General features: G+C 40.4%; 3 protein-coding genes across 13 annotated transcripts; 1 reads left to right on the top strand and 2 right to left on the bottom strand.

Annotated features, from left to right (window-relative positions):
• Positions 1 to 3,749: 3,749 nt before the first annotated feature.
• Positions 3,750 to 4,113, bottom strand: LOC128591991 (60S ribosomal protein L39). The gene has a single exon (XM_053599819.1). The coding sequence runs from the start codon at positions 4,095 to 4,097 to the stop codon at positions 3,942 to 3,944; it is 156 nt and encodes a 51-aa protein (XP_053455794.1). The 5' UTR covers positions 4,098 to 4,113; the 3' UTR covers positions 3,750 to 3,941.
• A 15,224-nt stretch (positions 4,114 to 19,337) lies between these two features.
• On the bottom strand, positions 19,338 to 26,082 carry ANAPC13 (anaphase promoting complex subunit 13). 5 transcript variants are annotated; one of them, XM_053599265.1, is made up of 3 exons: positions 25,944 to 26,082; positions 23,793 to 23,918; positions 19,338 to 19,567 (listed from the first exon to the last, which is right to left on the bottom strand). In XM_053599265.1, the coding sequence occupies exons 2-3, from the start codon at positions 23,889 to 23,891 to the stop codon at positions 19,442 to 19,444; spliced, it is 225 nt and encodes a 74-aa protein (XP_053455240.1). In that variant the 5' UTR covers positions 23,892 to 23,918; positions 25,944 to 26,082; the 3' UTR covers positions 19,338 to 19,441. The 5 variants fall into 5 exon arrangements, with proteins under 5 accessions (XP_053455240.1, XP_053455239.1, XP_053455242.1 ...); XM_053599264.1 differs by having other exon boundaries at positions 25,906 to 26,039; XM_053599267.1 differs by lacking the exon at positions 25,944 to 26,082 and adding an exon at positions 25,760 to 25,899.
• CEP63 (centrosomal protein 63) lies at positions 25,951 to 91,658 on the top strand. Of its 7 annotated transcripts, none has more exons than XM_053599258.1 (15): positions 25,951 to 26,090; positions 36,207 to 36,275; positions 45,559 to 45,736; positions 55,393 to 55,488; positions 56,292 to 56,414; positions 61,136 to 61,249; positions 67,515 to 67,748; positions 68,064 to 68,203; positions 69,392 to 69,532; positions 71,414 to 71,528; positions 72,979 to 73,176; positions 75,341 to 75,427; positions 87,591 to 87,796; positions 89,076 to 89,346; positions 91,271 to 91,658. In XM_053599258.1, exons 2-15 carry the CDS (start codon positions 36,232 to 36,234, stop codon positions 91,427 to 91,429), a joined length of 2,106 nt encoding a protein of 701 aa, XP_053455233.1. In that variant the 5' UTR covers positions 25,951 to 26,090; positions 36,207 to 36,231; the 3' UTR covers positions 91,430 to 91,658. The 7 variants fall into 7 exon arrangements, with proteins under 7 accessions (XP_053455233.1, XP_053455235.1, XP_053455234.1 ...); XM_053599260.1 differs by having other exon boundaries at positions 26,035 to 26,090; positions 36,207 to 36,271; XM_053599259.1 differs by having other exon boundaries at positions 26,067 to 26,174.
• Positions 91,659 to 115,196: the final 23,538 nt, after the last annotated feature.

Raw genomic sequence — 115,196 nt, forward strand, 5'->3', positions numbered from 1 at the left:
GGGTACTGGGAATGCCCAGGAGAGTTGGGGGAGACAAAAATGTGGCTATTGTTTCATTTTTGGAAAAAGAAATTAGGCTAAGCACCCATAGTTCAATAGTTAAGGCACTGGCCACATACATCAAGACAAGTGGGTTTGAACCCAGCCTGGGCCTGCTAAACAACAATGATGACAACTGCAACCAAAAATAGCCAGATGTTGTAGCAGGCATCTGTAGTCTCACCTACTTGGGATGCTGAGGCAAGAGAATTGCCTAAGCTCAAGAGTTTGAGGTTGCTGTGAGCTGTGATGCCACAAAACTCTATCAAGGGCGACATAGTGAAACTCTGTCTCAAAAAAAAAAAAGAAATTAAAGATTTATTTTTTTAAAAGAGAATGCATTTGCCCTGGTTTTTCCAGTGTAACATGTCCATTGTTTTCTTTTCATAGTTGCATGCTCTTTCCATAGCTAGTGGTCTCAGCAGCCACTGCAATATTTCCTGCCTTTGTAAGTTATAGCTCCTTCCATTCACTCCATTCACTCTGCCAATCATTCTGGAAAGGCTGGGCCAGGATATGCCCCAGCGTCCCTTCCAGGGGTTCTCAAACTGTGGCCCACGGGCTACATGAGGCGGTGTGATTGTATTTTCTCCCGTTTTGTTTTTTTACTTCAAAATAAGTTATGTGCAGCGTGCATAGGAATTTGTTCATATTTTTTTTTTTTAAACTATAGTCCGGCCCTCCAACGGTTTGAGGGACAGTGAACTGACCCCCTGTTTAAAAAGTTTGAGGACCCCTGGATCCTCTTTGATCGTTTAACTCACTACAGAATCCAAGGCTTAGGTCCCATGCATCATCTTCTAGGTTTTGTTTTGGGAGGTTCACAATCTCTCTCGATTCTGCTTCATTAGAAATCTGTCTCTTGGGCAGCACCTGTGGCTCAGTGGGTAGGGTGCTGGCCCCATATACTGAGGGTGGTGGGTTCAAACCCAGCCTCGTCCAAAGTGCCACAACAAAATAGCAGGGTGTTCTGGTGGGCGCCTGTAGTCCCAGCTACTCAGGAGGCTGAGGCAAGAGAATGGCTTAAGCCCGGGAGTTGGAGGTTGCTGTGAGCTGTGACGCCACAGCACTCTACTGAGGGCGACAAAATGAGACTCTGTCTCTAAAAAAAAAAATAGAAATCTGTCTCATAGAACTTTCACCTTCTATTTATTATTAAAAAAATAGTATATTTATTAGAGGTAATTTGGGAAAGTCATTACATTACAATGAAGAAAATAAGAACCAACTATGTCTCTAAGCTTTCTCTGTTCAGACTGTCTGACACAAAGGATGTTTTTAGCAAATTCAGCTTGAGACCTTGAGAAGTCTGATTTATCTCCCAGTATTAACAGAGGTTATAGCTGGGAACTGGAAGTGGAAATAAAAGAAAAGAAAATTCAATTTTTACTGTTTATACTTGGGTATTGTTGGATTTTTTTAATCCAAAATTTATTGCCTTTGTAGTAATAAACATAATTTTAAGTTCTTTGGATAAAAAAAAAATTAACTCATGGTAAATACTGCTAATACTTCTTGTGTTTTCTTCTAGTATTTTTTCCCTTGAAGTACATATTTCTTTTTTGCAACATTAGAACCATAATTTATACTTAATTTTTCCCCCTTTACTTTTAATTTAAATTTAACATGATATAACAGGCACTTTCTATGTTATCAGTTATTCTAGGGAAACACAGGACTTGTAAAAGCTGCGTGATATTCTCTCACAAGGATGTACCATACTTTATTGGATCATCTTCCTATTGTTGGCAATAAATTGTTTTAAAGTTTAGAAATACATGAAAAATCTTCCATTTAAGTTTCTCATTTTCCAGATGAGAAAGCTGCAGTCCAGTGAACTAGTCATTTGTCCAAGCGTGGCCAGCTGGTTGGAGGCTTGCTGCGGGCCAGGCCTGGAACGTCTGAGGCCTGGGCCCGGGCTCTTGCTGCCATTACACACCGCCTGTTGGGCTCCACAAGGCACTTTTTGGAACCTAACTGTAGGGTACTGCCTACATTCTTTCTAAATTACATTTTGTAATTTGGGGCGTATTATTCCTGCCCGTCAAGATCATTTTTTATCTTCTATCATATAACCATTAGCTAATGAGGGACAGTGTAGCCAACATCAGAAATTGTGGCTTTTTCCTCAGTCAAGATCTGCTTCCTAAATCATCTCTGTGCTAAGGAAGGGGAAATACTGTCATAACTTTGATCAGATAATTCCAATAGTCACCAGCAATTACAGGGAAGGGTGCTAATTAGCAGAACTTGCTCTGTGTTTCTCAAGGATCCCCTGGGTTCTGACATTCTGTGATCAGCATTCCAGGAGGATGCCTGGGCCAATGCTCACAGGATGGAAGAGGAATAATTATGGGGTGGGGAAAAGAGGAGGGACCTAACTGCTTTATTAGAAGCCTGCCTTATAGAAATGCCATATTTTATTTATTGCTAGAGAAATAATATTTTATTATTATAAAATATGGTCAAATAGCTGACATAATGTCAGACACAGGGTACCAGGGCATGGATGACAGCACTGCAGGAGGGGATCCTGGAGGACAGAACTGGCTGAGTTTGGGAAAGCAGGTAGATTAGAGGAATCTCTCTTTTACGTGAATAAAGGAATATTGTCTCCCCCTGAAGCTGTATTATTAAAGTCTAAGAGACATGAAAGAATTCATGATGATAGAAAAGATTAGTGCTGGAAAGCTGAAGCTTACTCTGATTTTTTTCCCTTCACATTTTATGAAAAACATTTTATTCAGACTTTACAAATGAATCTTTGACATCAGAATCTGTCATCACTAGAACCACTTTTTAGTCATCTAATTTAGTTTTTTCCTGAGTATATCATATTCACTCCCCTTTAAGTTATTTGAGAAATAGCCTCTTTACAAATACAGTGGCTTGAGACTAATCTGCAAGAACATTTTTTCATGTATTACTTTTTTAGAAAATGTTCAATTCATGGGAATGCAGGCACCAGAGAATGTGATGGTTTCTATTTGTGGTTAATGTTAATCCATTGACCATATGGTAGTGTAAATTTCTAGGGCAAATTCCTTTTGCATGATGTTATGGCTCATTCCTGGCCTGCTATAATTGTATAATTTATCAACATAAAAAATGGACTTTGAAATGTAATAGTCCAGGGCTATTAAATGTGTTAGAGAGAGGCGGTTTCTTTGGAAACTAAATCCTTTGAGAAAGACTCTTGGATCCCTGGGCTGCAATGTGAGTTGTGTGTCCAGTTGGTCTGACCTGAGTTCTAGGCTCAATTGCCAGGTATCATAGACAAGTTCCTTAGTCCCTTTGGGACTTATCATTTTTATCTCTGAATTGAAGAAGTAAGACTAGTTCCATGGTTACTACTAGACTTCGGAGTATCAGTGACCAGTAATACATTTAAATTTTAAAAAATTTTTGGAATAATTTTAGATTCACAGGAAAAGTTGCAAAGATAGGCAGCTTCTCCTAATGTTATCTTTTATCTAGATTCCCTCTATGTTAACATCTTACATGAGTACATACATTTGTCAAAACTCAGAAATTAACATAGGCATAGTACTATTAACTGCACTAGGGGCTTTATTTGGATTTTCCAAGTTTTTTCAATGAGATCATTTTTCTGCTCCACAGTGCATTTAGTTATGATGTCTCCTCAGCCTCCTCCACTCTGTGACCATTTCTCAGTCTGTCTTTGCTTATCATGACCTCAATAGTTTTTTTTTTTTTTTCAAGGTCTCACATATTTATTACTGCACCAACTTATTAGGGAATAGCACATAAATGAAGAGAAAACTCATTTTCCCAATGAAGTGTGGCAAATGTTCAACTGATGACATTTTCAGCTTGATATGGTAAGATGATGATAGTGACCGTAATACAGCATAAGTACATGCCATCTCATGTGTAATTTCTTATAGACCCAGCTTGGTTCTTCTCCAGTGTCTCCTCTTCGAGTTGTACCTGATTTTATTACCAGTTTTCATTCGAATCCACTGGGGAATGGGACGATTTTGTTTTTGTTTCTTGGCCAAAAACCGCTTGATTCTGAAAGTCTTATGAGAGGACATGGCGACAAACGAGACTACTCACCGACCTCAATAGTTTTAAAGAGTACTGGTCAGGTGTATTGTAGAATGTTCCAACCAGTAGTATTTTTAAAAAACAAAAAAAAAAATGAGAGTCTAGGGTTGGCATTTTTATTTTGACAGATAAGATGTGTGAGTAAATCCTGGGGGTTGCAAGTGACAGAAAACCCAGCCAAAGGAGGAAGTCATTGTCATTCATGTCATTAAATAGTTCAGGGGCATATGTGGGTGTGGTTTTATATTCGTTACCAAGTCCCATCCTGTCTTTTGGCTTGGTTCTTCTCTCTTCTAAACAGTTGGGTCATTCTCAGATATGCATACATCACATGGTTACAAAAATGGCCTTGGCAGCACACATGGCTGTTTCCATTCAGGGGTGTGTGTGTGTACATAAGTGTTTGTGCGTGTGCATGTTGGAAGTGTGGGACGTTTGCCTCTGTTTCACTCTCCCAACTAAGCTCTCATTGGCTTTGATTCAGACATCTGCTCATCCTTGAGCTAGAGCAAAAAGCTAATCCCTTTTCTGCTTTGATAGGAGGATGTATCACCCAGAGATGTGGCTGCCATCTCGTAACCATGAAGAGAGAAAGCTGAGAGCTGAGGAGTATACCAGAACCTTAAAGATAACGAGAACCTGGGTTCTGGGTGATGTCACTCAGCTGCTGAATCCGCTAACCCTACAGCTAGGTTGATTATATGAAATAATAGATCTCCTTTTTGTTTGAGCTCCTTTTAGTTGGGTTCCATATTTCTTGCAACCAAAAGCACCTTAATGGTACCATATGACATGGTGCCCATTTTCTTGATATAGGTTTCTTTGTTGGGCATCTGTAATTGATGGGACAATGCAAAACAGAGATTTTGTTTCATAGTTTTCATTAGAATTATTGTTGAAAACTGTACCTTCACCTAGGCATTCTGGCAAAACCAGAAGTGACACTCTTCAACTTCACACAATATAGGGCATTAGAGCAATCGCGCCAATGTTTCTGGTGGCTTTTGCTCAGGAAAGCCGGAAGGAAGCCATGAGGACAGACCAATGAGGGGACAGGAAGGGGGCAAGAAGGGGCCTGCAGGGGGATCCTCACTTGGATTATGTCTGTACTCAGGCTTCTAATCATCCAATGGGGACAATCCAGAATTGGTCAGAAAGGGACACTTCTATCTGGAGAACACTTCTCATGACAAATATCTGGGCACTTTGGGCTGAGAGGATCTTTTCTAGGGCACCTTTCAACTTAGTCAAGCTAGTATCACAGGATGTGGTGGCATGGAAACCAACAGCAGGACTTTACTGTTAGCGTAAGCCCATGTTCCTGATCAAGACCAATCTTTTCAAAGACTAGAGAAGTGACAGTTTGAAAATGCTTTGGCTTCCTCCCTTGTCAGCTTACAGACTCATTCCTTTAGTGATGTATATGAACAGTTTTTGCTTGCTCCCTGGCTTTTAAAAATCAAACCATTTCTACTCCTTCCTCCCCTCCCACGCACACTTTCTCACGGACAGATGCAAACTTCCATGAGCACTCTCAGACTTCTTGTGGAGCCACATATTTTGAGCATGTACATAAAGCCATTTATGGGGTTTTAATCCATGAATCACAGACAGAAGATTCTCATTAGGAATGGACCTCTTTATGCCTGCATAGTACTTATAGTATTTGAAGGTGGAAAACAACAGTTTGTGGGAGGCTTATAAACTCACAACACACGCTGCATTTTAATATAAAAAAACTCAGATATGATATCAAGTCCAAGGGCAATGATCTGAAATGATAGCAGCACTTTGCTCAGGGTCTGGCACATCATAAATTATCAAAAACATCTGCTGAGAAAATGAATGATACTCCCCCGCCCCATCTTTGGGTTTTCAGGGTAAAAAGTTACAAAACAGAGCTTTTGGAGGAAATGAAATATTTCAGAATTCATGGATTGCTAAATGCCTAAAGAATTTTTGGATTTCTCTGCAGTTAAACTTCAACAGGGCTGTGATTAATCTCATGCAGATTTGCTATTTTTTAGCAAATAAAATTTTATCATTATTTATTTATTTACTGGAAATTTTATCTTTAGTGTAAAATTCACTCCATTGCATCAGTCCATTTTAGGGGATCCTGCATTTTGTCTTTAGCAGCTCACACAAAGCCCTCAGGACCTGGGCACTCACTTCATTCCAGAGCATCCTACACTTTCCCACTTGGTCTCAAATTAGTTTTACTGAAACCCTATCTTTATGTGGGTCAGGGCTTCCTTTTTCTCTAAAAACTTTTTTTTAACTTAAAAAAATACTCTCCCATTTCCAGAAATTCCTGCACTTCTTATTTCCTGTTGGCTTATTTAGGGGCATTTTTTGCTAATGATGTTTCAAGATGATTTCTTGAAACTGTTATAAAGTTATATAACTTTGCTGATTTAAAACTATCTTCTTTGCTAAATTCTTAACTGTTGAGTCTCTCTCTCTTTTTAGAACAGACGCTCCTTCTTAACTTCTGATGGTCAAACAGAGAAACTAGATCTCAGTTTTGAAGAATGTCAATACATTATGCATTTTTCTTCCTTTTCTGATCCCAGATTCAACAATTCTCTGTTTTATACTAGTTTGTACTACCTTCTCAGACTCCAAGGCATAGACTTGCGTACTTATTTCTGAGCTCCTGGGTGACATGCTGTCAAGGAAAGCATCTTACATCAGTAGCTAGGACTCCAGGTTCCAGTCTCAATTCTGCCTTGGTTTCCACATCTGCAAAGAAAGGTCTCTGTAGTAGATGTCTTTATGGTTCTTTCAGCCCCAGGCCCTGATCTGGGATGGTATCTAAACATTCTATTTCTGCAGGGATCGATGGCTCACGCCTATAATCCCAGAATTTGGGAGGCTGGGGCAGGTGGATTGCCTGAGCTCAGGAGTTTGAGACCAGTCTGAGTCAGAGCAAGACCCCGTCTCTAAAAAAAAAAAAAATAGCCGGCATGGGGCAGTGCCTGTCGCTCAAAGGAGTAGGGTGCCAGCCCCATATGCCCCAGGTGGCAGGTTCAAACCCAGCCCCGCCAAAAACTGCAAAAAGAAAAAATAAAAAAATTACTGGGCGTTGTGGCGGGTGTCTGTAGTCCCAGCTACTTGGGAGACTGAGGCATGAAAATCGCTTAAGCCCAAGTGTTTGAGGTTGCTGTGAGCTGTAATACCATGGCATTCTACCGAGGGCAACAAAGTGACAGACACTCTGTCTTAAAAAACAAAAAAAAAAACCCAAAACATTCTATTTCTAAAGGCCTTGGAAAAGAAAATTCTGGGATTTGTGGCTTCTTATATTTTGTTTTTTTGGTTTTTTTGGCTTCTTATATTTTGATTTTTCTGCCTACTTGCTCTGTAAAAATTTCTTCCTTCTATCACATAAATCCTTCCCCATTCAATCAATGAGGCCCAATGAATTAGTTGGTGTTTGTACACCGATTGATCTAGCATGTTTTTGCTCTTTCTCTTCATAAATGTTGGCTATTCTAATTATTTATATTTTTTCCAGAATAAAGATTATAGTTACAATGGTGTAACGCAAGAAGGCTAGGCTTGGGATGGATGATCTTGGCTCTCTGAATTTCCCTTTCCTGTGAATAAGGTGGGGACTTGGCCACTTGGACTTGGGACTTGGCCATGTGGCTGTTGTGAAGATGAACTGAGGTGATGCCCTAAAGTCTGGTGGAGAGTGGGTGTCTTCATGATGTGTGATTATTTTGCAGCCAGTCCTCTGCTGGGTCAAGGAGGGGATCCAGCTTTGCACAGACACCCTTCACCGGTGGCATTTAGATTCATATGGAATCCTTGGTGGAATGTGATGGGCTGTAAATAAATTAAAAAACACATTGGGTGAAAATCTGGCTTCCTGTGACTGTTTGAATGCTGAGCAGGGGGCATTTATTCAGAGCACTGTGGCTGTCTCCTTGTGCCTCCCCCAATCCCCTGGGCTAAAAAAAAAAAAAAAAGAAAAAGAACTTTCCCCGAACTTTCCCATTCCTCCATGGCCTGGCTGAGAAAGCTGAAATTCCATCCTGTGTTTGTTGTCACCCGTGGTCCTGTTTCCATGGTTACCCAGATTCCAGGCACTGGCTTTGGGCCACACAACGCATCCCTCAAAGTCTCTTTGGCAGAGGAAAAACATTCCTCCTTGCCATGGGGAGTCAGAGCCAAGAGAGCTGCGCGTTCCTTCTCCCGAAGCCTCGCCCCGCCCCCGTCCTTGTATTATCTGCCATGTTCTAGGTGGTTCTGAGCGGCACCGTCTTGCGTACATGTACGGAAGGTGGGGCGGTGGTGGTAAACACAACATAACAGTTTCCTCCATTTCTCTTCTCATTTGAGCAGAGGAATTACTTTCTTATACCAATCACTACACCCTTGGAAAACACTCCAGATGGCTCTCATTAAAATTCCAATTCCCCCTTTTTTGCAATTCATTCCCCCCCCCCCCAAGGCCTCTATTTTTCTCAAACTACAATCTCAAAAATAAACGCCAGGTTGAGGAGCAAGTGAGGATGTCTAGGTGTACCCACTCCAATGAATGGAATCTCTTTAGAGACTCCTGGTGTGCCCTGGAGGGGCTGCCAGCTCCTCTTCTTGCCAACGGACTCCTTGCTTTCTCTTGCTAAGGGCAGTAGCCCGTGGCATTTTCTCTGTGCACTGTCACCAGAGTCTGAACACAATTGGGGGCATCTTCAATGGCATAAGTGCCCTTGGCCATCAGCTCTGCTGCCTCTGCAGGAAGATGGGCCCAGGGCCAGCTAGGTCCCTGCTCCCCAACAGGTCCTGGCCCTGATATTGCCTGCAGAGGGCCTGTCCACCCCAATTAGAGCACACTGAGGCCTCTGTCCACTACTAAAGACACCAGCCACAGGAGTGAAGTGACACTTACTCTAAAAAGGAAGGTGGCAGGCTGGGGGGGATTGCCAATGCCTTTTGGCCATAACTGCAGCTGAGCAAGCCACAGGCTTTGCTCCCATATCTGGAAAAATCTGCTTATGCAGGAAAAGTATGTGTGTGTCCAAGGATGTGCATTTGGTGTGTTTTTATTTCCAACTTTCAATTACAAAAATTTTTAAAAATATAGAAAAGTTGTAAGAATGGTACCTTGAATAGCTATACACCCCCACCTACATTCAATAAATGGTAACATTTTGTCATGCTTTTCCCCTCCCTTTCTAGATAGATCTAGACTTTGGAAAGTTGGAATCTTGCTCCTGTAGTGTTTTAATAACCTTTTAGTTTATGTATTAATGTAATTATATAACGCCACCCTGTACCACATAATGTTTCTTTCAACAACGGACTGCATTATTTCATGATGGTCCTGTAAGTTTATAATACTGTATTTTTTACAGTACCTTTTCTGTTTAGATACACAAATGCTTACTGTTGTCTTATACTTGCCTACAGGATTCAGTACCAGTAACATGCTGTGTGGATTGTAGGGGGTAATAGGCTGCTACACCACGTAACTTAGGCGTGTAGTAGGCCATGCCATCGAAGTTTGATGTTCACACAATGACAAAATTGCCTAGTGACACATTTCTCAGAATGTATCCCCATCATTAAGTGATATATGACTATATATGAATATATTGTTATAATAAAACATTCAAATATAGAAGTTTAGAGAGATAAGCCAAAGCCCGGCCTGGGTCCCATCTCCCCATCACCCAGGATTGCTTGGTTTCTGTCTTTGCTGACCTTTGTAATTACGCAGACATAAGCATGTTTAGATAAAAATATAGATTTTGTTATACATGTTTTTTAAACATAAGACCATACAACACATTCTGTTTTACAATTTCTTCACTTGGAAATATGCCTGAGAACTTTCTATATTAGTACTTGGAGCTCTGCCTCATCTTTTAACTACTGTGAAATGTGCCAAAGAATGGTTTTATGATAATTTTCTTAACTATTCCCTCTTGATGGGCATTGTAACTATTTATAATTATTGTTCCATTACTCGTGATGATGCAAACAATATCCTTGGGAGATAATTTCTTAAGGACATGCACCAGTATTACTCCTTAATAGATACCAAGAGGTAGAAGAGCTGTTTTGGATGAGATGCATACTTTACATTTGGGTAGATAGTGCTAAATTGCCCTTTAAAAATGGTTCACTACTACGCACCACCTCTAAGAGAGACCCCATTTCCCCTCACCTTCACCAATGTTAAATTTTATCGGTCTTTCTAAGTGTTGACATTCTGATGAATGAGAAATGATAGTATTGTTTGTTTAGTTTACATTTCTTTGATTATTAGTAAGGTGTTAGAGTTCAGCTAAAGATGACAGAAGCCACTCCATTAGTTTATACGGAATGATTTAATACAGAGCAGGGCCTGAGAGGAGAATGGCTGGGAATGCAAGAGCCACCAGGATGAGACTGGAAAGAAGGCCTCATCAGGCAGAGCCAGGCTGCTGTCTGTCTGGGTGGAGCTGGGGGATGCTGCATGGGGTCCTAGTCAATGACAGGTATCAGGGCATCCCCACTGGCCAAGAGGCAGGGATGCTGCACCTCGTTCTCCCCCAGAAGCCCTGGCCAGTTAGACTGTGGGCCACTTAGAGCAAGTACCTCTGTCTGTGAGCACAGTGGCAGGGATAGGGGAGCTGCTGGAGAAGCAAGGTATCAAGTGGGGAGGACGCATGAGAAGAGATGCCAAGAAGGTAGAGGAGAGCACGGCACGGGTGGAGGAAAACGCTTTCTGCTGTTGGGTAGTGACATCTTGATAAAGGGGATCTGAGTAACCAGGGAGGCATGGAATAACTGGGATGGGTTTGTACACCAACCTCTCCCTCACTTCCTTTGGCGTCATTTGGTTGTTTTCAAATTCTCCACCCTTTGCCTGTCCCACCTCCCCTCAACATCAAATCCACTTGGTGTGTGTTATGTGTGCGTCTTTGTGTGTATACACACACACGCAATTGGTTCTTGGTAAGAATAACACGAGATGAAAGCATAGGAGTTTGCAGTTTTATGGCTATTTTTGACTTACCAGAACAGATTTTCCATATGGTTCAACCCAATCGGGTAAACTAAAATGAAACCCAGGTAGAAACCTTTTATACTAGTGCGTCATTACAGGCATCCTCAAACTTTTTAAACAGGGGGCCAATTCACTGTCCCTCAGACCGTTGGAGGGCCGGACTATAGTTAAAAAAAAAAAACAACAACTATGAACAAATTCCGATGCACACTGCACATATCTTATTTTGAAGTAAAAAAACAAAATGGGAACAAATACAATCACACCGCCTCATGTGGCCCGCGGGCCACAGTTTGAGGACCCCTGGAATGAACTCATGAGGTAACCATTGTTCCCAGCTCTGAAATTGCCTTCTCACCCCATACTGCAGTCAGAGGCTCTATTCTGAGACAAATGCATTGCTGTGGCCAGGGTGGTAGAGATTAAGGTCACATAATAAATAGTGGGCTAAGAGCCAGGTAGAATTTAGGCAATGGCATGTCCTGGAATTGGGTGATAACCTTGCTTCAAGTTCTGTCTACCTCTCACCCACAGTGTTTAAGAGACCAGAGTGACCGATGGCTCATTTGAACTGAGGGAATGATTTCAGCAACTACGCTGGGGCAGCTTTCAAGGATTTAAAGCCCCCTGTCAGGACACCCCAGCCAACTAGAGGGTCTGCCCTCTATTTTCTCCTCCCACCCCTTCTGGACCTGCTGGCTTCTGTCATCCCAAAGGCTAATGCTCACAGTACCTTGAATTCTCACTCCAAAGGTGAGGGTATTTGTTGGGTTGAGTTAGTCACTATTCAGTGTGGAACCCCAACACACAGCTATAATAGATTCAAGGGCTAGCTACATAATTTAGGGGGCCCAGTGGAAAATGAAAATGTGGGTTCCTTGTGAAAAAATTGTTAAGAGTTTCAAGACAGTGGTAGCAGAGCATTCATTATACCAAACCAAACACAGGCCCCTTTGAGGCCCAATGCTACCTCACAGGTTGTACTCCTATGAAGATGGCCCTGGTTGGCCACCCATGGTGAAGGCAGGAGGGCCATGAGATAGGAAGCTCCTTCAAGGGACCAGCCACCTGGCTTTCCAGGCCTGCCCTTGCCTACCCTTTCCGTAGGAGCTTGCTGTTGGGGGATGGCACTGCAAGGAATATGTATTTAATGGTGGTAAGTTAGAACCAGATTAAGAAAGGAAGCTGTGGGGTGGTGCCTGTGGCTCAATGGAGTGGGTGTTGGCCCCATATGCCAGAGGTGGTGGGTTCAAACCCAGCCTCGCCCAGAAACAGCAAAAAAAAAAAAAAAAAAAAAAAAAAAAGAAAGGAAGCTGTGGAGGTTTAATCGATTATTTTTGGATGATGCCTAACTTATTCAAATGATTTCACAAAAAGAGCTGGGAAAGAGCTCATTCAGAGACCCAGGCCTGATTATGAGTTGGAGTCACATAGAGCAAAAATCCTGATTCCAGCCTTCTTCTATAGCCAAAGTTCTGAACTGCCCTCAGCCTCTGTGTGCCCTCACTTGGACCCCCACAAAGTCTGAATAAGGAGCCCAGTCCAAGCCTGGCCAGCCAGAAGCCCAGGGAACCTGCACTTTCCTTGCATAAAACCCTGCTCAGCACTTTGGGCAACCCAGAGATTCAGAATCACTTCCAAGCAAAAGACCACATTTATTCAGGATCTTCGGTTTCAGTTTGCTAAAGCATCAGCCAGTGATTTAAACTTTCTAAAAGGAACGAAGCGTCCCCTGCTGGATACTGTGGAGCACTGACATTAAACAGTCCTCTGCCAATGCACCCAAATCTGCAACTGTACCTTAGGGAATTAACTTGCATAAAACCCAGTGACAACAGTAGGACCCATGGTAGCGAAGTTATGAGTTTCATAGGAGTTTGGTAAAAGGCTGAACTTTTAAATGTCTCCTGACTCCTAGGCTCCTATTAAAAATTCTTTTAGTTCTTTGTCTCCATTATAGAAAAATCTAGGAGTTCTGAGTGTTCTGACGGATATTCTTTTTTCTTTTTTAATTTTCAGGTTAATGTGAGGGTACAAACAAGCAGGTCACAATATCTGAATTTGTCAGGTAGAGTCCCTCTTGTAGTTGTGTCCTGCACCTAAAAGGTGTGCCATACACCCCTACATTGTGCCCATTAAGTGGGAGCACCCCAAATCTCTTCTCCTTCCCTCCCCCTCCCTTTAACTGGAAATGAGTTTTTCTCTTTTGTGGGCGTGAATTAGATCATCTACTGGCTTCATAATAGTATTGAGTATATTGGATATTTGCTTTTCCATTCTTGTGATACTTTACTAAAAAGAATGTGTTTCAGCTCCATCCAGGTTTATACAAAAAAAGATGTAAAGTCACCATTGTTTTTATAGCTGAATGGTAGTCCATGGTATACATATACCACAGCTTGTTAATCTATTCCTGGGTTGGTGGGCATTTAGGCTGTTTCCACATTGTGACAATTGTAAATTGAGCTGTGATAAACAGTCCAGTGCAAGTGTCCTTATGGTAAAATGATTTTTTTTCTTGTGGGTAGATGTCCAGTAATGGGATTGCAGGATTAAATGGGAGGTCATTGAGTTCTTTGAGGTTTCTCCATGCTTCTTTCCAAAGAGGCTGAATTAGTTTGCAGTCCCACCAACCGTGTATAAATGTTCCCCTCTCTCCACATCCACACCAGCATCTGTAACTTTGGGACTTAGTGATGTGGGCTAATCTTCCTGGGGTTAGGTGAGATCTCAGGGTGGTTTTGACTCACATGTCTCTGATGGTTAGGGACAATGAGCATTTTTTCATATGTTAGGCATTTAGCTGTCTTTCTCAGAGAAGGTTCTGTTTATGTCTGTTGCCCAGTGATAAATGGGATTGTTTGCTCTCTTTTTGTTGATTAATTTGAGTTCTCCATAGATCCTAGTTATCAAATCTCTGTCAGATTTGTAACTTGCAAGTATCTTTTCCCATTCTGAAAGTTGTCTATTTGCTTTGATTGTTGTGTCTTTAGCTGTGTAGAAACTTTCTTCCCAGTTCAGGATGGATGATTGCAGGAGGTTTTACAGGTGTGGGAGGGGTCCACACCTGTAAAACCTTTGGGGATACCAAAACCCATGATCCAAGGAGGACATGGGTTTTGGTATCAGACAGCATAGGTTGGGATCCATTTACTATTTAAAATTCCATTTTGTGGGCGGCGCCTGTGGCTCAGTCGGTAAGGCGCTGGCCCCATATACCGAGGGTGACGGGTTCAAACTCGGCCCCGGCCAAACTGCAACCAAAAAATAGCCGGGCGTTGTGGCGGGCGCCTGTAGTCCCAGCTGCTTAGGAGGCTGAGGCAAGAGAATCGCTTAAGCCCAGGAGTTGGAGGTTGCTGTGAGTTGTGTGAGGCCACGGCACTCTACCGAGGGCCATAAAGTGAGATCCTGTCTCTACAAAAAAACAAAAAAAAATAAAAAAATAAAACAACAAAAATAAAATTCCATTTTGCAATAGGTCCTTTAACTTTAACCTTAAGTCATTTAATTTTTTTTAAGTCATCAACTCTTGACCAATGAGGACAATGATATTCACCTAAAAAGTGAATCCCAGGTCTGGAGCTCATGTGCATGAAGTGCAGAGAAGCACTTGATTAATCATGGTGTCACTGTTACTGTGCTGTTAAGATGTGGGTCTAAGTTTGGCTTCAAAGGAAGGGCAGCTCCTGGACTCAGATTCTGTTTCTAGAGAATAGAGGCTGTGTCTTGCTCAGAGCTCCCACCCATGGGTCGTAAGGGCAGGATCATGCTGGGCACTTGAATCTCTTTAGAGCCACAGGACCACGATATACACCTGGTACTGATGAGTCTGGACAACTCCACTTTTTTTTTTTTGGTTTTTGGCCGGGGCTGGGTTTGAACCCGCCACCTCCGGCATATGGGACTGGCGCCCTACTCCTTGAGCCACAGGCGCCACCCGGCAACTCCACTTTTAAGAGGCATCCCAAATCCCTCCAACTCACCATCGTCTGTCCCTTCAGCCAAAGCTCCCAAAACCCTTTTGTCTTTCCACTTCTATCCTTCCTGGTCAAATCCATCCTCCAAAGTGACTTACATTAAAAGAAAATCAAGTCAGATCAGACCCCCCCCCCCACCAATCTACAGTTAAAACCTTTCAAGGACTTAGAAAAATATTTTTAATAAGACACCTGCCCACCCACCCACTTTGCTTACAATGCCAGTCCCACTTCTGGGCTTTGTGTGATTTGCTGTCTGTAATCAATCCCATGAGATGATCCCGATTTTTCCCCTCGCTACTCCTACTCACCCTTCCAGTGTTGGGTCACATAGTCAAGGAGGGACAAGAGATATCATTGCCAAGTCTGAGGGGCTCTTGAAGGAAGTGGTTCAAAACTTGGAGTCTTTGCTCAATCTGGGAGACTTGGAGCTGAGGTTTGGGTCTCCCGCAGAGCACTTCACAAACCACGAATCTCTGAGACCTCATCATTTCACTATGTGCCACCAGTGAGTGGGCACAGCTTTCTTTCTTTTTTTTTTTTTTTATAGAGACAGAGTCTCACTTTATAGCCCTTGGTAGAGTGCTGTGGCCTCACACAGCTCACAGCAACCTCCAACTCCTGGGCTTAAGCGATTCTCTTGCCTCAGCCTCCCGAGTAGCTGGGACTACAGGCGCCCGCCACAACGCCTGGCTATTTTTTGGTTGCAGTTAAGCTGGGGCCGGGTTTGAACCCGCCACCCTCGGTATATGGGGCGGGCGCCTTACCGACTGAGCCACAGGCGCCGCCCGGCACAGCTTTCTACTACTCCTGAGGCTCCTGGCTTCAGAGCCTGTCCTCCCCCACTCTCCTCTGCTTCCCAATCAAGGGGTAGGATAATTTTTTTTTTTTTTTTAGACAGAGTCTCACTATGTTGCCCTCGGTAGAGTGCTGTAATGTCACGGCTCACAGCAACCTCAAACTTTTGGGCTTTAGTGATTCTCTTGCCTCAGCCTCCCAAGTAGCTGGGACTACAGGCATCGGCCACAACACCCGGCTATTTTTTTGTTGTTTTTGTAGTTGTCATTGTTGTTTAGCAGGCCCGGCTAGGTTTGAACCCGCCACCCAATGTGCTACGGGCACTGAGCCAGCATGTCTGCTTTCTGCTGGGCATAGGAAGCACAAAGGGCCTGACTACTTCCTTGGAGAGTGGAAATAATTCAGAACCACAGTTAGCATTTTAAGTGATGCACTATAAAAGCTACTTATCTCAAGATCTCCCCTTGATTATCCAACGTACATCACATCCCCTTCATACTCTTCTGCACCTGCAGTTGTCCCGTTGGTGCCTACGTTCCCTTTACCTGGTCTGGGTACTCATTCGCCAGCTACTGGGTATTGGCCATCAAAGGCTCACAGCTGTACTGTCCCTAGTAATACCCAGGTTATGCCCTCTCTGGGGGATGGCAGGAGGGGTGGAGCCAATACTGAGTATGGCTCAGTGCCAGCATGGTCCTAGCCCCCTAGTGCCAACATGGTCCAGAGCACCCATGGGAATAGCCTGAGGCAAGACTTCAGCTGACACCTCTTCACTTAGCTTCTTTCCCTTTAAGGATCATGGTGAAACCTGCCCTTTTCCTTTGGTTAATTCACTGAAAGATCAACTCATAATTATGATAGATTAATAAAGAGAAAGGTTTATTTTCAAATACTATGCACATGGGGGGAACCAGAAGAATGATTTCCCAAAGTCTCAGTGATGGCCAGTGGCTTTTAAAGATGCCTTTTAGTAGGGAAGGGAGAGAGAGACTGGAAAATAGACAAGTGGTTGCAGGAGAGGGGAGTGTAGATTGGTGGAAATAGACTGATTTGTAAATTAACCTGAGAGATAGGTATTGTGTTTTAAATGACCTTGAAGCCAGGTCTGTTAGCATGTGATGAGGAGGCCAGCAGTCTTTTCTGAGTCTAAATCAGGTTACTCAGGTTTTAAGGAGAGGCCAGTGCTTTCTGATCAAAATGGCCTTTTAAAATATTCTTTATACTGACGAATCATATTTTGGGGTGAAATTTCCTTAGCTCCTTCACCCTGCTCCATCCTGAGTCCCTCACAGGGTTCTCCTGAGAACACAACCTTGATAAATAACTTTTACAAGAAAACTCTGCTCAGGCTTTGCCTCCAGGAACCTAAGTCATGTCCTTTATTTCTCTTTCCTAGCTTATGGCACAATTCGAAACCAGAGACTTACGTGGCTATGGGTTTAATGCTTATGTCTCCCCCTCCAAACACAGGATTCACGAAGGCAGAAGCCACACTTACTTTGTTCATTGCTATGTTCTCAGGATCAAGTATAGGACCTTCCACAAAGAAGAGCAAGGGACCTTCCACAAAGAAGAGCAATACACATGCTTTGAACTGCACATCTAGAAGAACAAAAGGGCCACAGAGATATAGACACTTTTCTCTTTGGGTGTTTTGATATGTAAGGTTGAAGAAAGTTATAATGGCAGTTTAGCATTCCTTGTGTCCATCATCCTCAAGCCAGTCCTAGATGGACAGACTAACTGGTCTTGGTTAAAGTTACCTATTTCCTGATACAATGAACAGTCCTGGCACAATAGCACAGGTCAAAACTTGCCCAATGAGGCCATTCCTGGGGGAGAGTGCAGTTCTCAGAGGAAGATCATAGACAGATAGCTGTCTTACAACAACCACAGTCTGATTCACTTGAAATCAAGACACCTCCCATGTTCTACTGGTCTACCAGTATTCCAGGGAAAGGCTAGGCTGGATTCACATGAACCTTCATCAAGTTCCTAGACATTAGTCTTTTGGCATTACATACCATAAGTTGTAAAATCCTCTTTTAGCAAGAATGTGAAAGAACTGTGGCATATTAAGTATTTAGTTTTTTGAAAAGCTTTATCTTGGTATAAATTCTTTTCTCTAATTTTCTATTAGATTCTCTTTCTTTGGTTATTGAAGAGACTGGTACTTTGCAGTCTTCATTCTGATGACACGTATTTCTAGGCAGGACCACTGATGCAGAGGGCAGAGATGAACCTGGCTGTGTCTGGGTTACAGGGGGCTTGCTACACATTCCTGATTGAAACTCAAGGAAACAAAGACTCAAGTGAAAATAGGATGAAAAGAGATCTAGATTCAGTGTTTTCGTTTTTTTGTGTGTGTGCGGTTTTTGGCCTGGGCTGGGTTTGAACCCGCCACCTTCGGCATATGGGGCCCTGTACCCTACCCCTTGGAGCCACAGGCACACCAAGCATTCGAATCCCCAGTTTTTTAAATGAGGGACACAGAAGTATAAACTAGACTTCTTTCTACAGTGTACATGTTGGAGAACATCAAAGGCACTGTTTAAAAGAGGCAGATAATTCCAGGATGCACGAATGTGTTTTGCAAAATATAGGTTTTTATACAAATGTATTAACTAAATACTGACTCCATGGTGGTTTGGTTATATTTGAGAGTGCTTTGAGAAAATAAGAAATGCTGTTACTGGACAAAACTAGTGGTCCGCCTCACCAAAGATCCTTTCTAGCAGCACCAAAGGAAGTTGTAGGAACAACAGAGGCAACTAGCAGATAACTACTCAATCAGCAAATTTACTCAAGTTTGAAAATACCATGGAGAATCTTAGGAATCCCAGTATTTAGTGAATGGCAAACTCTATAAATTTGTAATACCTACAGGTTAAATCCACTCAGAATGCTTCTCAAAGTGGGGGGATTTAAGAAGTTAATCATTCTCATAGGACACATGTAGTAAGTAGGTGAGAAGTGTTAAACTTTGATAGTAACATAAAATCAGAGTTAAAGGCAAATGTTTAACCACTCATGTTCAAACAAGCTACTGAATGAAGAATTTTAGGTTTAAACAGTCAAATGTTCTACATATGTGAGAAATCTGTTCGTCATTCTGATGAGTATTTTTTTTTTCTTGTTTTTCAGTCTGTCTCCCTAGTGCAGTAGTATCACCATAGCTCACTGTAACCTCAAACTCTTGGGCTCAATGGGTTTCCTCCCTCAGCCTCCTGAGTAGCTGAGACTACAGGCACACACCACTGTAGATAATTTTTCCATTTTTAGTAGAGATGGGGATCTTGTTCTTGTTCAGGGTGGTCTCAAACTCCTGGGTTCAAGTGATCCTCCCACCTCAACCTCCCAGAGTGTCAGGATTACAGGTGTGAGCCACCACGTTTGCACTCATTCTGGTGAATATTTTCACATTGCACTTTGCTACTGTGTGTATGCATTTTTGAGTGTTGATTCACTACTCAAAGATTTGAATTAGGAGACTAAAAGAACATTTTGTATCTATGTATTTTTTAAAAATCCATTCATAAGGAGCCGAGTGTCAGTTCCCAACGGGGGGGACATTCTCGTGGAGGTACTGTAAGGCTAAGTCTGTCCACTTCATTTCCTGTTCTTTGACAGATTCTGTGGTGCCACCGTTGTCTTGTTCAGGTTCAGGAAGCTCATTCTGAAAAGGTACAATGGCCATTTAGAATAATACATTCTGTATTAACTTTTTTCTTTTTTTTCTTGCAGTTTTTGGCTGGGGCCAGGTTTGAACCCACCACCTCTGGTATGTGGGGCTGGTGCCCTACTCCTTTGAGCCACAGGTGCCACCTCTGTATTAACTTCTTAAAACTCAAGAGCATTTAGAATTAAAATGTGAGTTCTTTGGATCAGGCAACATAATTGACATGTATACGCTAAAGAAAGAACAAAAATAAACAGATGCAAGGAAAATATCAAATATATCACACAAATGTAGCCTGGTCCCTCTTCAGTAGGGAGCAATGGCATCCTGACTCTGGTGTTTGTGTAGGGGATAGTGTGGGAGAGGAGCTAAGGGCAGATGCTTTTGGCAGCCAGCTAGGATCTAAATCCATACTTCCACCATCTGTGGGGTAACTTGACCAAAGCATTCGAATCCCTGAAACCTTTGTTTCCTTTTTGGAAAATGGGAGAAAAGACTAGTGATCACCTCACAGGACTACTATAAGGATTAAATGAGGTAATTAGGTGGTTAGCATTGTATGGGCATTCAGTGCTAAGAGCTAGTACTAAATCTTTTTTGGAGAGTGTGCTTTAAAAGAATACCAGATTTTCTGGCATATCCCTTAAGCACTTGAAATGTATCCCAAAAGCTATCCTATACCCATCATACCTAAGTTATTATGAAGGTGGAGATGGAAAGGAAACACTGAAAACATAATAGACAAGACCTCCCTCTGGTGGTGGAGCAGGGCAACATAAGATACAGCAAATGACCAATCACACCCTACCAGCAATTTCTGAAAATGGTTAAGTGCAGATCTGGGATCATTTCTTTATATTTTAAATTTAAATTTACTACTACTGAAAATCTGCTTCATACCAGAGTTCACTAACACCAATATATTTCTTTTCTATTATCTGAATTTACATTTTATTTTAGGGTTAGCAAACTTGTTATTCAATATGCAGACTTACGTTTTCCCACTGTATTACAATTTGCAATTGTGAATGTTTTTCTCCTTTAAAGTTATGTTAATATACATTACCTAATTATTTACTTATAATATATACAAGAGTATGTGAATCACATACATCTTGCTCTAATAATGTAAGACTGAGTGGGATTCAAATATACTTGTACAGAATGAAAAGAGCTATTATTCATTGTGCAGCAAAAACATACCCTCTTTTAAACTTCAAAAAAGCCTGATCCTAATCATTACTTACAGATGACAAAGAATAAATGGGTCCTTGGTTAATAAATTATTTTCAGAGTAAAGCAACTTTGCTTAAATTTCATCCTATCTGTGGCGTGACTTCTACAATAATACGTCTTTCGTTTGGTGACTACTGTCTCTTGCAATGAATGCCGCCATACAAAATTGCACTTATGTGTCTGGAGAACAAAAACAAAAGTATCATAAACACAACCATCCAGTATGGTTTACTACATAAATGGTTGTAGTTCTTTCCAACCACTCCTATCAAAATGTGGACTCTATTTCTGCAATCTTGGATCTGGACTGGCAATATGACTTGCTTTGGCCACCAGAATGCACTTATGGTGCCAGGGGGCCGGTTCCTGGCCAAGGTGCAGTTTCTCCTCGTGCTGCTCTTGGAACTCCGAGAATGAAAAGTCTGCACTGGCCTGCTGGGTCGTGGTCTAACTGCTCCATCATCCAGCTGACAGCTTGCTAACTGCCAGGCATGTGAGATAGCCCAAGATCATCCAGCCTCCAGAAAATCTGCTGGCTGAATGCACAACACAAGCAAGTCTAGCAGGGGATCAACTGGGCTGGTATAGACCAAAAGACCTTCCCTGCTAAGCTACAAAATCATGAAATAAACAATTTTGTTTTAAGCCATTAAGTTCTGGGGTGATCTGTTATGCAGCAAAAGCTAACTTGATATACATGTTGCCTTAGAATCACAAGAGCAGGGTAAAGTATGGATTAGCCAGAGGGCCAGGCTAACATCTGAAAGTCATCCACACAAATGGTTCTCAATCCAGACCATTACATCTCCAGCATTTGACAAGTTTCCTTTAGTTTCTTGACTTTGTTCAAACCTTCCTTCCTTACCTAGACCTCTGCAAAAGCTTGCTAACTGGTCTTCCGTCCTCCTTTCTCCATGTTGGCCCATCTCTAACAATGCTGCTAAACTGATTTTCCAGAAGCCAAAACTGACAGTCTCATTTCAAAGACCATTCATTCCTGGATCTCCTGTAGATGAGGTCTAAGTGTGGCATCAAATACTTCTCTCAAAATCTGGTCCAAACCCAACTTTTCAGCCTACTTCTATGACAAATGTATTCTCCATCCACACTGAATGTCTCATCATCTCCCAAGGGTTTTCAAAACTCTGGGCATTTACATACCTGTCCTCTCTGATGCAGTGCCCTTGTGACCTAGCTTAAACATACATTCTTTCTGAAGCCTTTCTGATGCCCACCAAGCAATCAGCTGCTTTCTGTATGACATGGCTATTCACATCACCAATCATTTATTATTATAATTATTCATTTATATGTGTTGCCTCTCTAGATTCCCCAGGAGCAGAAACCATATCTTATGTTCATATGGTACACAGTCGCTCTCAAAAAAAAAAAAAAAAATGCTTGTCGAGTGAATGAATAATCAAAAGCTCACAACACAGGATTAAGTCCAACTTTTTAGCTACCAGAATTTGGACAAATTGCCCTCTCTGATCTTAGTTTTTTCCTATAAAATGGGGATAATAGTACATTCCTTGCAGAATTGTTTTAAGGGTTAGAGACAATGTATGTTGTTAATCTCAATCCCTGGCATGATAATGGTATTTAACAAATAACAGTTATGATTCTCATTATGCTCTTTTGACTATATTCTAAAATTTGAATTAAACAGTGACTGATTCTTTGATTTGTTGTATCATTCATTGAACATAATCTTATTTTTAAATGAAAATGTAGGTGAACTATTTTCTCTGTAAATAGCAGCACCAGACAACCTACCTATAAATTATATTTTATTAACCACTCTTCTCAGGGCAGCTGGCATGCTTTAAAGAAAAAGTCCCCAGGCCCTATTCTCCTTGTGTTAGGCCTCCATGACATAAATAGGATTTTTGTTTTATTTATATTTTTTTATTTTTTTGCAGTTTTTGTCCGGGGCTGGGTTTGAACCTGCCACCTCCGGTATATGGGGCCTGCGCCCTACTCCTTTGAGCCACAGGCGCCGCCACCACAAATAGGATTTTTAATAAAAATGTATAACAAATGTAACAAAACTGTTGCATCACTTACTACATGAGGTTTAAAAGACTCCTTGCAGAAAGTTTTCCAGAGATTAGGGAAAAGTATTCTAGGAGCTGTTGGCCTGAATTCAAAAGAGAAAAGTTAGGTATCTTTTGAATATTTTCCAGGGAATTTAGGATAGGTGTGTTCTAAGAATGTAAATTTAGGCCCAGTGCCTGTGGCTCAAGTGGCTAAGGCTCCAGCCACATACACCTGAGCTGGCGGATTGGAATCCAGCCTGGGCCTGCCAAACAACAATGACAGATGCAACCAAAAAATAGCCAGGTGTTGTGGCGGGCACCTGTAGTCCCAGCTACTTGGGAGGTGGAGGCGGGAGACTCGCTTGAGCCCAGGAGTTGGGGGTTGCTGTGAGCTGTGATGCCATGGCACTCTACCCAGGGCAAGAGTTTGAGGCTCTGTCTCAAAAAAAAAGAAAAAAAAAAAAAGAATGTAAATTTCTAAAAATGTCAACAGACTGACAGGCCACAGGCAGGGAAATAAGAAACATAGCCTTGGGTGGCACCTGTGGCTCAAAGGAGTGGGGCACCAGCCCCATATGTTGGAGGTGGCAGGTTCAAACCCAGCCCCGGCCAAAAAAAAACTGCAAAAAAAAAAAAAAAAAATTAAAGAAACATAGCCTTTAAGCAGCTGCTTCTTGTCTTACACGTTGAACTCTCATTTTTTGATTTATCTCTGGTTTTAGTATGGTGGAAATGGCTCAGAAAATCTAAGCTGGTCTAATTTCTGAACCACATTTCTCTTCAAATAATAACTTAGGCTAGATGCTCTTCAGAGGCTTCTAGAGAGAGAACTCCACAGTCTTCATTTCTTTGCCCTAATTGTTTATCTTCCATTGATAACCTATCTCCACCAGTGACTGCCAGATGATACCTTCAACCCATCATCCTCAGCTCCAATCATAACTTACCAGTGGTATTGCAACATCCTCATAAGGCAGTTTGTCTTCTCGCCAAGCATCATCAATCAAATCCAAGATCCTTCCATCTCTCTGTACCTCACTGTCCATTTTCCTGCAGCTTTGATTTTGTCAGATCTGGGTGTCAAAGAAGGTATTTAAATGTGAAGACTGAGACATTGTAATCCAGTACTAGAATTTCCTAGGCTTTTTATCCTGGAGTTACTTTTTGGGACATCATCATCCCAGGAAAGGCTCATTTTCTTTTTGTAGAGACAGAGTTTCACTTTATTGCCCTCGGTAGAGGCGTCACACAGCTCACAGCAATCTCCAACTCCTGGACTTAGGCGATTCTCTTGCCTCAGCCTCCCAAGTAGCTGGGACTACAGGAGACTGCCACAATGCTTGGCTATTTTTTGTTGCAGTTTGGCGGGGGCTGGGTTTGAACCCGCCACCCTTGGTATATGGAGCCGGTACCCTGCCCACTGAACCACAGGCCGGCCCAGGGCTCATTTTCTCACATGGGGCAGGTATCAACTTTTCTTTTTTTTCATGTTGTTGACAAATTATTTATAAGACCACAGTTCCTCCCTCTCCATTGCTGATAGATGCTCTACCAGACCAATGTCAGAGTGTGACATGAGGGAACCATATTCCAAAATGAGGCCTTCAAACATGTTGCATCTAAATCCATCTTTTCTGAGTGGCGCCCGTGGCTCAGTGGGTAGGGCACTGGCCACATAGGCGGATGCAGGGGTCAAATCTGGCCCCAGCCAGCTAAAACAACAGTGGCAATAAAAAAAATAGCCAGGCACCTGTAGTCCCAGCTACTTGGGAAGCTGAGGCAGGAGAATTGCTTGAGGTTGCTGTGAGATGTGATGCCACTACACTCTACCTAGGGTGACAGCTTGAGACTCTGTCTAAAAAAAAAAAAAAAAAAAAAATCTATGTTTTCTCTCCTAGCTTGCACATTCAGCTTTCCCTGTTTGTGATGGCTTCGATGAGTCCATGATGCCTAACTGCCTGCTAAGTCTCCACTCCAGCGCCCTTGGATTTGCCTGTGCCAAGCTCCTGCTTCCTTTTGGGCTTCTTTCCCCAGCCTGTCTTTTCAAACAGACACTCACTTAACTGCCCTGAGCAGTTGGCCCCAGCCAAGCTCACAGCAACCTCAAACTCTTGGACTCAAGTGATCCTCTTGCCTCAGTCCTTGAGTAGCTGGGACTACAGGTGTGCAAGCAAGTTAGGCCAACAGTGTGACTGACTGCCTAGGAATTAATTGCCTCTATTGTTATGTCTAAATTTTGTCTGATGATTCCTTAGCAGATGTTCCCATAATTTGGCTTCAATCTTTTTCACGGGTCCCCCTGCCGAACACTTCCAACCCTGTGTCATTTTCCAGCCTTTGCACTAAAGAGCCCCTTTTCAAATTAATCATTAATGCCTTTCAAACTCAACACGGGCATCAGTTCTTCGAGGTCAAGACCCCATTACCAGGGTGAAGCGTTAAGGTGCGTTCAAGACAAGGCAGAATATGGCTTCTGTCCCAAGCACAGTATGACCACTACCAGTTTCCTAAACACACTTTTATTATACATGCCATAGTCCCAATGCCTGGAACGCTTTTTTCTGTTCCCTTTTTGCCCAGCGAGCCCACAGTCATCCTAGCGCCTTGATCGCCTTCTGTGGAGAACTCCCTCTAACCCCAGGCTGAGCGCGGTACGGGTACCCGCCCCTCCCCGGGTCCCGCAGTTCCCTGGGCGCAGTGCATGGCACCGAGGAGCGTGTCATAGTGCTGTTTCCCCGGGGCAGGGACACGTTTTGTCTTTCTCTGTACTTTGCAGATTTGTAAACAAGTATTTATGTGATAGGGGTAGAAAGAACGTTTCCCTCGGTAGAACTGACCCTCGCAGGCCACCACCGTCCGTACCAGCGTGACGCCAGCCTCCCAGCCGCGGCTTCCGGCCTGGGGCTAGACGTACCAAACGTGGACACGAAGTGGGAGGCAGGGACCCAGGGGCGCCACGCAAGTGCCTTTCCACCCGTAACAGCATGCAGTAAGGGAAATGATTATGAGCAGGCCCAAAGCAGTAGGAAGTCCGACACTGAGGACCTAACGCGTCCCTACCACTCAAAGACCGAAGCCGGAGCGCTCGCAACCCTTACTGGCGCCGGCCCACTGCTGCACACGCCTCCACCGGACGGCCGCCTCGCAACACGTGACCCTCACGCTCTTCTTGGAGATCCCCGGATGTGACTGAGCTCCTGTGCTGACCCGAGGGGAAGGCGGGAGAAGACCGTGCTTCAATAAAAGTGAGCGGGGGCGGTGGGCGGGTCGAACGTATGGACGGCGGAGGCTGGCGCTAGGTTGGCGGTGACGCGCGTGCGCGGCCCAAGGTAACGGCGGGAAGGCTCGGGGAGCGCTCGCGGCGGTCTGGTAACTGCCGTGTGCGTGTAGGACGGGCCAGGGGTGGGGGCCAGGGGTGGGCAGGTCCTGGTCCGGACGCGGTGCTGGCCGCCTTGGTGCCGCTGGCCTCGGGGCCGCATGGCCTACGGCTGGTTCCCGCGGCTGCCCTCAGGGCAGCAGGCCCGTTCCCGCCGGCCTGGGTCATCTCGGGCTCCCCGCCCCTCGACCTCGCCACCCACTTTGTGCCGACCGGCGGAGGCAGGCATGGCCCCGTCCGGTGCGCGATTCGGCTTTGTCAGGTGGTCAGCTCTGTCTCCCAGGCCGGGCAGGCGGGAGGGTGACGCGGAGGGTCGCGGGGTAGGCGAGCTGCTGCCGAGGTCTCATCTTACCCGGCCCAGCCAGCCTGCGGGCCAGTTTCCCTGCCCGGGGGAGGGACCCCAAGCGCAGCCTCCCTGCCTAGGCTGCTGTATCTAGTTAAAATTGTTGCGACTTAACTTCATGATACAGGCTCTTTTCTGGCGGGGGGGGGGGCGGATGTTAAGGTTAGCAACATTTAAAAGAGTGAGTTGGTTTTGTTAATAATAGAGAAGGAATAGAAATGTGGCAAAGATCGTGAAGGACTAAAATTGGGGAACCCTGAATTTATTCTCCATGCGCACAAGTCAGGGATGGAAATAAATGGTAGTGAGATTTTTTTTTTTTTTTTTGTGGAGACGGAGTCTCACTTAATTGCCCTCGGTAGAGTGCCGTGGCGTCACACGGCTCACAGCAACCTCCAACTCCTGGGCTTAGGCGATTCTCCTGCCTCAGCCTCCCGAGTAGCTGGGACTACAGGCGCCCGCCACAACGCCCGGCTAGTTTTTGGTTGCAGCTTGCCCGGGGCTGGGTTTGAACCTGCCACCCTCGGCATATGGGGCTGGCGCCCTGCTCACTGAGCCACAGGCGCCGCCCGGTAGTGAGATTTTAAAAGGATAGTTTCTCAAGAACACGTTAATCATAAAGTTGCCTGAAGACAGTTTAGGCACATTATGTAGTTTTTCTTAAGACTATCAGGAGAGTAAAGATGAGTTTGACGTCGGAGGTTAGTCTTCAATTAGTTTTCCCCGAGCCTCATACACGACTCCTTAAACCGATTTTTTAAAACATGATTTATTCCTTTAATAAACAAGCATTGTAGGGTAGATGCCTTTTGTTCCTCACATGCTTGCATTTTAAATTTTATGTGAAGAGGAAATCATGAGAATAGTTGGTTACACATTACCGTCAAATATTTACCTTTCTACTTAATAGTTGTAGCTTAATGGGTACTCCGTATTAGTGTATATACTTTTATTTGGAATGCAGTGCCATCTTTAGATTAATTTTTATCCTGAACTCTTTCATCTTCTGACTACATCATTATCAGTGTTCAGTATAGTACAAAAAAGTGGGTTGCAGAGTTGTTTTTTTTTTTAGATAGAGTCTCACTGTGTCGCCCTTAGTAGAGGGCTCTGGTGTCACAGCTCACAGTGACCTCAAACTCTTGAGCTTAAGCGATTCTCTTGCTTCAGCCTCCGGAATAGCTGTGACTACAGGCCCCTGCCACAACGCGGGACTATTTTTGTTGTTGCAGTTGTCATTGTTTAGCATGCCCAGGTCGGGTCCCCCAGCCCCGCTGTATGTGGCCGGCGCTCTAACCACCGAGCTACGGGCGCCAAGCCGGGTTGCAGAGTTATAAACATTTAAGTACACTGCACTTTAAAATGTATTAATATTAAAGTCTTAAAATTATTTGTAAAAATTGTGTATGTTAATTGTACTAATGTCATTTCCACCTGTTAAGAGGTAAAAAGCTTTGGGGTAATCTTCCTGTCCTCATTTACATTGTAGTGGATGGTGGCAGCATCAGTAGTCCACTCTACGTAGCTTTCTATGTTTAAAAAATGTCTACTTGAAATTCAGCTAAAGTCAACATTGGTAAAATGTTTCAGGAATTGAATTTCTGATATTTACCTTACTTTACGTTTTATTTTCCCCAAGAGCTAGGTTTTTTCTTTTCGGTTTTATAAAACTATTGTACTATCTTTATTCTTACACAAATTAATAAAAATTCCATAATGTCATTATCCAGTCTGGGTTCATATTTTTTCAACTCTCCCATAAATCTCTTCCACCACAACACCCGGCTATTTTTTTATTGCAGTTGTCATTGTTTTAGCTGGCTTGGGCCAGGTTCGAACATGCCGCCTACCCACTGAGCTATGGGTGCTGCCCATAAATGTGTTTTTACAGTTAGCTTGTTAAGACCCAAATCCCAGAGGGGTCTTTCAATGATGCACAATTTACATTTTATAATCTTTAACAGTTCCCTCACCTTTTTGTTTTTTCTAAACATTTTAAATTTAGCTGGTTGCATTGCATGGTATCCTGTAACAAGTATCTTTGTTCCTTTTCTGTTCTCTAAACCATCGGTTAGATCTAGAATTGCAATGTCTAGTATAGTATCTACCAACCAGCTGTGGCTTTTTATTTTTATTGGTTTTAACTTTTAAATTTTTTTTCTTGCAGTTTTTGGCCGGGGCTGGGTTTGAACCCATCACCTCTGGCATAGGAGTAGGTGCCCTACTCCTTTGAGCCACAGGTGCCGCCCTTTAATTTTTTTTTTTTAAGGCAGTGTCCCACTCTGTTGCCCAGGCTAGAGTGCCATGGCATCAGCCTAGCTCATGGTAACCTCAGATTCCTGGATTAAAGCCATTTTCCTGCCTCAGCCTCTTGAGTAGCTGAGACTACAGGCGCTGGCCACAACACCTAGCTAATTTTTCTATTTTTAGTAGAGGCAGGGGTTTCACTCTTGCTCTGACTAGTCTTGAACTCCTGAGGTCAAGTGATCTCCTGCCTTGTCCTCCCAGAGTGCTAGGATTACAGGCATGAGCCACCACACCTGGCTAGCTGTGGCTTCTTAATTAAAATGAAATAAAATAAAAAAATTTGGTTTTCTTATTGCATTAGCCACATTTCAAATGCTCATCGTAGCAACACATTTAAAGTGCTCAGTGTAGCCACAGATTTGCCTAGTGGCTTCTGTTTAGTGCAATTATAAATATTTTCATAACTGCAGAAAGTTGTATTGAGTAGCACTGATCTAGAAGCTTGATCAGATTCATTCTTGAGGTTTTTTATTTATTTATTTTTTGTGGGGTTTGGGGGAGAAAGTTCCATAGGTAGTGCAATATACTTACTATTTTATTAGTTATCAGGGAGGCAAGTAATGTCCGAGTTGTTTCTCCTTTTTTGATGTTCAGATTGATCAGTGTAGTAGGTTCAGGTTTTGTTGGCCCAATCCATCCATCATGAATTCCCCAAGAGCCTTTTACTTCATGCTGAAATCTTTTCATAGATTTAGATGGTATCTGTTTCTGCATTTCAATTTCTAATTCTGTCATTCCTTCAGTATTTTTTCTTTCTTTCTTTCTTTTTTTTTTGAGACATAGTGTTACTCTGTCATCCTGGGTAGAGCGTTGTGAAGTCACAGCTCACAGAAACCTCAAACTCTTGGGCTCAAGTGATTCTTTTGCCTCAGCCACAATGCCTGGCTATTTTGAGAGACGGGGGTCTCCCTCTGCTTCAGTATTTATTAGCTAGGAATCTTTTACGAAGAAGAACTTTCTCTCATCAGCTATTTGACTACCCTGAAATATAGTTTGCACAGAAAAGGAAAGAAAAGTACTTAATTCTTTCCCTCTACTTTCAGATTAGAGTAATGCATTGGTGTCCCAGCAAACTTCAAAGGTAGCCCATGAGGGTTTTGGCCTTCTTTAAATCATCATAAACTTAAGACTTTAATATTTTTAAACCATTTAAACATGTTACTATCTATTTTTTAATACTGAAATGGTTGCATCTTGGCAAATGGACCCCCTTTAAATTGGCTTCTGTTCCATTTGATATGAACAATGGTAGTGATCGTTTCTTTCTTTGTTGTTGTTGTTGTTGTGAACCTGCCAGCCTCCGTGTATGTGGCTGGCACCCTACCCACTGAGCTGTGGGTGCCCCCCTCCCTTTTTTTTAAGACAGGGTCTTGTATTGTTGCCCAGGCTAACTTGCAGTGGCACCATCATAGCTCACTGTAATCTCAAACTTCTGTGCTCAAGTGATCCTCTTGCCTCAGCCTCCTGAGTAGTTGGGACTATAGCAGAGTAGCTGGCACTACAGGTGTGTGCCACCATGCCTAATTTTTATATTTTTTTGTAAAGACAGGTTCTTGCTGTGTTGTTCAGGCTGGTCTTTAATAACCTTGGCTTCCCTAAGGGCTAGGCATGAGCCACTGTCAGACACGGTTTCTGATGAAACATTTTCTTGGCCTCCAGAGAGCCTTGATTCCTTTGGGTAGGAGATCATAGTTGGAGACCACAGTCTGGATGGGAGAGGCATTCTTTCTCTAGGATTATTATTGGTTATTGGTTCTAGGATGTACAGTGGACAGAATCAGGAAATCCTCTTTTTTTTGCAGTTTTTGGCAGGGGCCGGGTTTGAACCTGCCACCTCCCTTGTAAGGGACCGACGCCCTACTCCTTTGAGCCACAGGCTCCGCCAGAAATACATTTTTTAAAAGAGAAATATTCACAGTTAATACTGCTTCCAATTTAAGCTTCTTTTTATAGTTTTTAAAAAGCATGTTTTTTTAAATTTATCTTTTTTTACTGAAACCTTTGTACCTAATGACATTAATATAATTACTTTTTCTCTTATAATGGTTTCAAATAAACAATACCAATTTTATCATTACTAATATGATTCCTGACAAGTTCCTACAATATCTTTTCCATTCTTTTTTATGCTTAGTATAAAAAAAGCTGTATGCAGTGAAATTATTATACTTTAAAAGCATATGAAATAATTTGCTGTGTGGTTAGTCTATTTGATATCTAGTTAATAGTTGATTTATTTCATTTTCTTTCTAATTTTCAGTACTGCCTTTTTTAAGTTTTGACTTGATTTATCATGTGTAAAACATTGGTGTAGTTCCTATATAACAAGTACCTATAAAACAATGTCATGTGAGACCTTGAGAAGTTTAGCTTTCACTGTTTTCCTCCACCCTATTTATTTCCTCTCCTTATTGGTATCATTTTTTACTGTTTTGGGTTTATCCTTCTATAAAAAAAACTGTACCTAAAAGCAAGTATACAAACAAGCACACACCTTCCTCTCGGATAAAAGGTACTATTTACATATGCCATTTTGTATTTTACTTTTGTCACCTAATAACATATGACCTGTAGGTCTCCCCACAGAAGTATGTAGAGATTGTTACTCCTTTTTACAGTTGCATAGAGTTCCCTTGGTGGGCATTTGTGTTAGGCATTTGTGTTATTTTCTACTGTTACAAATAGTGTTGCAGTAAATAAATATCCTTGTGCAAATGTTATTTTGTATTTTTACCACTGTATCTTTGGAATAGAGTCTAAGAAGTAGCATTGTTGAATAAGAGGGCAAATACATGTATCAGTTAATAGGGATTACCAAAATCTCCCCTATAGTAGTTGTACCATTTTACATTTTTACCTACAACATGTTGTGAGTGCCTGTTGCCCCATAGCCTTGTCAGCAGATGTTTAATTTTTGGTTGATGTGATAAAAGAAAGAGTAACTCAGTGTAGTTTTATTTTATTTTATTTTTTTGAGACAGTCTCACTTTGTCACCCTGGGTAGAGTGCCACAGCATCACAGCTCACAGCAACCTCAAACGCTTGGGCTTAAGCAATTTTCTTGCTTCAGCCTCCAGAGTAGCTGGGACTACAGGCGCCCACCACAGTGCCTGGCTATTTTTGTTGTTGTTGTTGTTGCAGTTGTCATTGTTGTTCAGCAGGCCCAGGCAGCATTAGAACCTGCCAGCTTCGTGTATGTGACCAGTGCCTTACTCACTGAGCTATCGGCGTTGAGCCTCAGTGTAGTTTTAATCTGTATTTCTCTCATTAACAAGGTTGAACATCTTTTCATAAATTTAAGGTCACTTATATTTATTTTTCTTTGAATTGCTTATTCATATCTCTTGCCCAAGTTCCTATAGATTTTTTTTCCCCTAGTTATAAGCTCTTTGTATATTTGAGCAATTAATGCTTTGTGGTAAAGCTTTCAAATACTATTATTTGTCTTTTAACTTTGCTGATGCAGAAGTTTTTTTCATGTAAAAGTTTATTGTTATGTACTTATATTTTTCAGTCTTTCTCATTCTAACTGGATTTTGAGTCACAGTTTGCGCAATATTTTTAAAATTTAATTTTTTTTGCAGTTTTTTTGGCTGGGGCCGGGTTTGAACCCACCACCTCTGGTATATGGGGCCAGCGCCCTACTCCTTGAGCCACAGGCACCGCCCTAAAATTTAATTTTTTTAGAAAAATTTCTCTAATATCTTATCCTGACTCCCCCACCCCCCGCCAAGTTTAATTGGAAGCCTTTCTGGAGAATGTTAAATAATATTGATTGTTCATTGGAACTGCTGTAGTTTACCAGCCATAGTATATCTGACACAAACATAGATTTTCGTAATTACGTGATACCGAGGCAGGTAAAGGGACAGAGCATTGTCATCCTTCTATAAACTAGACTGGAAGTTTAGTTTAAACTCTTAGTACATACACATTTATTCATAATTGTATCTGGAGTTTTTATTTTCTTTGTCCAATTTGTAAATACTTTGATTTTGTATATACTCTGATAATTTCTCTGATCTGTAAATTAAAAGATTAGAGACCTGAAGTGCTTTCTAGCTTTTAAATTCTAATATGTTAGTGAGTTTTTAAAGATTTACTTATTTTCAGACATTCTATTTGTATTCCTTTTCTTTCAAGTGTGTTTTTCCTCCTTCCCAGAATTGATGAAAATGCCTGTAGTTCCTTTCAGCATCCAATTCCAAATTTTACTGATTTAAAACAGTCTTCATTTCAAAAGAGAGTTATAATTAGTAAGTTGTTTGTTAATGTTTTGGTTTAACTGCTAACATTAGAGAGCTGTCCGTTTTCCCTTTAGCCACAGTATCATTGCATGTTAGTGGCAAGGAGTAGCAGATTATCAAACAGTATTTACTTAAAATTGTATTTAATATAATGATGAAAGAATGTGTAGCTTCATGTAGTTACTTATTACATGGCACTTGACTAAAAAAGTAAAGTGACATAGTGCATAGAGTTGAATAGGAGTCAAGTTGATTAGGAAAAGAATCAGTGTTGTTGCTGTGTGCAATTCAGATAACAAAGACCTGTAGGAAATCTGAGTCCTGCTATTACCTGATCCCAAGGAATGAGAACTGATAATGTTTGGCACCTACTCAAGCAGATGGTAAAGGTATTATTAAAGAAACATATTACACGTGAGTAATTTTACTTTATTTTCCATAGAGGTTGTTTCTGATCCCCTCCTCCCCTTCTTTTCTTTGAAAGAGGGATCTTTGTCTTAGTTTTAGACCTTTGTTTTGGTTTTTGAAATGGTAATTTCCCTTATGTGGACTATTTCATTGTTGTGCTGCTGCCACCTGGTGGCTACAGTGGTGATGTCATACTTCAATTCAAAATTTTTTATTGCTTGTTTTATTTATTTATTTATTTTTTAAATTCTTTTTGGCCCAAGACACTATTAGGCCAAAAGAAAATATGCTTATGTGTTTAAAGATCTGAATACTGTAAAATATACATACAAAGATCACACATTAGTTAATACTTCAGAGTCACTACCTAGGCTGATCTAGGACTGTAATTTGTAGTTTTCCATAGTTAAGTTATATATCCCTCCAAGCCTCAATTTCTCTGAATGTTACTAAATTTGGATTAGATGGTGGGTATAAGGTAGCTATAACAATTTGGCATTCAATGACTTTTAACTTCTATTGTAAATATTGTTAATTATTAAGTAATAGTAATCTGGAAAATATATTAATGTAGTATATATTACTAAATATATTACTGAATTTGTTAATTTTAAGAATATCATAACCTAAAGAAGTATAATTTTACTAATGATAATTTTGAATAACAAGTAGCCCTGTATTAAGAATATTTACATATTCTTACATGTTTAATAAATATCTATATGTCATTGTCAGGAGCACATTAATTGACTGTTAGAACTCCAAGAGAGACCTGTAAGAAATCTTGGAGATTATTGTTCATGCCCTTTATATTGCAGATGCAAAAACTGAAGTCCAAGATTACCTAACTAGTTAGTTGTAGAGGAAGACTATATCCTGAGTCTCCATATAGTACAGTGTGGACTGTGTGCTGCCTCATAGTTGGTTTAGAGTGGACCAAAACATGGAATCTAGGTTGCATTGTAATGTGATTCTATCATGGTTTGAAAGAAAGTGAAATCGAACATGGGAACCTTTTCCTTTAGGTTTTTATTTTGTGTAATGTTGGTGTAATAGGTAGGGTAGGGTAATTCAAATGGGAAAAATTCCTCCCCACCATATTTGTGTGTGAGTAGTTTAATACTCCTTGTTAGAAATAGATGCAAATATAAGGTACAGTGGTTGTATTTTCCAGTCTTTTTGTTGTCCTCTGTGTCTCTGGAATACCCTGGACATTCCTCTATCACTACATTTATCATACTGGGAGAACATTTTTGGCTAATTTTTTTCTGTCCATTTTGGACAGTTAGCTTCTTGAAAGGGTTATGTTTTTCATCACCGTATATACCTAGTAGTATAACACTCAATAATCTGTTGAATAAAGGAATCTTCTTGGAGCAATATAACTTTTTTTTTTTTTGCAGTTTTTGGCCGGGGCTGGGTTTGAACCCACCACCTCCGGCTTATGGGGCTGGTGCCCTATTCCTTTGAGCCACAGGGCCACCCAAGGAATATAACTTTTTGAAAAGGTGTTAAGAAGAAGGGGCAGAACTTCTACACTATTGTCTTTGCTAAAGGTTTAAAGAGGAGAAGTTTCTTGGGAGTGAAAAGTGGCTTGAGGGGCGGTGCCTGTGGCTCAGCGGGTAGGGCACCGGTCCCATATGCCGGAGGTGACGGGTTCAAACCCAGCCCTGGCACAATAAAAACCAAAAAACCACGAAAAGTGGCTTGATATTGATGAACATTTTGAAAATTTGTGATACGAATTGAGACACCTATAGCACATAGTACTCATAGGCACTTCTGAATTTAAGGGTCTTCATTCCTGTCCTCTCACCTTTCTTCATGATGCATCTTTCCCTTTTTGTGGCAGTCTGTTCTGTCTTTGCTCTTTCTCAGCTAGACCCTTCTCTGTAGTCCTTCAGCTGTGACCAGTTTGCACAGCAGTGGTAGGTAAAAGACAGGAGTTGAGGTAAGCCCAGAGCATCTAGCACAGTCCTTGTTAGAATGTTATACTGAGCTCCGCAGCAGAGAGGGATGACTAGTCTAGGAAGGAAAAAGAGTGTGTGAAAAACTCACTTCCAGTGTGACGTTAACTCCTAGAAAGAATCTGTGAAGGAGTGGAGTAGGAGGTATAAAGTGCAGAGGAGGGAGGGCCTTGTGGCTGCCTTGCAGGGGAGAAGAGTGTAGCAGGAAGCGCTATGGACTTGTCTTCTCCTGGGTGAGTAGGATCTCCTATGGTGAACCAGGGAGTTCAACCTCAGTGCATTTCATGTTTCAAAATAATATCTTTATTTAAAAAAACAAAACAACTACACCTTTCTTCTGACATATGTGAGCCCTATGCTTTCCTCTCGTTTGTAAGGGGGGTTTGTGCCAGTGTCCCTCTGCTGGGAAGACACCTTCACCACCCCGGTCCACTCTTACTCTAGGAACTTGACATAGAACAAGGGGGTACTTAGTATTGGATAGCAGTTATATGAAGACAGTCTTAACAACAGTTCAAATAAGTTTTTTTCTTTTAGTCTGAAATATATTTGGTCCTAATATTTCTTGAAGTGATTTTCTTTGCTTCTACAGTCATCTTAAGAAGTGCTGTTTTCCCATTGTTATTTGTATGCTTTGATTCACATTCTTAGGTTGTATATTAGAGTTTAAAATGTATTTTCTCATGACTGATTTTTTTTCTTTCCTTTCTCAGTTGTCAAAACAAAGGGGATTTGGTGATGGAGGCTTTGTTGGAAGGAATGCAAAATCGAGGGCATGGTGGGTAAGTCAGTTTTTAAAAAATTAATTTTCTTTATTAATACATAATAATCAGAAATATTTTTAGGGTACATGTGATCCTCCCATAATGGATATAATGTATAATGACCAAATCAGGGTGTTTTAATCACCTCAACTATTTCTCATTTTTTGGTGTTGGAAGCATGTCAGCTCTTCTCCTCTAGCTATTTTTAAATATATAATAAATTGTCTAGGCTCACATCTGTAATCCTGGCACTCACCACAGAGGTGAGTGGATCTCTTGAGCTCAGGAATTGGAGAATAGCCTGAGCAAGAGAGAGCCCTGTCTCCACTAAAAAATAGAAAAACTAGCCGGGTGTTGTGGTGGGCACCTGTAGTCCCAGCTATTCACAAGGCTGAGGCAAGAGGATCACTCAGACCCAGGGGTTTGAGGTTCTTGTGAGCTATGATGATGCCAGGGAACTCTACCCAGGGTGACAGAGTAAAAAAACAAAAACATAATGAATTAAGATTTAAAGAACATGACTGTGCTAGTCACCTTATTTGCTACTTACTGGTCACTTACTAACCTCCCTAGTGTGCTATTGAACCCTAGAACTTATTCTTTCTATCTAACTGTGTATTTGTACCCGTTAACTAACCTTTCTTCACTCGCTATTCCTGGTGTCTGATAGCCGTCATTCTATTCTCTACCTCCATGAGATCTACTTTTTTAACTCCTACATATGAATGAGAACATGTAGTATTGTCTTTCTGTGGCTTTCTTATTTCACTTAACGTAATGACCTCTAATTCCATGCTGGAAATGACAGAATTTCATTCTTTTTTCGTGGCTGAATAGTATTCCATAGTGTGACCTTTTCTTTGTCCATCCACTGATGGACACTAAGGTTGATACTGCTCTTGGCTATTGTGAATAGTATTGCAGTGTGAACATATGAGCATAAGTATCCCTTTAAAAGACTGATTTCTTCTCATAGTGGGATTACTGGATCATATAGTAGTTCTATTTTTATTTTTTTGAGAAACTTCCATACCGTTTTCCATAGTGGGTGTACTGATTTACATTCTTACCAACATTGTATCAGAGTTTCATTTTTTACACATCCTCACCAGTATCTGTTACTTCTTTTCTTCTTGGTAGTAGCCATTCTGTTTGGGGAAAGATGGTATCTCATTGTAGTTTTGACTTCCATTTGCCTGATGATTAGTGATGCTGAGCATTTTTTTTGCAGTTTCTGGCCGGGGTTGGGTTTGAACCTGCCACCTCCGGCATATGGGGCCTTTGAGCCACAGGCGCCGCCCATGCTGAGCATTTTTAAATATACCTCTTAGTAATTCGTATATCTTAAGAAATGTCTGTTTGGGCGGCGCCTGTGGCTCAAGGAGTAGGGCACTGGTCCCATATGCCAGAGGTGGCAGGTTCAAACCCAGCCCCGGCCAAAAACCAAAAAAAAAAGATAAAAAAAAATAAATGTCTATTCATGTCTTTTAATGAGATTATCTTTTTTCTGCTGTTGAGTTCCTTGTATAATCTGGATATTTGTCCCTTGTCATATGAATAGTTTGCAAATATTTTCTCCCATTCTACAGGTTGTCTCTTCACTCTGTTGATTATTTCCTTTTCTGTGCAAAAGCTTTTTAGTTTGACATAGTCCCATTTGTCTCTTTTTATTTTGTTGTCTGTGCTTTTGAAGTGTTAGCCATAAAATCCTTGCCTGGAGTCTAGGTAGACCAATGGCCTGAAGTGTTTCTTCTAGTAGTTTTATAGTTTTGGATATATGTTTAAGTCTTTAATCCATTTTGAGTTGATTTTTCTGTGTTGAGACAGAGGGGTCTAGTTTTACTTTTCCACATGTGGACATCCAGTTTTCCCAGTACCATTGATTAAAGATGGTGTCCTCCTTCTCACCCCATCCCCACCCATGTATGTTTTTGGCACCTTCTTTGAAAGACCGGCCTGTTTCAGTTCCGTTGGACTCTGTGTCTGTTTTTATACCAATAACATGTTGTTTTGGTTATAGCTTTGTAGTATATTCTGAAGTCAGGTGGTGTGATGCCTCCAGCTTTATTTTTTAGGATTACTTTGGCTATTTGAGGCCCTTTGTGCTTCCATAATAATTTTAGAGTTTTTTTTTCTATTTCTGTGAAGAATGTCGTTGGTATTTTGATAGGAATTGCATTGAATCTGTAAATTGCTTTATGGTAATTTTACCAAGGCAGTATGGTAATTTTAACAGTGTTAATTCCTGTCATCCACTAGCAAGGGATGCCTTTCCATTTGTTTTTGTTCTCTTCAGTTTTTTTTAACCAATGTTTTGAAGTTTTCATCATAGAGGTCGTTCACTGCCTTCGTTAAATTTATTCCTAGATTTTTTTTGTAGCTATTATAAATAGAATTGTTTTCTTGATTTCTTTTTCAGCTAGTTCATTATTGGTATATAGAAGTGCTATCGATTTTTGTTGTTGATTTTGTATCCTAAAACTTTACTGAATTCCTTTACCAGTTCTAACAGTTTTTTGGTAGAACTTTTAGGTTTTTTTCTATACAAAACCATGTTATCTGTAGAAAAGGACAGTTTAATTTCCTCCTTTCCTTTTTTTTTAGACAGTCTTACTTTGTTACCCTTGGTATGGTGCCATGGTGTCATAGCTCACAGCAACCTCAAACTCTTGGGCTCAAGTGATTCTCTTGCCACAGCCTCCCGACTAGCTGCATGTGGGATCCCCACCACAATACCCAGCTATTTTTAGAGGTGCGAGCCACCAGGCCTGGCCCTCCTTGCCTATTTGGATGCCTTTTATTTCTTTTTCTTGCCTGATTGCTCTGGCTCAGACTTCTAGTACTGAGATGAATAGAGTGGTGAAAGTGGACATCCTTGTCTTGTTTCAGTTCTTAAAGGAAAGGCCTTCAGCTTTTCCATTTAGTGTGTTAGCTGTGGGTTTGCCATATGTGGCCTTTATTGTGTTTAGGTGTGTTCCTATTATTCTTAATTTGTTGAGATTTTTTATTATGAAGGAATGCTAAATTTTATCAGATGCTTTTTCTGTATGTGTTGAGATGACCATATGGTTTTTGTCCTTCATTCCATTGAAATGATATCATGTTTATTGATTTGTGTGTGTTGAACCATCTTTGCATACCTGTGATAAGTCCCACTTGATCACCACTTTTGATGTGTTGTTGGATTCAGTTTACTAGTATTCTGTTGAAGACTTTGTATCTATGTTTATCAGGATATTGACCTATTGTTTTTTTTTTTGGTGGTGTCCTTGCCTGTTTTTGGTAGCAAGTTGGCTTTGAAGAATGAGTTAGAATTTACTCCTCTTAAAGTTTTTGGAATAGATTGAGAAGAATTGGTGTTAGTTCTTCTTTATAAGTTTGGTAGAATTCAAAAGTAAAAGTCAACAACTCCCAGACTTTTCTTTGTTGGGTGATCTTTTATTACTGATTCAGTCTTGTTACTCATTATTGGTCTGTTTAGGTTTTTTATTTCTTCCTGGTTTTATCTTGGTATGTGGTATATGTCCAGGAATTTATCCATTGCCTCTAGGATTGCCAGTTTGTTAGCCTACAGTTATTTGTAGTAGTCTCTAATTACCCTTGGTGTTTCTGTGTTATCAGTTGTGATATTTCCTTTTTTTTTTTTTTTTCATTTTTTACCGGGGCCAGGTTTGAACCCACCACCTCTGGTATATGGGGCCCATGCCCTACTCCTTTGAGCCATAGGCACAGATATTTCCTTTTTTTTGTTTCTGATTTTATTATTTGTGTCTTCCCTTTTTTTTTGTGGTTAGTCTTACTAGCAATTTATCAATGTAGCTTATCTTTTCAAAAAACTAACTTTTTATTTCATTGACCCTTCATGTTCTTTTAATCTTTATTTTGTTTATTTCTGCTTTACTAATATTATTTCTTTCCTTCTAATTTTGGGTTTGGTTTGTTCTTGCTTTTCCAGTTGTATGAGGTATATCGTTAAGTTATTTGAAATCTTGCTGCTTTTTTATGTAGCTATTTATTCTATAAACTTCCCTCTTAGCACTGCATTTACTGTATCCTATTGGTTTTGGTATGTTATATTTTCATTTGTTTAGATAAATTTTTAATTTTCTTTATTTTATGTTTATTTTTTTTTATATTTTTATTAAGTCATAAAGAGGTAGATCATGTATACATTAATGCATTTATGGGATACAATGTGCCGATTTCATATACAATTTGGAATGCTTACATCGTACTGGTTAATATATCCCTCCCCTCATTTACTTAATTATTGTGTTAAGACATTTATACTCTATACTTAATAGATCTGACATGTATCCTTGCAATATGCACCATAGGTGTGATCCCACCGTTCACCCTCCCTCTATCTGACCTCCCTCCTCACTTCCCCCCTCCCTCCTTCATCCCGGGCCATAGTTGTAATCTGTTGTTCATATGAAAGTGTGAGTGATTGTAAATTGGTTTCATAATAGTACTGAGCACATTGGATACTTTTTCCTCCTTTCTTGAGATACTTTACTAAGTAGGATATGTTCCAGCTCCATCCATGTAAACATAAAAGAGGTAAAGTCGTCATCTTTTTTAAGGCTGCATAATATTCCATGGTATACATATGCCACAATTTATTAATCCATTCATGGGTCACTGGGCACTTGGGCTTCTTCCATGACTTGACTATTATGAATAGAGCTGCAGTGAACAATCTGGTGCAAATATCTTTGTTATAAAGTGATTTTTGGTCTTTTGGATATACTCTTAATAGAGGAATTGTAGGATCAAATGGCAGGTCTACTTTTAGATTCCTGAGTATTCTCCATATTTCTTTCCAAAGGGGACATATTAGCTTGCATTCCCACCAGCAGTGTAGAAGTGTTCCCTTTTCTCCACATCCGTGTCTACATCTGTAGTTTTGGGATTTTGTTATGTGAGCCACTCTTACTGGAGTTAGATGATATCTCAAAATGGTTTTGATTTGCATTTCTCTGATGATTAAAGATGATGAACATTTTTTCATGTGTCTGTAGACCATGTGCCTGTCTTCTTCAGAGAAGCTCTGTTCAAGTCCCTTGCCCACAATAAAATGGGATTACTTGTTCTTTTCTTATTAATAAGTTTGAGTTCTCTGTGGATTTTGGTTATCAAACCTTTGTCAAAAATATAACCTGCAAATATCCTCTCCCATTCTGAGGGCTGTCTGCTTGCTTTACTTACTGTGTCCTTAGCTGTGTAGAAGCTTTTTAGTTTGATCAGATCCCAGTAATGTATTTTTGGTGTTGCTTCAATTGCCTGGGGGGTCTTCCTCATAAAGTATTCTCCCAGGCCAATTTCTTCAAATGTTTCCCCTGCACTCTCTCTAAGAATCTTTATAGTTTCATGTCTTAAGTTTAATTTTCTTTTTAATTTCTTCATTGACCCAGTGATTGTTCAGGAGCATGTTATTTAATTTTCATGTATTTTTAGTGTTAAAAGTTCCTCTTCTTCTTTTTTTTTTTGCAGTTTTTGGCTGGGGCTGGGTTTGAACCTGCCACCCTCCAGCATATGGGGCTGGTGTCCTACTCCTTTGAGCCACAGGTGCTGCCCCCAAAATTCTTCTTCTTATTGACTTTTAGTTTTATTTTATTATTGTCTGAGAAGATACTTGATATAATGTGGACTTTTAAAAATTTGTTGATACTTTTTTTGTGGCTTAACATATGGTCTGTCTTGGTGAATGTTCCATATGCTGAACAAAAATGTGTATTCTGCAGTTGTTGCATGAAATATTCTGTAAATGTCTGTCGGGTCCATATGGTCTGTACTGTAGATTAAGTCCAATGTTTCTTTGTTGATTTTCTATCTAGATGATCTGTCCTATGGTAAAAATAGGATGTTGAAGTCTCCAACTTTTATTGTATTAGGGCCTGTCTCTCTCTTTAGCTCCAGTAATATTTGCTTTATATATCTAGGTACTCTGATGTTGGGTGCATATGTATTTACAGTTGTAATATTCTTTTGGTGAAGGGAACCCTTTGTCTTTATTTTAATACCTTTTTTCTTTTTATGTATTTTACTTAAACTCTGTTTTTTCTGATATAAGTATAGCTACTCCTACACACTTCTGCTTTCCATTTACATAGAAATCCCTTCACTTTCAGTGTATGTGTGTTTTTATAGGTGAAGTGATTTTCTTATGGACTGCATATAGTTGAGTCTTTTTTTTTTTTTTAATCCATTCAGCTAGTCTGTATCTTTTAATTGGATAATTGAAACTGTGACTATGTACATTCAGGGTTGTTATTGATAGGTAAGGCATTAACTCTTGTCGTTTTGTTAATTGTTTTCTGATTGTCTTTTATATCCTTTGTTCATTTCTTTCTCTTTTATTATTTATCTTCCTCATTTGTGTATCTGCTCTACCACTGAATTCTATACTTTTGTGTGTTTTCATGATAGTAAATTTCACTCCTATGAGCATTTTTCATAAGGCTGGTCTAGTGGTGATGAATTTCTTCAGTTTTTTCTTGTCTGAGAACGACTTTATATCTCTTTTGTTTTTGAAAGATTGCTTTGCTGGTGTGGTATTCTTGGTTAATAGCTTCCCCCTCCACCCTCTTCTCTTTTAGCACTTTGAATATATTATCCTGTTCTTTCTTGGTCTATAAAGTTTCTGCTGAGAAATCTACTTGTCAGTCTGATGGGATTTCCATTTATACTTTATGTATTTCTCTTGCTGTTTATAGAATTTTTTTTTTACCTTTGATTTCTCATAGTTTGATTATAATGTACTTAGGAGAAGACCTTTTTTGGTAGAATCTGTTTGGGGATCTTTCAGCTGCTTATATGTGAATCTCTGTATCTCTTGTAAGACTTGGGACATTTTTAGCTATTATTTCATTAAATAGGTTTTCTGTGCTTTTGCCAATCCCTTCTCCTCCGGAATTCCTAGAATTCAAATATTTGGTTGCTTTATGGTCTCCTGTGTGTCATGTAGGCTTTCTTCATTCATTTTATCCTTTTTTATTTTTATTTATTTTTTTTTTTGGTCTGGGTTATTTTATTTATTTGTTTGTTTGTTTATTTATTTATTTATTTAAGACAGAGTCTTACTTGTTGGGTATCATAGCTCACAGCAACTTCAAACTCTTGGGCTCAAGTGATTCTCTTGTCTCAGCCTCCAGAGTGGCTGGAACTACAGGTGCCTGTCACAACACTCAGCTATTTTTAGAGATGAGGTTTGGCTCTTGCTCATGCTGGTCTGGAACTCATGAGCCACTGTGCCAGGCCCCTGACTGGGTTATTTTAAGACTTATCTTCAAGTTCAGAAATTGTTTGTTCCGCTTGATGTAGTCTATTGTTGAAGCTCTAAATTGTATTTTTTTTATTTCACTAATTGAATTCCTTACTTCTACAATTTCTGTTTGGTTCTGTTTTTGTGGTATCTGTCTCTTTGTTAACTTTCTTATTCAGATCATGAGTTGATTTCTTGGGTTATTTGTATTGTTTACCTGTGTTTTCTTATATTTCACTGAGTTTCTTTAATATTATTTTGATTATTAGTTTTTTTTTTTTTTTGGTATTTCATATGATTCTTTTTTGGGGGGGACTTATTACCAGAGAATTGCTGTATTCCTTTGCAGTTGTCATGTTTGCTTTTGTTTTCTCATTTCTTGTGTCCCTACATTGATACCTGCACATCTGGTGTAACAGTTGCTTCTTCCAGTTTTATGGATTGGCTTCTAATTTTAAGGATTTTCTTCCCCTTAGATATCTATAGTGTTAGTTGGGTAGGTTACTTTGACTTTGATTCTTAGTGGAGCAGTAGTATAGTCTGTACAAGATTTTTTCAGCTATAATCAGTGTCAGTTGTGTCTGCAGGTTCCTCAGTGACTTACAGTGAAGTTGTTAGTAGAGGCTGTGGCAAGGTTTTGCTGTGGAGAGGATGCCAGGCAGCTTGGTCTTCAGGTACCAATGATGGCAGTGGCAGGCAGAGTGGGAATGTCCTGTGGCCCCTGGGTTGTATGCATAGGCATTGGTGATGGTGAGCAGGGCGGATTGATCCTCAGGACCCCAGATGATGTGCATAGCCTCTGGTGGCGGCAGTGACAGAGAGTCGAGCCTCTCCTCAGGTCTGTAGATGGTGCATGTTGGTGCTAGCAGTGAGTGGAGTGGATCAGTCCCTAGGGCCCTGGACAATGTGGGTGGGCACCATTGGTGGTGGGGGGAAGGTCTTTCTTTAGGCCCCTAGATGGTGTACTTGTGTGCAAGTGGGAAGGGCAGGCCTGTGCCCAGGTCCCTGGTTAAGAGTTAAGTTTTCTTTGACCTTAAGCTTCTTACTACAGTTTAAAAAGCTTATCTGTGTTACACTTCTGACTATATTGTGCTTTGAGTACAGAAACAAAAGTGTTGAGCAAAAGCTAAGCTGTCATGGTTGTGGACAGATCTCTTTTTGGAGTGTTTATTTCACCTCAGCTCTGTGAAGTCAGATGGCTTGCATTGGTCTCTCTTTGAGGTTTCTATTATTAATAAACAAAAGTACAGATATTCTGTGATACTAAGAACAAGTGCTTCTTTTACAAAAGTATTTAAGCCTTAGTGGTAGCTCTCTGTGGCCATTTCTGGAAACTTCTTTGTACCTAACACATCTATGTCCACCACTGTTTTCACGTCTGCAGTATCCGGCATTTCCTGAAACTTGGAAGGACATCAGTAAGTTTATAGTAATAAGGTAGCTTGCAGTAAGTTTCTAACATAAGGTCAGAAGAAATAGTTGAAATAAATCTGGCTCAGGGATGAATTTCTTGACGCCACTCTTAAACTTGTATTATTATTTTCATGCATGATAGCCAGCTTTCTTCTAAAGCTTTTTATTTTGGCTAGATGAGCATGTGACATATAGGCTTATCTATATTCTTCCAGAAAGCTTCCCTAAAGTATTATAGAAGTGCTAGTTATTTGTGGAAGTCTTACTCTTACAGGCTAAACTTACAATATCAATCTTGTGGTTAACCAAATGACTTGGGCTTTAGATTGGCCATCAGTGGTTCTCAACCTTCCTAATGCCACAATGTATTTTCATTGTTAAAAAGGGGTTGCGACCCACAGGTTGAGAACCACTGCATTAGATGAAGACGGGATAAGTAATCATATTAATATGAGTATTAAAAGCAAAATTTCAGGCATCCCCTTCTTTGCTTCTGGTAATTTATTAGTTGACATTGTTGTATTGCAGGTAGGTTTACATCTACTATGTTTTCATAAGAAAGATGAAAAGCCAGTTGGGCATGTGTTCTGTGTTCTTAATGATCTATTCTTTTTTTTATAGGGGATTTTTGACATCCTGTGAAGCAGAACTACAGGAGCTCATGAAACAGATTGACATCATGGTGGCTCATAAAAAATCTGAATGGGAAGATCAGACTCATGCTCTAGAGGCTTGCTTGGACATTCGAGACCGGGAACTTAAGACCCTTAGGACTCACTTGGATGTGAAACACAAAGAAGTAAAGCAATTTGATTTAGTCTTCTTTTTAGTATCTTGATCTTTTATGTTTTTTAAATATTTGTTGCAGAAAAGCATTTGTATGCTAATTAGTTTCTTTTTTGCAAAACTTCTTTAAGAAGATGTAAAAGGGTACTTCACGATATTTGTGTATCCTTCATAATATTACCTGTCCATGTTAACATTTACTGAGTTTTAGTGGGAGTTGTTTTTGGCTTCACCATGTGGCTAGTGTAAAAAACAAAGTTGAGTCCCAAATTTAATGATTTACTTTTTTTAGTTTGATTTAAAACAAAATAAAGAGAATCCTTTTAAAAAATCATACTTGGGCGGTGCCTGTGGCTTAAAGGAGTAGGGCACCGGCCTCATATGCCAGAGGTGGTGGAGTCAAACCCAGCCACAGCCAAAAACTGCAAAAAATAAAATAAAATAAATAAATAAAAATATTAAAAAAAATAAAAAATCATACTTACCCTTGTCAAAAATTAGGGGAAAAGAAAAAAGAGGAAAATAAAAATTAACTTATAATCCTACCACCCATTGATTGGTGATTTGGGAAAAAGTTTAATAATATTTGCTGATTACTTTCTCATAATTTAGCTGGTACAGTAGGAGGAGGTACACTGACTATTGGAAAGAAATAAGAAAACATTTGTAAATACAAGAGTTGCCTCTAAATTTCTGGTATGAATTTCAATCTCAGAAGGCTTAGAAGAATAGTAGGAAAACAGTGGTCCCAAGCTCCACTATTAAGACCTTTGCTACCAGTAAGATGATCACTCAATGAAGGCTGTCATCAGCTTATTCACTTACCTTTCCATGAGTGGTGCACACTGAAGTTGTGATTTGGTTGAGAAAACTTAGTAAGTATAATTCAGATTTGTTTTATGTAACAAGAAAGGGTAAGGCTTGGTAAAAATGTTTTTATGTTTATCAAGAAAATCTCTCAATGGTTGGCCATTTGCAGTATGGTCAAAGTGGTAGATGGTAACATAGACTATAGCAAAATTTTCTATTAATGCTGTTTGCTAAATTGCAGTTTATTTTAAAACACGGTAGACCTTTGGGAATATATTTTAAAATTACACCTCTTGCAGGCCTCGTACCCGTAGCTCAGTGGTTAGGGTGCCGGCTACCATACACTGGGGCTGGCAGGCTTAAACCCAGCCTGGCCCAGCTAAACAACGACAACTACAACAACAAAAAAAATAGCTGGGCGTTGTGGTGGACGCCTGTAGTCCCAGCTACTTGGGAGGCTGAGGCTAGAGAAACGCTTAAACCCAAGAGTTTGAGGTTGCTGTGAGCTGTGACACTGTGGCACTCCACCCAGGGCGACATAGTGAGACTGTCTCTTAAAAAAAAATAAATAAATAAATTACACCTCATGCAAAGATATAGAAAGTGATGAAAAATATACTGAATGATGACCATATTTGACATTTTAAAAGTCATAATTTAGACAGGATTAATTCCTTTTCTGGTAAGCTTCTTTAGTGCTTCTTTGTTTCTCCTAAAGCAAAACCAAAGTAGTTCTGATTAGTACCTTGAAGTGAAATTGATTTTCTGGTTAAAAAAATCACATAGGTAGATATTTAGGTTGTTTATTTTGTTAAAAATCCATTAAAGAAATCCTTGTGTTTGTGATTTTGAGTTAGTCACTTTGATCCTAAGTTCGTACTTATTTCTGTGGCTGAATTTTGATGTCAGAGTCATTATTGTTATTACTTAATGCCTTAAGGAGAAATAGAGATTGAATGGATAAGTACCCTAGTGAGGATTTGAGTATTACAAGTTTGAAATACCTGGAAGCATATAAGAAATTTAGAATTGCTGCTGTCTGGTTCATTTTTTTGTTTCATTGATTGGGCTGCTGAAAGTAGATTAAGTTTGTAGAAGTAATGTATGTGTAATACATTTACCAAACACTAATAATGGGAATCTCTATTTCATAGAGTTTGTGAAATTGTGTTGCATTAAAATACTTCTTTCAAGTGTGGGTTACAGGATGTTCATAATATGATTTGAACAGTATATGATAGAAGAAATAACTAATAAGGCTTTAAGTTTTTGTTATTTTTCTTTGTTTCAAAGATACAGGCCTAGAAGCAGTTAATCCTATGGTATAAACACTGCTACTCAAATGACAGGTCCACAATGAAGTAAAATGCTAGTGCCAGAATGTAAATCAGTACATTACATATGTCTTTTACTGAGAAAGTTTTGCTGTGTAAGAATGTCATTTGCACTAATAGTGTGTTTCATGACATAATTCAGGGGTGTCCAACCTTTTTTTTTTTTTTCCCCCCTCTGCCACACATTGGAAGAATAAGAATTATCTTGGGTCACATATTAAATACACAGACACTAAGGAAAGCTGACCGAAAAGAAAAAGAAAAAAGGTCCACATGTTTTTTGTGATATCTAACACCACAGATAAGCAAAAAAGTCCTCAAGAAAGCAACATGCACCAGTGGGCCACAGGTTAGACACCCAAGCTAGTAGATTTACATTCTACCTTAAGCTTCTTACCCTGTATTGCTGTTTGTGATCAGCTCCATCCTGCCTGCAGATCTTACTTACACTTAAGAGTATAAATGACTTATTTTAGAAGTTACTGCTTTATGTGTTTTCTGATTACAATATTGATATTGGGTTGGTTTTAAAGGATATTTTTGCTGCTGTTATCTTCTAACTTCATATACAGGAGCTTGACCTAATGAAATGAGTGAGGAGTTTATAATTATTCTAGGAGTTCAGGGTTGGTTAAACATTTATAAATCAGTGTAACTTGCCACACCTTCAGAGAAGAAACCCATAATTATCTCAAACAATCCAGGAAAGGAATTTAATAAAATTCAGTTATCTATTCATGATAAAATTTTTAAAATCTCTTAACAAACTAGGAATACAAGGGAACATCCTTAATCTGAGAAAAGGGTATATAAGAAACATACAGCAAGTTAACAATTCATGTAAAATATTAAAAGCTTTCCTTCAGAGGTTGAGAATGAGACAGGATGTTCTGTATCAATACTTTTTTTATCTTTATAATAGAGATTTAGCCAGTACAATAAAGCAAGAAAAATAAATAAAAGATGGAAAGATTAGAAAGGAAGCAAAACCACTGTAGTAACTAGTACTTGATTTGTTTGTGTATATAAAAAATCCAAAGAATTTACAAACTATTAGAATTAATAAATGAATGTAGTAGGATTGTTGAATTCAAGGTTAATATACAAAAATTTATTACATTCTTCATACCAGCAAAAAAGCAATTAAAAATGAAATTTAAAAAATTATTGACAAGAGTATCAAAAAAAGCACAAAATACAGTGAATCCAATGAAAGAGATCTAAACCTTCCCACAGCTCTAAATGAGGGAGAGGAATTAAAAACTGTAGTAAATGGAAGGATACAGTGTTCATGGATAGATTCAATATTTTAAAGGTATTATTACCTACAAATTTCTCCAAAATTGATCTGTGCATTCAGTGTTACTTTATTCAGAACTCTAGTGTGTGTATATATATATATATATTTTTTTTTTTTTGTAGAGACAGAGTCTCACTTTATGGCCCTCTATAGAGTGCCGTGGCCTCACACAGCTCACAGCCTCACACAGCTCACAGCAACCTCCAACTCCTGGGCTTAAGTGATTCTCTTGCCTCAGCCTCCTGAGCAGCTGGGACTACAGGCACCCGCCACAACGCCTGGCTATTTTTTGGTTGCAGTTTGGCCGGGGCTGGGTTTGAACCCGCCACCCTCGGTATATGGGGCCGGCGCCTTACCGACTGAGCCACAGGCGCCGCCCTCTAGTATATTTTTTAAATGAATATTAACAGTGTTATTTTATTCAGAACTCTAGTATACTTTTAAATGAATACAGTTGATTCGCAAATGTATAAGGAAGTAGCCAAGACAATTTTTGTTTTTTTTTTAAGATGGAGTCTCACTTCATTGCCCTGGGTAGAATGTCATGGCGTCATTGTAGCTCACAACAGCCTCAAACTCTTGGGCTCAAGTGATCCTCTTTGCCTCAGCCTTCCCAGCTAGGAGGACAGTTGCACACCACAACACAGCAACTATTTTTTTTCTGTTTTTAGTAGAGATGGGATCTCGATCTTACTCAGGTTGGTCTTGAATTCTTGAGCTCAAGTGATTCACCTGCCCTGGCCTCCCAGAGTTTTAGGATTACAGGCATGAACCACTGTACCCTGTCAGCCAAGACAATGTTGATGAAGAGGAATTAAGTTGGAGGACTTAGAGTACTAGACAACAAGATTTATTACAAACGATATTATGACAATATGATGTTTTTGCATGGACAGAAAAAGACCAGTGAAATGGGGCAAAGAGTGTCATAACAGAAATCCTACATATATGAACAATTGATTAATAACTAGATGTCACTGAAAGGTGGTGAGGAGTCTTTTTCAGTACGTGGCAGTGGATCAACTGAATAATAGTATGAGAAAAAAGGAAAGATTTTGACTTTCAGTTTTACACTATATACCAAATTTAATTCTAGATAGATTACAAATTTAAATGTGAAATGCTTAAAAATATTCAGAAGATGGCTCGGTGCCTGTCTGTGGCTCAAGCGGTTAAGGCGCCAGCCTTATACACCAGAGGTGGCGGGTTCAAATCCAGCCCTGGCCTGCCAAACAACAGTGACAACTACAACCAAAAAATAGCCGGGCGTTGTGGCAGATGCCTGTTAGTCCCAGCTACTTGGGATGCTGAGGCAAGAGAATCACTTAAGCCCAGGAGTTGGAGGTTGCTGTGAGCTGTGACGCTGTGGCACTCTACCCAGGGCTACAGCTTGAGGCTCTGTCTCAAAAAAAAAAAAAAAAAAAAAAATTTTTTTTTTCCTGACTAGAGAAATTGGCAAAAGACTTAAATAGGTATTTCACAAAAGAAGATATAAAAATGGCCAGGAAACATGTGAAAAGGTACTCAGTTTCACTGATTACTAGAAAAATGCAAATTATTATAAAATCATTGAGCTACATTTTTCTGTGTATTTCCTTTCAACTTAAGTTTACTAAAAAATAAAGTGACAGTCTATTCCCATTCGGTTCAAAATATGCATTTTGTTTATTTTTTTGTGTGGGTATTCTGGATTCTTCTCCTTTGGACCTGGAAAAGTATGGAAATGATTATTGATAAGGGTGAACTCGTCAGTGTTAGATAATTTAATATGCTTGCTTTCAGCCTTATACACTAAAACTTTTTTATCTTTTTTTTTTTTTTGAGACAGTCTCAGTATGTCATCCTTGGCAGAGTGCTGTGATGTCACAGCTCACAGCAACCTCAAACTCTTGAGCTTAAGTGATCCTCTTGCCTCAGCCTCCCAAGTATCTGGGACTACAGGCACCTGCCACAATGCCTGGCTATTTCTTTGTTGTAGTTATTGTTACTGTTTAGCAGACTCTGTTCAGGTTTGAACCTGCCAGCCCCGTGTATGTGGTTGGTGACCTAACCACTGAGCTGCAGGCACTGAGCTAAAATTTCTTTATCTTTTCATACTTTTTTTACTTATTAGTTTATTTCTTTTTATAGTAAGATATTCTGTAACAGGCATAATTTTTTGATTTTCTTTTCTGTTAGTTTTATTTTTATTCTAGAACTCCTGTAGTGGGAAGTACTAGAAGACCTGTGAACTTTTTGGTCCTGTTATCTTCATTAGCAGTTAATATTCTTACTTTCATTTACTTATCAGTGACTTGTTGTAAGAATCAGTAGTACAGGGCAGTGCCTGTGGCTCAGTGAGTATGGCGCTAGCCCCATATGCCGAGGGTGGTGTGTTCAAACCCAGCCCTGGCCAAACTGCAACAACAAAAAAATAGCCAGGTGTTGTGGCAGGCGCCTGTAGTCCCAGCTGCTTGGGTGGCTGAGGCAAAAAATTGCGTAAGCCCAAGAGTTAGAGGTTGCTGTGAGCAGTGTGACATCATGGCACTCTACCTGACGGCGGTACAGTGAGACTCTGTCTCTACAAAAAAAAAAAAAAAAAAAGAATCAGTAGTACAATTAATTAGAACTCAAAGCTTGCACTTTTCCCTTGCAGTATTAATCATGTTTAGGGAGGGACGTGCGCATACACATGCATGTGTATGGTGATGTTTGTGAATAGTAAATATGTACTTTTTTTCTTGGTATCTTTATTAGGCACAATGGTTAGTAAATACTGGTGTGTTTTGTCTTCAAAAAGCAGCATACACCTGGATCTATTTTCAGGGTAATCTGCTTCCCTCTTTCTTTTGTTTTTGCTAAAAGCTATTGCTCATTTCTACGATCATTATACTTCTACCTCCTTTCTAATTTTATACCTTCTTTCTAGCAGGTTCTGGGCTAAGAAATAAGAATAATTAAGACTTGTGTTAAACAGATGAATCCTCAAGATTTTTTATCAAGTGGGTGGTCTTAGTATCAGTCTTATTCTTTTCTTAAGACTGTCTTTTCTTGCAAAAAGCCATAACCATTGGGGAAAATTTAGAAAAGAATATAATAAAGTATGATGAAAAAGTAGTATAATCCATAATACTGCAAATCACGGTTAATCTATGTTCACATTTGATATACTTTCTTTTTTTTCTTTTTTTTTGTAGAGACAGAGTTTTCACTTTATTGCCCTCGGTAGAGTGCCGTGGCATCACACAGCTCACAGCAACCTCCAACTCCTGGGCTTAGGCGATTCTCCTGCCTCAGCCTCCCAAGTAGTTGGGACTACAGGCGCCCACCACAACGCCCGGCTATTTTTTTGTTGCAGTTTGGCCGGGGCTGGGTTTGAACCCGCCACCCTCTGGCATATGGGGCCAGCGCCCTGCTCACTGAGCCACAGGCACCACCCGCATTTGATACACTTTCTTTAAGCCATGTATGCTTACTTAATGTAAAAATACTCCACAAAGTTGAGATTTTATCGTTTCTATATTCTTCTGGGTTTTTGTTTTGATTTGTTTTGTTTTTTTCCAAGACAAAATCTTGCTTTGTCACCCTGGGTAGAGTGCCATGGCATCATTATAGCGCAAAGCAACCTCAAACTCTTGGGCTCAAGCAGTCCTCTTGCCTCTGCCTTCCAAGTAGCTGGGACTATAGGCATGCACCATTATGCCTAGCTATTTTTTTTTCTTCTATTTTTAGTTGCTCAGGTTATTCTTTTTTTTTTTTTTTTTTTTTTTTTTAAGAGACAGAGTCTCACTTTATTGCTCTCAGTAGAGTGCTGTAGCATCACAGCTCACAGCATCTCCAACTCCTGGGGCTTAGGTGATTCTGTTGCTTCAGCCTCTCGAGTAACTGGGACTACAGGTGCCCACCAGAATGCCCAGTTATTTTTTTGTTGCAGTTTGGCCCAGCTATTTTTTTGTTGTAGTTTGGCCAGGCTGGGTTTGAACCCAACGCCCTCGGTATATGGGGCCAGTGCCCTACCCACTGAGCCATGGGTGCCGCCCTGCTCAGGTTATTCTTGACCTCCTGATGTCAAGCAGTCAATTCTCCTTGGCCTCCTAGAGTGCTAGGATTACAGGTGTGAGCCACTGCTCCCTGGCCTTTTCTTCAGTTTTTTAAATGTTAAGTATTTTGATACATACTAATGTTTACATATTTTCATTCATTCAACAGTTCCTTTATTTTTAAACATTTAGATATTTTCCATTTTTTTTCAGTTTTTACAAAAAAATTCTCTGTTGGCAAATTTTTAACATCTACAGTTATTTTCTTTACATGGATCCTTAAAAGTAGAGTTTACTAGGTCAAGGAAAAGTATATATTTGAGAGTTTTAATATAAACTCCATATTGCGTTCTAGAGAGGCCTTTGTGCTTTCCCTTTCTCTAAACATTGTGGGGCCCTGATTCCAAGTAATTTACTCATATGAGTCTTTTTTTTTTTTTAATTTGATAAACATAATATGCTATTGGATTTTTAATTTCCCTCTGATTACTAAGCTTTTGTTCATGTGTTCATTGGGCATTTTTAGTATTTTTCTGGGAATTGTTTCTGTTCTCGGGTTATTTTTCTATTGAGGGCTTAATAATTTTTAAAAATTTGATTTGTAAGAGTTTTTTACATACCAAAAGTTAAAAGCTCTTTGTTTTTCTTTTGGTAAATGTTTTTCTTAGTTTATTTACCTTTTAATTTTCTTAATTGGGTTATATAAATAAAGAAGTTTTATATTTTTGCATAGTCAAATTCTTCATTTTAAAGTGACTTTTTCATGAGTTCTAAGCTCAGAAGCTGTTTCCCATTTAGTCAGTAAACATTCACTTAGATTTTTTTTTTTTTTTTTTTTTGGTAGAGACAGAGTCTCACTGTACCGCCCTCAGGTAGAGTACCGTGGCGTCACACGGCTCACAGCAACCTCTTAACTCTTGGGCTTACGCGATTCTCTTGCCTCAGCCTCCCGAGCAGCTGGGACTACAGGCGCGCGCCACAACGCCCGGCTATTTTTTGGTTGCAGTTTGGCCAGGGCTGGGTTTGAACCCGCTACCCTCGGCATATGGGGCTGGCGCCCTACTCACTGAGCCACAGGCGCCGCCCCACTTAGATATTTTTTTTAAAGTAGAATTTTTTTCTCTTCCATTTTATTGGCTATATTTAGCCTCTTCTCTAGTTTGAACTTTAGAATCACTTTGTCAAGTTCCAAAAAAATAGAAAGTCCTACTAGAATTATTTATTAGAATGCATTAACTCCTTATTCTTATACGTTTATTTCTAGGACTTAAAAAAAAAAAAAAAACCTACCATTCTTTATTGTGATTGAGATTACTACTTCCTGTTCCCTGTTCTCCCTTTTTCTTCCTACTTATCAATAGATCAACAGAAATACTGCTGGATGCTTATGGAGGTGAGGGCCTTGCATGAAATAACTGTGATTGGTATCAAATCATTGAAAAATGGGCTAGGATAATTTCCTTACTCTGGTTAATGGAACTGGTTTCTCTGAAGTTGAGTAAATGGTAAATAACGCAGGTACAAACTTCCTATTGTCTTTCTGTCTGACATTACTATTCTGCACTTTGAAATTATTCTTGAAGGGGGAGGATGGGTGGAGGGATGGTGATTGGTGGGATTACACCTGCGGTGCATCTTACAAGGGTACATGTGAAACTTAGTAAATGTAGAATATAAATGTCTTAACACAATAACTAAGAAAATGCCAGGAAGGCTATGTTAACCAGTGTGATGAAAATGTGTCAAACGGTCTATAAAACCAGTGTATGGTGCCCCATATACTGCATACCCCATATACCCCATTGCATTAATGTACACAGCTATAATTTAAGTAAAAAAAATTAAAAAAATGATTCTTGAAGTTTCCTAGATTTTATAAAGATTCTTTAAAGGTTCTTAAAACTTTATATTTCTTCAGTTTTTTCATGAGGTTTTTGTTTTTATGAAAAAGGTTGGGTGGGATAACTCAGACACAGGGAGAGTTTTCATCTAAACTTAGAAATTCTAAAACTAATTGTTCTCTGTTTTTTGACAGTGTTATGGATTATTGAATAACTAGTACTTGACTTCCTGAGAGGTGGTGTATTAAAATACATGTTCATATAAGAATTTACAAATAAGTACAGAGGTTATTTCCTATTTTTATGTTTCAGGGTTGTTGTGTCAATGCTAATAATGAAAAATACTACCACCTATCTGCTTTTAGATCGAAATGTTGCAGCAGCAGAGAGAAGAACATGAAAAAACCAAGGAAAAGATGACCATGGAGTATAAGCAGGAGTTAATGAAACTACATGAAGAAGTGAGATTGTAGTTCTGTTAGATGTTGGGTAGTTCTCTCTCCTTCATGCTTGACAATTTTGTTAATGAGAACCAGTTTCTAATTTGTAAAGTGGAAAGCACATATTCCACATAGGGGAGTGGAAATCTGTTCTCTATTCTTTACTCTAGGCAAAGAGTCTTGCCTAATTATATGCCTGATACTACCTAGAATGGAGATTCTAAAATATGTTTCTTGGTTGAATACTTGAGAATAATAGAGCTATTTTTGTATAATACTATAGAATATTGATACCAAAAATATGTTTAATATTTTAATTTGCATAAGTTAATTTCAAATAATGGTGGATCCCAAGATTTAAGAAGCATTTGGGGATAAGTAAGAAAAGCAAGAAAATTCTATTCATTAACTTAATTTTATTTTTTAGATTTGGAAAAAACTGCTTTTATTTTGATTTAATTCCAAAGTACTCTTCTCCTGTTTACTGAGTATCTGTCTCACAGGAGTATACCTTGAGAACCAGAGGCTTAGAGCAAAGAAAAAGAGTTTTAATTTGATTTTATTGTGGTGGGGATCTTTAAGTACAAGGCTATTATAATAAAAACTAAGTATTGTTTAAAATTATCTTTTATATTTTCTTTGAATATATTTCTTTGCTAATGTTCATTTTTCATATGTAATATTTAGTTTGGAAATCTAATGTGTTCTCAATCCTCTTCAGTAGTACTGGTTAGCACTGCTTTTGCATTCATGAAACCAATTTGTCCTACCACAACTATTTACAAAGTCTCAAATTTTAAGTATAGAAGTAACTGTCTCTACAGTTAGGAAGACTGAAGAGAAGTTATGAAAAGCTGCAGAAAAAGCAAATAAGGGAATTCAGAGAGAACACCAAAAATCCCGGGGAAGATCAATTTGAAATTGAGAGGTTAACTGGAAAAATAGAGGTATGTTCATAGTAATAATTTGTTCCTAGTGATTGTCAGTTTTCATGTAGGAAAAGGCTATTTCAAATGGTGCTATTTCCTAAAACCAATTTTCTACCCTGTCTGGGACTGCCACTGAGCTATTTTAAAGGTGGAGGGGCTAATCCACTGTACATAATCTGGTTCCCTGGGGTTAATGGGATTACTATCTATCCATAGTTCTCAACAGGGCAATACTACCTTTAGAAGGCATTTGCAAATGTATGGAGGCATTTTTTTGCTTATCAAAATGACTGTGCTTAAAACTGGCGTTTAGAGGATAGGAACCAGGCACACTAAACATGCCTGGGCCTAATCCACACGGGAAGGATTGTTGTACCCCACAGGCCAGTATCCCTCATTGCAAAACATTGACTGGCAGTTACTGCCTGTCCTTGCTCTTGTCTTATTCCTTGTTTTACCTCAAGCACCTAAGAGAGTAAGGGCTTAATAAACATTGAACATACATGGCACTTTTTGTACAGAGTATCCTGCATATCAGATTGTTTATCCTTAGTTCCCATTTAGATATAGTAAGTCACGCATCTTCCTCTTTGGTGACCTTGTTTTCATTAAGACTGAGAAACTCCATGATCATTATATATGTTGAGGACTTAGGGGGAGGTAGTGAACTAATGTGCCAAGATTAGATGGAGGAGCAGCATAAGACTAGTATTCCCTTTCTCTGTCTTTGCCATTATTTTTCAGTGTACAAAAGAACCCCCAAGCTGCTTTTAGGCTCTCAGAAATTCTGACTTAGTAATATGGCATGGCACCTACAGAATCTGCATTTTATTCAGCTTCCCTGGCTGATTCTAATTTGAGAAACATTGTTCGGCATCTTTGTGTGATTACTTGTAAGCTTAATATTCTGGACAACCTGTCACACAGATGACAATGTATTTTTAGTACTTAAAAATGTAATTTTTATATTTAATTCTTTCATATATCAATATTTTTATACATTTGAAGAGCACAGAATCAAGGGACTATCCAGATAACTGCCTTTCTAGCCTTTCTCAGTGATAACGTTTTCTCTCCCAAACCCTCTGTATCCTTCTTGCTACTTCCTGACCATTCTCTGTTCTTTCTATGTTAAAAGCCCCATCTTTGATTTTCATGTCATCAGCCTATAGCACCAACCAATGTACATAACTAGAGCAGTCATATTCTGATCCCTGGGTTACTTCCCGGGCTCAGAGATTGCAGCTCCCACCTCATTGTCACTCTGTTCACCATTAGTTTTAACCTTGACTTTGAGGAGTTCTGCATTCACCAGGATGGTGCTTATAGTACTCTGACCCCTGAGTTTCATGGTCATAGATACTCTGATCTCCTCCCTGTCTTGCCTACTTGCTTCCATTGCCATTCTTTAGCTCGTGTCATTAGCATTATTTACATCCTCTCTAGAGTCACATTTTTAAATATCTGACTCTACCACCCGTCTTTTTAGCTTAGTCCTTCTAAGAACTAAGTCTTTTGACTTTCAATAATCATTATCCCTTAAAGTGATTGAATTCTGCCACCTTTTCCCGGGTCCTTATCTGCCACGTGTCCTCATTTAACAGTCCTTATACAGCTTAAATTCTGTAGTTACATTCCTTACTTTGCCCTTGTTCCTCTCTTGCTTCATCCTATTTGCTTGGCAAAACCACAACTACCATTAAGTCTCCCTTTCTGCCCACTGTCTAACTGCTGTATGTAGCTTGAGACAAATGTAACCATACTGGCTGACCTCATTTTAAATTCACAGTCACTAACCTCAGATGGGTCCTATTGCTACCCAGGATCATATTGTATTTCCTCTCAATCACCTTCTTTCCACAGTAACTGTTTTGTACTTCCTCCCCCCCAACCCCCCAAACCCTCAATAGTTTTCCCCACATCCTCACCTGTGGATGATATCTTACTTTCTGTTTAGATTTCTAACTCTGCGCCTACCCCCACCTATCTGTATGTGTGCCCCATTACCCTGCCTTCTCTCCTGAAGGAGCTATCCAGGTCCTCCCCACCTGCTATCCTCTAGCAATTCTCCTTCTCCTTTCTGCATCCTCAGTGTTTTACTCCTTATTGGATATTTTTTACCAGCACATGTATTTCTCCCCTCTTAAATATTCTCTCTTGACATCTCTCTTATGCCCCATTTTTCTCCTTTGTTTTATAAGTAAATCACTTCAGGCATCTATACTTGTCTCCAACTCCTCTTGTCCCATTTTTCTTGTACCCACTTAGTCCCCTTATATTACAGAAACTGTTTACACGGGTGTCACCGGTGACCTCTGCGTTCTTAAAGTTTTCAGGCTGGTCCTTACCTTCCTCATCCTGTGTGCGGCATTGTATCTATCTGGTCCTCCCCTCCCTAAAACACTTACTTGATTGGCTTGAGAAAAATCACATTTCCCTCGTTTTTGTCCTATGTTATTAGCTACTTTTTCTCGATCTTTTTTGCTCCCCAAACTTTTAACATTGTTTGAAATGAATACTCTAGGATTGTGCCATGGGACTTTTGTTTTTCTTTATCTGAGCTCATTCCCCTGGTGATTTCATTCAGTTGTATAGCTAGCTTTGACACTGTGTATACATTGACAGTTCCCAAATTTATGTATTTAACACGACCTCTCCTCCTTGTTTACTGAATAACTTTCAAATGCCTGTTTTACCTCTTCAGTATAATGTCTAAAACTACCAAACTTAACGTGTTCAAAATAAAGGCCTGTAGCTCAGTGGTTAGGGCGCTGGCCGCATGTTCAGGGGCTGGTGGGTTCCAACCCAGCTTGGGCTTGCTAAACAAACAAACAAACAAAATGGCTGGGTGTTGTGGTGGGCACCTGTAGTCCCAGCTACTAGGGAGGCTGAGGCAAGGGAATCCTTGAGCCTAGGAGTTTGAGGTTGCTGAGAGCTATGAGGCCATGCATTCTACCTAGGTCGACAAAGTGAGTCTCTGTCTCAATTAAAAAAAAAAGTCCTGACTTTGTCCTCCCCATCTTACACCAATTCCTATTTCAGTTGATGGCTGCTCCATCTCTCAGTTTGCTTATGCTCGAAACCTTGGAGTCAATAGCCGGTGTTGTGGCAGGCACCCGTAGTCCCACCTACTAAAGAGGCAGAGGCAAGAGAATCGCTTAAGCCTAAGAGTTTGAAGTTGCTGTGAGCGATTTGACACCAAGGCACTCTAACGAGGGCAGGGGACAAAAGGAAGACTGTGTCTCAGAAACAAACAAACCTTAGAGTCATCCTTGATTTCTCTTTTCTCAACACAATAGCCAGAATGCTTCTGTTGTAATGTAAATCAAATCGTGTCACCTCCTGTGCAAAAACCTTCAGGTAGCTTCTCTTAAAAGCCAGAGTTATCCTAATGACTTACATGATCTCACCCACAGGTAACTCTGACCTTAACTCTTTTTATTTTCCTTTCACTCCCTTTTCCTTCACCAGCCTTCTTGCTCATCCTTAAAACACACCAGGATACAACTACTTCAAGGCTATTCCTTCTGCCCAGAATAGTATAACTTCATTCCCATCTCCCTGGTGTTTACTTAAATGTTATTTACTCAGTCTGGTGATCCCTTTTAAAAATTGCAACCCCCAAATTAGCTGGATGTGGTGGTACACACCTATAGTCCCAGCTACTCTGGACTGAGGTGGGAGGATTGCTTGAACCAAGGTTCAAGGTTGCCGTGACCAGCAACCAATCCTGGGTAATGGAGTGAGACCTTTGTTTAAACCTTGTCAAAAAAAAAATTGCAGCCCCAACTTTGAGCACTCCATGATCTATTTTCTCTAAAATACACATTACCATCTAATGTGCTACATATAATGAATGTGTTATCTATTGCCATCCAACCAAGTGGGGCTAGGATTTTTGTTTTACCAAATATTGTTTCCCCAATACCTAAAGCAGCACCTGGCATACATAGTAGAGCGATTGACTGAATGGCTGAATGAATATTAGAAATCTGGTTAACAGCGATCATCCTAGGGAGCATAAGACTTCTGGAGGTGAGGGTCCTAGACAGTGATAGAAAGATGGAGTTTCCTTTCTCTTTGATTTGCTCTCTTTTATAAATATTTGGCTCATTTTTTTAATCATACAATTTGAAATTATTGTTGATCCATCATTAATTTTGAACAGTTTGGGTTTAGGCTATAGGTATCTGTTAAACTCTAGTATAGATTTTCCTGTTATTCAAACCTTTGTAGTTCTGTGAGAGTATAAATAATAATTTAGATATCAAAGTAAGATTTGGGCTACCAAAAATTAAATTTTATAATTTGTTCAGTTCCTGGGTCTAGATATCTAAAATTTGGATAATGAAGGATATCTGTAATCAGACTTTGGAATTTTAGTTATCTTAGCATCCGTTTTCTGAAAAATCACTAGAAAATTTTAACAACCCTTAGGTGGCAGCAAAGCGATGCAAATTGTCGTGAATCCTGTATTTAGCAATCTTTGTTTCGTGTTTGTACTCTTCACCATTAGGGTGTTAAATTTAGACAGACAGATATCCAGGGGCACAGTGGGTGAGGAGCTGAGTATTACACTACAGTTCTGTCAGCTAAGTGAGTAATGGGGCTCCTGCTGTGGAGAAAGGTGCCAGTGTATCCAGGGACCTGGGGAAAAATTAAAGTCGAAATGGGTCTGGGAAGGAGTGACTGCGAGGAGGTGCACTTTTGGAAGTTAAGTACTATAATTGCCTCCTCAGGAATTTCGTCAGAAATCTCTGGACTGGGAGAAACAACGCTTGATTTATCAGCAACAGGTATCTTCTCTGGAGGCACAAAGGAAGGCTCTGGCTGAACAGTCAGAGATAATTCAGGTAGGCTTAAGATGTTTTAAAATAATGAGAAGCAGACAGGTTTTGATCAAATTTTATTACCTTAATGCAACCTCCTGGTGCCATTTAGCCTCTTTCAGCTTCTCACTACCAACTCTGATCTCTTTCTTGTGTAGGCAGCCTTTCCTCCTCTAAGTATGAACGTCTCCTCTGCAGCATCTAGACATATCTCCTCCCTGCCTTGCACACATGCACTCGCTCTTCTCCCCAGGCGCACGTCCTCTGCCTGCTTGTTCCTGGCTGGCCGGCTTCTTTCTCACTGGCTCACTCACTCTCCATCTTGCCCACTCTGTGCTCAATCCATGTTCGCTCCGCTGATCTTGGTGTCCAGCTGTCTCTTTCCCCTCCTCCCGCTCTCCCCCACTCCCACCCTGTCTCTGGGTCTCCTTTTCCATGTTCCTGGGTCTTTGGCTCTACTTCTGTGCATGCCTTACTGCGTCTCTGTGATGGCCGGCGAAGGTACTGGGCTGAGGTGCCTTAGCTGGGGAGCTCCACTTCATCTGCCTGTTTGGTCACACATACTGAGAAGTTACGCTGCACTGATACACATGCTAAGAAAAGTAGTGTTTTTGTGGTAACAGAAACACTTTTTTTGAGCACTAGTAGAAAGTTTTCTTCTAGTAGCTTAAGCAAAAACAAAAAATAGACACCTAATTTAGGAATGTGTTTTCTTAGAACATAGTCAGCTTGTTTGCTTTTTCAATTAGAATGAAGAACATAAAGGAAAATGAACGTAGGCGAAATGAATATTGTGATCTTCTATTATTGGCTAGATAGTGTCTCAGTACTTCTAGAGGAGTTTGTATATGTTATCTATTTAATATCATGGCAGTCTGTTAAGGTTGGTAGTTATTTCTATTTATTGGATAAGGGAACAAAGTGGATAAAAGAGCTAGAGGGAAGATGTTTTTATGTTTTGCTTTTATAATCTGTGTATTTGCTCCTTTAAGTCTCAGTAATACATAGTTTTCTTTGTTTGTCTCTGAAATATCAGCCGTCTGATGGTGGTGCTGCTGCTGTGCGTGACTCTACTCAAAAATGGCAGGTCCACAGCAACTCCAGGGGAGAAAATTATCTTCTAGGCTGCAGCAAACTTATAGCCAGAGCAGGCTAATGCAGTTCTGAGATGTCTAGACCAGGATTTTTTGATTTGACTGCTAAAGTACTATATCCTACCTAATTGTTGCCTTCAGATCGGCAAAAAAGCAAATAGAGTCTGAATTTTTATAGTTCTCACTTATTCGTAGAGTATTGTTATTGATTGTAAATGTTCTTTTCAAGTAACTTATTCTATTTCAAATAACTATTGTAATTATTGACTCTACATAGTTAAAACTTCCTTGCTAGTAAAAATGGGTTTTTATTTATCATAATTCATCTCAGGCTAGAATAAGAAGCCTTTAAAAAGCAAATATTTGTGTTCCTTAGTAAGTGTATTTGAATTATTCCTCCAGGTGTTTTGTTTAAACTAAAACTATCTAATTGTTTAACTCAAAAAAAAAGTTAACTTATAATTCTGTTTCTCCCTTAGCAAACTAAACAAAATAAATCTTTCTGTGATTGAGTAAGTATCAGTGCTATATGATCATTTTATTTATTTATTTATTTAAGGCAGAGTCTCATTATATTACCCTTGGTAGAGTGCTGTAGTGTCATAGCTCACAGCAACATTCAACTCTTGGGCTTAAGCGATTCTTTTGCCTCAGCCTCCCAAGTAGCTGGGACTACAGGTGCCCGCCACAATGCCTGGCTATTTTTTGTTGCAGTTGTCATTGTTGTTTTAGCTGCCTGGGCAGGGTTCAAACCTGCCAGCCTTGGTGTATGAGGCTGGCGCTGTAACCACTGTGCTACGGGCACTGAGCCTGTTGATTTATTTTAAACATCTAAATAAATCTGTTCAATTATGTGGGTATTTTATATATGTATTTATAAGTGTATATTTTTTAGAACATCATTTTTCCTATTACAACTGACAAAAGATGATCCGAACTCAAATGTTAATTTGTTGTTTTGGTAGCATTATTAGAGTTAATTGAGTTGTCTTAGACATACTGTTTAGAAGTTTACCGTGGCATAGACATACAACAGTGATAAGAGGATCTTACTGGGAGCTGTATTCTTGATAGGGTCTTCAAGCTGCTACCTAGTGGATATGCTGAAAGGCTGTGTTCTGCAGTGACACGTTTGGAGTTGACAGTGATGGGGAGCTTGGTGAGGGATTGATGCCTGTAGTGCCCATACCTTCATGGTGGGATCCACTGTTAAATAAAAAGCCCTTGTTTTATATCACATCGTTCTCAGTAATTTTACTGTTTGGGAGAGTCATTTTCTTGAAGCACCAGGAAACATGCCACAAATCCAGAAGAGGATTTGAATTCAACCCGCAGTTCCCTGTCTCTTTCATTCTCTCTCTCTCTTTCACTGCTGCACACTCTTAACTTTTCTGTTTCCTGATGTAAATTGCCTTCTTAATTGTTTCTTTTAGCTATTTGCATTATGATTTCTTTTGTTGAAATAAATCCAATAGAATAGTTAGAATGCTAAATGTTAGATTAATAAGAGGAATTTCGTGTTTCTGGTTCAAAATTACTAGTGGTTAGTGCAAAAAAAGTTCAGGAAGTAATCCTTAAAATATCTCTAAAGCCACAGTTAAGAGAAATACTAATCATTTTATAATTAGTTTAAATGATTATTTCTTTCTTAGTATTGGAAGAATATTCTTGAGATTAGTGTAGTCCTAATAGTCACAGAATGTGAGTTACAGTTATAACTTAAAATTTTATAGTAGTCATGTTAAAAACATAAAAAGAAACAGGAAAAAATTTTAATAATTTATCAATCCAGTATGTGAAAGATATTATCATTACAACATTTACATTCTTTTTTTTTTTAAACTGAGTTTTTGAAAAAAAAAAAAAAATTTTTTTTTTTTTAAGACAAATCACTTTGTCGTTTTTGGTAGAGTGCCATGGCGTCAGAGCTCACAGCAACCTCAAACTCCTGGGCTCAAGTGATTCTCTTGCCTCAGCCTCCCAAGTAGCTGGGACTATAGGTGCCCACCACAACACCCTGGTATTTTTTAGAGATGGGGTCTCGCTTTTGCTTAGGCTGGTCCCAAACCTGTGAGCTCAGGCAGTCCACCTGCCTCGGCCTCCCAGAGTGCTAGGATTACAGGCATGAGCCACTGTGCCTGGCCGAGTTTTTGAAATCTTGTATGTGTTTAACACGTAGAGCACATCTCAACTCAGACTAGCCTTAGTTCGGGCGTGCAGTAGCCATGTGTGGCTATAGTGATTGCCAAATTGGTCAGTTTAGGCCTAGTGTATTCATTGTAATTAATGAAAACTTATAATTTGTTCTTGAGATACTTATGTACTTTCCACTGTGTTTAAAGGTCATTGTAATTTTGCATGACTGAAATAGTAAATAATAAAAGACGTTTATTTATTTATTTTTTTGAGATAGAGTCTTACTGTGTTGCCCTCGGTAGAGTGCTATGGCGTCACAGCTCACAGCAACCTCAAACTCTTAAGTGATTCTCTTGCCTCAGCCTGCCAAGTAGCTGGAACTACAGGCGTCCACCACAATGCCCAGTTATTTTCTTGTTACAGCTATCATTGTTGTTTGGCTGGCCCAGGGGGGCTCGAACCTGCCAGCGTCTGTGCATATGGCTGGTGCTGTAACCACTGTGCTAGGGTGCCCAGCTGATGTTTATGTTCTTCGTTCTTCAAAACTGAGAAACTGAGTTGATCATTTTGAAATAGCAAATCTAGACTCACTGGTTAAAATATAGCTTAATTAAACTATGTAACTTTAATATTGAGTTTAAGATCATAGATTTGAGCTGCATACTGTTAAGCAGCTATTGCAGTGTTAAGAAGATACTGCTAGTATTTTGCAATTACATATTATCTTTCCTCCTAAGTGTGCATTTGGATAGTGGTTTTCCAGCTGTGTTCTATAAGTCCCAGGGCTGCTGTACAGGTTACAGCAAGGTCGGGGAGGTTTAGCAAGCTGTGCCCCAGCCCTTTCCTCCTCCTCACTCTCACCTAATCTCTACATGTATTTATTATGTGCAGGATTCTGTATGAAATTTCCTCTTGGGGAAAAAAGTTTATATTGTATTTAAAAGTTTGCATACTTAGCAGTTATTCTAGTGCTTCTAAACCTCTGTTATCTTTCTTTCATACTGTTCATAGAGAGCTGGTGAACAAAGTTTTGGCTTTTTATATTGGAATCTTGATCGGTAATTTATATGAATAGTATTTGTCTCTTTGCTTCTCTCCTCCTACCCTCTCTCTAGCTTATGAACTTTTATTTTAGCATCTACTTTATGTGACCACAATGTACAGAGTGGCTGTGAAGTTCACATGCAGTTTAAAATAGTGTGCAATTTACAATTGCATATGAACTTTATGGTCACCCTGTATAGTACATGATTTTCGCTTTGTACTATATACAATAAATCTTTAAATCTGCAGCAGATACACTTCTCAGATTTCCACTTTTATTTCTAAAATAAAATTGTGTGACTTTAGAAATATTTAGAATAAGAGAAGTTCACTTTCATAAATAATTTGTGTTCATCTTTAGTGTGTCGGTGAGGTACCATTCTAGATGCTGGATCTACAACTTGTTCAAACTAGACAGTTGAGAGCTTAAAACCGATATAGCTGGGATATATAGCCTAAAAGTTAGGAAATATTTATTTCAAGTCTATGAGACAGTTGCTAAAGTGGTATTATTTGTATGTACCTGAGTGGATAATGTCATTGAAAGAAACTAAATTTGGTTAAATTTTTTATTTTTATTTTTATTTTTTTTGCAGATTTTTTTTTTGCCAGGGCTGCGTTTGAACCCACGACCTCTGGCATATGGGGCGGGCGCCCTACTCCTTTGAGCCACAGGCGCCACCCAGTTAAATTTTTAGCTCAGGAAATGTCCAAAACCAATTACAGAATCAGTATCTCCTTTTCTGTAAGCATCTTTTTTCTCTCTTTCTTTCTTTATTATTTATTTATTTATTTATTTTTGAGACAGAATCTCACTTTGTCACCTCAGGTAGCGTGCTGTGGCATCACAGCTCACAGCAACCTTCAACTCTTAGGCTCATGTGATTCTCTTGCCTCAGCCTCCCGAGTATCTGGGACTACAGGCGCCCACCACAATGCCCAGCTATTTTTCTCAACTCTAGCTCAGGCTGGTCTCAAACCTGTGAGCTCAGGCAATTGCCCACCACAGCCAAAGTGCTGGGATTACTGGTGTGAGCCACCATGCCCGGCCAGCACCTTTTTTCTTAATAAACAAAATTCCCCCATTCCCTCAACTCTTCAGATTCAAACAGTATTTTGTGATCAGTTTGAATAATCTGAATGTATGTGTGTATTTTAAGCTGTTAAAATGAGTTTTTGATGATCATATCAAAAGTAATGCTAAAGCAGAATAATTACATGTAACATATGGATGGGGAGAGGGGAAAATGTGAACTATGAATTTAAGAAGTTTAGTGATTTTTAAAATTTTAATTTCTGAACTTCTTATAGAATAATGTAGTATAGCTTCTATTTCCTTCGTTTTAAGTAGGCGACAACTCCACTATTCCTATTGGATGGCTCAGGGTTGCAGCTGAATTTCTGCACAAGCAGGTAGAATATTGCAGCTGTCTTTTCAGTAGATGAGCAGCATCTTTTCTCCCAAAGGATCCCTTTACTTTCTTAATTTTTTCTTATCCCTTTAAAAGATAATTATTATATATAGAGGGTGCCAACAAATGTATACACATTTTAAGAAAGTAAAAAACAGCACTAAAATTGTAATACTCAGGCTAGGCGCCTGTAGCTCAAGCGGCTAAGGCGCCAGCCACATACACCAGAGCTGGTGGGTTTGAATCCAGCCTGGGTCTGCCAAAATAGCCAGGTGTTGTGGCGGGCACCAGTAGTCCCAGCTACTTGGGAGGCTGAGGCAAGAGAATCACTTAAGCTCAGGAATTGGAGGTTGCTGTGAGCCGTGATGCTATAGCACTCTATCCAGAGTGATAGCTTGAGGCTGTGTCTCAAAAAAAAAAATATATATATATATATATGTGTATATATAAAATAATATATGCCAATAATGTTTGTTATCTTATCTGTTGTATCTCTGATAATTGCAGATGTTAAACATGACGAGTATTATTTCATTTTAGTCTTGCTTATTTGTTTATTTTCTTATCATTTCCCTTTTCCGTGTCAATAATCTATGTGTCTAGGCTCAGCTTGCCAATCGGAAACAGAAATTAGAGTCTGTGGAACTTTCTACTCAATCAGAAATTCAGCACCTGAGCAGTAAGCTGGAACGGGCCAATGACACTATCTGTGCCAATGAGTTGGAAATAGAGCGCCTTACCATGAGGATCAATGACTTGGTTGGAAGCAATATGACTGTTCTGCAGGAGCAACGGCAAAAAGAAGAAAAGTTGAGGGACTCTGAAAAACTATTAGAGGTGTGTTTTAAAATTACTATATTTCGGGGAAGTTTTTTTATGTGTGTGTGTGTTATAAGAAAGAATAATTAACTGAGAACTAGGTTCCAAAATCTATACTTTCTTCCTTACTCTTTAGTGGAAGGATCAGATACTGATAACTTTGTTAATATTGTGACTGTAATGTAAATTATAGTCTGATTCCCTGACTCCCTGGCTTCTTTTACTCATGAAAAAGAAAAATTTTAGTAATATCTTTTTTTTTTAGACTTTCGTAGGTTTTAAAGGAAGAAAAGAGAGAATTGAAGGAAAATTGTACTACTATCTTTTTTACAGGCTCTGAAGGAAGAAAATAGAGAATTGAAGTCAACTCTTCAATCTCAAGAAAACTTCATCCGTGAGGCAAGAATGGTAAAGGAGAAGCTACAAGACAAACGGAAAGCATCTGACACTCAACACACGGTAGAAGTCATAAGGTGTATTTAATCTTAAGTACTGTTCATCTTAGCCACTTGATGATTTAGCATTAAGTACCAGTTTCAGTATTGCATATTCATAATTTTATGTTCGATCATATTGTGGGTTTTCTTATTCAGTTCCAATTTCTGCGTTAGGTTTTTAGACTGTTAAAAATTTTGTGTGGTTAGTTTTTTTCTGCCTCTGGTTTGGGTCCCTAAAAGAGACTCTGATGTTTAGAAAATTATTGGTCACTTTGTACCCTGAAACTCCAGATCTAAAGGGAATTATAATTAGGGAAATATAAACCAGCCTCCCTTTCCTGGTAGAATAGGTCACAGTTAGTAGCTGCTTAAATCAATAACTACCCCTTTAAAAAACATTCCTAAAACCGATTTTATTTTTGTATATGAATTATTGCTATGAGAAGTTCATAGTGGAAAGTAGTAGAATGAGAGCTTCCTCCTTTTGCTTGATTTAAGTCTGTTTTACACTTCTGTTCCTGCCAGAATTCTCCTATAACTTTCTCTTTTTTATTTTATAAAACCCATAAAAATCCTTTTTTAAAATTTCAAAATATTAAGGGAGGTACAGATGTTTTTATTATATGGATACCTCTTACAATGTTTAAGTCAGGACTGATAGTGTGCCCATCACCCAAATAGTGTTCATTGTACCTGAAGGTAAGTTTTTATCCCTCCATCCCTTCTTTCCTTCCTTCTTTTCTTCCTTCCTTCCCATATTGAGGAGATACAAGTTTTTTATTTTTGTTACTTGGATTGCTTTTGTAATGCTAGAGTCAAAGCTATAAGTGTGCCTATCATCCCGATAGTATTCATTGTACCTGTTAGGCAGGGTTTCACCCTTCCCCTCCTCCCCCCTATAATTTTTAGTTTCTTTGACCTAAGATATCAAGTGTCAATGTAGCGATTTTGCCGCTTATTTTTCTTATTTTTGTCTCTTATTTTTCTCTTGAAAAACAGGCAAATTCCAGTTAAGAAAGGAATAAATTTCTGCTTTTTTAAGATGCAACATCTCTTGACTCTTTCTCTCCCATTCTAGAGTTCTTTTTTTTAAAGCAAGAGACACACTAAAGAGCTCCAAAGAGTTTAGTTACCAAAAATGATTGAGAAATACAAACTGGTTGTATGTTGTTTTTGTTTGTAAAGATAAAAGGCCTTTAACAGTCATGCTGTGTCTTTCCATAGGCCACTGGAGGAGGAGTCTCAGACAGAAGAGAGGTACATCTCTCAGGGGCAGGAGGACTTAAACAATGAGCTCTCCCCATTGAATTTTACCAATTCTAGTGAAGAACTTCTGCAGGCAGAGGTGACTCGTCTTGAAGGCAGGTAGATAATTACATATACATTTCAAAAACCTTTGAGTTGGGCAGTGCCTGTGGCTCAGTCAGGAAGGCGCCGGCCCCATATACTGAGGGTGGTGGGTTCAAACCCGACCCCGGCCAAACTGCAACCAAAAAATAGCCGGGCGTTGTGGCGGGCGCCTGTAGTCCCAGCTACTCCGGAGGCTGAGGCAGGAGAATCGCTTAAGCGCAGGAGTTGGAGGTTGCTGTGAGCTGTGTGAGGCCACGGCACTCTACTGAGGGCCTTATAAAGTGAGACTCTGTCTCCACAAAAAAAAAACAAAAAAAAACCTTTGAGTCTTTGGCTGTAGCTCAGCGGCTAGGGCTCCAGCCACATACACTGGAGCTGGCGGGTTCGAATCCAGCCTGGGCCTGCTAAACAACAATGAGAACCAGAATCAAAAAATAGCCGGGAGATGTGGTGGGTGCCTGTAGTCCTGGCTACTTGGGAGGCTGAGGCAAGAAAATCACTTAAGCTCAAGAGTTGGAGGTTGCTGTGAGCTGTGATGCCATAGCACTCTACTAGGCAACATAGTGAAACTCTGTCTCAAAACAAACAAACAAAAAAACCCATTGAGTCTTTGATCATCATATTGATAAAGTAACCTAATATAATCTTACTAAAAAAAAAAAAGAAAGGTTTTTTCTAGCATCTACAAATGGCTTGACTTCTTATTTCATTGAATTAACAGAAACATTTATAGGTGAACTTCTTATAAATCTACCACCAGATCTACCAGTCTGCTGTATCTATACCCATGAGTTGTTACTGTGGATTTATGCTCCCAAGATCAGCCCTTGGACTTGTGTCCTGTTTCTGTAGTTATTTCTTTTATTTTCTATGGCATCAAATTCTTCCTCTCTGCTGAATTATTTCCACTGGTGTAAAATATGCTATAATATCTCCCATTTTGGAAAAAAACTTAAAACCCTCTTTTAATCCTCTAATCCCTTTAAGTTGCTCCCACATTTCTTTACCCAGAGGTAGAGGGCCAGTTCACTGTCCCTCAGACCGTTGGAGGGCCGGACTGTAGTTTAAAAAAAAACTATGAACTTTTTAAACAGGGCCAGTTCACTGTCCCTCAGACCATTGGAGGGCCGGACTGTAGTTTAAAAAAAAAAACTATGAACAAATTCCTGTGCACACTGCACATATCTTATTTTGAAGTAAAAAACAAAACGGGAACAAATGCAATCACACCGCCTCATGTGGCCCGTGGGCCGCAGTTTGAGGACCCCCCGCGTCTATTCTTTTTCAAACCAAATTCATCAGAAGAGTTATCTGTACTGTTGGTCTCTACTTCTTTGCCTTTTACCTGTTCAGAACCTCTTTCTGGGTTTTCCTCCTTACCATCTCACTGAAACTGTTCTTGGAGAGGTCGGAGTGGATACAGGGTGCTTTTTCTTTTTATTCTGCGTTGGTAGTGTTATTTCCTTGACTGTTGATTGGATCTTGACTAACACTATACTATACTCAGCTAACTCAGATCATTGTCATACTTATAAACTGCTCTTTGTTCATCATACCTCTAAACATTTTATTTTATTTTTTTTTGAGACACAGTTTCACTATGTTGCCCTCAGTAGAGTACAGTGATGTCACAGCTCACAGCAACCTCCAACTCCTGGGCTTAGGTGATTCTCTTGCCTCAGCCTCCCAAGTAGCTGGGACTATAGGCGCCTGCCACAATGCCCGGCTATTTTTTGGTTGTAGTTGTCATTGCCGTTTGGCATCCCTAGGCTGGTTTCGAAACTACCAGCTCTGGTGTATGTGGCTGGTGCCTGAGCTGCTGAGCTACAGGCTCCGAGCCAGTAGGTTTCAGAATTTTTGTTTTGTTTTAAATATGTGATTATTTTTGTCATACAGTTTGGAATCTGTAAGTGCAACATGTAAACAGCTGAGTCATGAGCTAATGGAAAAATATGAAGAATTGAAGAAGATGGAAGGACATAACAATGAGTACAGAGCAGAGATCAAGAAGGTAAAAATCTGCATGCCTGGGATGTATTTATGGACTGAGCTGTGGGTTGGGAGAGATTATAGGGGTCATTTCTAATGATGTATCAAAAGGACCATTTGATATTTAGGAGTGAAAGAGCAACTGGAATTGAAATCTGCCCCACTATGAGCTCTGTATCTTTATTTTAAACATGTTTTGATGAAAAGCTCTCTGAAAGTATATATTTTTTTTGTAGAGACAGAGTCTCACTGTACCGCCCTCGGGTAGAGTGCCGTGGCGTCACACGGCTCACAGCAACCTCTTAACTCTTGGGCTTACGCGATTCTCTTGCCTCAGCCTCCCGAGCAGCTGGGACTACAGGCGCCCGCCACAACGCCCGGCTATTTTTCCGTTGCAGTTTGACTGGGGCTGGGTTTGAACCCGCCACCCTCGGCATATGGGGCTGGCGACCTACTCACCGAGCCACAGGCGCCGCCCTGAAAGTATATATTTTTTACTTGTAAAAAGATATGAACTATTATTTAATATTTTCTTATTGATAAAAGATGGATATGATTATATATGCCTATTTCCATGGTGTGCCATGGTGTAGTTAATATCCTCATTGGTTACTGAGGTATGCAGAGCTGTTTGTATATACATTAATGGGCCTGAGCTGTCCTCCTTGTTGATTTGTATTTTTTTTTTTTTTTTTAATTACTTCTTTGAGATTAGCTCTTTCTTCCTTCTGTCTTTCTGTTTGCTTGTCTTTGCAGTTTTTGGCCAGGGCTGGGTTTGAACCTACCACCTCCGGCACATGGGGCCGGCGCCCTACTTCTTTGAGCCACAGGTGCCGCCCCCTCTCTTCTTTCTATTTGTTACTTATCTTCTGTAGACCAGGAGACCATATAAGCAATATTTACAGATTTGCAACTAAAAAAAGAATAAAGGTCACAGGTTCTATCCTTTAGTTAGTGTACATGGACTTTGATCCTAGTTCTTGACATTTGAATAATCCATTTCTTCCTGTTTTGAGATCTGATAAATGATTATAGTTATAACCACATGACTTTCAGTAACGTACTAATTTTCTGCAGGTCTAATCTAGGAAAAATCATGTTTTGAGGTAAGGCAAACTTTATTTTATTAGCTATTAATATATTTTTCTATCTAAATGCTTTCTCTTGTCTCGGTGCTCATAGCACAGTGGTTATGGCATTGGAATCACATGCACCGAGGCTGGCGGGTTCAAACCCAGCCCGGGCCAGCTAAACAACAATGACAACTGCTGCAACGACGACGACGAATGGCTGGGCGCCTGTAGTCCTAGCTACTTGGGAGGCTGAGGCAAGAGAATCTCTTAAGCCCAAGAGTTTAAGGTTGCTGTGAGCTGTGGTGCCATGGCACTGTGCCGAGGGCGACAAAATAAGACTCTGTCTCAAAGAAATGCTTTCTCTTAACTTTTGGTACTTTCCCTTCTGCTTCTTTGTAGTTGAAAGAACAGATTTTACAGACTGAACAAAGTTATAGTTCTGCACTAGAAGGAATGAAGATGGAAATTGCCCAGCTAACTCGGGAGTTACATCAGCGAGATATTACTATTGCTTCTGCCAAAGGTTCTTCCTCAGACATGGAAAATCGACTCAAAGCAGAGATGAAAAAGGCAGAAGAAACAGCAGTTGAGCATAGGGTAGTACAGCCTGAACAAGTACTCTTTTTGTTGGAGTTTGTTTTTGAAGATGGAATTTATTAAAGATACGATATCTTCAATATTTAACTTAGTAAATTTTTCTAGCCTCTTGGTTTGAGCTGAGTGTGTGCTGGTTAACGAGTAGTCTAATGTGGACTGGTGGGGCCGTGAGGTGGATATGGACAAGGCAAGTGCCTGTGCCAGTGGTGTTTGATGGGGGGCTAGAGGGCACCCCAAGGATACTGCATCTAGCCTCTTTGCTGCAGAGGCTGCCAAGAGGGCATCATAGCTCAGGTAGGAGCTGAAGATTGAATAGGAATGAGCTAGGTAAAGGGGAGGAAAAGTTTTTCACACAAAAGAAAAGGACATGCAGAGGCCTCAGAGAGAGAGTGGGACATGCTCACTGGTTGAAACCAGAGTCCAGGTGGGTGAATGGAAGGGATGAGACTAGAAGGCAGCTCCTGAACGGCTGTGTTGGCTGGGTGAAGGAGTTTAGTGTGATTTTGAGGTCAGTAGGAGTACAGTGCCTCGGTGGTCAACTCAACCACTCAGATGCTATCCCAGCAGTAAGATGGTGACCTAAGCTGTGGGCAGAGGAGGGAGAGGGAAATGGATAAACTCTGTAGACACTGGGGTAGTGAAATTGGCTAGATTTTGTATTTGATTAGGAGGGAAGGTGCGGTAAGCATGATCAAGGAAAGATGTCATGTAGGATTTAAGCATGGGCAACTAATGGAAAATGGTGAAATAAAGATAGAGAACAAGTTTGGGGGAAGTTGATGAATTTGTGTGAATGATACACTGAGTAGGGAAGCTGGTGGAGGGGACGTGGGGATTTGGTTGGAGTTAAAGGCTGTACTTTTATGTGGAAAATTTTTTTTTTTTTTAGACAGAGTCTTACTTTGTTGTCCTTGGTAGAGTGCCGTGGTATCATAGCTCACTGCAAACTCAGACTCTTGGGCTCAAGCGATTCTCTTGCTTCAGCCTCCCAATTAGCTGGGACTATAGGCCCCCACCACAACACTGGGCTATTTTTTTGTTTGTTTGCTTTGTTTTTAAGAGAGAGAGTCTCTAAAACTCCTGAACTCAAGCAGTCCATCTGCCTCAGCCTCCCAGAGTGCTAGGATTACAGGGGTGAGCCACCAGGCCTGGCCATTTTATGTGGAAGTATCTAATAGTCAATACCACAGAAGGCCTGGATTTCAAGATTAAAATCAGGGTTAGTCATTAGCTGTGGAAGTCCTTGCATGAAGCTGACGTTTCAAACCTGAGAGACTTAGAGATTACAGTAAGAAAGAATAAAGGTAGCCGGGCGTTGTGGCGGGCGCCTGTAGTCCCAGCTGCTCGGGAGGCTGAGGCAAGAGAATCGCGTAAGCCCACGAGTTAGAATCGCGTAAGCCCAAGAGTTAGAGGTTGCTGTGAGCCGTGTGACGCCACGGCACTCTACTGAGGGCGGTACAGTGAGACTCTGTCTCTACAAAAAAAAAAAAAAAGAAAGAATAAAGGATAAAAAACAGTGACTCAAGCTAAATTTAGGACACTTCTTTTTTTTTTTTTTTTTTGTGGGTTTTTTTTTTTGGCCGGGGCTGGGTTTGAACCCGCCACCTCCGGCATATGGGACCGGCGCCCTACCTGCTGAGCCACAGGCACCGCCCAGGACACTTCTTATTTAGGGTAAAAAGATATTGGAATGAAGCTAAAAAAAGTATCAGTGAAAAAGGAAAGCAATTTTTTCCTAACCAAGGAAGGCACAAATCTTGTCAAGTAGGAATGGTCCAGCAGAAAAGCTAAGGAGAATGAGGACCGAAAATAAGTTAGTATTTTGTGAAAGAAGTGCCGTTGCACCTGATGCTGGAAGAAGAAGCCAAATGAGAGATTAAACCAGGATAGTGGTTAGGGACTTACCAGTGAACTGAAGCTTTGCTGCTTGCTTTACCTGGTGCATGATCTTGGGATATTTTAATCACATGGATGTTGATTTACCTTGAGAACACCTTTAAATGGTGTTCATATTGATGGTACATATTGATTATATATATGTGTGTGTGTTTGTATATGAAGACTGTAAGTTAGTCTAATGAAAATTATAAGTGGAAAAATTTTGTAGGATGCATTTGATTTGTTTATATATTATATATATATATTTCTGCTTTTTGTTTTTTAGGAGATTTTGAATCAGCTGGAGTCACTCAAGTTAGAAAACCGACGTCTTTCTGAAGTAGTGATGAAGTTGGAATTGGGTTTACATGAGGTAGTATGCAGTAAATGCTATTATTGTACATATGTGTTCACGATACCTTTTTATTTTAAAGTATATTGTCTTCTAATTTACTTTTAATTATATTTCTTCAAGAAATTCATTTAATCAAATATTTTAGAATTTTTAATGTACAAAGAATTTTAGGTGCTATAATGAGCTTGAGGATGAATAAGATTCTTTTTTTTAATTGTTGAGGATTCATTGAGGGTACAGAGAACCAGTTTACATTGATTGTATTTGTTAGGTAAAAGTCTTTTTTTTTTTTGTTTGAGACAGAGTCTCACTATGTCATCCTCGGTACAGTGTTACGGTGTCACAGCTCACAGCAACCTCCAACTCTTGGGCTTAAGTGATTCTCTTGCCTCAGCCTTCCAAGTACCTGGGACTACAGGTGCCCACCACAACACCTGGCTATTTTTTTTTGGATGTTGTTGTTGCAGTTGTCATTGTCGTTTTAGCTGGCCTGAGCCAGGTTTGAACCCGCCAGTCTCAGTGTATGTGGCTGGCACTGTAACCACTGTGCTATGGGCGCCGAGCCAAAGTCCCACTTATAATTGTGTCCTGCCTCTAAGAGGTGTGTCACACACTGTTATCCCCCCACCTCTTTCCCCATTCCCCACCATGTACTAGGTCATCAATTGTCTTCATATCAGAATTGGGTACAGTGGATTCTTGCTTCTCCATTCTTGTGATGCTTTACTAAGAAGAATGTGTTCCAACTCCATCCAGGTTAATACAAAAGATGTAAGGTCTCCATCTTTTTTAGTGGCTGAGTAGTATTCCATGGTATTCATATACCACAGTTTGTTAATCCATTCCTGGATTAGTGGGCACTTAGGCTGTTTCCACATTTTGGCAATTTTAAATTGAGCTGTGATAAACAGTCTAGTGCAAATGTCCTTATGGTAAAATGATTTTCTTCTTCTGGGTAAATGTCCAGTAATGAGATTGCAGGATCAAATGACAGGTCTAGTTTGAGTTCTTTGAGGATTTTCCACACTTCCTTCCAAAAAGGTTGTATTAGTTTGCAGTCCCACCAGCAATGTAAAAGTGTTCCCTTCTTTCCACATCCATGCCAGCATCTGCAGCTTTGAGATTTTGTGACGTGAGCCATTCTCACTGGGGTTAGGTGATATCTTAGGGTGGTTTTATTTTGCATTTCTTTGATAATTAGGGATGATGAGCATTTTTTCATATGTTTGTTAGCCATTCGTCTGTCTTTAGAGAAGGTTCTGTTCATCTCTCTGGCCCATTTATATATGGGATTATTGGCTTTTTTTATGTTGATTAATTTGAGTTCTCTGTAGATCATGGTTATCAAGCTTTTGGCTGATTCATAATATGCAAACATCTTTTCCCATTCTGATGATTGTCTGTTTGCATTGTCTCCTTTAGCTGTACAGAAGATATTTAATTTAATTAAGTCCCATTCGTTAATTTTGTTGTTGCTGCAATTGCCACTGAAGTCTTCTTCATAAAGTCTTTCCCCAGTCTAATACCTTCAAGTGTTTTCACCACACTTTCTTTGAGGATTTTTATTGTTTCGTGCCTTAGATTTAGATCTTTTATCCAATCTTGAATCAATTTTAGTGAGTGGAGAAAGGTGCGAGTCCAGTTTCAGTCTTTCACATGTGGTTGTCCAGTTCTCCCAGCATCATTTATTGAATAGGGATTCTTTCCCCAGTGTATGTTCTTGTTTGGTTTATCAAAGATTAGGTGGCTGTAAGATGTTTGTTTCATTTTATGGTTTTCTATTCGGTTCCAAATGTCTGTGCCTCTATTTTTGTGCCAATACCATGCTGTTTTGATCACTATGGACAGTCTAAAGTCTGATGCCCCCGGCTTTGTTTTTATTAAATAAGCATTGCTGTGGCTAAGGGTTTTTTTCTGGTTCCATACAAAACGACGAATTATTTTTTCCAAATCTTGAAAGTATGATTTTGATATTTTAATGGGGATTGCATTGAATCTGTAGATTGCTTTGGTAAGTATTCTTCCCAGCCATGAGCATGGTGTGTTCTTCCGTTTGTTGCTATCTTCTGCTATTTCTTTTCTTAGGGTTTCGTAGTTTTCTTTTTTCTTTTTCTTTCTCTCTTTCTTTTTTTTTTTTTAGTCAGAGTCTTAACTAAATCACCCCTCAGTAGATTGCTGTGGCGTCACAGCTCACAGCAACCCGAAACTCTTGGGCTTATGCGATTCTCTTGCCTCAGCTTCCCAAGTAGCTGGGACTATCGGTGCCTGCCACAACTCCCAGCTATTTTTGTTGTTGTTGTAGTTATCATTGTTATTTAGCAGGCCTGGGCCAGGTTCCAGTGTATGTGGCTGGCACCGTAATCACTGAGCGATGGGCGCTGAGCCTCATTTTCTTTATAGAGGTCCTTCACCTCTTTTTTAGGTATATTGCTAGGTATTTCATTTTTTTTGAAGCTACTGTGAAGGGAATTATGTCCTCGATTAGCTTCTCTTCTTGGCTGTTATTGGCATATAGAAAAGCTTCTGATTTATGGATATTGATTTTATATCCTGAGACATTACTGTATTTTTTGATCACTTCCTGGAGTCTTGTGGTTGAGTCTTTGGGGTTCTCTAAGTATAAGATCATATATTGTTGGCAAACAGAGTTTGACTTCCTCTGGATGTTTGGATGCACTTTATTTCCCAGAACTTTCAGCACCATGTTGAATAGTAGTGGTGATAGAGAACAGCCTGGTCTGGTTCCAGTTCTAAGTGGAAAAGCTTTTAGTTTCACTCCATTCAGTATAATATTACCTGTGGGTTTGTTGTAGATGGCTTCAATCAGATTAAAAAATGTGCCACCTATGCCTGTTTTCTTCAGAGATCTAATTAGGAAAGGATAGTGAATTTTATCGAATGCTTTTCTGCATCTATTGAGAGGATCATATGGTCTTTGTTTTTGCTTCTGTTGATATGGTGAATTATGTTTATATACTTGTGTATGTTAAACCAGCCTTGCATCCCTGGAATAAAACCTACTTGATTGTGAATAATGATTTTTTAATGTGTAGCAGTAATCTATTGGCTAGGATTTTATTGAGAAGTTTTGAATCTATATTCATTAGTGAAATTGGTCTGAAATTCTCCTTTTTAGTTGGGTCTTTTCCTGGTTTTGGTATCAAGGTGATATTTGCTTTGTAGAATGTGTTGGGGAAGATGCTTTCTTTCTCAGTTATTTTTTTGTTTTAGCAGGCCCAGGCTGGGTTCAAACCCACCAGCCCTGGAACATGTAGTCTGTGCCCTAACCTCTGCACTATGGGCACCTCCCCTCAGTTTTTTGGAATAATTTCTGCAGTATGGGTATAAGCTCTTCTTTGAAGGTTTGATAGAATTCTGGTGTGACACCATCTGGACCAGGGCTTGTTTTTGTTGGAGATTTTTTAAATTATTTTTTTTATGTCAATTCTTGAAATCAGTCTGTTCAAGAAATCTAGTTCTTCATGATTAAGTTTCGGGCGAGGATGATTTCAGGTATTTGTCCATTTCCTCCACATTGTCCAATTTCTGGGCATAGAGTTTCTTGTAGTACTCAGAGAGATGATCTCATGTATCTCTGGGGCATCTGTTGTTATTTCCCCTTTATCGTTCCTGATTGAGGCTATTAGAGATTTTACTTTTCTTTTTGTAGTTAATCTGGCCAGAGGTTACTGATTTTATTTATTTTTTCAAAAACCAACTTTTTATTTTGCTAATTTTCTGAATGATTCTTTTTTTTTTGCAACAGAGTCTCAAGGTGTCACCCTCGGTAGAGTGCTGTGGCGTCACAGCTCACAGCAACCTCAAACTCTTGGGCTTAAGTGATTCTCTTGCTTTAGCCTCCCAAATAGCTGGGACTACAGGTGCCTGCCACAATGCCTGGCTATTTTGTTGTTGTTGTTGTAGTTGTCATTGTTTTTTGTTTCTTTTTTAGCTGGCCTGGGCTGGGTTTGAACCTGCCAGCCTCAGTGTATATGGCCAGTGCCCTACCTACTGAACTATGAGCACTGCCTGAAGAATTCTTTTGTTTTCAACTTAATTAATTTCTGATTTAATTTTGGTCATTTCTTTTCTTCTGATGGGTCTGGGATTAAATAATTATTCATTTTCCATTTCCGTAAGATGGTTCATGAGTTTATTGATGTTTTTCAAGTTTGTTGATCTCTCTTTTTCTGTTTTTTTTTTTTTTTTTTGAATGTAGGCATCTAATGTGATAACTTGGCGCCTGTAGTACAGTGGTTACAATGCCAGCCACATACACCGAGGCTGGTGGGTTTGAACCTAGCCTGGGGCAGCTAAGCAACAGTGACAACTGCAACAGAAAAATAGTCAGGCATTGTGGCGGGCGCCTGTGGTCCCAGCTACTTGGGAGGCTGAGGCAAGAGAATTACTTAAACCCAAGAGTTGGAGGTTGCTGTGAGCTGTGATGCCATAGTACTCTACCGAGGGTGATGTAGTGAGACTCTGTCTCAAAAAAAAAAAAAAAACAGAGACTGCTTTTGGGGTGGCACCTGTGGCTCAGTGAGTAGGGCGCTGGCTCCATATACCGAGGGCGGGGGGTTCAAACCCAGCCCTGGCCAAACTGCAACAAAAACTTAGTTGAGTGTTGTGGCGGGTGCCTGTAGTGCCAGCTACTCGGGAGGCTGAGGCAAGAGAATCGCCTAAGCCCAAAAGCTGGAGGTTGCTATGTGCTATGATGCCATGGTACTCTACTGAGGGCAACAAAGTGAGACTGTGTCTCTTAAAAAAAAAAAAAGAGAGACTGCTTTTGCTGTATCTCACAGGTTTTGGTCACTTGTGTCTTCATTGTTTGAGGAATTCAGTAATTTCCTGTTTTATTTCTTCCTGAACTCAACTATCATTCAACATAAGGTTGTTTAATTTCTAAGTCTTTGTGTGGGGATGAACATTTTTGTTGGAGTTGAGTTTCACTTTTATTACCTTGAGAAATGCCTGAGAAAATACAAGGTGTAATTTCTGTTGTTCTAATTTTGCTGAAGTTTGATTTGTATCTTAGGATGTGGTCAGTTTTGGAGTATGTACTATGGGGTGATGAGAAAAATGTATATTCCTTAGCTTTGGGATGGTGTGTTCTGTATATGTCTATTGATGCCGTTTGTTCTAGGGTTACATTTAAGTCGTTGCATCTTTGTTTAATTTATGTTTAGAGGATCTGTCCAGTTCTGTCAGAGGGTTGTTAAAGTCCCCAACTATTATGGTGTTACAGGATATCATACTCAGACCCATCAAGGTCTGTTTCATAAATCTGGGAGCATTTAAGTTGGGTGTTTAATAAATATTTAAAATAGAAATGTCTTCTTATTGAATTATTCCTTTGACTAGTATAAAGTATCCATTTTTGTCTTTCTTAGTTTCTTTAAATCCACTTATATCTGAAAATAAGATTGCAAGCCCTCCTTTCTTCTGATTTCCATTTGCTTCAAATACTGTTTTCCTTCCCTTAACCCTGAGTCTTGATTTGTCCTTCAAGGCAAGGTATGTCTCTTGAAGACAGCATAGGGATGGCTTGTGTTGTTTTATCCAATCAGTCAGCCTGCGCCTCTTCAGTGGTGAGTTCAGTCCATTGACACTTACTGAGAGAATTATTAAGTGTGGTGGAGTTCTGTTCATTTTATTTTTTGTAACTCTGTTGTGTAGATTTATCCTTTGGGTCATTGTGGAAGCTATATTTTAACCTTTAGTTTCTGGGTGTGTTTACTTGCTGGTGGTCCATTGTGGTGGTCAGTGTTGTGAATAGGTCTGAGTATTTTCTGTAGAGCTGGTCTTGTGGCGAATTTCCTCAGTGCTTGTATATCTGCAAAAGATTTGATTTCTCCATCAATTTTGAAGCTTAGTTTTGCAGGAAACAGAATGTTGAAGGTGGATGACCATGCTCTTCTGGCTTGGAAGGTTTCAGTTCCTGTCATCCTGATGGCTCTGCCTCTGTATGTCAGTTGGCACTTACTCCTGGCTGCCTGCAGAACTTTTTATTTCATCTTGACTTTGGACAAGTTCTTTACAATGTGTCTTGGAGAGGTTCTGTTAGAGTTGAGATGATCTGGGGTTCAATATCCATCTGAAAGGAGTGTGTCAGGGTCTTTAGTAAAACTTGGGAAGTTTTCCTTTATGATGGTCTCCAGTAGGGGTTCCATTTCTTTGGAACAATCTTCTTCCCCTTCAGGAATCCCTATTATTCTTACATTTGAATGCTCATGGAGTCTTGTATTTCTCTCAGCGTTTGTTCTGCTTTCTCTCTCTTGGTTTTTGACACTTTTACTACCTGGGTTAACTCAAAAACTTTATCCTCTGGCTCTGAGGTTCTTTCTTCTCCGTGGTCTAATGTATTTTTTGATACTTTCTACTGCTTCTTTACATTTCCTAGTTGTCTCCTTCATTTCCTTAAGCTCTACTATATCCTTTCTATATTCTACATATCTCTTTTCTGACTTTTGGTTCTGTCTTTCCATTTTCTTGTTCATTTCTTTTATTGTCTTTAACATTAATATTGTCTGTTATCATCTATATTTTAAATTCCCTTTCTGTCAAGTGCATTAATTCTTTATAGGTAGAGTCTTCTGCAGTAGCTTCCTCATGGTCCTCAGGGGAGTTCTGTGTTGGTTTTTCATATTGCCTGAATTTGAAAACAGGCAATTTTCTGTTGCTTCCTCCTCATGTGTTCTTTCTGCTTGTTCACCTCCTTGTCCTCTTTTTTATTTCTCACTGCCTCCTCTGTTTTAAATAGAAGTGCTTGCTCTTGATGACAGTATGTTGCAATATGTCACTGAGACACCAGGTGGTGCAGTGTTTTTGTTTTTGTTTTTATGACACAGCACAACCAGAAACCTTTATGATCCTTATTCCAAATTTAGTTGTCTTCAGTGATTGCCTGATTATTTCCTTAGCAATCAGACCCTGCTGGGTTGGGATTTTAAAGCTCCCAAGAATCCTTCAGGGACAGGTCTCACAGTGCCCCCTACCTCCAGTTCTGTGGGGTGCAGGAGACCCCCAGCCTGTCCCAAGAGTGGAGTTCTGATCCCTGCAGGTGGAATTAAGATGGCTGTGCTTTAGGCCCCTGTAAGACCTTCCCACGACCTTCCCACAATGACAGCCCCTTGGCCACCAAGACCTTCCCAGTATGGCTGACTGCTTTGCCAGCCACCAAAACCTATGGCAAGTCCACTCCAACCATATTCATATCTGGTTGTTGTGTACTATTCAAGTCTGCCCACTCTTCCAAGCTTTCCACTCAAGGTGAAACTTCCCCCCAACAAGTGAAAACTCCAGAATGGCTTCCTCCCATCCCGGACCTCTGTAGGAGGTCAGACGATCCCAGCCAGTTGCAATCACTTGCCTAATTCATCAGATTTCCACTGCTCTGGATCATATGCTGTATCCCGTTCACCACCTCCTCGCTGTACCCCCTGAGCTGTCTCTGGGTAAAGTGCTTGTGCCAGGTGTGGCTGGGTTTTCTCTTTTTCCCCAGTTGTTCTAGGATAGCTCAGCTGAACTTTCCTTCTGTTTCCTTTTTGTTCCAATCCTAAGATTCTTACTTTTAAGAGAATAATCTAGTAGGGAGGGTAAGAAATGTGTATAGTGCTGGGGTGTAGTGACAGATACCTGTTAGGCAGGAGGATCACTTGAACCCCAGAAGTTTGAGAGAAGCTTGGGCAGCACAGTGGGACCCCATCTTGGAAAGTAAAATGAAATACATGTAAGCTTCTATGAAACCAGAGAAAACATGAATAGCCACAGTGAAAGAATGTGCAAAAGGCTAGAATCATACTTTAATTTAACTAGAAAAATGGGGGGCTATTTTTATAATCTTTCAGAAGGGTAACATTCTCTAAGCAACAAGAAGTCATAAAGGATTTTACAACATAAAAATGTGAAATTTCTAGATGGCAAAAGACCTCATTAAGAAAGACTAATAGGGAGAAGACAATCTATAAACAAAAGGTTAGTATGAAATATTAATATATAAAGATTTCCCATAAAATAATAAGGAAAGATAATCTAGTGGAAAAATAGGGAAATGACATAAATAGATAATTCATATAGTTAATGCAAATATCCAGTAAACAAGCTGTTCAACCTTCATATTAATCAAAACAATATAAATATTTCTTACAAATTGGCTTGATAATGACTTTTAAAAACTAATATGTAGCTAGCGTTAGCTAGGATGTAGGGAAACAGGCTTGCTCATGCACTATTAATGAGAAAGTGAATTGATACAGCCTTTCTAGAGGACAACTTAGCAATATTCATCAAACACATACATGCATATAGCCTCTTAACAACCCTGAGTCATGTGTATTTCTGATTTTGATAGTCATTGCTGAATTGTTCTTCAGGGTGGTCTTACCAGTTTACATTCCCAAAGAATCAGTCCTTTAGGAGGAAATATGCAGAAATGGTCATTGCAGTATTTTTTTGCAAGATCCAAAATTTTGAAATATGAGAAATCTTTATTTAGGTAGTTAATTTGTGACACACTATACCGTCAACTAGTATGCTATCATTTAAGATGGCATACGAAGACATTCATCTAATCTTGTTCCCTAGGCTGGTTACGGTGGCTCACGCCTGTAATCCTAGCATTGTGGGAGGCCGAGGTGGGTGGATTGCCTGAGCTCAGGAGTTTGAGACCAGCCTGTGCAAGAGTGAGACATTGTCTCTACTAAAAATTGAAAAACTAGCCCTGTGTTGTTGTGGGCACCTCTAGTCCCAGCTACTTGGGAGGCTGAGGCAAGAGGATCGCTCAACCCAGGAGTTTGAGGTTGCTGTGAGCTATGATGCCACTACACTCTACCCAGGGGCCAGCATGAGACTCTATCTCAAAATAAATAAATAAATAAAATAAAATAATCTTGTTCCCTCCCCAGACTCCTCTGAAAACATACTGATTTTAAGCACAGACCTATAAGGATGAGAAAAATAAGAGAGGATACTAAACAGCTAAACGTTATAAGGGGGAATATGGATGAATGGATGGATGGATGACTAGGTAGATGAATTGTAGGTAACTTAATATTCTGCGATAAAGCCAATACTAAGCTGGAATTGGAGAAATCTAAGAACTAGCCTGATTTACACCACAGATTCCTCAAAAGGCTCAGGATTCAGTAAGACGTGATTGAGAGACTTTTATTTTATGCAATGATTGCCTGTTCATATTTAAGAATTTAGAACTCTCAGGGGAGCATAAGCCAGACTATGACCAGAGATTCTGTTCAGCTTAATTTCTCCTGGAACCGCCATCTAATAGTGGTAACAGTGTTCTTTGTACAGTTAGGTGTGTGCTTGCTACTCAGTTTTGATATTCTCCTTCACATATTTTTTAGCCTGTCTTTTTGTTAATAAAATAATTAATTTGAGAAATTTTAAAAGGTGCATGACAAGGGTAAATAATATTTTTTCTTTTAAAGTATGTTTAATAACATTAGGCATCCAACTAGCTGGTGAAAATCCTGTGAGCAAAAAAGTTACACACAGTGTGAACATGTCATATCTATTATTAACAATAATTATTAGAAAGTGCCCCTTTGCATTTTATCACCCAGGAAGGTAGAATTACTTTACACATAAATATTTGGGTTAACTATCTATTTTAAGAGAATATCCATTTATCTTAATAACGAAAGCAACGACTCTGATAAATTATTTATCATATTTTAAACATCGACAGTCACTTCAGTTTAACTCATATGTCCTGCAAATGTTCTTTGAAATTTTATCATTGTTGGGATTGACAACTTGTTGAAAGATTTAGTGAATCATTGTACGTAGATAGTTTGCAGCTATATTTTAAAGATTATGTTTTTGTGAGGAAAATTATGTTTGTTAGACCATTCTTGACCACTTTACTGTCATAACTGTTTTTAGAAAAGACCAAATTAAACACCATAGTAAACTCCAAAGAAGGTTACTATAACTTTGCAGAATTAAAATATTTGTCATTAGAAAAAAAATTGTCCAGACTGTCATTTTTTCAGGTTGTATATTGCCAAGAAACACCTAGAGTTGAAGAGCAATAGAGTTTGTAATCACAAAACTAAGACCAACTCAGGGTGTCATTCCCACCATGTTCTTGGATCCTGCTTTAACTTGTCTAAACATACATTATCATATAAGAACACTCTTGGATTGGGCATGGTGCCTCATGCTGAACTCCCATACTTTGAGAGGCTGAGGTAAGAGGATCACTTGAGACCAGGCGTTCAGGACCAGGCTGGATAACTTAGTGAGACCCCATCTCTAAAAACATAGAAAGACCAGTGGAGCATGGTAGCAGTGCCTACAGTCCCAGCTACTCAGGAGACTGAGGTAAGAGGGGCGTGGAGCCAGGTTGCAGGAAGCTATGATCATTCTGGGTAAGAGTGAGACCATGTCTCAAAAAACAAACAAACAAAACACTGGTCTCAGTGCCTGTAGCACAGTGGTTATGGTGCTGGCCACGTACATCAAGGGTGGCGGGTTTGAACCTACCCCAGGTCAGCTAGACAATGACAGCAGCAACAAAAAATAGCCAGGCATTGTGGCAGGCACCTGTATTCCCGGCTACTTGGGAGGCTGGGGCAGGAGAATCACTTGAGCCCAAGAGTTGGAGGTTGCTGTGAGCTGTGATGCCACAGCACTCTACCGAGGGCAACATAGTGAAACTCTGTTTCAAAAAAAAAGTCTAACCAAGGAAGTGGGGACTAATAACCACTTATAAAAACTGGCTTCAACCAGCTTGTCCACTTTCTAGGTCACCTTACATAAACTGGCTAATTATATTACCATTTGCATTGCGGTTTTAAAATCACAATTGTTTTATTCTATGACAACTATATAAAGTAGAAAAGTAAGAGGAAACCCAATTCTAGGAATTGGTGCTCAAATTCTTAGTAAAAACCAACCCCTTCACCTTGAATATTCCTCTCCTCAATTAGTGCAACTTCATAGGAACAAAAACCCCTTCCTTTCGGACATCAGCTCTTTCTTTAGAGAGCATTTCTCTCACTTTTCATTTTCAATAAAAGCTGCTTCTTCTGGGTTTGTGTAGTGTATCCTAAAAATTCCTTTTTTCTCATGATCACCAAAAACCTGAATAAACCACCACTTTGAGCATGGTCACATCTCTATGGTGACTGTGATAGGACGTGGATAGTCAGCCTTGACTTGATTTGTCATTTTGTACTTTGAGGCAAACATATTCTTTGTGTTTCACCACTTTGCAGTTTCTCAGTGAATTACAGACATACAACCTTGCTCCATCTTGCTGACTGCAGCTCTGTTTTTCTTTCTTTTTTTTTTGTTTGTTTTTTGAGACACAGTCTCACTTTGTCACCCTTGGTAGAGTGCCATAGCATTACAGCTCCCAGCAACCTCAAACTCTTGGGCTTAAGCCATTCTCTTGCCTTAGCCTCCCAAGCAGCTGGGACTAGACTGCAGGCGCCTGCCACAGTGCCTGGCTATTTTGTTGTAGTTGTCATTGTTGTTTGGCAGGCCCAGGCTGGATTAGAACCCGCTAGCTCCGGTGTATGTGGCTGGCACCCTAACCACTGAGCTACAGGCGCTGGGCCCTGACTGCAGCTCTTGATGACCAATGTAATTGAGTCAGATTCAGTCGCCAGATGCTGGGTGCCGCTAGCCTAGGGACTGGCAGGGGATGTCCCTGTGTTGTGCAGGAGCCCACATACTCCTGCTCTAAGCCATGACACTTCCATGTCTAGCCTCTTCTGTTGGGCTTCATTCTTATTTCTCCATATTATTTCCCTATATTTGGGGACAAGAAGTTTACAACTTAATATACTGCCTTGCAAGGCAGGAATACCCTTATACTGCTTGCCTTTTAATGTTATCCAGTCTCTCTCTGTTTGCTGTGCTCATGCTGGGTTCCTGTGACAGGGTAACTGGAGAAAAAGAAAACTTGGACTGTGGTCATGCCTTATCAGACTCTTTATTATATGGCACAAACCTGAAAAAACTCCACTGGGAGGATGCTAACACTACCATTTACTCTTAAGAAACAGAACACTTTTTCTCTGTTAGTCCTCTTTACTTTCTTAAAGCCATAGATTTGTTACAACTGAAAAAAGAAAGGAATTTTTCAACCCATGGTAACACAGATCACAACATTCATATACAAATTAATGATTCTAATATTCTTTTTTATTAGGCAAAAGAGATTTCACTAGCAGACCTCCAGGAGAATTATATTGAGGCATTAAATAAATTAGTGTCTGAAAATCAACAACTACAGAAAGATTTGATGTATACTAAATCTCAGCTGGAGATTTCTACTCAGATGTGCAAAAAGCAAAATAACAGGATCTGTAAACCAACACACAGCAGAACAACTGCGTTCAAGAATACAGAGTTCAAGTAAAATTTCTTAAAAGTTTATTTAAGATGTATATTGGTGCAATATAATTTTCATTTCTTTGGAAATAATTTCTGAAAAAAAATTAAATCTTCATTGAAGGAGTCTGTTTAATTCTGAAGTACGGTGTGCACAGAGTAAAGCTACAGTCAGATCAGGAAATGAAAATGGGTAACATTGTCATTAAACCTCTAGATTTCTGTATAAACAACACCTTTATTCCCCTGAGCCTTTTTGTGCTGCCTTCCACCTCTTCCACCCCACTTGCCCTATAAGTAGAGTTTTTTTGTTTTTTTTTTATAAAAAGCTTCCTTTGTATTTTTTGTCAGTTGTTGGCTGTTACTGTAAGAAGTGAGCATTCAGTGAAAAGCCACCTCACTTCAGTCCCTACTGTGTGGCTTACATGTTTTCATACCAGAGCCTTTGCCACACCCTCAGCACTCACCCCCACCCTTCATGAGGTCAAGCACCGTCTCCTGCGCACAGACCTCTCCCTGTCCCAGCACCAACCGCACTGCGTAACACTGGCAGCTTGTCTTCCTTGATATGCAGAGTGCCAAAAAAAGGTATACGCATTTTAAGAAAGGGAAAAACCTATATTAAAATTGCAATACTCAATATATATTGATAACAAAAGGCGAATACAAGTCACATTTGACTTCTGTAGTTACCAAAGTAGTTACCATCAGAGTCCAGAAGAAGCAGAAGTAGCAGAACTTGTTGCTGTGTGAGACCTCCCAGATCTTCCCTTGGGCACATCACACATGTGTAGCACGCGCCTCCGACGTGGCATGAATGCATGCAGTTGTTAGGCGTGCTGGAGGTTCTGTTGCACATTCATGCCTCCATTGTCATTGTACTTCCGTAACATTTCCAATTCAAATACCACTTCTGAATGGTTTTCCACTCCTCAAACAGCAGTTGTGCTTCCACCATTTTTCTTGACTGTTCCGTCTGTCGCTTGGTGATGCCAGCATTCATTTAATTAACACCATCTTTTGAGGGAATGTCATAGTACACATTGCTGCCATAATTCAATTCAACTTTGAAAAGTAATACATAGATAACATCTCTTAACATGTGTATACCTTTTTTGGGTACTGTCTGTATTGTAATCATGTGAGGGCAGTATGAAAAAACACAGGGGGCTGCTCGTTTTCTAAAGTATAGCCTTATGAGTTAGTGTGTGTATTTTTAAGTGAACTTCCTACGACATTTCTATTGGAAAGAGAAAAGTTACTACAATTTTTCATTTGTCTTGTTTTCTAATCTGCTATCCAGGCCAACCCATGGCCAGCACAGACATGATGGAATAAAGACTGAGCACTACAAAACTGGTCTTCATTCTCCCACAGAACAAGCATCGGATAGTATGTCCAGGGTCCTAAGTCCCCAAAGTCCTCAAATTAGCCCTGGCAGCTCCACCATCTCTTTGCCTTCCTACTTTCTGGGTAAAACTCACTCTTTGCCTTCAGTGATAGACGCAAATGAAGCCAATTTGTCTGACACTGTATCTGGAAGTGTGAACGACCAGGAAGAGTTTATGTCTTCGGTATGGAAACTTTCTGATCTTACTAGTTTATTGATTATTTTAGTTCAATTTCTTTATTTTAAAGGTGAAGAGGGTGATTTTTCTGTTGTTGTTGTTACTGGTTTTCTGTCATAAGCACTCTTTTATATTATTATTATGTATTTGTATCTTATGGTTTTGTTTATGAAGGCACATTAAGCCAAGATTACTTTTCAGAGTACATCCTAGTTCTGAAATAGAAGTTACAGGTATTCATTTGTCTTTAAGCTTAATTGGAAATTCCCTTCCTGCCTTTTTCAGAGAGGCTTAATTTTCCACTGGAATGGTTGGTATAAGGAATATCTCTGGATGCCAAGATAGTCCTAAGCCATAGACGGTGAAGAAGGAAAAGAGGAACTGTTGGAAAGGGGAAAGGGAGTAGGCAGAGATGGAGGAAGGCAGGGTCTCTGACACGTGCAGAGCATGGCTTGGGTACCACAGATGGTGGTCCTGGTGCCATAGGCTGCCTTCGACGCTTTGCTGGCCCCCTGTTCTTTCCCCTGCTGCGCAGACTGCACCGTTGTTTTGCCTTCTACTCTGAAGCACTTGCCTTGGGGCCTTTATGTCCTGTCACCATCTATGGTCGTTTATCTGTGAAAGTTGATAAGTCTTCACTTACATGTAATTTTGAAATCCAAAGAAGCCCTGATGACTAACTTTCTTCCGAAGTTTAGCAGCAAAACTTTTTTGGCACTAACACCTTCCCTGACCTGAGCTGCTGTGAGACTATGCTTAGACAGTATTTATCCCACGCATTGTGAGTGTACGTATGTCCTGCTGCAGAAATATCAATGTATTTGACTATGGGATATTATCTCAGATTCCACTAAGGTGATACAGTTGGTCCTCATTATTCACAGATTCTGTATTTGTGGATTCTCTTATTCCTTGATACTCAGGGCACTTCACAGTCATTTGTGGATGTGTGCAGAGTGGCAAAGTGTTTGAGGTGCTGACTTGCACATTTCCAGCCAAGGTGGAGCGGGATGGGGCTCTGCCTTTTTCCTCAGTGCTCATATGAGGTGACCAGAGGACAGAGATTGTAGCGGTAGGGGTAACTCAGCGTAGCACAAGAAGCTCCGCTTGGGCCCTCTGGACAGAGTTTTAATCCCAGCTCTGCTATGGTTAGTAGGGTGGCTTCAGGTGAGTCATTTACCAATTCTGAATCTATGTCTCTTTTGTAAAATGAAGAATGTAGAATCTATAATTGAACTATTTCTAGGATTTGGTATTACAATCTGTATGTCGGGTGTGTGTGTGTGTGTGTGTGTGTGTGTGTGTGTGTGTATTTCCCCTGGGGCCAGTGATTTCTGTATTCACTAATTCAGTGTTCAGGGTGAGTTTGTAGGATACAGCTACTGTCAATGAGGAGTGACTGCATATGGCATAATACCATCGACCCCAAGGGTTTCAGATAAGAGACTATGGACTGGAATTTTTGAGAGAGAAAATATGATTTTAGCTGGCACCTTAATTTATTTTTGGTAAATTTTTTGTGCTTTGAAATGAAAGCGATATATATAGGTTTTTAAAATAAGTTTGAAATAATGGACATTAACTATATTCTCTCCTGGGATATAGAAGGATATAAATCTAAATTGAAATATTTTTCAGACCAATATATTTAGACTAATATTTCAGTCTAATATTTATATTTCAGTCTAATATATTTATATGACACTTTATATTAATATAACTTTAGCCAGAGAGAACTGCATTAATTTTTTCAGAACTTAACTGATTTTTTTTCTTTTACTACTGTTGTCATTAGGATGAAAATAAAAAATATTTTCAGAGGAAAAAAATTACCTTTTAATATTGCCAGTTAGAAAATATCATAAACAGGGTGTCTTAGAAATGTGATGTTCTACTTTCCTATACATGGCAACATTTGTTTCTCTTCCAGTGTTCCTTGCCTGTGTCTCCCCTTAGTTCAATAGCTACCAGATTTTTGGAAGAGGAGGAGCTGAGGTCTCACCACATTCTGGAGCGCCTGGATGCTCATATTGAAGAACTAAAAAGAGAGAGTGAAAAGACAGTGAGACAATTCACAGCTCTAAAGTAGCCCTTAAAAAAATCACAAACTTGGAAATAAAAATAAACACCAAAGAGTTATTGTCCTCTGAAGTAGCAGCTCTCTAACAACAGGCACGTAGAGCATTACAAAGAGGATACATACGCAAGCAGTGGTGAAGAAATCTGGAAAACTGATACTTTCTTAGACATTTTCACTGCACTGGTTTGTTTGAAGGACTTCTTCCAGCAATAATCTGAGAATAAACCATTTTGATAGACTTTTTTCTCATATGAATATTTATCATAAGGTTATAGTTTATCTTGCTGACTTAAATGTGACTAGTTATGTATTAATAAAGATTTAATGACACATATTGCAAATAAAGTAACTGCAGAAACTTCCTTTAAGGGAAGTGTGTGGTAGCAGCATGGTTCTAAGGGCCAGACAGATCTGGGTTGACAGTCTGGTTTTGCCACTAGCCAACTGAGCTGGTTATTTACTGGATTGGTGTTCACTTGCTAGCTAGTGGGGTTGGTGACATATAGAGTAGGGCTGGCAGTGGATACAGGGGGCTGTGCTGAAGAACCTTGGCAAGGAGCACTCTCTTGCTCAAAGTTCAAGTAAGAGAGAAGTGTAACGTCCAAATCACTTGTGGAGCCTGCAGGGCCTGGATAACCTGGCCCTGCCTATATTACCCACAGCATTATCCTTCCTCCTGCTCCACCCATGCTAGTCTCCCTTCTGTTTCCTGAGTTCAGCAAGCTTTAACCTGTTAGGGCCTTTACTTGGGGTTTGCCCGGAAAGTTCCCTTCTCTCCTCCCCTGTCCTCAGGCCTGCACTCTGGCGTTCCCTGACCACTGCTTCCCAAGCTGCTGCTCCCTGTTTCTCTAGCTCGCTGTCCCACCTCTTTCCTTCATAGTACTCAACAACTCTGAAATCATTTCATAACTTGATTGATGTTTTCATTGTATCTATTTCTACCCTTAAACTCATTGAGAGGCAAGGACTTTGCTTGTCTGATTCATGGTGGGCTTTTACCCAGCACTTAGGAGGGGCTCAGATCATTGGAACCCATGCCTAAATGTCCTTCCTCAGGGGCACCAAATTGCCTCCTTCATGCTGTGGTAGATGCTGTCCTTTGGATTTGCCTTGTCTTCTCTCATACTGTCATTTGGCCACTTCTGCCTGCCTTGACAAAGCTTTCCCTCACCCTCTGACCAGGCTCGGAGAGTTTCTCTTCCTTGCTCTCACAGCACCCTGTGTGTGCGCCTCTCCAAGCACTGACCGCACTGCTGTCCTCTTTTTGTTCTGTTGGGCTGGGTCCTGCCTACAGCCTCAGCATGCTGCCTAATGTAATAGATGCTGAGCAGATACACTGGGTGGATGGAAATCACTGCTTTTCTGGACTTTGTTGTATTTATCTGTAAAATGGGAATAATACCTAATGAAGTTGAGAGGATTTACTGAAAATGTATTTCTGAAAGTGCTTTGCAGACTCTACAAGTGTTATATGGATTGCTATAAGGGGATTTCTGAGTCTCAGATGTTCCTCAGCTTCAGCTTAAAATCTGCAGGCAATGACCTGTTTCTGAAATGTTCACATTATTTGTTGACACTAAGGAACAGTGACAGACCCTGCAGTCACTGGAAATACTTAAGGAATCATGAGGTATTTTCTTAAATGCAGACTGTGTTTTCTAAAGTAAAGTAACTAATTGTCTACATTTGTCAGAACATTTGATTATAGTTTAATGTCTCAATTTCATTTTTCAAAAAGATACGCCAAATATTAAAATGTGTTGCAACTAAATTTTAGTTTCTTAACATTTTACAAAATCCCTTGGTGCTCAGTCTCCCCGAGTGAGATGAAAAGATGAAGGGTCTGCAGTCTGCTTTTGGTGTTTATGGATGGTGTTTTGTTGGGTGAGTTATTTCATTTTCTTTGTCCTGCATTTCCAGTGAATTTTCATCTGGATTCCTATGCAGATTTTAGCTGAAGAGGGCAAAGATGAGTTCCCACAGTCAGCTGGGCACTACCTTCCCATGGAGCCTCATATGATCTCAATGAACAGAAGCGGCAGTGAGTGTCATTATTCCCATTTCACAGGGAGGGTTTAGGTGGTTTGTTGAGGGTTCCAAAGTCCCGACTCCAATAGAGCTTAGGGTTAGAGACTGTGGACTCTGCAGGCAAAGACCCTGTTCCTATTATTAACATTAGTTAAATTATTAATCTTCATAAAAACCCTATTTTTACTGCATCCATTGTATAGATAAGAGAACTGAGGCATCAGAATGGTTAACTGCAAGTTAACCTTAACAGTTTTCTTATCTACACAATGGATGCCATATAAATAGGGTTTTTATGAAGATTATTTAACTAATGTTAATATTTTTAAGGCACTTAGAAAACTCCCTGGCATAGTATGTACTATGAAAGTATTTTTTTTATTAGAAAAAATACTACAACACTACTTAACACCAAACAATCTTATCTTCTCTTTTATATTATACACATAACATCTGGGAAACCATGGCTGAAGGTTTTCTGTTTGCAAATTACCCTTGAGTCCAATGCCTTAAAGTTACAGATGAGAAAAATACCCATAAAATAAGCTCTATGTTGGTGAGGACATAGGTTAAGCAAACAGTTGGCAAGAACAGCATTGAAGTGCAGAATGACAAAGTTTAGAAAAAGAAATTTGTCAGCTTGACCCAAAATGTTTTGAAATAGTCTACAAAAATTCATCAAAAAGAAACAATGGAATCAGGACAAAGGGAAAGTGAGGGCTGTAAACACGGGCTCACAAATGAATCCAATTGTTTGGTCCAGTTTCTAGAGGCAGACAGCTAATTTACCTCTGAGGAGCAGAGGAGAAAACACTTAAACATTCTTTATGGTATGGTTTAAAAGAAGCACAGCTTTTTCTGAGTGTGCATATAAGCATTTGGTAAGGTATATTGCACATTAAGAGAGGACCTACAATACTTTGAAACTGGAAATAAAATAATCTGTGTAGCTTCCCTACAGTGCTCTTCCCTGTGGCTGATGGCATCAGGCAGAAGTCCAATCGAGGGGAACCTATTCTGAGAGGGTCCCACCTATGATGGTGTAAAGCTCTTGTGGCCAGGCTTGATCAAAGGGCCAAATTGAGAGGAGTGATGGACTGCAAGCCTTTAAAGTAATTCTCTGTGAAAGCTATTTCTCCACAGTGCAATTTTGATAATTTGAACAACAGTTCACACTGTTTTTCTCCATAGGAACCTACAATTTGGGAATTGTATGTTGCCAAGTAAGGCCAGGTTCAATGATTTGACAACCATCCAATCACAAGTAGGTTTGTACTCCTCTTATGAAAAGAAAGAATCTAATCTAGGTAATGATTGAATGATAGAATGTCTAGGAACTCCCTGATATTAAATGCAAAATATATAAATGTGCATATGCGTTTTTTTCTGGGGAGAGAGTCCATAGTTTTCATTAGATTCTTAAAGATACCTCTGAGCTTTACTAAAGGTGATCAAGAACCACAACTTTAGGAACTAGAGCAGTGATTTTCAGCTGGTATGTGGTGGCACACTGATGTGCCATGACAGGATCTTAGAGTGACATGGAAATTCTTAAAGATCATTATTTTTGAAAGAAGTCCAAAGCACAGCTGTTGCCCTGAGTAGAGTGCCGTAGTGTTACAGCTCACAGCAACCTCTAGCTCTTGGGCTTAAGTGATTCTCTTGCCTCGGCCTCCCAAGTAGCTGGGACTGCAGGCGCCCGCCACTTTTTTGTTGTTGTTGTTGCAGTTGTCATTGTTGGTTTAGCTGGCCTGGGCTGGGTTTGAACCCGCCAGCCTTGGTACATGTGGCCAGCACTCTACCCACTGAGCTACGGGCACTGCCCTATATATATATTTCCTCTTTTTTTTTTTTTTTTTTGATCAACATAATGTAAGTGTGCTGTGGAAGTTTAACTATAGGTTCAAGTGCGCCATGAGATAAAAAAGGTTGAAGAACCCTGGACTAAAGTCTTCCAGAAAGGTATCCTGTTTCCTGGGGAAAGAAATGAAATTTGGGAAGTCCCCCAGTCTCTGCTGAAGCTGTGTTTTGAAGTACAGTTTGAACAGTCATTCAAAATTCAAGCGTTTCAATAATAAAAAGACAACCCAATTTAAAAGTGGGCAAAGCATCTGAATAGACATTTCTCCAAAGCTGTACAGACGATAGTAAGCACATGAAAGATACTCAACATCATTAGTCATCAGAGAAATGCAAGTCCAAACCAAAGTGAGACACTAGTACACAACCATTACAATAAAAAAAAGGTGAACAAGAACAAGGGTCGAGGGTGTACAGAAATTGGAATATTCACATGTGGCTGATGGGAATATCAAATAGTGCAGTCACTTTGGAAAAACAGTTTGGCAATTCCTGAAATATTTAAATGCAGCGGGGAGTGGAGAGCAGAGTGGAGGGAGAGGAAAGGAGGGAGGTGGATTGGTAAGCTCTTCCTAAGAAGCACAATGTAAGCATATATGGCATACCTTCTGGGGGAAGGGCTCAACTACAAGTTGGACTTTACCTAACAAAGGCAAATAATGTAACCTAATTGTTTGTACCTTCATTTTTATCTGAAATTTTAAAAAAACTTGAAGGAGAAAAAAACCCCACACACATCTGGCTGGATGCTGCAGCATGCAGCTGAAGTACCAACTCCTGGGGCCAGGGCTGAAGCAGGAGAATTGCATGATCCCAGGAGTTCAAGTCTAGCCTGGGTGACCTATCTCTAAAATAATAAAAACCCTGCAGAAAATATTTAAATTTAGAGTTTCCATATTACTCAGCAACTACATTCTTGGGTACATACCTGAGCAAAATTAAAACATTTCTGCACAGAGTTGTATGCAAATGTTCATAGCAGCATTATCCATAATAGTCCCCAAATGGGAGTAACCTAAGTGTTCATCACTGATGAATAAACAAAATGTACTCAGGCTCAGGCCTGTAGCACGGAGGTTACAGTGCCAGCCACACACACTGAGAATGGCAGGTTCAAAACCAGCCCAGGCCTGCTAACCAATGACAACGGCAACAACAACAACAAAAATAGCCAGGCGTTGTGGTGGGCGCCTGTAGTCCCAGCTACCTGGGAGGCTGAGGCAAGAGAATAACTTAAGCCCAAGAGTTTGAGGTTGCTGTGAGCTGTGACGCCGTGGCACTCTACTGAGGGCGACATAGTGAGACCCTGTCTCAAAAAACAAACAAAATGCACTCATGTTAATTGGAAATAAACCAAAACTGTGGTATAATCATATAATAGAATGTTACTTGGGAATAAAGAGGAATGAAGTCTTACTGATGTCACAGCTTGGTTGAGCCTTGAAAATACTGCGCTAAGTGATGGAAGCAAGTCACAAAATTTCACAAATTGTATGATTCCATTTATATGAAATGCTCAGAATAGAGAAATCCGTAGAGACAGAGAGGAGATTGGTAGTTGCTAGGGGCTGGTGGTGGGGTGGGGTGTGGATAGGGGGATTGGCGGGTGAAGTGTGAAGTGAATGGAGTTTCTTTTTGTGGTTATGGAAATGTTATAAGATGGATTGTGGTGATGACTGCACAGCTCTGAATATAACACAACTAAACCCATTGGATTGTACATTTTAAATGGGTGAATTATATGGCACGTGAATTTCATCTTAATAACTGTTACCAAAAAAAGTCTTTGATGCATGGCAACACCTAAAAATTAAGTTTATACTCAGAAAACCTCAAAGCACTTATAGCACATGCTATTCTAAATTTCTTGTTTCCAGCTCTCAGCTCACAGTGAGGGGCCTCAGTGGTACCCCTCTTGGAGAAAGCAACGATCAAGCACCGTCTGTGGATGACGGCTTGGGGAGTGGGGCAGGTCAGCACCCAAGATAATGGGGGTCACTGGGCCTGAGCCTGCACATCCTGGGGCTCCTGCTGCTGTGGTGGGAATGGGTTTGGTGCTGCTGCCTGCTAGGGGAGCAGCTTCCAGGGCTATGGAGGGTGCTGGCAGCAAAGTCCACTCTTCAGCCTGGCAGTTTCTTGGCTAAGTACATTTTAAGAAGGTGCTGGAGGGGTGCTTGGCATTAACCTCAGTGGTGAGGGGAGGGCTGTTTACAGAGAGGGCTGTAGACCACTGATGAGGAAATGTGAGAATCTGGACTCGTGCCCTAAGACTGGTTGGCAAGCCCTTCCATGTCTCTGCAAGTATGATGGGGCAGAGTAGAGACATTAGCTACCCCCGCTTGCTTTCTTCAGCTTGGAAAACAGATCAGCTAAGGCACCCTGCGACATGAGTCTGCCGAGGCCTTTTCTGGAATGGCCACTTCTTTGAGAGGCATCCAGTGTAGAAGGGCTCATTGCTAGTCCCAGAGCTCTCCTGATTCTCATGGCACTGGCTTTGGAAGCCCTCTGGGCTACTGGCGGGCAGCTCATGGATTCGTCTTGCCCCATAACATAAACCCAAATGACCACTAGTCCCCGAGCTTCCTGTCATTTAGGACATGCGTTTCAGATCCTCAGCCTAGAGCAAATACCCCAAGCTAGCCCAGAAGAGTTATCTTCCAGTTCGTCCCTTCAGCCACGGTGGAGCCCAGCCCATGGTCCCAACAAGAGCACGAACTCCAGCCCTACAGGTCTCCATGTAACCCAGTGGGGGTGGCGGCTGGGCAGGGGGCCCTGTGGCTTCCCCAGTGAATTCCCCTCTCCTGCATGAAATGCTCCTCAGCCCAGCGTGGAGCCTCAACAGCACCCTTGTTCCGTTAATAAATGCTGGACCTGAGCAAAGGATGGGAAAGGTTCCAGATTCCTGATGTGTTCAACTTGCCACCTCCGGCATGAGCTACAACTTATAAACCAAGAAGGAAAGCATCACGTGGTCTATTTATTTTGCTTCCAAAAGATTTAACATTAACATATTGTTTAACGATATCAAGCAGTTCCAGTATCTTCCTAGGCTACTAAGTCATTCCTTAAATGACTCCATTTCTCCAACTGTTTCCCAGAGATCTGAAATGCTTAAAGTATTAATAAATGTTCTTTAAGAAGACACTAAAGCAGAATGAGAGACAGCACACCATATCCCCCAGGGCCAGGTCAGCCCTGATGGAACTGGGAGAGTCCTCTCTCCCTCCCACTGGCTGGGATCCCTCCCAGGGCTTCTCCTATTGCTTCCTAAATGGACTAGGAGCTGGCTTTAGGTACTTAGAGACTCTTAACCTTTTTTTGTGCCAGGAATTACCCTGGCGGAGTTGTAGAGTGGTAAGTCTGTCACTTACCCGGCTTTTGAAGCAGTAATGTATGAAAATATTGTGAGATGTCTGCAACATATGAAAATAATCTGTGATTTCTATCAGAATAAAGCCACAGGTCCTGCTACCACTACAGCGCTTTATGGTCTGCAATCAAAATAGAAGGAAAGCTAATTTTCAGTCAGAAGTTATTGAAAATAGTGATGTCAGTTTTTCCACCCAAGTTCATGGAGCCCTCACTTGTATCTTTGGGCTCCTTGGGGGTTGTCCGTGGACTCCAGGTGAAGCATTTAGAGGCTTACTTATGTTCCTGGTCACTCTGATGCACTTGTTTGGGGTCGGCCATGACTCCAATGACTTAGTCTTTAACTGGGCTGAGATAACAAATTGACTTATCCAAGAAAGGAATCCTTCTTCATTTCTTCACTCACCACATACTTCTGGGCATTTTAGAAAACTATCGTTCTTCCAACAATCAGGGCATTCTTCCTGGGTTATAGGTAGACCTCAGCGTCTCGGAAGCCCTCAGCCTTTGGGGAGGAGCGCTCAAACCTCCTGGGGCTCCATGGTCCCCAGGGGCAGGTCACAGGCCCACTGAGTAATAGGCAGCATCTTGGGCGGGCTGCATGTGATCAAGGAGAAACTGGACCCTTCAGACATCTCTTCCGGCAGAGCTAAAGAGGGTGTTACTGTCCCTTGTAGACAAGGGACCCACAGCACTACTGGAGGAGCCAGTGTCCTTCATGCCCCACTTGCCACTGGGGTGAGGGGAGACAGGAGAGAGGGGAAGTTGGTGTTCAGGGACCAGACAGACCTCAGGTGAGAGCAACTCTAGGTGGCAATCCCAGATTTGTCTTTATGAAACAACCCAATGGTTGCTGAATCTTTCTGGAATCTCAAGACATGTATTTTGTTTACTTGATCTAAAATGAAATACTACAAATAAGGCCAAAAGTGTTATCTGGCACTGTGTTAGTTAATTCTGTCTGTCTGCTGTTGGTATACTCTGCTGTCTCTCGCCTTGAACCAGCTATAGGAAGCCTGCTCCAACAAGAAAGTGTTTCTCGTCTTTTTACCACTGGATCAAAAAATGTTTGATTGGATTAAAAATCTATCTGTAGTATCATTAAGAATTTCAACAATTTCCTCTTCTTCAGTGAAAGAAGAGGAATCTCAGTCTTTACACACAATCTATACTGTTGTAATTGTTGAATGAATGTTGTAAAGAAAATTAACGCTAATTTGCAAAGCTTCTCATCCGTGAAGACTGAAGAATTTAAAGATATTGTCACTAAAAGCATCTTAATTTGTTTTTCTTTTACGAAAAACATCTTAATCAGGAATGATATGTAACCATTTCAAACATAAATCCTGGTATGAAAAAGTTAAGGTCAAGCAGGAAAGCTCAGGATTTTAATAATTTTTTTGCTAAGATTGTATTGGAAGTTCCCTATGAATTCTATGTCTTTCCTAATACATTTTCTTTTTATCATAATTACATAATGCAGAGAAAATATGAATTTTGTCCCATACAGACTCCCCGAAATTCTTCCCAGTTTACCTCAGAGGGGTGAATATTATTGTCTGTACTTTTCACAGGGAAAGTGAAGTCCCTTAAATGTTAGTTCATTGGATGACAGGGCCTTGGTGTGGAGGCCTTGGCATGGGTTCTAGGACACAATAAGCCAATCCTTCCTCCTCTTCCTTTATGCATAACTCCACTAAAATATTTCAGCAGTTAAAACCTATTTTGATTAATGGTTAAACATATGGGCAACTCAGATGACAGTTTATTTATTAATTCATTCATCAAACATTAACCAAGTAAGCCCCTCATCTTAGAAGACTGAGCTCCTGCTATTCCCTGAAGATGCCAGCACAGGAGACCCAGATGCCAACTCCCTTCCTGCTCCTAGAACCTCTGAAAAGTGTGCATGGTGGGACTAGTAACACACCTGTGCCCTTAGCAATTTGCATCACCAATGCCTGAAGACTGCCCCAGTGCCCACCGTGATGAGGCCAAGTGGAATGAATCTCAGCAGGGCTTCAAAGCCGGCTTGCCATTTAGCAGCTGCACGCCCCTGGGCAGTTTCTTCATATGCAGAATGCGGACTATGATCCTAACTCATCAAGGCTGTCAAGAAGCCAGGTGAGATGCTGAATTGAGCAGAGAATTGAAAAGCTGCGATGGACCCTGCAGGTAACACCAGGCCCCCGCAAGCCCCCGCAAGAGGGCAGCTGTAGGAAAGCATCTGGCTTCGGGCCTGGGAGACAGTAGAGGGCAGGACCCAGTGACTGGAGAGCCAGCCCATCCATAGGGAGGAGCTGAAACTTAGCTCCCTGTGGAGGTGTTCACAGGCTTCTCCGGAATAGCTGGCTGGTGAAGTTTTTAATGCCATTTTCCTGATTTTTAAATGTTAACCCCAATTAACTTTTTTTCCAATACCGTGCAGGCTGAACAGTGAAGTTTACAGCTCTCTCCACACCTGTGTCAAGGAACTAAGGATGACCTGGGGGCAATGGTCCATTACCACAAGGCCCCCAGGAAAGAGTGGGCACAAGGAGAGCCATCTGCTTAGTCTGCAGGGCTCCAAGGGACACCAAGGGACACTGGAGCCACAGAAGCTGGCCCTTCGACATTTCATGAATGTTCCTTCAATCCTCCAGGGAGAATGGGGCTTGTTTTATAATACAGTGATTCTACTCGGAAATAAAGTTAAATAAAGTTTAAAAACTTTTTAAATAAAGTTAAAAAACTTCTAGAGAAAAAAACGTAAGAGAAAAATCTCTGTGACCTTGCGTTAAGCAAAGATTCCTTTTTAAAAATAGGATGTGGCTTGGATGATTTTTTTTCCCTTGGACTTAAACAAATGTCAACATTTCATCATATATGCTTCAAAACTTATATAGAATAAAAGATTACCAAAAACTTTTTTTGTGGCCTTTTCTAATTCCACACCCTTTCTTCTATCTCCAGAAGCAACTGTGATCCTGGTAATGGTGTTAACACTTCACAAGCATATTTTTACATGTGTACACATCCTCAAATCACACATAGCGCGACTTCCTGTATTGTAAGACGTATATATGGTGTATATATATATATATATATATTTATAACATTTGCGACCAGCCAATGAGCACCTTGCAAGGTTACATACAGGTCCCTGGGGTAAGGTTGGTTTATACAGATTTTGTTTTTACACTTTTCTTAGAATGATGTGCTGAATCACTAGGTTTATGTTCAACTTTTAAAAATACCAGGCTGTTTTTCAAAGTGGCTAAGCCATTTTGCACTCCCATCAGCAACATTTGAAGGTTCCAGTTTCACCACGTCCTCACTTGACAGCCATCAGTCTTTCAGATCACAGCCAGATAGTGGATGTCCTGATAACTCACTGTGGTATTAATTTGCATATCCTAAATGACAAAAGATGTTAAGCACTTTTCCCTATACTTACTAGCTATTCATTTACAGTAGAACTTCCATAGTTGGCCACTGCCCTACATTGACCACTCCTTAAGTTGACCTAATCTTCATAGACTGGACATGCACCACATGTACATATCAGTACAGTAGGCCTAGTTCCGTATGTTGACCTCCTCCATGTGTTGAGTCTCTTCCGTGGTCAACTTACAGAGGTTCTACTCTATTTTCTTTGGTGAAATACATATTCAAAACCTTTTGAATTGGGTTGTTTGTTTCTATTATCAGGGGGGATATAGAGTTCTTTATATATTCAACCCAGTAATTCTACTCCTAGGTACTTACACAATAGAAATGAAAGTATATATCTATGTATATATGTCTATATAAGGACATTATCTAATTTATTAATATGATTATTATTTTAGAGAGTAGATCTTGCTCTATCATCTAGGCTGGAGTATAGTGACTTGATCATAGCACATTACAACCCTGAACTTCTGGGTGTAAGTGATCCTTCTGACTCAGGCTCTTGAGTAGCTGGGACTACAGGTGCATACCACAACACTTGGTTAACTTTGAAATTTTTCTGTAGAGAAAAAGTCTCTCTGTTGCACAGGCTGGCCCAGAATTCCTGGGCTCAAGCAATCCTCCCACCTTGGCCTCCCAAGAAGCTGGGATCATAGGAGTGTGCTATTGCGCCAGTTTATATGAAGACATTATTTTACTGTCCATAGCAATATTACTCAATAGCAAAATCTAAATGTCCATCTACTTGTAAATGAACAGAAATACGGTATATCCATGCAGTAGAATGCTATATAGCAATATAAAGGAATAAAGTACTGATACGTGTTACAACATGGATGAAACTTAAAAAGTGTGCTAAGAGAAAGGAGCCAGAAGATTACCTATTGGGTGAATCCTTTTATATGAAATCTACAAAAGGAAAATTTATAGATCAGTGCTGCCTGGGGTTGTAGGTGGGTATGAGGAAGCTTTTTGGCATTAAGTAGAATGTTCTAAAACTGGATTGTGATGATGGCTGTACTCTAAGAATTTATGAAAATTATTGAAGTGTGCACTTACACAGAGTGAATTTTATAAAAACAAACACACGTTTCACCTACAACTCCAGGTGCATTGGCAGCTGTAGAGATGGCCAAAACCAAGAACCACACCACACACAACCGGTGCTAAAAGTGACAAAGAAGTGGCATTGAGAAACCCTGATCATAAAAATATGAATCTCTTAAGGGAGTGAACCCCAAGTTCCTGTGGAACATGCGCTTTGCCAAGAAGCACATCAAGAAGGGCCTGAAGAAGATGTGGGCAACACCACCAAAGCCATGGGTGAACAGGTGAGGCTACTGAGGCCCTCATAAAGTCCAAGGAGGTTGAGCCCCAGATCCCAAGAGTTGTCAGCTGCAAGCTCCATTGACTTGCCTACACTGCCCACTCCAAGCTTGAGAAGTGTGCTCAAGCCCACACTGCCAGCTTAGTTTTCTGCAGAACTAGCACTGAATAGTCCTCCAAACTCCTCAATGGCACTAGAAAATTCCCTCACTAATGCCAACTGCATCCAGTAACCACGTTATTGGTCCTATTTTACTTTTCCCTATGACATGCCTCCTGGAGAGCTCTGCCCGACTCCTGTCTAGACTGTCCTCATCCTCACTGCACTGCCGTTATTCAGACCCCTCCCCCCATTAACATTCTAGGAATATTCCCTTTGTCTCTTCTTTGTGCAGGAGCTTTCTGGTCCCCAAAGTACCTCATTCTTGGTCCATGTCCGTCACTAGGTGGAGGACTCCACCAGAGAAATGGCTCATGGGAAGCAGATTTTCTCTGAGACCTTGAATGATTCCAAAGTTTCTTTTGTTACTTTCTCCCTAGATTGAGATTTGAACTGAGGATAGAACCACAGTTTCGAAGCAATTTTCCTGCTGAATAGGAAGATGCAGCTCCACTGTTTTTTCATTTCCAGTGTTGTTATACTGTGTGAAGCCATCCTGATTCCTGATCCTTTGCAGGCAACTTGTTTTATTTCTTGCCTGGAGGACCTATTTGTCTCTAGTGGTCTGAAATTCATAATTGTGAGCCTTAGAATCTGTATTCATTCATTGCTCTGTGAGTGTCCCATAATCCTGGGAAATTTAATGAAATGATTCCTTTAACAATTTAATCCTCAGCAGATTCCGGCACAAACTAGGCACTATGACAGGATTTGTTAGTAGTATTATTCTCTTCCTGGAGTTCCTGTAAGTCAAACAATTTCCTCATGTCTGGGGATCTTTGGAAGTCCTCTCTTGTTTGAGATACTAAAATGTTGTATTAGTTATCTATGATGGCCTAACAAATTAACTCCAGATTTAGCAGCTTTGAACAATAAACTTTTGTGACCTCAATTTTTCAGGTCGGGAATTTGGGAAGGTTTAAGGGGATGATTCTGGCTCAGGTTCTTTCATGAGGTCCCAGTTAATATGTCAGCCAGGGCACTATCTGCAGAAGCTGCTTCCAGGACGGCTCACTCACCCGGCTGTTGGCAGGAGGGCTCAGTCCCTCTTCACCCAGGCCTCTCCAGAGGGGTGCTTGAGTGTCTTTACAATATGGCTTTGCCAACAGCACTTGATCTAAGAAAGAATAGGAGGAGGCTACGAGGCCTTTTATGTCTTAATCTTGAATGTCACACACCATCATTTCTGCCACATTCTATTTGTTAGAAGAGAGTTAATAAGTTTAGCTCCCACTTAGGAGGAATTCCCCTCTACCTTTTGAAATTAGAAGTGCCAAAGACTTCATGGACTTTTTTTTAATCATCACAAATGCCATTTGAAAACTGTGTGTGTGTGTGTGTGTGTGTGTGTGTAGAGAGAGAGAAGGTTTTACTGGTTGGGTTTCCAAAGGTGGTCACGTGCAATCCTGGTCCTCTCACTGGGGCACTGTCCACAGAAAGTACCTCTGGGTCTTTTCTTTTGATTGTTTTCTCAGAGAAGAATCCTCCAGTTTCTGCTTGGATGCTAAAAGCCAGACAGCTATGTCTCGGGAATTAAGTGGCATCAAGGTGTGGGGTGGTCTCAACATTCAGCATGCAGATTGTATTTTTAAAAACTATTCATTAACTTCTTTAAGCCATTAGTTTTCTTCGTGGGGTTTGAAAACAGCTTACAGGTTATTTTGAATGGGAAATTTTCTTTCCTTTCCCCTGCTCTTTGGGATCCCTTTTCTTGTCTATTGCAGTTGTTTTCCCCCAGTCCCCAGAACCCCATACTAGGACTGGGCTTTGTGCTGGTGACTCAGGGCTCCTGCCATATGGTGGTCCTAGAATAAATAGACTAGCTCACTGAGGCAGTGGGCGGGCTGGCTCAACTGCTCTAATTTAAAGCAGTTATGTATAGGGATGGTCCTTTTTTTTTTTTTATTGTTTTGGGGATTCATTGAGGGTACAATAAGCCAGGTTACACTGATTGCATTTGTTAGGTAAAGTCCCTCTTACAATCGTGTCTTGCCCCCAAAAGGTGTGGCACACACCAAGGCCCCACCCCCTCCCTCCTTCCCTCTCTCTGCTCTTCCTTTCCCCACACCTCCCACCTTTTTTCTCTCTCTGCTCTCCCCTTCCCCCACCCCCACCGTGACCTTGTCATTAATTGTCCTCATATCAACATTGAGTACATAGGATTCATGTTTCTCCATTCTTGTGATGCTTTACTAAGAATAATGTCTTCCACTTCCATCCAAGTTAATACGAAGGATGTAAAGTCTCCATTTTTTTAATAGCTGAATAGTATTCCATGGTATACATATACCACAGCTTGTTAATCCATTCCTGGGTTGGTGGGCATTTAGGCTGTTTCCACATTTTGGCGATTATAAATTGAGCTCTGATAAACAGTCTAGTACAAGTGTCTTTATGATAAAAGGATTTTTTTCCTTCTGGGTAGATGCCCAGTAATGGGATTGCAGGATCAAATGGGAGGTCTAGCTTGAGTGCTGAGGTTTCTCCATACTTCCTTCCAAAAAGATTGTATTAGTTTTCAGTCCCACCAGCAGTGTAAAAGCGTTCCCTTCTCTCCACATCCATGCCAGCATCTGCAGTTTTGAGATTTTGTGATGGGGGCCATACTCGCTGGGGTTAGATGGTATCTCAGGGTGGTTTTGATTTGCATTTCTCTAATAGATAGGGATGATGAACATTTTTTTTCATATGATTGTTAGCCATTCATCTGTCTTCTTTAAAGAAGGTTCTATTCATGTCCCTTGCCCATTGATATATGGGATTGTTGGCTTTTTTCACGTGGATTAATTTGAGTTCTCTATAGATCCTAGTGATCAAGCTTTTGTCTGATTCAAAATATGCAAATATCCTTTCCCATTGTGTAGGTCGTCTCTTTGTTTGGGTTATTGTCTCCTTAGCTGTACAGAAGCTTTTCAGTTTAATGAAGTCCCATTTGTTTATTTTTGTTGTTGTTGCAATTGCCATGGCAGTCTTCTTCATGAAGTCTTCCCCCAGGCCAATAACTTCCAGTGTTTTTCCTATGCTTTCTTTGAGGATTTTTATTGTTTCATGCCTTAAATTTAAGTCCTTTATCCATCTTGAATCAATTTTTGTGAGTGGGGAAAGGTGTGGGTCCAGTTTCAGTCTTTTACATGTAGACATCCAGTTCTCCCAACACCATTTATTGAATAGGGAGTCTTTCCCCCAAGGTATGTTCTTGTTTGGTTTATCAAAGATTAGATGGTTATAAAATGTTAGTTTCATTTCTTGGTTTTCAATTTGATTCCAAGAGTCTATGTCTCTGTTTTTCTGCCAGTACCATGCTGTCTTGAGCACTATGGCTTTGTAGTACAGACTAAAATATGGTATGCTGATGCCCCCAGCTTTATTTTTGTTACAGAGAACTGCCTTAGCTACATGGGGTTTTTTCCGGTTCCATACAAAACGCAGAATCATTTTTTCCAAATCTTGAAAGTACGATGTTGGTATTTTGATAGGAATGGCATTGAATAGGTAGATTGCTTTGAGAAGTATAGACATTTTAACAATGTTGATTCTTCCCATCCATGAGCATGGTATGTTCTTCCATTTGTTAATATCCTCTGCTATTTCCTTTCTGAGGATTTCATAGTTTTCTTTATAGATGTCCTTCACCTCCTTCGTTAGGTATACTCCTAGGTATTTCATTTTCTTTGAGACTATGGTGAATGGAGTTGTGTCCTTAATTAGCTTCTCATCTTGACTGTTATTGGTGTACACAAAGGCTACTGACTTGTGGACATTGATTTTATATCCTGAAACATTATTGTATTTTTTGATGACTTCTGGGAGTCTTGTGGTTGAGTCTTTGGGGTTCTCTAAGTATAAGATCATGTCGTCAGGAAAGAGGGAGAGTTTGACCTCCTCTGCTCCCATTTGGATTCACTTTATTTCCTTGTCTTGCCTAATTGTATTGGCTAGAACTTCCAGCACTATGTTGAATAGTAAAGGTGACAGAGGACAACCTTGTCTGGTTCCAGTTCTAAGAGGAAAAGCTTTCAGTTTTACTCCATTCAGTAAAATATTGGCTGTGGGTTTGTCATAGATAGCTTCAATCAGTTTTAGAAATGTGCCACCTATGCCTATACTCTTCAGTGTTCTAATTAGAAAAGGATGCTGGATTTTATCAAATGCTTTTTCTGCATCTATTGAGAGGATCATGTGATCTTTATTTTTGCCTCTGTTAATATGGTTGCTAACGTTTATAGACTTGCATATGTTAAACCAGCCTTGCATCCCTGGGATGAAGCCTACTCGATCATGATGAATGACTTTTTTGATGGTAAGCTGTAATCTATTGGCTAGGATTTTGTTGAGAATTTTGCGTCTATATTCATGAGCGAGATTGGTCTGAAATTCTCCTTTTTGTTTTGGTCTTTTCCTGGTTTTGCTATCAGGGTGATGTTTGCTTCATAGAATGTGTTGGGGAAGATTCCTTCTTCCTCAATTTTTTTGGAATAATTTCTGCAGTACAGGAATAAGCTCTTCCTTGAAGGTTTGATAGAATTCTGGAGTGAAGCCATCTGGACCAGGGCATTTTTTGGTTGGAAGCTTTTTTATTGTTTCTTTGATCTCAGTGCTTGAAATTGGTCTGTTCAGGAGCTCTATTTCTTCCTGACTGAGTCTAGGGAGAGGGTGTGATTCCAAATATTGATCCATTTCTTCCACATTGTCAAATTTCTGGGCATAGAGTTTCTGGTAGTATTCAGAGATGATCTCTTGTATCTCTGTGGGATCAGTTGTTATTTCCCCTTTATCATTTCTTTTTTTTTTTTTTTTTTTTTTTTTTTTTTTTTTTTTTGTAGAGACAGAGTCTCACTTTATGGCCCTCGGTAGAGTGCCGTGGCCTCACACAGCTCACAGCAACCTCCAACTCCTGGGCTTAAGCGATTCTCTTGCCTCAGCCTCCCAAGTAGCTGGGACTACAGGCGCCCGCCACAACGCCCGGCTATTTTTTGGTTGCAGTTTGGCCGGGGCCGGGTTTGAACCCGCCACCCTCGGTATATGGGGCCGGCGCCTTACCGACTGAGCCACAGGCGCCGCCCTCAAGTGAAGCAGTGGGACCCTTTATCATTTCTGATTGAGGTTACTAGAGATTTTACTTTTCTATTCCTCGTTAGTCTGGCCAATGGTTTATCTATTTTATTTATTTTTTCAAAAAACCAATTCCTTGTTTCATTAATTTTCTGAATGATTCTTTTGTTTTCAATTTCATTGATCTCTGATTTGATTTTGGATATTTCTTTTCTTCTGAATTTGGGCTTAGATTGTTCTTCTTTTTCCAATTCCATAAGATCTCTTGTGAGATTGTTGATGCGCTCTCTTTCTGTTTTTCGAATGTAGGCATCTAAAGTGATGAATTTTCCTCTCAAAACTGCTTTTGCAGTATCCTACAGGTTTTGGTAGCTTGTGTCTTCATTGTTGTTATGCTGAAGGAAGTTAATGATTTCCTGTTTTATTTCTTCCTTCACCCATCTGTTATTCAACAGAAGATTGTTTAATTTCCATGCCTTTGGGTGGGGTCGAGCGTTTTTGTTAGAGTTGAGTTCCACCTTTAGTGCCTTATGGTCTGAGAAGATACAAGGTAAAATTTCAATTCTTTTGATTCTGTTGATATTTGTTTTGTGTCCCAGGGTATGATCAATTTTGGAGAATGTTCCATGGGGTGATGAGAAGAATGTATATTCTTTATCTTTGGGATGGAGTGTTCTATATGCGTCTATCAAGCACAGTTGTTCTAGGGTCTCATTTAAATCTCTTATATCCTTGTTTAATTTCTGTTTAGAGGATCTGTCCAGCTCTGTAAGAGGAGTGTTAAGGTCCCCTGTTATTATGGTATTATCATATATCATATTGCTCAGACTGAGTAAGGTCTGTTTCAAGAATCTGGGAGCATTTAAATTGGGTGCATAGATATTTAGAATTGAAATGTCTTCTTGTTGCATTTTTCCCTTGACCAATATAAAGTGACCATATTTGTCTTTTTTGACTTTAGTTGCTTTAAATCCACATGATCTGAAAATAAGATTGCAACTCCTCTTTTCTTCTGAATTCCATTTGCCTGAAACATTGTCTTCCAACCCTTGACTTGGAGCTTTAATTTGTCTTTTGAAGCCAGGTGTGTTTCTTGCAGACAGCAAATGGATGGCTTGTGTTTTTTAATCCAGTCAACCAATCTATGTCTCTTCAGTGGGGAATTCAAGCCATTAACATTTATTGAGATAATTGATAAGTGTGGTAGTATTCTATTCGTCTTATTTGGTGAGAGTCCATTGCTTTAGTTTTATGTTTCGCATCAGTGTGGAGGTTAGGTTCTGTCCTTTAATTTCTGCGATCTTACTTTGCTGCTGATCCATTGTGGTGGTCAGTGTGCAGAACAGGTTGAAGTATTTCCTGTAGAGCTGGTCTTGTTGTGGTGAATTTCCTCAATGTTTGTATATCCATAAATGATTTGATTTCTCCGTCAATTTTGAAGGTTAGCTTAGCAGGGTACAGAATTCTGGGCTGGAAATTGTTCTGTTTAAGTAGATTAAAGGTAGATGACCATTGTGTTCTTGCTTGGAAAGTTTCATTAGAGAATTCTGCGGTCACTCTGATGGATTTGCCCCTGTAGGTCAACTGGCGCTTACTCCTGGCAGCTTGCAGAATCTTTTCTTTTGTCTTGACTTTGGACAGGTTCGTCACAATGTGTCTTGGAGAAGCTCGGTTAGAGTTGAGGCGACCTGGGGTCCGATATCCCTCTGAAAGCAGTGTGTCAGAATCTTTGGTGATATTTGGGAAATTTTCTTTTATAATATTCTCTAGTATGGCTTCCATTCCTCTGGGGCATTCTTCTTCCCCTTCTGGGATTCCTATAACTCGTATGTTGAAACGCTTCATAAAGTCCCATAATTCTGACAGTGAACGTTCTGCTTTCTCTCTCTTCTTTTCTGCCTTTTTAACTATCTGAGTTATCTCAAGAACTTTGTCCTCTACCTCTGAAGTTCTTTCTTCTGCATGGTCTAACCTGTTGCTGATACTTTCCATGGCATCTTTAAGTTCCCTAATTGACTGCTTCAGTTCCTTCATTTCTGCTATATCCTTTCTATATTCTTCATATCGTTCATCTCTTATTTGATTCTGTTTTTGGATTTCCTTTTGGTTATTTCCCACTTTATTAGCAGTTTCCTTCATAGTTTCTATCATTTCCTTCATTGTTTTCATCATGTGTATTCTAAATTCCCTTTCTGTCATTCCTAACATTTCTTTATTGGTGGAATCCTCTTGCCGTAGCTACCTCATGGTCCCTTGGAGGGGTTGCTCTGGAGTGGTTCTTTATGTTGCCAGGAGTTTTCTGCTGATTCTTTCTCATGAGTGATTTCTTTTATCTGTTTCCTTGCCCTAATTTTCCTTTCACTTCCTCTTGCTAAGTTCCCGTGCCTGTGGACTAAGGTTTTGATTAATCCTTTTGCTACAGGACCAGAAGGATGAGAAGGTTGAAGAGCAAGAAGGGATAAAAGAAAGAAAAGAAAGAAAGAAAAGAAAATAAAGAAGGAGAGGGGGTGGGTAAAAGGGAATATTGACAAAAAGAAGAGAGGCACAGAAAGAGGGATATAGAACAATATGGGTGTATAGTAGGGTACTTTGACACAACCTTAAAAAACCCCAACTGCTGGGGGTGCCTGGTTGGTTGATTCCCTTGAGGTCAGCAGCTCTTTGCTAACCTGATCAGACACAGTACCCCACCTCCACCAATTAGAGAGGAAAAAGACAAAAATGCTATAAATCAAACCAAAACAAGCAAACAGAAAACTTTATGGGATAAAATTGGGTGAAAAACCAAATAATAGGGGTGGAAACACTAGCAAAAATGAAGTTCTAATTATTGAAAAAGGCAGCAATGGGAAATTGTATTTAAACTAGAAAAATGGATAAAGAAAAGAAAGAAAAAATAAAGAAAGAAAAAATCTGTACGGAAAAGGTTGAAATTAAAAACAACAACAACAACAAAATAAACAAAAAATAAACAAACAAAAATAACCAAAAACAAAGCAGTATATATATCTTGTTGAATACTGTCTGGGCGACAGGTGGTCTTCTGGGGTATGAGATGTTAATCACTATGCTGATACGACAGGAGGCCTCCACTGATTTCTCAAACCCCACAGGGTGGAGCCCTAAATCTCTCTTCAGCCCTCTTAAAAGGCACTTTACACTTCTAAACTTGGCTAAACAGAAGCTTTCCCAGGAAAGTGCTTGTCACTGGGATCACTGCTGAAGTGGCTATCCACTTACCCAGTCTACCAAAACTGGTCTCACTCTGCCCCTGAGGGTTAAGGCTGAAGGCAGCTCAGTCCCCGCCTTTAGGCTGGTCAGTCTAGCTCTCACCCGATCCTTGCTCTGCGACCCTGAGGGCGGAGCTTGCCGGGTCAGTTCTCTCACAATGGCTCCCTGCGGCCCACAGCTGAACACTATTAGCTCCGTCTGGCTCAGCGGCTCAGTCCGTGGCCCTAGACAATGCCCAAAGTTCTCTGCTCTCCTGATCTAGCTCTCCCCAAGACAATTCAACTAGTGCCAAGTCCAAAAACACCAAAACAGATCACAGGTAAGGCCTTTCTAATTTGCAGTCTCACTGCTGCTGTACTTACAGCTACCGGCAGGATTAGACGGATTGAACACATGCAACCACTTGCCAGTTTTCCACTGTTTTTGTCCTCGTCTTGGGGTCCAGAAGTCTCTCGCTGACTCCCCGTATCCTCAAAGGGATGATTATAGGCAGATCTCACGAGCCAGAGAAGCCTAGAGTCTTATCTCCTCAGACTCACGGTGCCCAGGTGCAGGGAAGCTGTTACTCAGCCACCATCTTGCTCTCACTCATAGGGATGGTCTTTAATGCAGGTGTCCTATGATGCTGCAGTCCCCTGCCCCCAGGCCGCAGACTGCTACCAGCTGGGCCGTACCAGCATCACCACTTGAGCCCCACCTTCTGTCCTATCCATCTCCTGTCCTATTCACCCCCTCACCCCGGATCCTCCCCACCCCTGGTCCCATAGAAAAATTGTCTCCCATGAAACTGGTCCATGTGCCAAAAAGGTTCTGGCCCATGACCTGTTAGGAACTAGGCTGCACAGCTGGAGATGAGTGGTGGCAAGTGAGCAAAGCCTAATCTGTATTTACAGCTGCTCCCCATTGCTCGCATCACTGTCTAAGCTGCTTCTCTTCTTTACCTTCCATCTCCCCTGTATGTGGAAAAATTGTCTTCCATGAAACTGGTGCATGGTGCCAAAGGGTTCTGAACCCTGAAAGGATTCTAGGAGAGGCAGGGCAGCCAAGTGCTGGAGACAGGATTTCTGTATTGAACTAGAGGCTGAAATCAGTGACTGTTGTGATTTTATGAGGGGCTGGAGACCTTTGAATTCTTTACGGAACAACACAGCACATCAATACCATCATCATAATGCTGGATAACTCTGACTTGGTAGTGGCGACTGCTGATGCTTATCAAATACCTACTATGTGCCAGGGGCTTTTCTTGTCATTGAATTGGTGCTAACTCATTTAATTCTCGTAAGAAATTTACGTGGTGGGTGCTGTGATTATCCCTATTTTACCCATGAGGAAACAAAAGGAGGATCCCTATTTTACCCATGAGGAAACAAAAGGAGGTTCAGTAACTTGCGAAAGTCAGGTTGGAGTTGGCAGAGCTGGGATTAGTGTTCCAGTGCTGACTACAGGTGTGTGCACACTCTCCTGCCTGCGGTCAGATAAGGTCTGAACCACAGGTTTCCTGAACCTCGTGATAGCCAGAGTTCCTTGAGGGTGGGCCCCGTTGGCTGCAACTTTCCCCAAGTCAAACCAATGTTTATGGAGGGAAACTCAAGGGAAACTTCCATCAGACATTTATGGCTCACAATCATGAAAGACAGCTGTCAATAAAGAGGACCAGCGGCTAAGAAAGAGGCCATCCTTCCAGAAAGAAGCCTATTCTCTTCTTTTTAAAACAGATTTTCAACGCTCTTGTTGAGCTTTAAAAATGTCAAGTGAACCTTTTACAGCCAGAGTGGATGCTTTGCCCCTGTCAAGTTAACATGTTTTCACCACCATGCTTCTCCTGGGAGATGAGGAAGAGGATCTGAAGCTCCTAAAATACGTGCCACAGGGTTCACGGCATACGCTCCTGCCCCAGTCCCCAGGGTGGGACTGTCTCCTTGGGGATGGGAGGAAGGCACAGGCTCCAAGTCCCTCCAGTGTCTTGGCTTCATTTAAATTTTTATAGTATAATAAAAGGGTCAGCATTAATTTCCAGATCCAAGTGTTCACATACAAACGAATACACTTGTATACGTGTATCAGTGAAGTGTTCACCAGGCAATTTGTAATCCTGCAGCCTCTTCATTTTAAATAAAGTGGTAGTCCACAAGCCACCAGCCTGACCATCGTTGCCCCTGCCACCCTGGAGGGAAGCGTCACTGCCTTGGTCCCTGCACAGCCAGGACAAAGTGATGGCTGATTCCTTGTGTCACGGAGGCAGTCAGCCGTTACCCCTGATGGAAACAAAGCAATCTCAGCACAAGCTCAGGGCGGGCAGACTGCCCCCCAGAAGAAAGCACTCCACTGATCCTGTCATCAATTGGCTGCTGGTTGTCTCCCGGAGGCCACCGTGCTCACGCCCAGCCAGGTGGTGGTTCCTCTTCCTGTAAATAAACATTTCCCACAGAGGCAAAGAAGCTCACCGTGGTGTGTGTGCTTCCTTCCCTGAGCCAAAGAAGAAAACGACTCTTTGGGATGTTGTCGCTCAACAACATTTTTGGTCAACAGCCATGTAAATAACCTAGCAATTTATTATTTCATTTTTGAAATGACAAGTCAGTATACAAACATGTATACTTACTTACTTCAAACATGTACTGATCACTGAGTCTAAGTGCAAGGCACTGTTTAATTGTGGCGATGACACAGCAAACAAGCTCAGCCTGGGCTGCTCCCCCTGGAGTGATATGCCTATGTGCAATTTTGTGCTTGGAGCTGGCTGGGATGTCTGCTGAGCAGAGCCCAGAGATGGTCAGGGGTCCGCAGAGTGTCCTAGGTTTGGCAGTTGGCTGGGTGTTAATCAGTGGGCTAGTTTGAGGGAGGTCCCCACTGGTCTGAATAATCTCGTTCATTATTTTGGTCTTAGCCCTGATTTGTCTGCCTTTAAGTCAGGACTGGCAAATACAAGGTGCACCCCACCCTTCCATCTAGTGTCTAAGGATCACTAGCTCCTGAGCCGAGATGTAGCTTCAGAATCTCTCCAAACCTACCTACTGCTTTAGGCAGCAAAGACCAAACAGCCAGAGAGCTGGCTAAAGGTGAGAGATGAAATCTCTTTGTGGCCTGCCCAGGCTGCCTTCTCACCTTAAACCTTCGTGGCTCGGCTTTGCCGCTGGAGGCACCAAGCCCCTCCCCGCTTTGTCTTTTCATACCTCGTCCTGCAGGTGCTTCTCCTAGAGCTGTGATTTTCAATTGGTGTGCCACGGCACATTGGTGTGCTGTGAGAGGCTCTCAGGTGTGCTGCGAAAAGTTTTAAATATCATTAATTAAATTATTTTCTAAAGAAGTTCAAAG

The sequence above is a fragment of the Nycticebus coucang genome, chromosome 8, assembly GCF_027406575.1.
Source record: "Nycticebus coucang isolate mNycCou1 chromosome 8, mNycCou1.pri, whole genome shotgun sequence".
Lineage (NCBI taxonomy): Eukaryota > Metazoa > Chordata > Mammalia > Primates > Lorisidae > Nycticebus > Nycticebus coucang.

Coding starts and splice junctions, on each gene's coding strand:
- ANAPC13 (XM_053599265.1), bottom strand. CDS start 23,891: ATGGACAGTGAGGTACAGAGAGATGGAAGGATCTTGGATTTGATTGAT. Junction 19,568..23,792: donor AGGATGTTGCAATACCACTG/GTAAGTTATGAT, acceptor GTACCTTTTCAG/AATGAGCTTCCTGAACCTGA.
- LOC128591991 (XM_053599819.1), bottom strand. CDS start 4,097: ATGTCCTCTCATAAGACTTTCAGAATCAAGCGGTTTTTGGCCAAGAAA.
- CEP63 (XM_053599257.1), top strand. CDS start 26,323: ATGGCCTACGGCTGGTTCCCGCGGCTGCCCTCAGGGCAGCAGGCCCGT. Junction 61,250..67,514: donor AACAGTCAGAGATAATTCAG/GTAGGCTTAAGA, acceptor CTATGTGTCTAG/GCTCAGCTTGCCAATCGGAA. Junction 68,204..69,391: donor CACACGGTAGAAGTCATAAG/GTGTATTTAATC, acceptor GTCTTTCCATAG/GCCACTGGAGGAGGAGTCTC.